The sequence below is a fragment of the Gymnoscopelus braueri genome, assembly GCF_963280865.1.
Source record: "Gymnoscopelus braueri genome assembly, chromosome: 3".
In the NCBI taxonomy this organism is placed as follows: Eukaryota; Metazoa; Chordata; class Actinopteri; order Myctophiformes; family Myctophidae; genus Gymnoscopelus; species Gymnoscopelus braueri.
The window spans coordinates 9,178,587-9,291,824 of NC_137612.1; the positions used below are offsets into that span (position 1 = coordinate 9,178,587).

The 113,238-nt window shown below is 40.7% G+C and overlaps 5 protein-coding genes across 7 annotated transcripts; 2 read left to right on the forward strand and 3 right to left on the reverse strand.

The window, feature by feature from the left end:
* Positions 1-8,529: 8,529 nt before the first annotated feature.
* grm2a (glutamate receptor, metabotropic 2a) lies at positions 8,530-62,015 on the forward strand (the record flags this gene model as incomplete). 2 transcript variants are annotated; one of them, XM_080423330.1, is made up of 8 exons in its annotated part: positions 8,530-8,907; positions 44,025-44,366; positions 45,296-45,791; positions 49,400-49,704; positions 50,638-51,078; positions 51,584-51,910; positions 61,116-61,293; positions 61,942-62,015. In XM_080423330.1, exons 1-8 carry the CDS (start codon positions 8,557-8,559, stop codon positions 62,013-62,015), a joined length of 2,514 nt encoding a protein of 837 aa, XP_080279456.1. In that variant the 5' UTR covers positions 8,530-8,556. The 2 variants fall into 2 exon arrangements, with proteins under 2 accessions (XP_080279456.1, XP_080279455.1); XM_080423329.1 differs by having other exon boundaries at positions 61,948-62,015.
* A 13,051-nt stretch (positions 62,016-75,066) lies between these two features.
* Positions 75,067-84,237, forward strand: parp3 (poly (ADP-ribose) polymerase family, member 3). Of its 2 annotated transcripts, none has more exons than XM_080425206.1 (11): positions 75,067-75,174; positions 76,092-76,316; positions 77,158-77,283; positions 78,221-78,403; positions 78,777-78,906; positions 79,816-80,042; positions 80,645-80,803; positions 81,155-81,241; positions 81,348-81,525; positions 83,145-83,288; positions 83,645-84,237. In XM_080425206.1, exons 2-11 carry the CDS (start codon positions 76,101-76,103, stop codon positions 83,812-83,814), a joined length of 1,620 nt encoding a protein of 539 aa, XP_080281332.1. In that variant the 5' UTR covers positions 75,067-75,174; positions 76,092-76,100; the 3' UTR covers positions 83,815-84,237. The 2 variants fall into 2 exon arrangements, with proteins under 2 accessions (XP_080281332.1, XP_080281331.1); XM_080425205.1 differs by lacking the exon at positions 75,067-75,174 and adding an exon at positions 75,787-75,869.
* Positions 84,238-88,829: 4,592 nt separating this feature from the next.
* On the reverse strand, positions 88,830-103,211 carry LOC308081776 (acidic mammalian chitinase-like; the record flags this gene model as incomplete). The annotated part of the gene is made up of 12 exons (XM_080423400.1): positions 88,830-88,833; positions 93,380-93,537; positions 97,435-98,297; positions 98,411-98,543; positions 98,790-98,906; positions 99,547-99,729; positions 100,241-100,361; positions 100,454-100,578; positions 101,657-101,822; positions 101,952-102,008; positions 102,618-102,825; positions 103,187-103,211. The coding sequence occupies 12 exons, from the start codon at positions 103,209-103,211 to the stop codon at positions 88,830-88,832; spliced, it is 2,160 nt and encodes a 719-aa protein (XP_080279526.1).
* A 3,397-nt stretch (positions 103,212-106,608) lies between these two features.
* LOC308081777 (ubiquitin-conjugating enzyme E2 G1-like) lies at positions 106,609-107,112 on the reverse strand (the record flags this gene model as incomplete). The annotated part of the gene is made up of 1 exon (XM_080423401.1): positions 106,609-107,112. One exon carries the CDS (start codon positions 107,110-107,112, stop codon positions 106,609-106,611), a length of 504 nt encoding a protein of 167 aa, XP_080279527.1.
* A 2,181-nt stretch (positions 107,113-109,293) lies between these two features.
* On the reverse strand, positions 109,294-110,664 carry LOC308081778 (glycerol-3-phosphate acyltransferase 4-like; the record flags this gene model as incomplete). Its single annotated transcript, XM_080423402.1, has 1 exon — positions 109,294-110,664. The coding sequence occupies one exon, from the start codon at positions 110,662-110,664 to the stop codon at positions 109,294-109,296; it is 1,371 nt and encodes a 456-aa protein (XP_080279528.1).
* Positions 110,665-113,238: the final 2,574 nt, after the last annotated feature.

The window sequence follows — 113,238 nt, forward strand, 5'->3', positions numbered from 1 at the left end:
TTCTCATAGTTAGAGTTATAATGTATCAGACTGCAGTACACCTCCCAACCAATAGGCTGCAGAGTTGAAAGCATATGGAGAACATTCTGAGAAAATGGCCACTGATCAAATTAAAATGCTTTTTATTGAACAATACGGAAGATACGGGTACTTAGACCCGGGCGTTTTAACATGTAACAACCATGGCCGTGGGGTCAGCACTTTATATTTGAAATCTAAACGTTTATGTAGATGTACGGGTTTAAATGTAGAAATTTCAAAAACCAGGAACAAGTAGCGCCATGAATCGATGCTTGTGACAGACGAGCGCCATGTGAACCATGGCTAGATCTTATAGTATACTGGAATGCAGGTGTCGCTGGCTTTGTGATGGACATTGTTGTCAAAGTTTTATTTTCGCCAGACATACAAAATGGGCGGTCAATAACATTACCAGGATCACATAAATGTACACTATAGTGCACTTCTAATGTGCCACAGTGTCTATGCCAATGTGCAACACATTTTAAAATCATAGTATTTCTGCATTAATTAAATCAGTCTGTCTTAAGTCAATCTAGTCTGTTATGAAGAAAACCTGGAGACTGGCCAGTTAGTCACTGTACTGGCTGGCTTTATACAGGCATCAATTTCAATACTTGGATCTTATCACTACAGTCCGGAAATCCACATCATGTGAGTGTGTTGGAAGTGCAAACAGCGGTATACTTGCATGGATTTGGTTCCTTTTTGTGGCACCAGAGCTTGAAAATTTTATATTTGGACATCTTGTCTTCATTTTTCTTGTTGCATATCCCTGCACTATGATGCTTATAGGGGCATTTAACTTTAAAACACTTCTGGGTTAATTGTACTGTAACGTCTACTACTTTTCTGGGCACCCCAGACAGTTTTAATATGCTTGATTCAATATTTAGATATTTAATCCATTAAGCCCTGGAAAGCATCTGTGTCACTTTAGATTTAATTTTTTCATTTTTAAATGAAAAAAAAAAAAAGTTAAATACATATAAACAAATAAAAAACAAACAAAAAAAAGAACGAAAAAAAGACAACACAAAAAGACCCAAATACCATTATGTATGTCTCAAAGAATCTCAGGTCTGTCTCTAAAAGTAGCTTCTCATACCAAATAAATGAATGGAAACCATGCAGAAAATCTTATCCTGGCCATGCCATGCCAGGCTGAACAAGCAGTGCATTATTACAGCACTTTTAGTCATTCTTCTTTAGAAGTCTGTAATTACAGTATATGTGAGCAACAGAGAGGCAGAACAATAAGGAACAGATGGGCATGTGGAAGAGAGAGAGAGAGAGAGAGAGAGAGAGAGAGAGAGAGAGAGAGAGAAAGAAAGAAAGAGGGAAACACATCACATTGTTCCAGTGAGGAGACACAGCCCTCCCATAGGGAACAGATAGGCTGACAGTGTGTCAGCCACAATCCTTTTGTCACATCCTCTCTGCTGGCTCTGTGTGCTTAAGTGGTTTACTAGTGCTGAAGAGCTGCACAGTGCAGTATGTTATTCCAAATAAACACACCTGGCTAGTTAGCAGTTCAGACAAATAGTATTAGCTGGGTACTGTACTGTATGTCTTCTGCTGAATACTTTCACATTATTATCTATTATCACAGAGTGCTGCGCTACGAGCTTGTATATCTGTTGTTTTTGAATAGCCTAAGAAATCTTAAAATGACACGGATTCGTGAAAGACTTTCTGTTGTCTCCTGTTCAGTTCCACTTGTTGAAGATATTGGTGGAGTGAGTGGAAGGAGCTGGTCTGCACCCTGGGTTTGTGTGGAAGAAAAAGTGCCTGTCAGACAGTTTGAAATGTTTTCAGCAGGGAGGGTTTACGACCGGGAAAGCATCTGTGTCATTTTAGATTTGAACCGTTTTTAACCATTATTTTATACATTTTTGCAAATCTTTGAATATATATTTTATAAGCGAACATTTGTAACTCAAATATATTCTTCTGGGGATGTCTTCTAAATCCTAACTGTTAAAAAAATATATATTATGTTGCTACAGTATACATATATACATGTATATATCAGTGGTTCTCAAACTTTTTCATGTCAAGGATCCCAAAAATTATATGTATTTGTTCCACGGACCCCCAGAAGCAAAGATTTAAGTTACAAATGTTCGCTTTTTCAAGATTTTTCAAAAATAGCAGATCTACAAGATCTCAGATCTACAAGATCTCAGATCTCATATAGCGCGACACTCGGTGCCGCACTATGAGCTTCTATATCTGCTATTTTTGAATAGCCAAAGAAATCTAAAATGAGAAATGACACAGATGCTTTCCCGGTCTAAATGGGTTAATGCACTACATCACTTATTAGTTGCCCATCGCCCATCGCCCATTTTTGCCAGGTGTTCTACAGTTGTCAAACTTCTTCATGTCAAGGACCCCCAAATTAATATGTATTTCGCCACGGACCCCCATCTGAAGATATTTTGTGACAGGGGACCCCCATACAAGATTTGTGTTGTTAAAATGTTCCAATATCGTTTAAATTATCTTTCGATGTGACGCATTGTGAGCTTGTCTATGTATAGAGGTCAAAGTGATTAAACTGATTTTGATGCTATATTAACTCATTTTGCTGGGGAGCCCCTGGAACCCCCTCAAGGACCCCTGGGGTCCAGTTTGAGAACTACTGGTCAGTGGTTCTCAAAGTGGGGTCCGGGGACCCCCAGGGGTCCTTTAGGGGGGTTCCAGGGGCTCCCCAGCCAAATGATTGATAGTTAGGAACCAAAATGGACCCTCATCAGTAACTCTGAGAGTGTACGATGGAACCAAATGGACCCGTTCCATTTGTACACTCTCAGAGTTAAATTAACACTGATGATACTACAGTGTATAGATTGGAGGTCCCAAAGATCAAAATGTTATCAAATGAGGGGTCTCGGCCTTAATGCGTGTCAAACTGGGGTTCCTTGAAATGAAGAATCACTGCTTTAACCGTAAACATCTTCCCTTATGAGGGTCCCTGGTCAGTGTTGCCAGGTCTGCTTACTATGATTTCCCCCAAAGATTTTATTTGAAAATATCAGATCTACGCGACGCGTTGTGAGCTTGTAGATCTGCTATTTTCAAACAGCTGATGTATATGTTTAACGTGCTCACGTGGCCCTATATAGTCGCTTCTTTTGGGCTTGTTTGCCTAGACCTTTTTGCTTGTTTCTCTCACAGAATCTGGCAACACTGGTCCCTGGCATATCTTTTCAAATGGGGGTCCGCGCGGGCTAACACGTGTCAATTCTGGGGGTCCTTGACATGAAAAGGTTCGAGAACCACCGGTCTATACCTTGACTTAATGCTGTCTCATGCATAGTTCACTGCCTGGTCAGATAGAACCCACTTCACTTTGTCCATGGGCTGTCTGTTCCTCACCCTGCAACATCCACTGGCACGTTTCCATGGAAACAAAAGAGGAGAGAGAGACAGAGAGAGGCTCTATTCTAAAGAGTAGTTGGATGTGTGTTTGTGAATACATATCTGTGTGAATACGCATATGAATTGCTGCACACACTGGCATCTCATCTTTCTCTTTGTATTTCTCTCTCTGTCCCTGACTCACACACACACACACGCACGCACGCACGCACGCACGCACGCACGCACGCACGCACGCACGCACGCACGCACGCACGCACGCACGCACGCACGCACGCACGCACGCACGCACGCACGCACGCACGCACGCACGCACGCACGCACGCACGCACGCACGCACGCACACACACACACAATGTTTTAAAAAATGCCATCTTTATGCTTGGTTTCCTAAATTGTATCTCAGTGGTGGAAGAAGTACTCAGATATTTTACTTAAGTAAAAGTAGTAATACCACAATGTAGAAATACTCTGTTACAAGTAAAAGTATACTATAGTTCAAAACGTTACTTGAGTAAAAGTACAAAAGTATTGGCATCAACATATACTTGAAGTACCAAAGTAAAAGTACAAAAATGTTTGAAAATAGCCGACCTACAAGCTCACAGTGTTGTGAGCTTGCAGATCGGCTGTTTTCAAATAGCCTATGTATAGGGCTAAAGTGGTTAATGTATGTTTTGATCATGATATGATCATTTATATCTGCAAAGTAACTAGTAACTAAAGTTTTCAAACAATTGTGGTGAAGTAAAAGTACAATATTTGCTTCTGAGATGTAGTGGCGAAGAAGTAAACGTATTGAAAATTAGAAGTACTCCAGTAAAGTAAGAATACCTCAAAATTGTACTTACAGTACTTAACGTGTTCCTTCCACGCGCTACGAGTAAATGTACTCCGTTACTTTACACCACTGTTGCATCTAAACAGGGACTGCGAATCAATACTGTGTATGAAGTAATGTCAAAAGATCCCCCTCTCACTGATTCCTTCTGTTTAAGAGGTCACGCTATCCAAATCACTATTTACAAACCTACCCATTCAGTTAGTGTGCTCTGGCTCAAACACGTTATCATCTCTCATTGATACAATTAATCCACTAAGACCGTGAACGCATCTGTGTAATTTTTAGATTTATTTGTCTTTATAAAAAAATAACAGATATACAAGCTTGTAGATCTGCTATTTTTGTGAAAAAATCGTGAAAATGTGTGCAAATCTTTGAATTTATATATAAATTTTAACTCAAATCTTTGCTTCTGGGGGTCCCTGGAACAAAATATTTTGAGGTGGGGGTCCGCGGCCAAATACATATAATTTCGGGGGCATGAAAAAGGTTTGAGAACCACTGATACTATAGCGAAAAACTGTTAGGATTTGGAAGACATTTGTAGAATCCCCCAGAAGCAAAGATTTGAGTAAAAAAGAAAATCGCTTTAGAAATATATATATAAGATTTGCACACATTTTCACGATAATAAAAAAAAGCAGATCTGCAAGCTTGCAGATCTGCTATTTTTGAATAGCCAAAGACACCATAAAATGACACAGCTGCGCTCCCGGTCTTAATGGGTTAATTACCGCGTGTCAGCGGCGCTGACTCGACTCGTAAAGGCTGGCAGTGAGTACGAGGCGGATCATTATGGCTCAATAACTCGCTCCGATAAACTTCTCCCACCCTAAGTACTCTGCCTAATTAAGCCTTCAGGGTTGGAGTAAGAGAGACACCGTACACACACTGTAAAATAATCAGTGTTCATTTATAACACCGAGAATTTATAGCATAACATAACACTTAATTTATAACACTTAATTTGTAACTCAGAGGGTCTACAAATGTAACCAAATGTAATGGACCACTTGGTTACATTTGTGCAGGCTATTACAATAGCCTTGTGTCTTTTGTGTGTGGACACATCTGTATCCGTCTATGATCATCATCTCCAGCTCCAGTCTGGACATTGTCCCCTGGCTGCTGAGCAGAGGTGTAAAGTAACTCAGTACATTTACTCTAAGTACTGTACTTAAGTAAAAATGTTGAGTTTTTTTTTACTTTACTGGAGTATTTCCACCACTGCTGCTGAGCTGATGTTCCCCCTGCATGGTCTCCACTTCAGATTTAGTCAGATGCTGCATACGGACATTAGTGGATTAATCAAATACACCAGAGAACATCATTTGATGGGGTGATACACCGCTCTTTTATTTTTGCCGCAACAAAACAAAAACAAAAACCTCCCGTCTCGCTTCACAAATTAGGGGAAATTGCTTCTTTTCCCCTGATGACCACAATGGTTTTCAGAAGGGTTTTGTGGACACCTATAATAATCAAATGTACTTTCCAAATAACAAGCCATGCAAAGGGGGGGGGGAATGATTGTATAGCACAAGAAAGGGTATTTCGTTTGGTTTACAGAGAAGATTGTGTGCACATCCCACGCCTGCATTTAGGCCAGGTGCTGGACATCAAGGGAAGAACTTTTTATTTATGCAACGTTTCAACCTTCTAGGTCTTCATCAGGCATCTCCATTTGCCTGATGAAGACCTAGAAGGTCGAAACGTTTGCATAAATAAAACGTGTTTTTTTTGGAGCTTGAGAACAGTGTGCATGGACTTTCTTCTTCTTATCTTTCGTTTGGTTTACCCATTGTAATCGTGTTAGCGGCCCTGTCTCCTGAATATAAAAATCAGTGATCAAAAAAGTACAGATTTTAATGATTGAAAAATCATGGTCATTTGGATTACAGATTTTCCTATGAAGAAATTAATGCATTTATGCAGATTCACTCTTGTGAACTCTTGTTCACATCTTGAAGTGTACTTGAAGACTGTCGCTTTGCATGTTTGTCTGACTGCACTTATTTTTTTGCTCAAACATGTATTTTGTGAGTGTTTGCTAAACCCAGTTCATTTGATTTGACACAATATCCCCCTTGGGACATGATTTGATATGTGCAAGGCTCTTTTTGTGTGTATGTGGACCATGAGTGCATGTGAGTGTGAAACAGCTGTACGATCTTCTGAGAGGTCAGACAGACTGCAAGAGAAAGCGAGGAGGAGTGGAAAGAGTTTTCCAGCAGAACAGTCATACACCGCCTCAGGCATGAATAGTACTGGAGACACACAAAGTAAACGATTGCACACAAAGTCCCTCCCGATGACAGCTCCTCTGAGGATTTATTTAATGTCCTCACTGTGTGCAGAGGCAGACTGAGAAGAGAGAGACTACTTTAGGTCATAGATTATTTTCACCACACACACCCACAACATCATTCTTACCATATAACTTAAAATAAATATCTACATTGTTATTTTATTTGAAGGACATGTGTGACATTGATTTTATGAATATAACGATATTCCATCTATGGTTATTATCGTCTCCGTCAGGCTGAATACTATGTTTTGCACCCTGTCCGTCCGTCCGTGTGTTGTTCCGTCTATGGACAGCTAATCTCTGGCACCGTTAGCTTGATCTCAGCAAACTGAGCACACACACTCCCTGGATGCCAGAGCACAACCTCTGCCCCAAATCTTTCACATGGGCCTGTTATAGCGCCACCAGGAGGCCGATTTGTGCAAAACACATTTTTTGACAGTACTCCTACAGATTTTGTCCTAGCGTCATGCAAATCGGTACACAGTATATCTACAGTCATGTGATCAAGATCTGTTTGATGTGACCTTTTATTTGTCTCTCCATACTTTTTTTTTTAAAGCCCTGCTAGTTACAAGGCTCTAAGGATGGCAGTGTCAGTCAGTCAGTCAGTCTAGCCATTCATCCATCCATCCAACACTTTAGTCTCAAACAAGATACAGTGCCTTGAAATCTACTGGCTGGATTGCCGTGGAATTTTCTGTGCACCTTGATGCTGGGGGGCCGCCCTAGCTGAATGGTTAGTGAGCCCGCCTATGACTCCGGAGGTCCGATTCCAGCTCTCAGCAATGTGTCGAAGTGTCCCTGAGCACGACACTTAACACCTAACTGCTCCCACCTCCGTGCTCCTCTGTTTGGTAGCACTCAGCTGCATGGGTGAGGCTGAAAAGTGAAATTCCCCCGCAGGTATATAAAAAGAAAGAAAATCCTCCCTGGATGATGACCTCTATTGATTTTGGGTGACCCCATGGCATTTCCTCTACTGTAGCTCACACAATTTCCACTTTAACAAAAATGTCATGAACAGTCTTGCTTTTTGAGGATGAACCCTAGCTATTTGAGTGAGCCACATATTTGTGAAGCACTTTGTAGTTTGTAATACAAAAACTACAGTAGTATAGTACTGTAGTGTAGAACTAAATAAATGTATGTGTAAATGTAAACCCTGTATACTTTGTTGTAGGACAATAGCTGATCTGCAAGCTCACAATGCTTTGCCATGTGGCATGTGAGCTTGTAGACCGGCTATTTTGACTATCTCCTATTTTCACCTATTATGCCCAGGAAATAGTCTTGAAAGGCATGCTCTCTAAATAATATGTTTTACTCTCTGAAATAATACCATTAGCGATCTCTATTATCCATCAAGGAGGACAATCTCACACACCTACGCAGATGATTTTTATGAGACGAGAGTGTCAGCCCTGGGCACAGAACTCATAAACAGCTCTGGGCACTGTGCTCATAAACAGACAAAGGTCTTATTGTGCTAAAGCTCTATTATAGCTGTGCCTGAATCTATCTATCTATCTGTCTGTCTGTCTGTCTGTCTGATCCACAGCCTGTAATCTACAAAAAACTCCTAAAGAAAGGAAAGAGGGGGAGATGGCGTTGATGCTGCTGTAAATGGCCTCAGCAGCCAAAACAAAAACGTTTTGAAAATCCGCGGTGCTGCTGTGCGCCTCGCTGTCTTCCTCCCCCCCAGGACAACAACAGACATCATCACGAGCAACAACAGGGGGACCACTGGTAGGAGAACTGTGACCTTGTCTTTGCCCAGAGGGACATGTCATCGGGGAGGTCCCCTGGGTTGGGGGCACGGCACCCCCCCATCATGCCCCCCGCCAGACCCCTCCAGCTGTCCCGCCTCGGCCTGCTGTGGTGCGTGTGTCTCTCTCTCTGGGCCCAGGCTCCATCATCGCAGGCCTTGCCCGTGGTGGGCTACAACACCGCCGACTCCTCCAAGAGGGAGATCACGGTGGAGGGAGACCTGATGATCGGCGGGCTGTTCCCCGTGCACCAGAAGGGCGAGGGCATGGAGGACTGCGGGAAGATCAACGCCCAGCGGGGCATCCAGAGACTGGAGGCCATGCTGCTGGCGCTGGACGAGATCAACAAGGACGAGCGCCTCCTGCCGGGCCTCCGGCTGGGCGCTCACATCCTGGACACCTGCTCCAAGGACACCTACGCCCTGGAGCAGTCGCTGGAGTTCGTGCGGGCGTCGCTCACCAAAGTGGACGACAGCGAGTACACGTGCCCCGACGGGTCGTACGCCATCCACGACGACGTGCCGCTGGCCATCTCGGGGGTGATCGGGGGATCCTACAGCGACGTCTCCATTCAGGTATGGCTGTATAGCGCTTTGACACACCGGGATGGCTGTTTGTATGATTTGTATTCACTGATCAGTCTGCATGATTGATTGATAATTTACAAATCATCCTCATTTCAGTCAGGAAACACTCACGTCAAAGTAGATTTAACCATTTATTGCAACAAATGGAATACAGTTAAACTTGGCGTTAAAGGCTCCGCCCTTGGAGATGTTCCTTGAATTTTGTCCAACCAGCGTGTTAAGCAAAATCAGGGAATGTTAAAGGGGTAGTTCACCCCCAAAATAACTTTTTTTCTATTGATTACTGACCATCTGGAGCCTTGAATTCATAGATATTTTTTTTGTTTTTGTCACATTCCTAAGCCAATAATTTGATTATAATAAATGTGTCCCCATTGATTCCGGTAGGAGACACAAATGCATTTGTGTCTCCTACCGGAATCAATGGGGCTAAATTTATTATAATCAAATAATAAAGGAAGGAATGCGACAAAAACAAAAAAATATCCATGAATTCAAGGCTCCATGGGGTGAGTAATCAATAGAAAAAAAGTTATTTGGGGGGTGAACTACCCCTTTAAGCAAAACCCCCATAGGAATACAATATCAAACAATAAGCAATACATTGACACATTCGTTTGAATCAGCAGATATAAATGATAATCACAGGTATTTGAGCCTATGCCAGACTCTAATCAAAAGGTGGACGCTGGGGTGGAGGAGGCAGCTAGCAGAAATGGTCAGGCAGCAAGACCAGCAGAGACCTAGTGAATACGAACCGTATTCAAAGGAACCTCTTTGCTAATGCGTGAGCTGTGATTGGAGTATGAATGTGTGACGTAATGACCAGCAGCGCTGTGAATGGGGAATAGAAAGCTGATGTTCACATCAGCTGACTGACAGCTGATTACAGCTGAGGCGTGCAAGACTTCCGTGTCCTGCATGAACTAACGCTATGCCTCATGTGATGATGTCAGTGAGTTTATTTAGTGCTATCTTATTATTGCCGGTTCATGCTGCAGATTCAGGCCGGCTTCATGTGAAATCAGTACTGCTTGCCGGTGCACACAGTACATTTTTTATTTAACCCACAAGGGTCCGTTTTAGGCTCTCAGAGTTGAATTAACACTGAGGATTTTACTGTGCAGTCTGTGCATATACAGTACATAGCAACGGCAACGCACACTCTGCACTATCAGGATCTCTTCATCTCAGGAATGAGAACAGGAGGTAAAAAGCAATCAAGTAAAGATGTGCGACGAGGGGTTAGGGTTGATGGACGGCCATGTACTGTAGGCCATTGGTTCTCAAAGTGGGGTCCGGGGACCCCCAGGGGTCCTTGAGGGGGTTCCAGGGGGTCCCCAGCTAAATGATAGATAGTTAGGAACCAAATGGACCCTTATGGGTCTGTAACTCTGAGAGTGCACTCTGTGCACTTGTGCACTCTCAGAGTTAAATTAACATTGATTGTACAACATAAATAATAGATTGTACAACATAAATTGGGGTCCCAGAGATAGAAATGGCATTAAATGGGGGTCTGTAGCCTAATACATGTCAAACTTGGGGTCCTTGAAATTAAAATGGTTGAGAATCACTGCTGTACAAATCTTCTCTTATGGGGGTCCCTGGCATATCTTTTCAAATGGGGGTCCGCGGGCTAATTAGTGTCAATTTGGGGGTCCTTGACATGAAAAAGTTTGAGAACCACTGCTGTAGGCATCCATTTAGACTTAAGCACAATGTGCACTTACACCGTGTGAGATGTTAACACAGGGAACTTTAACCATTTACCCATAGCCTACCTGGTGTCACCATTTTTGGTATGTCATAGGCACACACAAAGAAAAGAGAGGCTATTTTCAGAAGATAATTTCATCGCTAAGTGGTTAATGAGTACAGGCTCTGCATGGTGGATCTGTTTACCTGTTTCCCCACATCATGGTTGTTCCTGCTCTCATTGGGAGCTCATCTCTTCCTCTTTTTTCCTGCGGTATAATTCACACTCCAGCAGTGGGCCTGTCAGACGCAGCAGACGTGCTGCAGATGTTGCGTTGGGAGCGGAGCGGAGCAGATGACTAGTGACAGCATGATTTCTCTCAGCAGCAGCAAACGAAGCGCTCGCCTCCTCGGCTTACTCAGGCTGATGCCATGAAAGGCCCGCTAATTGGGCCCTTGTATCCATGCTGCTAATGTGACTGCCATATCAATATAATTGCTGTTCATTGTGAGAGGGAGAGAGTTCGTCTGTCACGGATCAGGAAGTGTGTAAGCCCTGCATACGCCCGCACGCGGCACTCACACACACACACACAGTGGTGTAAAGTAACTAAGTACATTTACTAAAGTACTGTACTTAAGTACAATGTTGAGGTACTTTTACTTTCCTGGAGTATTTCCAATTGTCTATACTTTTACTTTTACTCCACTACATCTCAGAGGCAAATATTGTACTTTTACTCCACTACAATTATTTGACAGCTTTAGTTACTTGCAGATTTAGATTATTATCACTAAACATACATTAACCACTTCAGCCCTATATATATTTCTGCCATTTGAAAATAGCAGATCTACAAGCTCACAATGCGTCGCGATGCGACGCATTGTGAGCTTGTAGATCTGCGATTTTCAAAAGATTTTTATGCATTTGAAAACTTCAAATGGGACATTCTGCACAATGAGTACTTTCTACTTTTTGTACTTTTACTCAAGTAAATTTTGAATACCGGACTTTCACTTGTAGCAGAGTATTTCTACATTGCAGTATTGATACTTTTACTTAAGTAAAAAAAAAAATAGTACTTTTTCCACCACTGCTGCACGCGCACAAGAGTGTGTGTGTGTGTGTGTGTGTGTGTGTGTGTGTGTGTGTGTGTGTGTGTGTGTGTGTGTGTGTGTGTGTGTGTGTGTGTGTGTGTGTGTGTGTGTGTACCCACAGATCAGTCAGCCTGAGGACTGTGGTCCAGCAGCCTAAGTAAGACGACTACAGACAGCTCTGACACTTGTGTAGAGAATTAGCTCCTAGACGTCCAGAGGCAATCAATGGCTTACAGATAGTTAATAAACGCTTGATAAACCATTGCTCCTTTGCCAGTGGGGGGGGGGCTCAATTGCAGTTGCCTGAGTAAAAACCCCATGGCGCATTGCCGTGTGCTGCTTGTTTTTTCGACAAGCCTTTTTTGTGTTCCTTTAAGGTTCTGTCTGTCATTACTCTGCACTGTCGATGAGCTGAAATAAACAGTTTGCTGCAGTTGAGGAGCTTCCTCTGCCATACATATTCAATAACAAACTGGAGCCGTTTGCTTTTACTATGACAAAATGACACTGGCAGCGGGAGTCTGCTGCTTGTCATCCCACCAGAGCAGTAGATATGAAGCCTAACCATGGTGTCCCTCCATGTTTTGATGACAGGATTACAACATTTTTTTGTATTCTTTCATTCTATGAAATGTATGTAAAGGAAGTATTTGCTCATCCACTTCACTCGGATGCAGGTGCGTTGGACATTGAAAACTGAAGCAAACATGAAAAAAAAAAAAATCGCGAACAAAAAATCCCACACACTGCTCTTGCTCAGCAGCCTCTGCTTTTATTTATTGTCAATTTAGTGTCAATTTAAATAAAAGCAGAGGCTGCTGAGCAAGAGTAATGTGCAGGATTTTTTTTTTTCATGGTTGCTTCAATTCTATGAAATGTGTAAACAACCAAAACGTTTCCCAACAGCTCTTAAGAAAGTATTGTTCCCTGGACCCTGATGAAGGCTCTTTAAGTGGAAACGTGTTACCTGTGCGTTCTTTTTCATCTTTGCCAGCCGTGCTACAATAAGAAGAAGAAGTAGAAGTAGAAGTAGAAGTAGAAGTAGAAGTAGAAGTAGAAGACGAAGACGAAGACGAAGACGAAGACGAAGACGAAGACGAAGAAGAAGAAGAAGAAGAAGGCAGCTCTCAGATAAAAAACATACATTTGTTTTAATTTTTTCAAAATAGATATTAAAAAGGCAGGGGGGAACTCTGGGAATTAAATAAAAAGGGGAGTCTCTTAGTTTAAAGCAACGTGATGCCTTATTTTCAGCTGAAAATCTGTTCTTCTCATTGAGCGACATGGTCGGCGATGAAGTATAAATTAGCCTTCATGATACTGTATGCATCTCCCCGCTGACCAAATGCTGTGCCAAACAGCAGACACTGACAGTGATACATTCTGGGATCCATGGGATCGCGCATTGTGGGAATCTTATGAACCTACAAAGAGGATCCTAGAGAAAAGGAATGTTTGGAAATAAAGGATTTGATGAACGAGCTGCAATCTTAGTGAAGCACTGCATCTGTTGGGGCTCCTCAGAGAGGGCCCCTGTCTTGCTCTAATTTATGGAGTTGCTATTACGAGCCTGAGGTCTTAGGTCAGCTCCAGGCTGCTTTTTCCAGAATCTACTGTCCCTGTGAGGTGCCGTTGTTGGGAAACACAACACATACTGGGCCGGCTGGTTGAGGTTCCATCTTTTGCCCTGAATGGCTCTCCACTGCATCATAATAAGGCCTTCATATGAAACACCAGGTTTATGGTTCAGTAGCTATTAGAGGGTTGATGGGACAAGCCCGAGTCGAGGCTCCCACCGCTAGGACGGTAAATCTGTCTTCAACTTCATTTCATTACCCCTTGCTGTTACTTTAAATCAGTGGTTCTCAAACAGTCAAGGACCACCAAATTGATATGTATTAGGCTGCGGACCCCCCATTTGGCAAGGTCTGGCACCTTCCTACCAATATGACTGCCTGCCTAGATATGTTCCAAATCGCCCCCTCAGGTCTTCTAGTGCTGACCTGCTCGAAGTGCCTACAATGACATATAAAAAACACTGTGAAGCAGCATTCTGCTTAGTTGTACTTTTTCTGTAATTGTATTCTTGCTCTGTAAAGCACTTTGAGCTGCATTTCATGTCATGAAAGGTGCTATACAAATAAAGTTTATACAGTACATTGTGGTGAAAGTATACTTAAATTAATATCTTTCAACCTGGCATCTCTATTCTATGCATGTCATAGGCAAACATTTTCAAAAAGTAGAGAACCACAGCTTTAAATCAGTGGTTCTCAAACCTTTTCATGTCAAGGACCTCCAGAGTTATATATATTTGGCCGCGAATTTCAAGTATTTCAAATATTTTCAAAAATAGCAGATGTACAAGCTCGCAGCGCAGCACGAAGTGACACGCTGTGAGCTTGTATATCTGCTAGTTTTGAATACCCAACATATAAATGGATACCACAGAACCACAGCTTTAAATGGCTTCATATACCTTTGTGTAGGGCATACCGGCATAGTGAGTCTTGTATTTTACCGGTGATGAAGATGTGAACTCGATGTGAACTCGCCTATTTCATATTATTGACTGACTGGTTTGATGATTCTCATGCATTCTGCAAATACTCTGCTGTGTGGAGCGGGATGAGGTTAGTGTGCTATAATAGGATGAGACAGTGTTATTACTCTGAGATCTATACTGTATACTAGCCAGGAAACCAGACAAATCTGCCATTGCAAAAAAATAAAAATAAAATGCCCTCGGCAGATTTGGTCTGACACCGCTCAGTTGTGATTGGATTTCACTCCCTCCGAAGTAGTGAGGGACCAATCACGGCGCAGTATGCAAATATGGGGCGGGTTTACCACCAGAGGCTTTTTTTTTTATTCGCCCCCTTGGAAATGTTTCCACACAGAGATCCCAGACTAATATCTACGCAGTGATTTTAGTGTGGCCATGCCAGGCTAATACTGTTACAAGGTTGATGAGCAGTAGGCTACATGTCAACAGACACTACAGTGGTTGCTCCGCAGACTTTCTGCTCGTATACACTTTGCCCTCCTGTGAGGCTGATGGGTGTCTTTGCTGTCAGTCCTAAGACAGTTGTTAGGGCTTTATAGCCATGCGAAAGGTTAAGAACACCAGGTGGCCATCATGCAGGATATGTGTGAATCCCCCAGGAGATAAGCAAGATACACAGACAATTTAGAATATTCATTTAACCCATTCAAACCGGGGAACGCATCTGTGTAACCACTTTATACATTATTGTATACTTTGGCTATTCAAAAATAGCAGGCACCGAGTGCTGCACTATGCTGCATAGTAGATCTGCTATTTTCTCGAAATCTCAAACATTTGTGCACATTTTAGGATACATATATATTCTTAAAGGGATTTTTTTTTACTCAAATCTTTGCTTCTGGGGTCCCTGGAACTAAATATTTTGAGTTGGGGGTCCACGGCCAAATATATATCATTTTGGGGGTCCTTGACATGGAAAAGTTGGAGCACCACTGATATAGCAACATACTGTTAGGATTTAGAGAACATTTTTAGATATGTATTTGGCCGTGTGAAAAACATATTTGCACACATTTTCAAGAAAAAAATAAAAATAGCAGATCTACAAGCTTATAGCACGGCACTTGGTGCTGCGCTATGAGCTTGTATATCTGCTATTTTTTAATAGCCAAAGAAATCTAAAAATGACACAGATGCGTTCCTGGTCTTAATGGATTAAAGATCCTCATAACACCATGGAAACATGGCAGCGGTTGAGAATGTTGCGTTGCTACATGAACCTGTCACAATGAACAAGCTTGTTGCTTTTTTGTTGTTGTTGCCGTTAGTGATTTGAGATGGTTCTCTGTTCTGGGGGCGGTATGGCTGCAGGCCTAGCCTTGATGGCATTCCGTGGGCACAGATTAGGAATAGAGTGGAGGAGGCGAGAGGTTCTGTGCCAATGCCAACCACCAGGCTCTGTGTTCTCCCCATCTGTGACTGCAGCCGGGCTGTGTGCTGTGTGTGGAGGCTTGGCAGAGCACAGCTCCAGCTCACTGAGGAGGCAGCAGCTAATATTTCACACATTGAGATCCACGACAGGCTAGATATGAATGACATGGAACTGAGTTGCACACACTGAGCAGACTAAATGGCATCATCACAGGCCATTTGACCACTTGAAGGAGTAGTTCACCGAAAGAATTACTTATTTTCTATCAATTACACACCCCATGAAGCCTTGAATTCATGGAGTTTTTTTGTTTGTTTTTGACACATTCCTATAAGCCAATAATTTGATGTCCGTCTGCATTTCCAGTAGCCTTAACATGTCCCTGTAAGTTGTGCTGTGCTGTAGCCAGTGTAATTGGGCTGGACCAAGTCAGAAAGGCAGAGGGGGGGTTGTATGTAATGTGTATTTGGAATTGCTAGGGATATTGTTGTGTAAGAATGTGTGAGAACTGTGTGACATTATTGGTGTAGTTCATGGAGTCCAAACTAATTGCCTCCAGCTGAGTATAAAAGGCTGCCAGCAACAAACATATTCAGTTGGTGGAAGGATGAGAGCTGGACACAATTATTTGTATTGTCGGTGAACAGTCAGAATAAATACACCTTTTTGGTTGCACGTTATTAAGGCCTATGTACTAACTCCAACCGCAAAAGGGCTCATCCTCACAGTCACTTTAGATTTGAGCTATATATATATATATATATATATATATATATTATATATATATATATATATATGTTTTTTTTTGTGACAAATCTTTGAATATATATATTTTTTAAACAAATGTAATCAAAATCTTTGCCTCTGTGGAATCCCTGGAACTAAATCTTTTGAGATGCGGGTCTGCGGCCAAATGCATATACATTTGGGGGTCCTTGACGTGAAAAAAAGGTTTGAGCACCACTGATATAGAAACATAATTTGTATAGGATTTAGAAGACATTTGTATAGAATCGGTCTCAGGTCTTAATGGGTTAAAGATATGAGTTAATCACAGATGTCCTACATTCTATACTATAACAGCTCAGGAACATCTCGCCTCGGGGCTGCATGGCGTCTAATTAATGCATGGAAGGGACGCCTAAAGTATGTGCAGTTTGGGTTATGCTCTGTGCACAGACAGTATATCAGGGATGAAAAGTGACTTTGTACTTGGTACCTGCAACAGTTACAACACACACGTGCGATCATTGCCCATGTGCCAAGTTCAGACAAAAGGAATGCGGTTTAGACAGGAGGATAGAGGTTTGTAGAATTATAGGAGGATAAACGAGAGCTCTCGGAGACTGCCCCATGCGAAAGCAGCCTCCCGATTGTCAGACATGTGTCTCCTTCATACAAAACAAGAAGAGAACACAAATAGCTGGAGGTGTGGTTATTGGACAGTCAAAAATGGCTCTATTTAGAAATAGTTATTCTGACAGGCTACCAACCAGTGTTGATTTCGTCGACTAAAACCATGACGAAAAAAACATTTAGTCAACAAATAAAAACTAGACTAAAAGGTTAGTGAGGGACTTGTGGAGAAGAGATCCAGTAGAACTAAAAGACAAGTAATTTTATGTTTGGTTGCGCTCGGGTGTTGCGCTCTGAAAATAGCCGATCTACAAGCTCACAACGCGTCGCAGCTTGTAGATCTGCTATTTTCAGTATGCAACCGAGTGTAAAATCAGCCATTACGACGCCATCAAGGCACCGCCAAAATACATTTTAGTCGACTAAATCAACTGTAGATTTAGTCGACTATAATCTTATGATATTTAGTCGACTAAAACTAGACACAAACTAAAACATTTCAGATGACTGAAATATGACTCAAACTAAATGGAATTTTATTCAAAAGACTATGACTAAAACTACATCAAAATGTGCTGTCAAAATCAACACTGCTACCAACAGGTGAGAACACGGCTTGCCTAACTACTGTGAGTTGTAAATAGACCAGCAGAGAAAGCAAAATGTCCTTTTTGTAGACGGCTCATATGAGTTATACTATAATCACAGGAAAAGCAGTGTAGTATTCTCATAATAAATGCTATTACAAACTCACTATAGCTGTCTGTCTGCAACAAAGGATATTTAGATGAAAGCTCTTGCTCATCCTGAGGTGCTTGTTCTGCTGTTATGGAATGTTTTAGCACGATCTCTGAGACATGAGGCTTTTCGCCAATTAGTGACGCGGTGTCATCTAGAGGTCAAGGATATTAACATTTTGAAAGGAGACCGACTTACAAGGGTGCATGCAGGCATTTAGAGATAGTGTTATGGATATGCACACAGTGGTTGACATTTACACACTGAAAGTTCTCTCACCGTCTGACCAGAATACAGTGGTGTAAAGTCACTAAGTACATTTACTCAAGTACTGTACTTAAGTACAATTTTGAGGCATTTTTTTTACTTTACTGGAGTATTTCCAATTTTCAATACTTTTACTTCTACTCCACTACATCGCAAATATTGTACTTTTACTCCACTACAATTATTTGAAAACTTTAGTTACTAGTTCATTTGTAGATTTTGATTATTATAACAAAACATACATTAACCACTTCAGCCCTATACATTTCGGCCATTTGAAAATGGCCGATCTACAAGCTCAACGCGATGCGACGCATTGTGAGCTTGTAGATCTGCCATTTTCAAAAGATTTGTATACATTATGAGCTTGTGAAATGGGACATTCTGCACAATGAGTACTTTTACTTTTGTACTTTAAGTACATTTTGATGCCAATACTTTTGTACTTTTACTCAAGTAATTTTTTAATACGGGACTTCTACTTGTAACAGAGTATTTCTATATTGCAGTATTGATACTTTTACTTAAGTAAAACATTTTAGTACTTTTCCCACCACTGATAGTGGTATGGACCTACAGTAGTGGTTGACATTTACACACTGAAAGTTCTCTCACCGTATGACCAGAATAATAAAGCAATTGTAGGCCTATATAAGCTACAGTAGCAGTGAGCTCAAATATGATATTATATATGTTATATTTTTAGAATCATCTGGAGGTAGACAGCAGTGCCAATCTCTGGAGCACACATGAGTCATAAGGATTTAAAACATGGATACATACACACACATGATAGGATCCATGCCAGAAAGTTCAATGATGATGAAATGTATCAGTAAAGCCATGCAGTGAAAATGCATATTTCATGGGTAAAAAGTAAAGAACGTGCTTCCCAAATCATAAATAATTCACCCTGTGATTGGATTATTCAGTGGCTTGGCAGAACTCAGTATTTGTATAGTCAAAATGTATACATCATCACATCCTCTGCACAACTCACTGAATGTTTCCCCATGGCCAGATTCTGACAAAATATATTTGTCAGAAACATTTTGTACCCCAATTCTGCGAGCCATACATATCTATCTATTTATTACTATGGGCTTGGTTGAATACTCAAATATGATAGGTTAATCAAGGCATTCTGTGGGCTGTTATTTCGGAATAGTGCTGTGCCTCTGTTTACGGAAACTTAAAGGGATAATTCAAGATTTCAAGATTTTTTTCAAGATTTTTTTTGTCACATTCCTAAGCCAATAATTTCATGACCAGCGGACCGGTAGGCAGCGGTTCCGGTAGGAGACACAAAGGAGACTCTTTGTGTCTCCTGCCGGAACCGCTGCCGGGCGGTCATCAAATTATTGGCTTAGGAATGCGACAAAAACAAAAAAATATCCATGAATTCAAGTCTCCATGGGGTGACTAATCTATAGAAAAAAGTCTTTTTGGGGGTGAACTATCCCTTTAAGCTAATAAAATCATTTTCAGATCAAAAATTTCTGTCAAATTAGTTATTTCATTCGTAAGTACACGTGTGATAAGTGGGATAATATATTGTGAGCTGGTCGTTATTGCAAAAATAATTTAGCTGAGGCTATACAGAAATGAAGATAAATTACAGTAAATTTTTGGGCGGGATTTCCTGAGCATCCCAAAGGAAATAATGTCCACTGATTGTCAACTAAAGCTGAAACAAATGAATGTGAATCAGCCAGTGTTTCTAGTGAGCAACGTTATTTCCGTTCCAATTAATAGACATAGTCTTATCATGTGGTTCTGGAACACCAAACACACGGCTGGGAGGAAGTTTGGGAGCTTGTTGAAAGCCTAGTGTTGTATGCATGAGAGATTTGAATTATCCACCTGATAACAAAGCATGCCTTCCTCTATCTGGCTAACAGTTAATATTACCACCTGGCGGAGCGTTTTAAAACGCTGTTGCCAGGCAACAGAACTCTTAAGAAATAGATTGATGTTGATCCAGACAGAGTATCTCCTACATACATTGGACAAATTCTCTCTCTCTCTCTCTCTCTCTCTCTCTCTCTCTCTCTCTCTCTCTCTCTCTCTCTCTCTCTCTCTCTCTCTCTCTCTCTCTTTTCGATACTTTTACTTCTACTCCACTACATCTCAGACAGAGGCAAATATTATACTTTACTCCGCTGCAATTATTTGAAAACTTTAGTTACTTTGCAGATATAAATCATTACATTATAAAACATACATTAACCACTTTAGCCCTATTTTATACGTAGGCTATTTGAAAATAGCCTATCTACAAGCTCACAAGTGGGAGCTTGTAGATCTGCCATTTTCCAACATTTTAGTACTTTTACTTTCGGTGCTTTAAGTACATTTTGATACCAATACTTTTGTACTTTTACTCAAGTAACATTTTGAACACAGGCCTTTTATTTGTAACAGAGTATTTTTATATTGTGGTATTGGTAGGCTACTTTTACTTAAGTAAAAAAAAAATTGTACTTTTTCCACCACTGCTTTCTCTCTCTCTCTCTCTCTCTCTCTCTCTCTCTCACACACACACACACACACACACACACACACACACACACACACACACTCTCTCTCTCTCTCTCTCTCTCTCTCTCTGAACGTACAGTATATACATGGCACGTGCAGCATTTCCGCCTCCCTGTGCATGTGTGAGTGTTTGTACAGTAAATGTGTGTGTTCAGAGTTGCACACCGGTGGTGATGTATAGAGTGACAGTGAGCGTAGCTAAGGAGCGCAGCCCTGGGAATAACTGTGTTATTGCTTTAGAGACACATTGAGCCTTGAGTCTTCTGGGACGAGCAGATGGGCTTTTCATGTAGGAAAAAACAGAAAAATCATGTCATCTCCACAAGCCAGGCCTGATGTTGTCTGGACTTCATGGACCGTCACTGAGTTCATCCCTTATTTTCTCTGCGACGCTATAATCTCTATTTTATCTGCTTGATGTTCTCCCTATCTGTCTGTCTGTCTGTCTTTCTATTCATGTCTGTCTGTCTGCGTGTCCCTTCATTCCTGCAGTCATTTCCTTATTTATTTTTAACCCATTCAATCCGGGAACGCATCTGTGTCATTTTAGATTGTAGCTGTAACCATTATTTTTTTTACTTTGGGCTATTCAAAAATAGCAGATCTACAAGCTCATAGCGCGGCACCGAGTGCCGCACTGCGAGCTTCTAGATCTGCTTTTTTTTATTTTCTTTGAATATATATGTTTTTTTTTCAGCAACATTTTAACTTAAATCTTTGCTTCATGGGGGATTCTACAAATGTCTTCTAAATCCTAACAGTTTTTTTTGGGGAAAAAAACAACGTATGTTGTCTAAAACTTTTTTCATGTCAAGGACCCCCGAAATGCGAACCCCCATCTCTAAATATGTATTTTTTGGGACCCCCCAGAAGCAAAGATTTGAGTTACAAATGTTCGCTTATGTTCGCTTAAAAAAATAATAATAATAATAATATATATATATATATATATATATATATATATATATATATATATATATATATATATATATATATATATATATATATATTATTTAAAGATTTGTAAAATAATTAAAAAAAATTATTTAAAAAAAAGAATACTGCACTCGCTGCCGCGCTATGAGCTTGTATATCTGCTATTTTTGAATAGCCAAAGAAATCTAAAAATGACACAGATACTCTCCCGGTCTTAATGGATTAAATCCACATTAGTGTGTTTTCATATGCTAATGCCTTCTGTATTGTTTTAGTCTTTGGTGTTGCTAAAGCAAGAGCTTCTAGGTATATTGGGATAAAGTACAACAGTGTCCCCTCTTAGTCAGTGTCTCTCTGTCTCTAATTCTGCTGTTCTCAGTTTGCAGTGCTGTGGAGGAGAACGCTTTGACTGTAATCTTCTTGATACCAGATGATGCCGTGCAAATCCTTCTGGCCCGCTCTGTAATTTCCTTAATTAAATACAGGGAGTATCCACTGTGAGACACGGCCATGTATTTCAGCCACATGATAATAACCATATAATATTGGCCATGGGCAGCTGTCTGATAAGACTATTTAATGTTTAATATTCACTTTTATGGCATTTAGGCTCTGTCATACAGAGCGGCTTACTGTAAGTGCAAAGTCCTGAGTGTTAAAGTAGTGTTTTTGAGAAAATTATGGCCAATGGGGAAAAGGAGAATGAATTACTATTATGAGGTATTGCAAAAATCTTTCAAAAAAACCCTGTCTTAATGTAGGTAAGAATTGACTAGGAAGAATTTAGTCTTGGGTGTGTTCAGCTTTCAAAAATCCATGTGGGAACCTCCCCATGTGTGTGTTCTTTTATGTACATAACCCTCTCTAATATGAAAAAGGAGAGCTGAATAGCTACAGTAATATCCATAAAAGCCTTTCAACATGAAAAGCATGAAAAGCAAATCATTGGAAACCAAATGAAATGCAGGCAGACAGACGACAAACCCTGCACAAGCCAGCGTTGTCGCAGGGAGTCCACCACTCATTGTAGACCTGTGTGGAATCAGTCATTTACCAGAACTAATTGTATGGCTCCTTCAGATCCTGCAACATCTGGTGAATGAGATACACCATAAGTGAGCTCTGAATCTATAAGTGCCTACATGTTATAACTAGAAAAAGTGCTCCTCGGAGCACAAGTCTCCGCCAGGTCAGGTAGGTTATTATGGCCTCCTGGTGGCGCTATAATAGGCCAATGTGAAAAGGGTGCCATTTATTCCTTGGCCGTGCACGGCAATCGGACACTGCATGCATGATTTGAGGCATTTTGCTCTAAAAATGTGTTTTGCAAAATTTGACCTGCTGGTGGCGCTATAACAGGCCAATGTTAAAAGGGTGGCATTTGTTCCTCAACGTAGTGCAAATGTGCATTCAAGGTTTCACCGCAATCGGACGCTGCATTCATGATTTGCGGCATTTTGTTCAAAACGGGCCACTCCTGCAAACATTACATGTCAATGTTAGCCAATCAGGATGGAATATGAAAAATCTAACAGATCCGTCTTGATCACATGACTATAGAGATCATGTGTACCGATTTGCGTGAAATTTGGATCAAATCTGAAGGTTTAATATCAAAAAACGTGTTTTACATAAGTCTGCCTCCTGGTGGCGCTATAAAAGGCAAATGTAAAAAATGCAGGGCAAAGGTTTTTCCTTGGCCTCTAGAGAGTGTGCATACAAAGTTTTACACTGATCGGTGCAGTTATAGGTAAAAACACGAATCGGCCTGTTACAGCGCCACCATGAGGCTGATTTGAACATTTTCAGATGGCATTTTTTCCTCTGCCTAATGGGAATGTGTGTGCAAAATTTCACGGAAATTGAATGCTGTGTTCATGATTTGATTTTGTTCGAAACGGAGTACTCCTGCAAAAAAAATTTGGAGCAGAGGTTCTGCTCTGGCATCCAGGGACTGTGTGTGCACAGTTTCGCTGCGATCAAGCCAACGGTGCCAGAGATTAGCTGTACACAAAATGACAGAATGACGGACGGACACACAGACGGACTGACGGACAGGGGGTAAAACATACTCTCTCGCCATGCCTTTCGGCCTGGCGGAGACAATAAGTAGCCTTGCGGAGCCATGTGGCAAGAGCCTATATACTCCTGTTTCTGTAACGTGAGGTGGCTTAATGTACAGATACCCCCAGGACATGACGCTAGTATGTCACAGGGACTTACCCCCCAACCCAACCGTATAGATGTGACTTATATTCATTAGAGGGCCTTAGAATGAATTGCATTTTTATAGCGCTTTTCCAAGTGCTCAAAGCGCTTTACAATGGTTCCTTCATTCATACATTGGGAGGTGAAGTGGCGAACAGTCGATGCCAGCGTCCTCACTTTTCCCACATTCACACACCAATGGTGGCAAGCTAGCGCCCACCGACTCATTGGAGGCAATGTAGGGTTCAGTGTCTTGCCCAAGGACACTTTGATACTAACTCTAGGGGAGCCCGGGATCGAACTGGGAACCTTGCGCTTCACCATCCGGGCCCGCTCTACCCCTGAGCCACTGCCGCCCTCAGGCATTCAATTTAATTGGTTCTCCCCACCGTCCAATCAGCCAAGCAGACCGGGAGGCATTTGGGTCCAACTTGTTCTAATAGTCTTTGGTATGACCCGGCCGGAGGATCAAACCCTGAGGGCGGACATTCTAACCACAAGGCCATGTTTACTGGCCTTGTGGTTAGAATGTCTTCTAAATTGTATATTCTACAGATTCAGACATTCCAGCATTCTGTATAAAAGTGTGTATAATTTCAGTAGTGAATGTAATTTCCTTGCACTGTATTAAAAGCAATCACTCTTCTGGCTGGGTAACATATTGTTATACCTGGCCTGAGAAAGATAATGAAGCACAGATGATGTGCTACATGTACAGTACTGTATGCCACTGGTACAGTACAGTGGCCTTGTGAGAAACTATTATATAACGGCTCATTCAACCTACAGTATACTGTACACTAAAGACTGTAGGAAAGGATAGTGTGTTGCACAAGATATTCTTCTCTTACAATAGTATGTTATTATTAGTTATCTCTTATGCTGATGGGGAGAGAGTACGCCACTTTAAAGGAGAATTCCGGACCACATTTTTCTTACCTTAATATGACGTTATTATATCCTAGAACAAGTGGTACAGTAGAAAAAAATCATAACTCCATCCCGAGTCCACCGCAGCTAAAAACCTGAGCGCACGGTCCATGCTCTGGATCGCGTATTTTTATCGCAAGTTTATATATATCTATATTTTTTGTTCATATCTGACTTTCCTAATGACAGAAAACTGTCCACAGTGTCTGTGTGAGATGAGCCCCTGTGGAGTTATGACACCGTACTCGTCCTAGGACATAATACAATCATATTAAGGTAAGAAAAACGTGGTCCGGAATTCTCCTTTAAACCTCCGATGGCGGCGGTTGGGACCCGGAGGCAGGGTTGCCAGATCTGCTTATTATAATTCCACGCAAGATTTTATTTGAAAATAGCCGATCTACAAGCTCACAACGCGTCGCATCGCGACGCGTTGTGAGCTTGTAGATCTGCTATTTTCAAATAGCTGATGTATATGTTAAAGTGCACATGTGGCCCATAGTCGCTTCTTCTGGGCTGGTTTTCCTAGACCTGGTTGCTTGTTTCTCTCACAGAATGTGGCAACAAAGCCCGGAGGGCTAGAGAGCACTCTTGAGCCTACGATGGTAGTTTGAGGTAGCCCTATATTTATTCTGGTATAGATGTGAGGGTGTAAAGACTCAATCTTGGTACCTGGGATGGTGATTGGTGGTTGGTGGCTATACTTGCCTCTACTGTATATGACGTTATGACGCTATATGATTTATAGTCCACTCAACGAGGTTCTTCGTCTGTGTCTCTGTGGAGAAGATATGTAACTATTATGTATCTATCTTAAGGAACCTCTTGAGAATATATGTGTCTATTCCTTCGTGGTCTATCTGAGAATATTCTCCTATTCGTCTGGCAGCAGAGCTGTGTCTCTAGGAAAAGGCTGACTTATAACTAGAGATGTGACGTCCTGCTGTGAAGTCACGCTGGCATTGTGCCCAAATTAGGTGCTTTCATGCTGGGCGTCGTATCCTTCGCTACAAAGACAGTGATTCTCAACCCTTTTCATTTCAAGGACCCCCAGCTGAGTGAGAGTTACAGATCCATCATGGCCCATTTGGACCCCTGGCGGTCCCCCAGACCCAACGTTGAGAACCAATCAAATCAAATCAAACTTTATTTATATAGCACGTTTACAACATCCGAGCCGACCAAAGTGCATCAAACAAGAAAAACAACCAAAAACAATTCGAGTCCCGGACGGCTGGCTTAGCGGTCCGGGCACCTAGGCTGACAATGTGTCGCAGGTTCGAATCCCGTTCCCGACAACCATTGCTGCGTGTCACTCCCCATCTCTCTCTCCCCATTTCCTGTCAGTCTACTATATTTTATCAACATAAGGCAGAAAAAGCCAAAACAAAAACTATTCAAAGACAAAAAAAGAAGAAGCTGGTTTTAACAATGGAGCTGATGTGTTGTTGATTCGAATTTGAAGGCACTGTCGAAAGTTACACCGAGGTTTTTGGCAGATGAGCGGATATAAAGGGTGAGGGTGTCCGGGATAGCGTAGGGTGAGATAGTGTCATGGCCAAATATTATAATTTCAGTTTTATTTTCATTGAGAGTAAAAAAATGTCAGTCTACTATATTTTATCAACATAAGGCAGAAAAAACCAAAACAAAAACTATTCAAAGCATCAAAAAAATGAAAAACATCAAAACAATTCAACAAAAAACAATTCAAAGCATCAGAACTAAAGAAAAAACATCAACAGATAATATGCATAAACACGTAGCAAAAGGTGCAAAGTTAAAAACAAATTAGGTAAACTCAAATGCAGTTAAAAGCCCAGACAGAACAGATGGGTTTTAAATAAGTAAGGGCTTTGAAAACCCCAATTGACTGACTGGACAGATCTGATGGGGAGAGGCAGACTATTACAGAGTCTGGGGGGCCGCAGCCGCAAACAGCCCCCTGCTCTTTTTATTAGTCTTATGAACAGTGGTGGAAAAAGTGCTCACATTTTGTACTTAAGTAAAAGTATCAATACGGCAATGTAGAAATACTCTTTTACAAGTAAAAGTCCAAAAATGTAAAGTACTCCTTATGCAGAATGTCCAATTTCAAGTTTTCAAATCAACTTACATCTACAAGATCTACAAGCTCACAATGCGTCGCATCGCGACGCATTGTGAGCTTGTAGATCGGCTATTTTCAAATAGCCGAAATGTATATAGGGCTGAAGTGGTTACTCTATGTTTTGTAATAATAATGGAAATCTACAAGGTAACTAGTAACTAACGTTTTCAAATAATTGTAGTGGAGTAAAAGTACAATATTTGCCTTTGAGATGTAGTGGAGTAGAAGTAAAAGTACAATATTTGCCTTTGAGATGTAGTGGAGTAAGTAAGTAAAAGTACTGAAAATGTGAAAGTTTGAAGTAAAAAATCCTCTAAATTGTACCTAAGTACAGTACTTGAGTAAATGTACTTAGTTACTTTACACCACTGGTCTTATGAACGTCCAGCAACAGCTTGTCAACAGACCTCAGATCCCTGGCTGGGATGAAAGATTCCAGGAGCGCAGCCCATTTAGTGAATTATAAATAAATAAAATCACCTTAAAGTCGATTCTGAAATGAACAGGGAGCCAGTGAAGTGAGGCCAGGACAGGACTAATATTCTCACGTCTTTTAGTACCTGTAAGGAGGCCAGCCGCTGCAGCGCAGCCCTCTATGCCAGTGTATAAGTATAAGGAATTACAATAATCTAATCTGGACGAAATGAAGGGGTGAATTAGCCATCTCCAGTTGATGGCGGGGAAGATACAGTATGAATGAATGAATGAATGAATGAATTTTATTTGTATAGCGCTTTTCCAAACAAAGTTACAAAGTGCTTTACATACATGATTAAAAACCGCAAACATCAGCAAGAGAAATAATAAAATAAGAAAACATAAACAAAAACATAAAAATATAAAATAAAATAAAATAAACGGCATTTAAAATCAGTCCATAAAACAATCCTTAGGAAAAACACTTTATATACAAATGTGTTTTCAAAAGCGATTTAAAAGAGGACACTGACTCTGCTAACCTAAGGTCCGAGGGTAGGGCATTCCAGAGCAACGGTGCCCGGGCCGAAAAGGCCCGGTCCCCCCGTGTGACAAAGTGTGTTGTGGGAGGATCCAGGAGGGCCCAATCCGAGGATCTAAGCTGGCGAACTGGCTCATGAGGTTTTAGCATGTCCACAATGTAACTGGGGGCCAGTCCATGTAGGGCTTTAAAAGTGATCAATAAAATCTTAAAATCTATTCTGTAGCTCACGGGCAGCCAATGTAGGGCAGCCAGGATGGGTGTGATATGCTCTCTTTTCTTTGTGTTGGTGAGTAACCTAGCAGCAGAATTTTGCACCATCTGGAGACGGGATATTGTTTTTTTATTGATACCTGAGTAGAGGGAGTTACAGTAATCTAAGCGGGATGAAATAAAGGCATGTATGACGGTTTCCAGGTCTGCAGTGGATATGAATGATTTTATCTTGGCAATGTTCCTAATCTGGTAGTAGCAGGACTGGACTACTCTTGTGACTTGAGTGTGAAATGAAATGGCTGGGTCAAAAATTACACCTAGGTTATGGGCAGTGAGGGTGATATTTGGAGCTAAAGTGCCAAGTTCAGAGTGGAAGGAGTGGGTGGAATTTGGGGGGCTGAATAAGATGATTTCAGATTTTGTTTCGTTGAGTTGTAAAAAATTCTGGGACATCCATTTTTTGATGTCCGAGAGACATTCAAGCAGGCGGGGTATATTTCCTGTGACACCAGTTTTTAAGGGTATGTACAGCTGTGTATCATCTGCGTAGCTATGAAAATGGATGCCATGGTGACGAATGATGTTGCCAATTGGCAACATGTAGATTGTGAACAGGAGGGGGCCCAAAATCGAGCCTTGTGGAACACCGCATTTAAAAGGAGCCCGTGATGAGGAGGCCTCCCCAATCACGACTGAAAAACTCCTGTCCGTTAGGTACGAGCGAAACCACTCCAAGGCTACCTCATTTATGCCGACCAGGTCTTTCAGGCGTTCGATTAAAATTGAGTGATCGACAGTATCAAAAGCAGAGCTAAGGTCTAAAAGGAATAAAATTGTACAGTCACCAGAGTCCGCATTAATTAAAAGATCATTAGTCGCTTTTAAAAGTGCCGTCTCTGTGCTGTGCAGTGCCCTGAAACGCGACTGAAATTTCTCAAAGACAGAATAAAAATTCATAAAAGTAATCAGTTGCGAGGACACGATTTTTTCTAAGATTTTCGATAAAAACAGCAATTTGGAAATGGGTCTAAAATTATTTAAAACAAGGGGGTCAAGTGATGGTTTTTTTTAAAGCGGTTGGACCAGGGCATTTTTAAAATTTGAGGGAAATATGCCAGTGGACAATGAACAGTTCATAATGGATACTATATGGGGGGCAACAGTCTGTATGTTCTCCTTAAAAAATTTGGTGGGAATGATATCAAGGGGGCATGATGAGGATTTCATGTGTGTGATGATTTCCAAGAGTGTTGCTGTTGTGATTGGGTTGAATGAGGTGAATTGGGAGGGTGGCACTGGACAGTCACCAGGCACTGTTGTTTCAGCAGACAACTGCTGTCTAATTCCCTCTATTTTGTTGGTGAAATGTTGGAGGAACTCTTCGCATTTATCTGGGGAAGCTTCTTGGGGCTGACTGGGTGGTGGGCTAATGACAGATTGGATTGCTTGGAACATTATCCTGGAGTTATGGGCGTGGGAGGCAATTAACTTGGAAAAATAGTCTTTTCTGCCTTTCTGCATTGTTTTTTAATTTCCCTCGTCTGTTCATTTTGCCAAAGAATTGTCTTAGGCTTACCATATTTGATTTTGAATGGGGCAATGGAATCAAGGATATGAGTACATGTGCTGTTAAAATCATTGACTAGGTCATTAACTGAAAGTTGGGCTGGGGCAGTTGGAGGGGAAAGGCAGAGATGAGCTGTAAAAGCCTGTTGGAAGCGCTGGTTGGAATTTGGCTTAAAGGACCGTGAGCGGGAGGACATAGGTGGCTGAGGAGGAATAGAAGGGAGTAAGGTCTGGAAGAGCACGGCTTTATGATCTGAAGGGGGGAAGTCTACAACATCAAAATTGTTCAGGGAGACACCATGGGAAAGAACTAAATCTAAGCTATGTCCTTTTATATGCGTGGGACCCGTTATATGCTGTACCAAATTAAAAGATTCATACAGTGTAATAAAATCAGTCACTAAAGCCGATGACGGACAACAGACATGATAATTAAAATCACCTGAAATTATTATGCGGTCATACTGGGTCATGATAACAGATACAAGCTCAGCGAATTCATCTAAAAAAACAGTGAGTTTAGGAGGCCTATAGATTAAAACACATAAAATGGGTGATTTACCTTTGAGTAAAATGGAAAACATTTCAAAGGAGGAAAACGTGCCAAAGTCAACAATAGTGCATTTGAAAATATCCCTATAAATTATGGCTAGACCTCCAGCACGGCCAGTCAGTCTAGGATGATTAAAACTCAAAAAGTTGGGGGGGCAAGTGTCATTAAGAGTTGACATGTCACCAGGGCTCAACCAAGACTCGGTTATAAAAAATATAATATCTAAATAATTTGACAAGATAAAATCTCTACAAATAAAAGATTTTGAAAACAAGGATCTAACATTTAAAAGGCCCATTGAAAAAGTTGCTGTGGCATGAGGAAGAGGAGTAGCTTCATCGCTGTGACTGCTGGGAATAATTAGGCAATTTATGTTGACATGTTGACCATGTTTTCTGTAATCAGATCTAACGGGACAACGGTTTGTTATTAAAACCGGGATAGTATTGACAATATGTGGTCCAAGTCCAGCTGAAACTTTGTCAGAGGTCGGTGTGGAACCTACGTGGTGGGGACTGGGACCCATCGGACTTCATTTCCTACCGGGCCGGTCATTTCCGGTCATAGCCACGGAGCTGCGAGGTTTGTTAAGGTATGCCTTAACCTTGGCGAGAAGTCTTAGTCTTAAAAAAAAAAGCTGGTTTTAACAATGGAGCTGATGTGTTGTTGATTCGAATTTGAAGGCACTGTCGAAAGTTACACCGAGGTTTTTGGCAGATGAGCGGATATAAGGGGTGAGGGTGTCCGGGATAGCGCAGGGTGAGATAGTGTCATGGCCAAATATTATAATTTCAGTTTTATTTTCATTGAGAGTAAAAAAATGTTTGTCCATCCAGGTTTTGGATAGCACAGGTGTTTTAGGGATAAGGCTGGTGTCGGAAGATAGCAACTTTAGCACGGGAACGCCCCTTGCGCAATGCTAAATCCCCACATTGTGGGTTTAGGATCTCTTGACTAAAATAGGGCCCTATATGTGTGGACCCTTTATGTCCATATATGGAGATATCTGTATCCATGTGTCTGTACCATTTATGCCCATATATGGAGATATCTGTATCTGTGTCTATGTGTGTAGCCTTTATATGGAGATCTCTTTATATGTGTCTGTTTGTACTCTTTATGCCCATATCTGGAGATTCCACCCCATAGATTTCCATAAGAAATCAGTTTGTTGATTTTGGGTTGCTATGGATTGGCTACCCAATATTGCCGGTCAGTGTACTTGGAGGCCAGTCTGACGTCAACTCCTTATTTGGGCAAGGCCTGACACTGAACTCCGGGTGGGCGTGGCTTGTCGTCATAGTGACATCACATTGATGATATACACAGTGACAGACATGTATAAAAGTCTTCACCACCTCCTAGAAGAATCAAATAATTGAAAGTCATTTTCACTGGAACAGTCACTGGTTGTGTTCTCTTACAAAGGAAGTGATTTATTTAGTTGTTTACACTTTTATTCTCAGTGCGTAGAAATGGCGTCTGCCAGCAGTCTCCTGTCTGAAGAGCAGTTCCTGTGTTGTATCTGTATGGAGGTGTTCACTGATCCAATCACCACTCCATGTGGACACAACCACTGCAAAGTCTGTATCACACGTTACTGGGACACTAATGCTGAGTGTAAGTGTCCACTATGTAACAAAGCCTTCCATAAGAGGACAGAATTCTCTGTTAATAAACTTCTGTCAGAGATGGCCGATCAGTTCAGGAGTCACAAGTTGAAAGAAGAATATGGAGCAAAGACAGAGGCTGAAGTTCAGCAGATGATCCAGGAAAGACGACTAAAGATTCAGGAGGTCAAACGCTCAGAAGAGCTCAGCAGGAAAGTCGAGTTGAGGAGGATCCAGCAATATGAGGTGGATGTAACTCTGGACCCTGATACAGCAAATCGCTACCTAATCCTGTCAGAGGATGGAAAACAAATGAGTTATGGAAACCCCTTGGGTCTGGCAAACATATGGAACGCATTGATCTCTCGGTGTCGTCACCCACCGAACACAAAGAGATTCTCTAGAGGTCCCAATGTCTTAGGAAAACAAAGCTTCTCCTCAGGAAGGTTTTACTTTGAGGTTCAGGTTACAGGGAAGACTGGGTGGGGTTTAGGAGTGGCCAGAGAGTCCATCAACAGGAAAGGACCAGTCATACTGAGTCCCGACAATGGTTACTGGACTATAGGGTTGATGAATAGAAATGAGTACCTTGCAGGTGCTGATGCTTATGTCCTCCTCCCTGTAAGAGAGGAGATCCAGAAAGTGGGAGTGTTTGTGGATCATGAGGAGGGTCTGGTCTCCTTTTATGATGTGGAGACCAGAGTTCATCTCTACTCTTTCACTGGCTGCACCTTCACTGAGAAACTCTTTCCATACTTCAGTCCATGTTTTAATGATGATGGTAGAAACTCTGCTCCTCTGATCATCTCTCCTGTCAACAAAGAAGAAGAACAGCATGGAGTTTAAATAATCAGTAAATTGGACATGTCATTATAGGCAGAAGACATTAAAAACAAATACAAAATAATAAAACAGTAAAAAAAACATGAAACAAAATGCATTTACACAAGTACTTAACACAATTTTGAGGTATTTTTGAGCGGTGTAGCCGCTCCTATAAGTGGGTTTGGGACCGTCGTGAAAATTTGTCTTTCGCTGTACTGTGATTGGCTGACTCTATTCACACCCTTTGCTCAGTACTGTGATTGGCTAGCTAAGTTAGGGGTGTACAATGGTTGGTCCACAATATTTTCTTCCATCACTTCTTCCATCACTGTGATGACCACTGTGACCACACCACCCACTTCACACTGGGTGTCATTTTTGGGCGGTGAAACCGCCCCTATATGTGAGGTTTGGACATCGACATTCGCTGGACTGTGATTGGCCACCATTGTACCCCCCCACCCATTGTACCCCCCCAGTCCTGCGCTGTGAGTGATTGGCCACCATTGTACCCCCCTAACCCTGCACCGTGATTGGCCAATCACAGTCTATTCAGGACTGTGATTGGCTAGTGAAACATGACACATGTGCATAGCCCTATAAATAGGACTATGCACTTAAAAAAAAACACATTTATGGTTTTTTTTAAGTTAGGGGTGTACAATGGTTGGTCCACAATATTACTTTTCTTTAAGTGAACTTCCATCACTGTGATGACCACTGTGACCACACCGCCCACTTCACACTGGGTGTGATTTTTTACTTTACTGGAGTACTTCCAGTATTCAGTACTTTTACTTCTACTCCACTACATCTCCGAGGAAAATATTGTACTTTTACTCCACTATTATTTGACAACTTTAATTACTAGTTACTTTTTAGATTTTGATTATTATCGCGAAACACACTAATCAGCTATATACATTTCGGCCATTTGAAAATATCAGATCTACCAGCTCACACATTGTGAGCTTGTAAATCTGCTATTTTCCCAAAAAATTGTGAACGTTTTTAACTTGTGAAATGGGACATTATGCCCCAGAGTACTTTAACTTTTGATACCAATACTTTTGTACTTTTACGCAAGTAATTTTTTTATTCACTTGTAACGTATTTTTACATTGCAGTATTGATACTTTTACTTAAGTAAAACATGCGAGTACTTTTCCCACCACTGCACATCACAGCTTTACGGGTGTAAAACAGAGATGGGGAAATTATTATTTTTTATTACCAACTCCATCATTTGAGTATTTTTCAGGAAAGGGCAGAATTATAGAGCTAGAAGGAAAGAATAAGAAAACAGCTACAAATACTCAATTATTCCTGATATGATGGCAGTGAAATACATGTATAAAAAAAGCAATGGCATGATACAGTCAAAATGGCAGCTACACATAATAATAATATATGGTAACGGATATAATGGTTTGTCCGATATCTGAGTCAATATTTTGATCTATTATGTGAATCAATGTCCAAAACTGTTACTTTTCACCATGTAAATTCAAAAACATAAAAAGTTGCAGATCTACAATCTCTAAACGCGTCGCTTCGCGCCGCGTTTAGAGCTTGTAGATCTGCTACTTTTGATGTTTTTATGTGACTCTGTAGTATGATCAAGTATAGGGTGTTAATTTACAAAGAAAACACAAAAGGTTTGGAGATAAGAGGTTTCTGCCTGACAGCAACAATATGGTAATGGATATAATGGCTTGTCCGATATCTGAGTCAATATTTTGACCCATTATGTCAATCAATGGTTAATGTACCCAAGTGAAAAAAAAATATACTAAATATATTTTTCAGAAGTATACTTAATATACTATTTTTGTACTTTTTATAAATGACATTTAAATTGTCTTATTTTGGAAAGACTTAAGTAGTACTTAGTATATTAAAAGTTGAACTAAATATATGCTAAAACATATCTTTAATATACTTTTATGTACTTTCCCCCCCCAAAAAATACAATTTAATTACAAATGTACTTATCTGAAGTACAATTGCTGAAGTATACTTTCATTACATTTATAGTGCATTACAAATACATATCAAGTACTAAATAAATATATATAGAGTATATAGCAATTATACTTAAAATATACAATCAATGTATTACAAATGTACTTGGAGTATAAAATAAATGAATGTGAAGTATACTTTTAATAGTTTCAAGTATACTATCAATTTAATAATAAAGTATTTAAACTACAATCCAAATGTGCTAAAATATACTTTCAATGTAATAATAATGTATTTAAACTACAACTCAATTTAACTAAATGTACAGTTAGTTAATTTAGAATATACTATTATTACATTGAAAGTATATTTTAAGCATAATTGCTATGTACTCTATATTTATTTATTTAGTACTTGATATGTATTGGTAATACACTATAAATTGAATGATAGTACACTTTAATGACATCAGCAAAACTGTACTTCAGATACTATAAGTATATTTGTAATTAAATTGTATTTTTTTGGGAGGGGAAAGTACATAAAAGTATATTACAGATATGTTTCAGAATATCTTTAGTTCAACTTTTAATATACTAAGTACAACTTAAGTCTTTCCAAAATAATACAATTTAAATTTGGGATAATAATGCATTTAAACTACAACTCAAATTAACTAAAAGCACACAGTTAGTGAATGTAAAATATACTATTATTACGTCGAAAGTATATTTTAGCACATTATTGTCATAGTTTAACTACATTATTATTACATTAATAATGTACTTGAAACTTTTAAAATTATACTTAAAATTCATTGTTTTAACACTCCAAGTACATTTGTAATAAATTGATAGTATACTTGCAACTATTAAAAGCATACTTCAAATTAATTTATTGTATACTCCAATTATATTTGTAATACATTGATAGTATACTTGACACTTTTAAAAGTATACTTCAAATTCATTGTTTTAACACTCCAAGTATATTTGAAATAAATTGATAGTATACTTGAAACTATTAAAAACATACTTCAAATTCATTTATTTTATACTCCAAATATTTTTGTAATACATTGATAGTATATTTTAAACATAATTTCTATATACTCAGTATATAGTTATTTAGTAATCGATATGTATTGGTATTGCACTATAAATGTAATGATAGTATACTTTAATGATCATCAGCAAAAGTGTACTTGAGATACTGTAAGTATATTTGTAATTAAATTGTATTTTTTGGGGGGCAAAAGTACATAAAAGTATATTAATGATATGTTTTAGCATATCTTTAGTGCAACTTTTAGTATATTAAGTACAACTTAAATGTTTCCAAACAACATCATTTAAATTGAATTTTATAAAAAGTACAAATGAGTATATTCAATATACTTCTGAGAAATGAAATTTAATATGTTTTCAAAATTAACCTACACGAATGGAAGAGCAATGTAACGTGGAGGCTTGTGGTTTAGTTGTCTGTAAGAGCCATGACAATTCTCGGTTGGTGCAACCATCAACAACACACTCACGTTATATGCAAGGATGGGAAAAGGGGAGAGAGACTGACTAAACAAACAGACATTTACACTCATGGTTTTACTAACAAATTACATAAAATACCATAAATCACCAAATAGCACCACAACAAAACACTAAAATCAATGACCCATAGCATAACCCCACTACGCAATCCCATATTCAAATAATAACACAAATAGGAACAATAACACACATTTCCCAGCTTGCACTGGGGCGCATGCTGGGAAATGGACTTCCTCTAGCCACCATAAATGTAATGATAGTATACTTTAATGACATCAGCAAAAGTGTACTTCAGATACTGTAAGTATTGTAATTAAAGTATATATATATGTATATTTGATTAAATTAAAATGTGCTTTTCAAAAGTGTATTCATATAATGTTTAATTTTTGTTTAACTTAAGTACATTTAATGTTAAATATATTTTAAATTATTATAGTATATGTGCTTTTACAGTATATTTATAGTAGATTATCCTCAATATGCATTTATTTTAAGATATACTATAATATGCTTATTAAAAATATACTTTTCACAAAAACTATTTAAAATATGTTCAAGTATATATTTTTGTAAGTATGTTAAAGTCTATTTTATTGAAGTTTCACTTAAGTACTACTTCCTAAAAGTACACTTTTCTTTAGTGCATTTATAGTATAAGGCTGAAAGAATATACCGAAAAAGCATTATACTTAAAGTTTGCTTTAGTATACTTTTTAAGTATACTATTTTGAATATGTTCCTGGATGCTATTAGTAATATACTTCTTAATATTATACTTGTAATATACTTGTTTTAAAGTGCATTCAATATATATTTCTACAAAGCACATTAAATACTAACATAAATTAATTTGTAATTTAGCACATTTCTTTTTAAGTTTACTAATGTGCTTTGTAGAAATATATATTAAATGCACTTTAAAACAAGTATATTACAAGTATAATGTTAAGAAGTATATTACTAATAGCATCCAGGAGTAATGTACTTCTTAAAATTATACTTGTAATATACTTGTTTTAAAGTGCATTCAAAATGTATTAGCACATTAGTGAACTTTTTTTTTTAAATGCTAAATTACAAATTAATTTATGTTAGTATTTAATGTGCTTTGTATAAATATATATTGAATGCACTTTAAAACAAGTATATTACAAGTATAATGTTAAGAAGTATATTACTAATAGCATCCGAGAACATATTCATAAATAGTATACTTATAAAGTATACTAAAGCAAACATTAAGTATAATGCTTTTTCAGTATATTTTTCCAGCCTTATACTATAAATGCACTGATGAAAAGTGTACTTTTACGAAGTAGTACTTGAGTGAAATTTCAATAAAATAGGCATTAACATACTTACAAAAATATATACTTGAACATATTTTAAATAGTTTTTGTGAAAAGTATACTTTTAATAAGCATATTATAGTATATCTTAAAATAAGTGCATATTGAGGATAATTAGCTATGAATATACTTTAAAAGCACTTAAAATATAATAATTACAAATATATTTAACATTAAATGTACTTAAGTTAAACTAAAATTAAACAGTATATGAATAGACTTTTGAAAAGTACATTTTTATTGAATTAAATATATATTTTTGTTTAGTTCACTTTTAACAAATGTGCTAAATGACAAATTAATTCATGTTGACATTTAATGTGCATTGTAGAAATATATTTTTGAATGCACTCTGATTATATTTGCTAAATATATTTTTGCAAAAATGCATTGTTAGTATGCTTTGACAAAAGTTCAAATTGACAATTAACATACTTATTGTGCTAAAAGTATACTTTAGCACAAAAAAAATACATTTTTTTTTCACTTGGGGTGCTATATCTGGGACAGTGGACCATGGCAGAACAATATGGTTAATGTTCTATATGGGCCCTATTCTATAGTCCAGACTGGCTAAACCCACTAATTGAGGATTTAGGAGTGCGCAAGGGGCGTTCCCGTGCAAAAGTTGGTATTTTGGGACACCTGCCTTACCCGCAAAACACCTGCACTGTATACCCGATAGTTTATCTGTGCATTAACTCATATCCTGCCAATCGCGCATTAATGCGATCTAATAAATAGCGCGCTTGTCCGCCAAGATTGCATTAATGCGATCTAGTGATTAATTGGGGTTTATATCTCTGATCGCGCTATTCTGCTTATTTTTCATTCTAGGTTTCGAGTTCCACTTACTTCACCCACACTGGGATCCGGTTTCATGACTCGGGTTCCGTTTCCGGTTTAAATTTTTTTCCCCCAGTCATTTTCGGCCAGAATAGGGAAAAACACTCTGCTATTACTGATGTATTTCTGATTGAATGAATGCTTCTGTAATGTTAGTCAGCACCGCACCGTAGATAATGGATTATTGTGCTTCCTAAAATAGATGCTGGGTTTTCAGCCTTTGCTTCACACCTCATTAAAACAATTATGACATTTTGGATAATTGCAATGATCCATTATGCCAAGCCTAATCAAAAAGTTTTGATTCATCACACTGCTAGTGTTGTTACAGTTAAACTGCATTGTCAGTGATTTTCTGCTGAGCTCGGAAACCTCAGAGGAAAATCACTTTTGAAATATTAAAGGGGAAATCCACCCATTTTCAATATTTAACTATGTCATTAATATAGCATAAAGGAGTTGTGTGGAAATAAGAAAAAATTTAAAAAAAAAATTAACATTGCAAAAAAATTTAACATTGCAAAAAAATTAACATTGCAAATTACACCATGATGAGTCATCACAGTGTAATTTGCAATGTTAATTTTTTTGCAATGTTAAATTTTTTTGCAATGTTAATTTTTTTTTTAATTTTTTCTTATTTCCACACAACTCCTTTATGCTATATTAATGACATAGTTAAATATTGAAAATGGGTGGATTTCCCCTTTAACCACTCTCTAATAATTCATCTTGCAACAAAAGCACAGAATGTTTTGTGGCCGTGTCTTCAACTCATGCAACTCAAATTACACATAGAAATACATAATTCATCATAAGTCATTTGAATCATAAGCTTGAGAAGGTGCAGGGCTGAGTTCTTAGCTTATTAAGCCTACCATTTTTCAAATTCATTTTGCCCAGGTCCATTTAGAATTGTACAATCAAATATGTATAAATATGTACTTTATACTGTATATCTATAATAAAAATTTCACAAAGTCCCTAACCATTCACACATGCAGTATTCATAGTATATACATAAAAGTTTAAAAGTCCCACACTAAATGTGAATGTGATTAAATATACTTTATTTGAGATCCTGCACTGACATCTGAAGAAGTGGTATTATGTATTGCTGAGATATTTCAGTATAGGCTGTACAGTATGATGCAAATATGATGAAACACAGATCACACGCTCACTTATGCTGACTGTGTCAGATCTCAGGTTTAGGACACTCCCAAGGTCAATCTCATGCATTTCTCAGATGCAGTTTGATGTGGAACAAAGTACACTCAGTTGGCCCTGTGTTTACCTTGATTACTGTAAATCGCTCTGGATTAAGAGTGTCTGCTAAATGCCTACATTGTAAATGGTAGAGGGCATCCAAGGTCAAGGACTGCACTCTTATCTGTTTAAAAGGCTTGAAATGACATCAAATGCAGTCCAACTATTATTCAGCAATTCGTTCGTTGTTTCAAATATATTTATCGATTTAAAGGCTTTTCTGCCTTTATTTTTATAGTGGAGATGGACAGGAAACAGGGAGAGAGAGATATGCAGAAAAGATCGTCAGGATCGGTCATACTGATCGCTCTAACCCAGAGGTCTTCAACAGGGGGTCCTTGACCCCTAGGGGGTCCGTGGAGGTACTGCAGGGGGTCCGCGAAATTGTTGTTTGATTAAACAATATTTTTGTTTGAAAAAAATAAAACATTTTTTTTTCTTTTTTTTCCCCAAAATGTCAAATTGTCTTTAAACATAACATGAATCCATAGCAAACAGATAAATGGAGGCACAATGCACAATAACATGGTATGTTTATACATATTTTGTAGAGATTTTTTATTTTGCACACCTACTGGGGCAGGTGCGTATAGGAGCAGGCAATATAGAACACAATTGTATACATAAATATACAATATATGTGGTAGCCCCCCCTACCTTACGAGGTAGGGGGTCCCTGCTCCATCTCCCCATCAGTTTGGGGGTCCCTGGCCTGAAAAGGTTGAAGACCCCTGCTCTAACCTAAAAATAGAGAGTATGCGCATGCATCACTTTTCCACCAGAACACGCCCCCCCCACCCACCCGTTGTTTTTTGCCACTCAGTAAGCGTTCCCGCATAACTTCCAGGTACGATGATGTCACGTGCATAACCTCTATATCACCTTTTTTTTAATAATGAATACAATTTAATTTTGGCCAATCTGTATGGCAGAGTATGCTAACACAATATAACTTATACATGTGGGGTGGTTGTATTTAGTCTCCCTGCTCTTCTATTGAGACATTTAGATTGTGTCAAAGGTCATGTCTCACCTATAGACACATGGATCTGACACAAATTTTGACCTGATGGTCAAGATCCAATTTGTCCCCAGAGCAAGCAGGCAGGCTCTATTAACTCAATGGTAATTAAAAAAAGCAGGAAACCGGGTTCAAATCCGGGGTAGAAGAGGAAAGTTACAAGTTTAGTCAAACTTTAGTTAAACTGGATAACTGGACAGCTTATATGAGAAAATCTATTTTCGGCTGAAAGATTAAGCCTTACTTTATGTATCACTTGTCAGTTGCCACATTAGATCTAGTCTGCTTTTTTATACCGAGGAGAGCAAACACGATGCTACCAGCTGTCTCACCACATGTTGAGGGAGGTTGTCAAGACGGGTTAAGGAAGAGAGTTGTTTTTGGATGATGGTACATAGCAATATGTTTATTAGCCTATCTGCATAATCAGGGTGTCTAGCAAGCTTAGAGAAACCTCAAGGGAAGCTAACTTTTGAAATGTTAACATCTATACCGTCACCCCCTCCTCCTCTCTCTCCCCGGTCTCCCCGCTTTCTCTCTTTGCAAGATGTATTATGCATGTCATTATAGGCTGAATATTTTCAAGAATCTTCCACAAATAACGCTAATAGCACATCTACGCGCTCACAGTGTGTTGCGGTGCAATGCACTGTGAGCACGAAGGTATTCATTGCACGATGAAGTATACTGTATAGGGCTTAAGTGGTAAATGGTGCATTTATATAGCGCTAAAGCGCTTGACATAGATTGTGCATTACATTCACCCATTCACACACACGACACATTCATACACCGATGGCGGAGGAAACCATACAAGGCACCAACCTGCTCATCTGGAGCAATTAGGGGTTCAATGTCTTGCTCAAGGACACTTCGACACTATCGAACTGGGAACCTCACGGTTATCCGGCCGTTCTACCGGCCACTCTACCCCTGGGCCACTGCCGCCCCAATATACAGCAGATATACACAATTAATATACAACAGAGGAGTCACAATTAACTCAATTGTTGCAGTGGCAAATCAGTATTGCCACTGTATGATCCATGTACTCCCCTTCAGCTCACTATAGAGAGAAGAGTCATTATCAGTTATCTTCACATGTTCAGCTCTCCTCCATTATAGCATGCCTTGCATTGCATTTAGGGAGCAGGGGAAAAGAATATGAGCTATAACTCGCGTTAGTTCATGCAGGACACGGTAGGGAGTCGTATACTTGCCCCCGCTGTGATCAGCTGTCTTCTGATTGTTTTCGATCAGCCATGCTTTTCTACACACCAATCACAGTTCTGCTGATTGTGCCAAATCAGCCACGCTTTTCTACACTCCAATCACAGCTCACGCTCTTCAACATGGTCCCTTTAATCCATTAAGACCGGGAAAGCATCTGTGTCATTTTTAGATTTCTTTGGTGGCACTGAGTACTGCTCCCGCTACAATGGGAAAACATAGCACAGGCTGACTAAATAAGTGATTTAAACGGTTGTTTCACCCCGTCCTAAAACGATTACTTCAATCCTCAAACATCTGTTGGTTTCGGGGAATGCCTTTACTTGTTGGATACGATGTGGCGAAAAAGGGTGATCCACAGACCGTTTGCCGGTGTTCTATCGCTGCCGGTAGCCAATACAGTGGGACCTCATCTTGGAGCTGTATTAGCGGAGGGAGAGGTCCGTAATGGGGCTTAATTTGCCTCTGAGATGTAGTGGAGTAGTAAAAGTAAAAGTACTGAAAATTGGAAATACTCCAGTAAATTGAAAACACCTCAAACGTGTACTTAAGTACTTTACATGTACATGTAACATGTACTTTACTTGAGAACATGTTACCCCACTGGTTATTGCACATGAAATACACGTGAAATAGGCTCTCTCCTTCTCTTGCTCCCTCTCTCCCTGTCTCCCCTCACCCTCTCCCTCCCTCCATCTCTCCAGCCAAATTCCAATACTCTAACACACTCGCACACTCAACTGGCGTCCTCCACTCACGCCTCAGTAGTTACGCCTCCGAGCGAGGAGGTGAGGATTAGACTCGGATCCGGAGGAATTAAGCAGGTTGCACTGAGAGCCACATCCCAATACTCCATGTTCTGCCTGCTTACCTCTTCCCTCCTCCACATGTTGTACATGTTGTACAACATGACACTGTATTTCTATATGAATTGAGCTGTTTGATATGCATTCTTCTCCCACTCTCATGCACAACAAACAGCATGATTCTGTAAATAAAGATCAAACCATGCTTGAAAGTGTTGCGTCAGTAGGTTTGAGCACTTATTCAGACTACTGCACTATCAACATTTGTAGAATCCTAGCAGTTTGGGGCGGCCATAGCTGAGTGGTTAGTGAGCCTGCCTAAGGAGCCAGAGGCCCTGGTTGCCCAAGGTTCGATTCCAGCATATGTGTCGATGAAATGAAATTTGTCCCTGAGCAAGACTCTAAACCCCTAATTGCTCACAGGTTCTCATTGGAAACAAGACCGCAAGGACTTAATTGAACGACCTGTTAAAAAAAAGGAATTATCCTTATACAGTTGTCAAGGTCACAGCTGTCTGTCTGTTTGTTTGACTTTCACAGTTGTTTTTTTGTCTTGTTTCTTTTTTACACATTAACCGTGACATCCCTATTTCTTTTAAGTCTTCAAAAATAGGTATTATAGCAGATCTTTACAAGATCTTATAGTGATGGAGCATGTGGCATGGGTGGAACATCTCCCCTTTTTCTTTGCAAGCCCCTTTAGACCTGAGGCCGATTATAAAAACGTCTTCTAAATCTTTTTCTGAAAAACTTAAAAATACAAAATAAATTATGTTGCTATATATAGCAACAACTAATGTGACTCAGATGCTGTCCCGAATTGAAAGGTATAACATGGACTAGACTAGAGCAAGTATGAGCTCTGTTATATTTTACATTCCAGCCTTTTCAATGAATGATATTGGAATTCAAGGTACCGTGCTGTGAGAAAGCTGGTACTTGCTATATGTAGATGTAGATGTAGTGATTAGTCTGGCTCCCCTTAGGCTTGTAGGGAAGTGCCTGGAGCAAGAGCCAGTTGTTGCTTATCCACACTGTGCATAGCATCACAACACTGACAAAACGCACACAAAAAGATAAGTTTGAGGATTCTTTGATTCTTTGATTATCTGTTTCCGTCCGTCCGTCTGTCCGTTACTCTATAGAGTAACTGTGGATTGTAGGCTACCGTATCTCCTGATATTCCCATATTCCTGATATTCCTTCAGAATCTTGTCACACTATCAGCAGGAGTAGCCTATAGGCAAGTTGTCAAAAGCCCAGCAGGGATCCGGTTAAGCGTAAGAAACTGATCTGTGCAATACTGATTGCATCGGCATGACCAGCAAGCTTTTGTTATAGTCCATTTATTGTATTCACTTGACTAAATCACTGCAGCTGATATGGGTTTGAATTGTTTGTTAAACTTGCCATTTATTAAAATAAAACATCAGAATTGTATACATACTGCATAAGATAGATGTTAATGAAGTAAATCTACAACAACCTGTTGTATGTACCCTTCATTCTCAGGTGGCCAACCTGCTCCGGCTCTTCCAGATCCCTCAGATCAGCTACGCCTCCACCAGCGCCAAGCTCAGCGACAAGACCCGCTACGACTACTTCGCCCGCACCGTGCCGCCCGACTTCTACCAGGCCAAGGCCATGGCCGAGATCCTGCGCTACTTCAACTGGACCTACGTGTCCACCGTGGCGTCGGAGGGCGACTACGGCGAGACGGGCATCGACGCCTTCCAGCAGGAGGCGCGCGCCCGCCAGATCTGCATCGCCACGTCCGCCAAGGTCAGCCGCTCCATGAGCCGCTGGAGCTACGAGAACGTGATCCGCTCGCTGCAGCAGAAGAGCAACGCCAAGGTACATATATGACAATGACAATGTACTGTATATTGTCATTGGATAATTGTGTTTGTGTGTGTATATGTATGTACAGTATGTATGTATACAGTGGTGGAAAGTAACTAAGTACATGTACTCAAGTACTGCACTTAAAGGTAGGGTAAGTGATTTACATTGGTTAAAATAAGTGTTAAATAGCTCTATATTCTGCTAGTACTCATTGCTATAGAGTGTTTGTTCAGTAAAAGGAGTCTCCCATGTCTCTCCAGCTCTTTATTAAACAGAAAATGCATTTTCAGCGCTCTCTCCTGATTGGCTTAAATGTTGTCACCTACCTGAAAATGTACTATATTCTGTTTACTAAAGAGCTGGAGAGACCCCTGTGACCATCGACCGAACAAACGCTCTGTAGCAATGATTACCATCAGAATATAGTACTTTAAACTTTTCAACAAAACAAAAAAAATTACCTAAAATATCACTTAACCTTTTACTACTACATTTAAGTACAATTTTGAGGTATTTGTTACTTTACTTGAGTGTTTCCAATATCAAATGCTTTAACCACTTAACTTTAACTTAATACTTAACTTTAACTTAATACTTTAACTACATTAACCACCCAGCCCTAAATACATTTCGGCCATTTGAAAATAGCCGATCTACAAGCTCACAATGCGTCGCGAGGCGACGCATTGTGAGCTTGTAGATTGTCTATTTTCAAAAGATTTGTATACATTTTACACATTTGGAAACTTTTTAAATGGGACATTCTACATAATGAGTACTTTAAGTACATTTTGATGCCAATAGTTTTGTACTTTTACTCTCAAGTACATTTTGAATTCCGGAGTTTTACTTGTAACAGAGTATTTCTATATTGCAGTATTGATACTTTTACATAAGTAAAAAAATGTGAGTACTTTTTTCCACCACTGCGTTCCAAGGTGGTCATCCTCTTCACGCGCAGCGAGGACGCCCGCGAGCTGCTGGTGGCGGCCAACCGCATGAACGTCTCCTTCACCTGGGTGGCCAGCGACGGCTGGGGGGCGCAGGAGAGCGTGGTGAGGGGCAGCGAGGCCGTGGCGGACGGCGCCTTCACCATCGAGCTGGCCTCGTACCCGCTGCCCCACTTCAACGACTACTTCACCGGCCTGCACCCGTACAACAACACGCGGAACCCCTGGTTCCGGGAGTTCTGGGAGAACCAGTTCCAGTGCAGCCTCCACGACCTGGGCTGCGGCAAGCACTCGCTGCGGGAGGTGCCGTTCGAGCCCGAGTCCAAGATCATGTTCGTGGTGAACGCCGTCTACGCCATGGCCACGGCCCTGCACAACATGAGACAGGCCCTGTGTCCCAACTCCACCAAGGTCTGCGAGGCTCTGAAGCCGGGCAACGGCCGGAAGTTTTACCGGGACTACATTCTCAAGGTCAAGTTTGATGGTGAGTGAAAATGTTTGCTGGATATTACGATGCATTTTTTTTTTACCAGAGGCAAAGTGACTGTTCTGATAGCAGCTTCTTTTATTTATGATGTGTTTTTCCATGTCTGTTCCCTTTAACTCATTAAGACCGGGAAAGCATCTGTGTCATTTTAGATTTTAACCACTTTAACCATTATTTTATACTTTGGTTATTCAAAAATAGCAGATATACCAGCTCACAGCGCGGCACTTGTGAGCTTGTAGATCTGCTATTTTTGAAAAATTATGATATGTATTGAATATATATATTTTTTTTTAAGCGAACATTTGTAACTAATTTTTTTTTGCTTCTGGGGATCCCTGGAACTAAATATTTTGAGATGGGGGTCCAAATACATATAATTTTGGGGGTCCTTGACATGAAAACGTATGAGAACCACTGATATTATAGCGACATAAAGTGTTTCAGAGAACTGTAGCAGATCTACAAGCTCATAGCCGCGCTATGAGCTTGTAGATCTGCTATTTTTGAATAGCCCAAAGAAATCTAAAAATGACACAGATGCGTTCCCTGGTCTTAACGGCTTAAATAAACCCCAGTATGATATCTTGTAATCTGAGCCAAATGCCCTGCATGCACGCTGCCAGATTTGATTATATCAATTTAGATTCATTGTACCAATTCATTTAAATGTGGAAACAGCGAAAGCGACTAGGATGTTTTTCACATCACAGTTGACGATAATAAGACCTAGTTATGATTCAATTTGCAAGAGATGAAACGACTGCTAGAGCCTTCACGCTCGGAGGCTCATTTTGTCACGCATCTCGACTCAAGTGTGAAGAATGGGAGGGATCCTCCTCAACCTGAGCCGTTGTAGAGAAAGATCACACATGCAGGGCAACATCTTTAAAATAATGGTCATTGATGATGATGATGCTATTGGTTAACCCATTAAAACCGGGAACGCGTCTGTGTAACCACTTGAACCGTTATTTTATACTTTGGCTATTCGAAAATAGCAGATATACAAGCTCATAGCCGCGCTATGACCTTGTAGATCTGCTATTTTTGAAAAATCTTGGAAATTTGTGCAAATCTTTGAATATATATATTATTTTTTAAAGCAAACTTTTTTTTAACTCAAATCTTTGCTTCTGGGGGTCCCTGGAACAAAATATTTTTAGATGGGGGTCCGCTGCCAAATACATATCATTGGGGGCCCTTGACATGAAAAAGTTTGAGAACCACTGATATTATAGCAACATACGTTTTTTTTTAAACTGTTAAAAACTGATTTAGAAGACATTTGTAAAATCCCCCAGAAGATTTGAGTTACACATATTCGCTTTAAAAATATATATATTCAAAGACTCGCACACATTTTCATGATTTTTCAAAAAATAGCAAATCTACAAGCAACTCGGTGCCGCGCTATGCGCTTGTATATCTGCTATTTTTTAATAGCCAAAGTATAATAAAATGGTTAAAGTGGTTAAAATCTACAATGACAGATGCTTTCCCGTTCTTTAATGGGTTAAACCACAAAAATTGATTCAAAACACTTACCATAACATTTATAAATATGTATCTTATGCATATGAATGAACACACTGTCGTGGATAATATAGAGCTAGTGAATGAAAAGTGCTGACTGCTGCTTGTACTGCAACTGAGCTTATCGTTGTCTCATTGTTAGAATTCAAATATTGATAAAGCCATAAGGGTAAACCAGAGCTATATAGTCATGGAAATACCAATAGTACTATACTACTAGCCTGGCATTGGCCAGGCTGATAACGTGGACTGGATTCACTCACTCACACGTTGATACCGTGGTCCGTGGAGGAACGTGTGAGTGAGTGAATCCACGTTATCAGTCTGGCCAACAATGCCAGGCTGCTGTACTACTATCTGAAAAGATCAGATCGTATTACATGTCTAAAATGATCCAGTTTCCTCAGGGAGGCAGGACTTCTTTAGGTTCTAAACACGTGAGTGGGTAAGAAAAAACATGCCAAATATGATCCTTTATTTATATTATAAATAATGTTTAATCGCTGTCTATGATTAAAGAATAAAAATGTATGACTTGCTATATACAAACCAGGGACCGCTCTGCACTGAAATGTAAAGTGATATCAGCATCAACCTAATGAAATTAAGTCATTTATAATAATATCTAAAATGCTTTTTATTTCAGCTCCAAGTTTATTTAGAAAAGGAACATTTTGGAACGTTTTAGATAAAGTAAGCAGTTACTATTTGAACAACTTTCCAATGTCTCTGTGAAATTCTCATTCCAGAGTAAATTGTCACAACATGTGGTCAAAGAAACCAGAATTACCCTTTCTGGCTTCAATTATGTAGATTCACGATGTGCACCTGCGTCCCTCTCTCTCGCAGTCAGTGTTCAATCTGGAGACAAGAGGAGAAGATTGTCGGGAGAGGCATATGTCATACACATACACCTTTCTTAGCGCTAGGAAGGAAACACAATCAATCCACACTGTCAAATTGAATCAATGTAAAAAACACTGAACATAATGATTAAACCTCGTTTACAGTTTGTAGAAAAAAACACACCGGAGGAGTAGAAATAGTGGCACTAAAAACATATATATTGTGCTATTATAATTCACTATAATACTCTAACGTGCTTTGCCTTCATCACAGCTGATAAAAGCTTTATGCCGAAACGTGTTAACAGCCTGGAGCAGCACATTACAAAATGTGAACCTGACCTAAAAGTTTGGATTTTTTATTTTGGAGTTCCGCTATTTCCACTCATGTGGTTTTGTTGCTAATGGTGTTGTTGTTTTCTACATAGTATGCAGAGCACCCACAGCCTCGGAGGCAATCAAAGGAAGCGTGTCCTCGTTAACATTTTTGTCTTACATAATTGCACTATAAATCCATTTGCCATAAGATGACCTGTGGTAAAGTAACTAAGTACATTTACTTAAGTACTGTACTTAAGTACAATTTTGAGGTATTTGTACTTTACTTGAGTATTTCCAATTTCCGACTTTTACTTCTACTCCACTACATCTCTGAGGCAAATATTGTACTTTTACTCCACTACAATAATTTGACAACTTTAGTTACTAGCTACTTTGTAGATTTGTATTATTATTACAAAACATACATTACCCACTTCAGCCCTATATACAATTCGGCCATTTTGAAAATAGCCGATCTACAAGCTCACAATGCGTCGTGATGCGACGCATTGTGAGCTTGTAGATCTGCTATTTTCAAAAGATTTGTATACATTTTGAACACTTGTGACATTCTGCATAATGAGTTCGTTCTACTTTTGGTGCTTTAAGTACATTTTGATACCAATACTTTTGTACCTTTACTCAAGTAAATTTTAAATTCTGAACTTTTACTTGCAACAGATTATTTCTACATTGCAGTATTGATACTTTTACTTAAGTAAAGAAATGTAGTACTTTTTCCACCACTGAAGATGACCCCATATTCCTCTCTCTCTCTCTCTCTCTCTCTCTCTCTCTCTCTCTCTCTCTCTCTCTCTCTCTCTCTCTCTCTCTCTCTCTCTCTCTCTCTCTCTCTCTCTCTCTCTCTCTCTCGCTCTCTCTCTCCTGTCCTTATCTCTTCAGCACCCTTTCGTCCAGCAGACACCGAGGACATGGTCAGCTTCGACGCGTTCGGAGACAGCCTCGGCCGCTACAACATCTTCCACTACCACAAGGAGGGCAAGCGCTACGTCTACCGCAAGGTGGGCTACTGGGCCCAGAACCTGACCCTCAGCACCCACCTGATCCCCTGGGGGTCCGGCCACGGCTACGTGGCGCCCACCTCCCAGTGCAGCGACCCCTGCAGGAAGAACGAGGTGAAGAGCATGCAGCCCGGGGACGTGTGCTGCTGGATCTGCATCCCCTGTCAGTCCTACCAGTACCTGCAGGTAAGGGATGGGACCATAATCGTTATTATCGTTTATCGTGATAAAAAAACTCTCACAGATACAAAAATAGCCGATCTACAATCTCAAAACGCATGTTGTGAGCTTGTAGATCTGCTATTTTTGGCAAATGTTCCACTCCAGACTATACAGTTTACAGTTTAGGCGTTTAGCAGACGCTCTTAATCACAATTAATTACAGTAAGCAAGGACACAAGATAATACATCATAATACATCATAATACACATAATACATCAAATGCATAAAAATAGCAATCTAATAATAAAGTAGTAATACATAAGTAAACCAATGATCTAATAATAACTAATACATACGTAAACCTATCATCAGCCTACATTGAAACTATACACACTATAGGATGCCAGGTCAACAATAATCTGAGTTCCCAGAAGTTTTTCGCCTCGCATACAAACGGGAGCGGCGAGGAACTTCTGGGCCAAAGCCCTGGTATTTCTGGGCGGGATGTAACTTACGCTCAGAATCTGAGCGGACACGCCTCTTACCGGTCTACTCGTCTAAAAAGTCCGACGAGAGGCAAACAGCAGTACACAACAATGGCGGCCGCAATTTCTCAAGGGGAAATTGCTTCCCGTCGCTCCTATTTACATGTAAGACCCACTGCATGTGGATCCCGCCCCCTTTTCTTCATTGGCTGTTGATTTGAATCAGAAATCAGTGGCCGCGCCCCTGCTGTCCAGGCTTTGAGCCGAAGCCTCCCAGACTAGGTCAACAATGACCTGGCATCTGTCTACCTAACATGCATCTAAGTTACATGGGTGCTGGGTGGTTAATAAAAGTTAACATTTTAAGAGCTTTAAGCATATTTTGATTATCGTGATAATATCGTAAATCGCAATTATTTTGGTCACAATAATCGTGACATGACATTTTTCATATCGTCCCATCCCTACTAGGACGAGTTCACCTGCGCCGACTGCGTCTTCGGCCAGTGGCCCCTGGCCAACCTGACGGGCTGCTACGACCTGCCCGAGGAGTACATCCGCTTCGAGGACGCCTGGGCCATCGGGCCCGTCACCATCTCCTGCCTGGGCATGACGTGCACGCTCTTCATCGTCGGCCTCTTCCTCAAGCACAACGAGACGCCCGTGGTCAAGGCCAGCGGACGCGAGCTCTCCTACATCCTGCTGCTGGGCGTGCTGATGTGCTACGTCATGACGTTCGTGTACATCGCCAAGCCCTCGACGGCGGTGTGCACGCTGCGCCGGCTGGGCCTGGGCACCTCGTTCGCCGTGTGCTACTCGGCGCTGCTGACCAAGACCAACCGGATCGCCCGCATCTTCAGCGGCGTCAAGGACGGGGCGCAGCGTCCTCGCTTCATCAGCCCCGCCTCCCAGGTGCAGTGGTGGAAAAAGTACTCGCATGTTTTACTTAAGTAAAAGTATCGATACTGCAATGTAAATACTCTGTTACAAGTGAAAGGCATGTATTACAAATTTTACTTGAGTAAAAGTACAAAAGTATTTGCCACAAAATATACTTAAAGTACCAAAAGTAAAAGTACTAACATGTTTGAAAATAGCAGAGCTACAAGCTCACAACGCGTCGCATTGCGACGCGTTGTGAGCTTGTAGATCGGCTATTTTCAAATAGCCTAGGTATAAAATAGGGCTAAAGTGGTTAATGGATGTTTCATAATATCATAATTTATATCTGCAAAGTAACTAGTAACTAAAGTTGTCAAATAATTGTAGTGGAGTAAAAGTACTATATTTGCCTCTGAGATGTAGTGGAGTAGAAGTAAAAGTACTGAAGATTGTACTTTAAATAATAATTTCAATAATTGTACTTAAGTACAGTACTTGAGTAAATGTACTTAGTTACTTTTACACCACTGCGCAGGTTGCCATCTGCGGCGCTCTCATCTCCTGCCAGCTGGTGGTGGTGGTGGTGTGGCTCCTGTTGGAGACGCCGGGGGTCCGCAAGGAGGTGAGCCCCGAGCGGAGGGACGTGGTCACCCTGAAATGCAACAGCAAAGACTCCAGCATGCTCATGTCGCTCACCTACAACTGCGTGCTCATCATCCTCTGCACCGTCTACGCCTTCAAGACCCGCAAGTGCCCGGAGAACTTCAACGAGGCCAAGTTCATCGGGTTCACCATGTACACCACCTGCATCATCTGGCTGGCCTTCCAGCCCATCTTCTACGTCACGGCCAGCGACTACAGGGTAAGTCATCATCAGGTTTACTGAGATGGGGTTTGATGAACCCATTAACTCTATAAACGCCATTGACTCGAAAACGCGTCAATTACTACTTAATCCACCCACGCCATTGACGCGTTTGACGCGTTGGATTTGCGTTCATTGTTTAATCTCTGATCGCGCTATGCTGCTTAAAATTCAATGTTATTCTCGAGTTCCACTTACTTCACCCATATCTGCATCCGGTTTCAGGACCTGGGTTCCGTTTCCGGTTTTTGATTATTTCCCCCCGGTCATTTTCGTCCAAAATAGGTAAACAAACGGTTTTTCACACGGTATAACGGACAAACGGACAGCTTCTCTTCTATAATCTATGGTCTGGGTGACGATCAGTCATCGCCGTCGTGTATCACATCGTAATTTTGACGATCAAAACAATCTGGGAGGACGTCACATCCGTTTTCATGTTTTTCCCTGTCTAATCGCTCAAGAAGGGTAACAGTGACACAAGGAGCTGATCAAGCTATCATGTGCTGCTCTCTAGTGGCGGATTTGTGCGGCGTCTTTAAAAAACAGTCTGATCAATTATTTTCATGAAAATTTTCAAAATATAAAAATAAAAAAAACACAAATTGCTGGCAATGGGGGAGTACTTTATGAAAATACTCTGGCAGTCAAAGAGTTAAGACCGGGAACGCATCTGTGTAACCACTTTAACCTTTATTTTATTCTTTGGTTTTTCAAAAATAGCAGATATACGAGCTCATAGCACGGCACCGAAAAATCATGAAGATTTGTGCAAATCTTAAAGATTTTTTTTACATTTTTAATTCAAATCTTTGCTTCTGGGGGGTCCCTGGAACAACATATTTTGAGATGGGGTCAAATACATATAATTTTGGGGGTCCTTGACATGAAAAAGAAGACATTTGTAGAATTGCCAGAAGCAAAGATTTGAGTTACAAATGTTCGCTTTTAAAAACATGTTAAAAGATTTGCAAACATTTTCACGATTATAAATAAATAATTAGCAGATCTCATAGCGCCGCACTCGGTGCCACGCTATGAGCTTGTATATCTGCTATTTATTTATTCTGATGACGCATTGTGATAAGGGGTATTATTTTAGCTCAGGAATAGGATTTCATGCATCCTTGTAGCACGAATATGCAAGTTCAGTGAATATGTTCTACATGACCTTCACATTGAGGTGACATACATGAATCTTTGGCATTTAAGACAATGAAAACGCAAGGTGCTCTCGAAGAAAAGGTGTTCAATATAATCACATGTGAAGAGACAAACTTTTGCATGAGACACTCTTGCATGTAGCAGCTGGGTCCATTTGGTTACATTTGTATCAGAGTTAAAGGGATAGTTCACCCAAGAATTTACTTTTTTTCCTAGCGCTTAGTCACCCCATGGAGACTTGAATTCATGGATATTTTTTTCGTTTTTGTCCCATTCCTAAGCCAATAATTTGATGACCAGCGGACCGGTAGGCAGCGGTTCCAGTAGGCGACACAAAGGAGACTCCTTTGTGTCTCCTATCGGAACCGCTGCCGGTCATCAAATGATTAGCTTAGGAATGCGACAAAAATAGAAAAATATCCATGAATTCGAGTCTCCATGGGGTGACTAATCGATAGAAAAGAAAGTCATTTTGGGGGTGAACTATCACTTTAAATTAACCGTTACTTAAATGATACCTTTATTCCATTAGTGTATTATAAAAGATAAACTACGCATTTCAATAGAGCGTCATATGAAAATATGACGCTCATATAAGTGTCTAAGAGGTGTGAAGAAGAGGGGGATGTGAGGGGTCATGGGGCGAGAGAGAGACAGAAATCCCCTGACACAATGACCTCTAGAGAAACGGATCGGACAGGGCAATTGCTAAATGTACCTTTACATGTCCCTGTGTGCATAACTGTGTGGAGTGGAGTGTGAAAGAGTCCCAGCTGTGTCCCCCTGTCCTGGGACCACCACAGCGTGGCTCCGGGGGGGATCCTACACCTCCAGGCCCTGAGGTGGAGGCCGGAGGCAAACAGTCAGCCAGTTACAGGCCATCATCAGATGGACACAAAACTTCACTTTGACATTATGAATAATTACTGAAGCAACTGAATTGGCTCCCACGGCAAAACATTTTGGAGAGTTTCCACACAGACAGTCGGGGAGACAGTCTGGTTACTTAGTAGTTGTGCACCAAAAATAGCAGACGTTCAATGTGTTGCAAGAAGTACTCACCTTTTTGCGTAAGTAAAAGTATCAATACCACACTGTAGAAATACTCTGTTACAAGTAAAAGTCCAGTATTTAAAAATTTGCTTGAGGTAAAAGTACAAATGTATTGTCATCAAAATACACTTAAAGTACCAAAAGTAATGTTCCCATTTCACAAGGTTTAGAAATGTTTTGAAAATAGCAGATCCACAAGCTCACAAGGCGTCGCATCGTTGTGAGCTTGTAGATCTGCTATTTTCAAATAGCCAAAGTATATACTGTACATAGGGGCTGAAGTGGTTAATGTATTGTTTTGTAATAATAATCAAAATCTACAAAGTAACTAAAGTTTTCAAATAATTCTAGTGAAGTAAAAGTGGAACATTTGCCTCTGAGATGTAGTGGAGGTGGAAGGAAGTAAAAGTATTGAAAATTGGAAATACTCCAGCAAAGTAAAAATACCCCCCAAAAATTACTTAAGTACAGAATTTGAGTAAACGTACTTCGTCACTTTCCACCACTGATTGCACCGCAACACATTGTGTGTGCTTGTAGATCTGCCAACTTTACCAAGAATAAATCAGGCACCACTTGTGTTCCCTTATAGTTCTACGCTTGCTCAGATGCTTGTTGTTTGCAGCTTGACACGTTGCAGGTCTCCTGCCAAACAGCCAGAGATAAATGTGACCGTGCATGCGGTCTTTCATGAAATGTTAAAGCAAACTAAATAGGATCCACTGAGCCATGAATAACACATTTGATTGCGATATGAAATATTGAGGATATCCTCCGTCCCCTGAGGGACAGAGGCTCTCCTCATGGATGATGCCAGGGCTACAGCATGGCCATCTCATCTCATCTCGACAGCAAACAGAGCTGATTAAACAGCCACTGCCACCGCTAGAACATTCCCCGCCACCCGCTTGTGAAAACACTGTTGGGTAACGTAACACATATTTGGGGTAACAAATACCATCTGTAATCTTTACAACAACAGCAACCCATCATCAACATAATGAGTTTCTCTCTCTCAAAATACAAAAACAAGAAGGAAAAAAGCAACTTGATATCAGTGTTGATTTCGTCGACTAAAACTATGACGAAAAATGTTCGTCGACTACCTTTTTTCACTGACGAAAACGAAATAAAAACGAAATAAAAACGAAGCTATGATGACTAAACTATGACTAAATATATTGACAATTTCGTCAACAAATACAAACTAGACTAAAATGTTAGTGAGGGACGAGTGGAGAAGAGATCCAGTAGAACTAAAAGACGAGTCATTTTGTGTTTGGTTGCGCTCGAGTGTTGCGCAGATCTACAAGCAGATCTACAAGCTGATCTATAAGCTCACAACGCGTCGTGAGCTTGTAGATCAGCTATTTTCTGCATGCAACCAAGTGTAAAATCAGCCATTACGACCCCATGAAGGCACCGCCTAAATACATTTTAGTCGACTAAATCAACTGTAGACTTAGTCGACTATAAACTTATGATATCTAGTCGACTAAAACTAGACAAAAACTAAAACATTTCAGATGACTGAAATATGACTAAAACTAAATGGAATTTTATTCAAAAGACTATAAAACTAAATCAAAATTGTCCATGTGATTTCATGTCAGCAGAGCTACTTTGCAGCCTCCACCACCAGCACCATGTCGTCTCATCTGTACAATGGTGTATCCCTGTTCTGGCTTTGTCATCCTTTATTGAGCACAGCATCCTTCCAGTCGTCAGCGCTATCATCCTCACACCTGCCTGGACAGTTGAATGAAAAAAACGACTCACTCCCTTGAAGCATGAAGAAACAACCAATAAGCAATCAAGCTATAAAGCAGTGGCAGATATTGTCAACAACTTAAAGGGATAGTTCACCCCAAACAAATCGAATCTAATTCTATCGATTAGTCACCCCATGGAGACTTGAATTCATGGATTCTTTTCTTTTTTTGTCGCATTCCTAAGCCAATAATTTGATGACCAGCGAACCGGTAGGCAGCGGTTCCGGTAGGAAACACAAAGGAGACTCTTTGTGTCTCCATACCGGAACCGCTGCCGGTCATCAAATTATTGGCTTAGGAATGCGACAAAAACAAAAATATGTCCATGAATTCAAGTCTCCATGGGGTGAACTATCCCTTTAAAATCATAGTGTGAGTTGAGTGAGATTCGGGATGCCAATGCCATGCCGTCTTATTAGGATAAATTATTAAGAGCACAACGCTTGGTAAGTTGGGTTAATGGTGGGAGGAAACAAAGCAACAGTTTAACTCCTCGCCATGCCCTTATTAAAATTTCATAAAATCACTTACTGGTCTACAACAGCGGTTTGCCAGTGAGGACTCCAGATCTAAAGCACAAAGCTCTACAATAAACGTATAACACAAAGCACAATTGACCATATTCACACAGAACCCTTTTGCTCTTAAGTTACGCAGTAAAAGGGAGGGTCCTGTATCCCCTGCATGTGAAGTTCTCTTAAAACGCCATTTTAACATGGAAGATATATTGTCAAACCTCAAATACAATAATGGCTGTACTACTCCATTGACCAGGGGTCTCTCCACAGGGGGTCCGCCGGGACCCCTAGGGGGTCCTCAGAGTTACTACAGGGGGGCCACCAAATGTTTGAGTGATAGGAACTCTTTTTTTTCTTGATTAACCACTTGAACCCTAGAATTCCTTTTCTGAGCGGAACATTAGCCGATAATAGCAGATCTACAAGCTTGTAGATCTGCTATTTTCGACAATGAGGTTTGGTGTAGGGGGAAAAAAGAGCAGATCAAGTACAAGTTTTCTAAGTATTGAGGGTATAAGAAACTTTAATTGGTTAACTGCCTGAAAATACACATCATCATCATGAATCCAGCACTGATGATAGTCCTGTCCAACAAGTCTATGAAGCTATGTATGAAATCTATGAAAAGGTTTAATCTGCAACACAATGTTATACAATATGTAGTGGGGGGTCCCTGCTTCATCTCTCTCTCTCAGTTAAGGGGTCCTTGGCCTGAAACACGTTGAGGACCCCTGCCATAGACCATCTACGTATACAATATAGAGTAGTGACAGGTAGGACCATGGTCCACAGCCTGTCCTACACAACCCTTTTCACGAGACATCTGGAGAAATCTTTCTGCAAAAGGCAGATTTCTTGTCTTCTGCTCTTCCCAGGCAACATCTCGTGAATTATTAAAACCACTTAACGGCTCATTCTTATGCAGCACTGTGACCGTTCTCATCTTAGTTCTATGCAAAACCATTTCTGATTTAACCCATTGAGACCTGGAACTGTCTCATTTTTAGATTTGAGCTAAAAAGCATTATTTTACACTTTGGGCTATTCAAAAATAGCAGATATACAAGCTCATAGCATTTTTAACTCAAATCTTTGCTTCTGGGGGTCCCTGGAACAACGTATTTTGATGGGGGTCCGCGGCCAAATACATATAATTTTGGGGGTTCTTGACATGAAAAAGATTGAGAACCACTGATATAGAAACATACGTTTTTCAGAAAACTGTTGAGATTTAGGAGACATGTAGAATCGGCTTCAGGTCTCAATGGGTTAAGAACAGAATGTGTGGCCCATGTGTGCATGGCGTTGCTGCAGGCTACACAAGGGATACACACAACTTTTTAAATCGATATCTTACCCTGTCTCTAGGTGCTACAGGCTATCATGTGTCCCGTGACGAAATGTCACACTCCAGGTATTATTTCTTTCTTTTGAATCTCAGTCTCAACCCAGTGACTGACACATGGTGTGACAGGGCAGTGTGACAGGGTGTATGAAATTGCAAGGAATAGTAAAAAAAATAAGTCCTCAGACCGGCAACGAGAGAAAGGAAACGTGCACTCTCTTCCTGCGTCTCAGCTATCACTGCCTCGGCTGTGGGTGGGCACTATCCCATGAAGCGGTTGCCTGGTGGCGCAGTGGTAAATGGTGCATTTATATAGCACTTTTATCCAAAGCGCTTGACATAGATTGTGCATTACGTTCACCCATTCACACACACATTCATACACACCGATGGCGGAGGAAACCATGCAAAGGCACCAACCTGCTCATCGGGAGCAATTAGGGGTTCAGTGCAGGGACGTCACGGGCTCTCAGAAGGTGGGGGGGATGGACTTTTGGTGAACTATATACCCCTTATTTTACACTTTGGCTATTCAAAAATAGCAGATCTACAAGCTCATAGCGCGGCACCGAGTGCCGCGCTATGAGCTTGTAGATCTGCTATTTTTGAAAAATCGTGAAAAACATTAAGTAACTGTCAAATGTAAACAAATTTTGTATTTACAAAATTTTGCGTTTTTTGGGCGGATTTTGTTAGTTTTTTTTCGTGTTTTGGTTACTTTATTTCGGTTTTAGGGTTAGGGTTAGGTTATTTAATTCTTATTTTTGCGTGATTTTACCGATTTATTATAAAAAAAAATGGTTTTAATTATTATTATTTATTTTTTTAAGTGGGGGGTATGAAATCACGTATCTATGTGAGTGAGGGTGTCGCGTCGTACGCACAGTGAATGGCCGTGACGCCCCTGTCTTGTACACGGACACTTTGACGCTAACTCGGGGGGGAGCCCGGGATCGAACTGGGAATCCTCGTGGTTCCCATCTGGCCGCTCTACCGGCCACTCTACCCCTGTGCCACAGACACACAGACCTACACACAGACAGACAGACCTACACACAGACAGACAGGGGCAAAAACAGGGGCCTATAGCCTGATGAACATTATCATGTGTCTTCATGCAGACCGGTCTGTCCCCAGGCGATGGGTGGGCGCTTTGCAGAAACCAAAGAGTAGAAGCGCCAATCAGTGTCTGTCAATCACAGCAGGACCCCGAGCGCAGTGGTGTAAAGTAACTAAGTACATTTACTCAAGTACTGTGCTTAAGTAAAAAAAAAATTACTTTACTGGAATATTTCCAATTTTCTGTACTTTTTACTTTTACTCCACTACATCTCAGAGGCAAATGTTATACTCTTACTCCACTACAATTATTTGAAAATTGTAGTTACTAGTTACTTTGTAGATTTTGATTATTATTACAAAACATGCATTAACCACTTCAGCCCCTATATACATTTCGGCCATTTGAAAATAGACGATCTACAATCTCACAATGCGTTGCGATGCGACACATTGTGAGCTTGTAGATCTGCAATTTTCAAAAAATGTGTATACATTTGAAAACTTGTGAAATGGGACATTCTGCATAATGAGTACTTTCTTTTTTTGGTACTTTAAGTACATTTTGATACCAATACTTTTGTACTTTTACTCAAGTACATTTTGAATTCCGGACTTTTACTTGTACAGTATTTCTACAGTGCATTATTGATACTTTTACTTAAGTAAAGAATTTTCAATACTTTTTCCACCACTGCCTGAGCACAGACGCCAATTAGAAAGACACGTGATAATGTGAATTCACGCGAACCGGGGCGGTTTACCAGGCAATAGCTCCGGCCTGGTAGAGATAGAGATAAAATTACAATAATAAGCCCTACATAAAACAATGTGTCCACACTGCCCCAATACTCAGTGCCAAACCTCATGTTAATGCCATCATTAGCATTCAAAGGAATAGCAGAAGCCTGCTGTGCCTTGCCAAAACGGGACGGTTGGAAAAAATGCACCTGCCACCCATCATGCAATACTGGGTTATACACCTACTGTACTGCTGTTATCTGAGAAAAAGCAAAAACAAAGCGGGGGTGGATGTGAAAATAAAAGACCAGACATGGTGGCACACCATAGCAAGGTGTGCGGACGGATTCAATGAAAGAAGAATTGACTGTCAGTCACATAAACAGCTCATTCACACCTCTCTTGGATGCTGCTTCAGGGCCACGCAAGCCTAGCTTTTACTTTGTTCCTGATCTTGCGTAATTTCTGTAAAGAAAAAGAAAGAAAGAAAGAAAGAAAAAGGCGTTTTTCCCCCCTAATGAGCTGTTGTTGTTTGTTTACAGAGCTCTAAATGTAAGCTTAGCTAAGTACTCACTAATGTTACACGCAAATGTAATGACAGCTGTGAAAGCACGCTAAATGGAGAAAATCAGCAAGGGGTCCGGGACCCCTTGGGGATCCTCAGAGTTACTACAGGGGGGCCTCCACATCTTGTGTGTGATAGGATAATCTTTTTTACATTAATCACTTGAACTCTAGGAGAACTTTAGCCAAAAATAGCAGATCTAATATATACATAATATGCAAGGAAAAAAGAGCAGACAAAGTATTGATGGTTTAACTGGTTAAATGTCTGAAAATAACAACATGAATCCAACATGATAGTGCTGATTGTCTATGAAGCTATCTATTAGATCTATGAAAAGGTTTACACAATTTTATACGATATGTAGTGGGGGGGTCCCTGCTTCATCTCTCTCTCAGCTAAGGGTCCAATTGGACCCCTGGAGTAAACGAATACTGTTACACAAATGCAGAGACAAAACCGTACTATAAAAATACTACCCCATCAAAGATGCCTTTTGTTCATGAAGGTGTATCAGGCGAGGTGAGTAATCTTTACCCAAGACCAAAATAGCAAGATATGCCATCTCCTGTTTACTTCCCGTATCTTCCCTTTTTAGGAAACCGGAAGCAGGTTGGAGTCAATTCATTCCAATGGGAGAATGAACGTGAACACAGCTTCTGAAACATTCTTTAGCTCCATGGTCACTGAACTAAATATTGGAGCCGATCGTCACAAGACACACAATCTTCCCAAGATTTTCATACTAAAATGGCTTTTTTTCAGAGGGACAAATCAGGACAAAATGTACTTTATTATCAACCTGTCTCTGTCCCAGCAACACGCTCTCGTGGGATCTAGCACCAGTAAACATAGGACGTTCACGAGATCTGCCGTCAGACGCCGGCGCCCACTAGTGGCCTCTAGTGGCTCCAATCGGGATGGTGCATCTTCCTAAATTATCCATCTTTATCTTAACATCTGTCTTGTTCTTCCTCTACACCAGGTGCAGACAACCACCATGTGCATCTCCGTCAGTCTGAGTGGGTCTGTGGTGCTGGGCTGCCTCTTTGCCCCCAAGGTCCATATTATTCTGTTCCAGCCCCAGAAGAACGTCAGCACACTCCGAGTGAACACCACTCGCTTCAGCGTTAACACTGGCCCGGGCTCCAGTTTCTCTCAAGGTACCGACTGACAAATGTAAACATTATTATTATCACATTAACATCACTGCAGTGGTTATTCGCAAACTTTTTGGGGGGCTCAGGGCCAAGCCCTGTAAATAACATTTTCATCCACGGCACCCTTGAATTGCATTGTTACTTTATAGCACTTTATATTTATGTCATATTACGGTACCTAAATATGTAAATCTTTCCGTTCAAGATACAATATGTCAAAGGGCCTTTCTGTGTGGAGTTTGCATGTTCTCCCCGTGTCCCCTAGGGTAGGTACCTTCACAAAAACATGCAGTAATCCTGGTCTCTATACTGCCTCCCCCTGGTCAGCCAGGGCGCCTGATGGAGGGGAAAGGAACTGGTTGGAATAAATGTGTTCCTTCCACAGGCTACGTCCTACCGGGGAAACTCCCCCCTGTCAGGTGATAAGAAGCGGTCTGCTCACTCCTCATGCATTGAAGGAAGCATGAGGCTCTCCCTAGGCTGGCAGAGGGAGAGTAGCGCCCAGGATTACATAGGCAATTGGCACTGGGTGAAAAGAATGGGTTACAAAATCGTGGGATAAAAAAATCGTTTTTAAAAAAAATTAATAAAAAGTATATAATCCAAAAAGGTTGTTGTGAGAAATGTGGTATTTTATGTTTTTTTTTGCAGCATCAGCGGCCTCAGTCGTCCCAACAGTGTGCAACGGACGAGAAGTCGTGGATTCCACCACGTCCTCCTTGTGAAGATCTGAAGAGTTCCTCTGAGTTCCTCTGTGCCAAGAATCGTAAACAACAGAGTTATACTGTATAATCACTAGTCCAGAATCAGGTGTTTCTGATATTGAAAGAGGTCACACAGAACATCATCCTGGTTGTGTTGTCCTCTAAGTGCTGTGAGTACAAAATAATGTCCTGATTATTTTTTTTTTTCTTTGACTAGTAGCGATTTTAACACATTGGGTGCCAGCATTTTTTCATAACAACTTACGTTGGGTGCCAGCATTCTCCCCATTGACTGCGCTTTGCTGTTTAAAGCTCTAGACTCCACGAGGAGCAAATCCATGTAAAAAAAAACATCCATTCATGTTGCGCGATGACCCTGGCTACAACCTGGAACGATAACATTTCACTCGCGAGTTACAATGGGGGGGGATCGCGCATCGCGCATGACCGGTTTTCCCCACCGGAAACAGATTCGGAGATATAGGTGTTTTAAAGAAGGAAATAGACAGGAAGTGGATGGCAGCCATGTTTTTGTTTTTCCGGTGATCTATCTGGCCTATCCTTCTCAAGATCACAATGGGTACTCCCAGAGCTGCTCTAGCCCCGCCCGTGTGGAGAAAAACGAAAAAAACAAAAAGACATATTTCACGGTCTGGACCGTGTTCGGCACCGGACCGCTACACTGCGCAAACACGGTTCAGACCGTGTTTGGCACCCGATGTGTTAAAAGAGATGCCAATGAAGTTCCATAATAGCCCGTTTTTTAATTAAAGATTCTACTTGCGACATGGAGTAACTTATAGTAAATCTGTTAAATGTAATATATACATACAGGATGTTTTTAATGTAGAAATTTGGTGAACCAGTTTGTGCTTTCTTGTAATTTATGTAAATAAAGAAAATGTGATTTTTATTAATATCAAACTGAGCGGGCCTATTGACTATTCTGTTATGAACCTATGCACTCATTGTACATATTTAGGAAAAGGTGATCAGCTACACCAGTGGTTCTCAAACTTTTTGATGTCAAGGACTCCCAAATTGACACTTATTAGCCCGCGGACCCCCCATTTGAAAAGATATGCCAGGGACCCCCATAAGAGAATATTTTTATGGCTCTAGCAGTGATTCTCAACCATCTTAATTTAAAGGACCCCTAGTTTGACATGCATTAGGCTACGGACCCCCATTTAATGGCAGTTCTATCTCTGGGACCCCAATTCATATTGTAAAATGAATGTTAATTTAACTCTCAGCGTTACAGACCCATTAAGGGTCAATTTGGTTCCTAACCATCATTTAGCTGGGGACCCCCTGGAACTCCCTCAAGGACCCCTGGGGGTCCCCGGACCCCACTTTGAGAACCAATGAGCTACACTGTTAAATACCTGCAGAAACCAGTAATCAAAGTAAACAAAAATCGGATTCTCAACCACAATATCCAAACTGATTTTTGATTGATTGATTGATTGAATATTTTACTAGGCAAAAAATGTAAACAGCACAATTACATTTATAATACTTTATCTAAAAGGTCCGTCCTTGCGGTCTTGTTTCCATTGGGGTCCTGTTTAGTAACAGGATCTTTTAAAAAGCCCTTTGTGGATATGGAAAGCTGTTGATATTAACATGACTTGTTTCATATGCTGAGACTAATCTCTTCAATTGTTACTTTATACAATTATACGCTAGACACTAGAGTAAACAACTTATTCCTAGATTTTTTTCTTAAGGTAGATAGTAAGTATTGTCTGTATGAGATGTCTAATATTTATCTAGTCAATTCTGCTCGGTCTGTCAAAAGACTGCAAATCAAACAATTTGGGAATAAAGAATACCCGGCACGAATAAACATCTGCTAATACTGGATAACATTCACTAAAGCTCAAGCTGTGCCAAGAATCCAAAAGAATATCAGCGTCACAAAATATGTCCATCTGTGACCTTACACTGCCATCTTCTGTCCAAACTGTCTTATTCTACATGGTGAGAAAATGCAGCAGTAGCTATATGACAGTACATGACATTTTAATGAATAGAATTTAATTTAGTCCAATCTGTATGGTAGAGTATGTTAAAGGGATAGTTCACCCAAAACAAATCTTTTTTTCCTATCGATTAGTCACCCCATGACTTGAATTCATGGATATTTTGTTGTTTTTGTCGCATTCCTAAGCCAATAATTTGATGACCAGCGGACCGGTAGGCAGCGGTTCCGGTAGGAGACACAAAGGAGACTCTTTGTGTCGCCTACCGGAACCGCTGCCGGTCATCAAATTATTGGTTTAGGAATGAGACAAAAACCCCAAAATATCCATGAATTCAAGTCTCCACGAGGTGACTAATCCACAGAAAAAAAAGTCATTTTGGGGGTGAACTATCCCTTTAATACACTATAACTTGTACAATTGGGGTGGTTGTATTTTGTCTCCCTGCTCTTCTATTGAGACATTTAGATTGTGTCAAAGGTCACGTCTCACCTATCTGGATCTCAGACAGACCTATCAGGATCTGACACGAATTTTGACCTGATGGTCAAGATTCAATTTATCCCCTGAGCAAGCAGGCAGGCTCTATTAGCTCGATGGTAAAAAAAATGTCAGCACTTGCACATGAAACTGGGTTCAAATCCGGGGTAGAAGAGAAAAGTTACATACCTTTAAAATCCTTAGACAAGCAGAAATCTGTGTCATCTCCACCCTTAAGAATTACCAGTAGAGTCTTCCTCTATACTTAGTCCATGAGCCAGAGCCCCAAAATTGAGCAATTATTATCGAAAGAGTGGGCAAAACCAAACCTATATTAAATTGTTCAGAGGGTCAATACGAGTAAATAAATGTATGATAACCTCACCACAGGAGCAGCTTTTTCATGGTTATCACACATTTTGTAATTTTCCCCATACGTACATGACAGGTCAAAAAATGACATTTAAAAAAGAGTTATCATAATGAAACTTCCTGAGTTGATTACTTACATGAAGACAATGATTTATCGTATTACAAGTTTTCTGAAATTGTATATTTAGATATGCAAATTAGGCATTTAGTCCATGAGCCACAGCCCCAAAATTGAGCCAGATATTGAATATTCCCTCGTTAAAAACCTTTGACTCCAACATCTTAACAAAATTAAATAAGTATGTTGACTCTGGCTTTGTCCAATGTTCCAATGTTGATTCTGGAAAGTTATGCAAATTTGGGCATATTTTCCTAATGCCTAATTTGCATATTTAAATATACAATTTCAGAAAACTTGTAATACGATAAATCATCGTCTTCATGTAAGTAATCAACTCAGGAAGTTTCATTATGATAACTCTTTTTTAAATTTTGTCATTTTTTGACCTGTCATGTACGTATGGGGAAAATTACAAAATGTGTGATAACCATGAAAAAGCTGCTCCTGTGGTGAGGTTATCATACATTTATTTACTCGTATTGACCCTCTGAACAATTTAATATAGGTTTGGTTTTGCCCACTCTTTCGATAATAATTGCTCAATTTTGGGGCTCTGGCTCATGGACTAACTGGCAGAACTCCTCAATTGGTCATCGCTACTACAATGTGGCTGTTGTGTAGGAACGAATGTGACCTTCGCTAGTTCCTTTGCAAATACCCCCCTCATCAAAACTGTATGGAAGGTGTATTCTTGTCTTTTAACTTAATGAGAGGGCTACTTTAGCTACTAACTTATACCTAAGACCGTATAAGGGCTCTGCAAAGGTTGGTTAAAACAGTGCAGCACATCAGCACAGCAGACTGAGCTGCCACCCATGAAGGACCCCACACAGAGGAGTAGGGTAAATGCCCAGAAAATGGTCTTGCGATGTGTATATGTGGGCTTCCATCGTAGGCTATTGTTTGTACACATGACAGCAGGTACTTAAACTTTACATGCCAATATTACACACTTGAGAGTATAGGTGCAATTCAATAACACCTGCCTTAAAAGAATCCTCTGAATTCGTTGGCCAATCACAACCAGCAACCTCAACCTGGAACTGTGACGGCGAACAAGACACCCTGTAGAGGTGTGGGATGCAAGCCATCTGACTCTTTAGTAGTGTTTGGTCTGTCCATTCTTTATATTGTAGGTTGACTATGCTTAGATGCCTATTTTAGATGTATTTTCATTATAATGTGTTTTCATTAATGTCTCTATGAGAGCTGCTGTAACACCTTCATTTCCCCTCGGGATGAATAAAGTACCTACCTACCTACCTACCTACCTACCTACCTACCTACCTACCTACCTAGAGGAAGAAATCCTCCAAAGACGATGGGGATGGATCGGCCACACTCTTAGCAAGCCTGCATCTAATATCACAAGATATGCCCTGTTCTGGAACCCTCAAGGGAGAAGGAAGAGAGGCTGACCACGAAACACCTGGCGGCAGATGTGAAGAGATCTGGCCACACATGGGGACAGCTGGAGAAACTGGCTCAGGACCGGGATGCCTATAGCTGGAGAGCACTTGCTCGTGGCCTATGCACAAAGTTGGGCTATAGGCGTAAGTATGTAAGAGAGTAGGTGCACACAATATGAATTCTTTCAACATGATGTTCATCTTGACTGACACAGAAAAGCTTGCAAGTAGCCACATTTGAGTATTTGAGTCCTACATTTTTGTCAAATGTATTTATGTAAATTATTAGATTATTTTTCATTTTATTTATGAAATACTTTTGAAACATTGTTTTTAACTGATGAAAAGTTGTGATTCTTTTCTTTAAACTTTTTTAAAAATCTTTTGAAATAATGTTGCTGAGGAAAAAGCTTAGATTTCCCAAGCCATGGGCAACTCACTGAGAAAATATTCATAGACAAACAGAGTCTAAGGATTTCAATTTATAGTATTTCCTATAGTTACTATAGTCGGCAAACACATGATAATGTGAATATTTTTTTAATATTTCACACGAGTAGAAGCATTATGTTTTGTTGTCTTATTTTCTTATACTTTATGATCTGTTTTTATATTTTGCTGTTATTTTTATTTATTTTTTAAATACTAATAGATTCAAATTGTATTTAATGTAAACGGTGAGGTTCTCTTGTAAGTTCTCTAGGGTTTCTTACCTCACCACCACAACAATATTCTGTCATCTTTCCTAGGATAGAAGTAGTATACTATATGTATATTATGATTCCTGTTGTGCAAATCAAATAAATAAAATACTCCAGGATGGTTTACCAGGCTATAAGTTACAGCCATGACTAAATGCAAGGGTGAAAGAGTCCACTCTACTCCTCAGCTAGACTGAGGCAGAAATAACATTGAGAAGTGTGTGAGACCCAGGCTTGGGCGTGGACCAGTCCCAACCAACTGTATGGCATATGGCAGGGCCTTTTTATTTGACAGAACAGCAACAGTCATACAGGTAAATGAAATACATTGATTTAACACATTCATTTGTAACTCACTGCAATGTAATCCTGCAATTGATTTACATGGAAATACTTTTGTTCAAGAGTGGATTTAAAAGACAGGGAGTGGTTGCCTTTCTTGTGGCTCCATTTAGGGAGTCAACACTCATAGCTCAAATTGTCAAGCCCAGTGGTGTGAAGTAAGTATGTTTACTCAAGTATTGTACTTATAAGTACAATTTTTAGGTAAATTACATTACAACAAACACACCTTTTATACTGAACAGTAGGTACACCTCCATTTCTTTAACAATGAACTTAGACACGCCTTTACTTTCTCAACAGCCAATAACTTTGTCAAGTAAACTGCATCTGACTCCACCTCTCACATCAGCGGGTTTTTCAAAGAAATGAATTAGCACAAAACTTTAAAACAATATCTTTACAACAGTTATTTTGCAACGGTATGACTTTAAAATAGAAACTCATAATTCAAACATTACTCCACAATTCATGTACTTCAAGAAATGTCCAAACAGCATAAAAAGTATGTTTATGTTAACCCATAAATTATTACACTAAAAATAGACTTTATGCATGATATCCAATTAAAATTTCATAACTATTTATCACCAAAGTTTTATTCACCAAATTCCTATAAATACTTTTTGAAGGGTAAACCAAATGATATTATTTAATATTTAGAAGTCATGTTTCTTCATCCAGTTAAACATTTGACCATTCTCTGTAACTCTAAACAAACTAAATGAGTGATCATATTTAACCCAAGATACTATTATATTTCCACCTAAAGTATTATTTACCTATTTTACAGTTTTTTAAAGGATCTTACATTTTACTATTTCTCATCCTAAGTCTACTTTAGAAAAAGTTACAACCTAATAATTAGACTCATTTACATTAGGTAATTTACATTGGCTAAATGCTTAAGCCTGGTGACCTTTGGTTTTTCAGTCAGGGAAAATTACTGCAACTCAACTCTATTTTATCTTACTTATCTTATCTATTTCCTTACAAACTTGCTTTTTGGCTTCCAGCAACTGTCTTGCTTGTCTGGGGAATCAGTAAAAGAGAGGAACTCATGATTTATGCTATTTACATTGGTGACCACCCTCTGTTCTCTTTATCAACTGATTAGTCTTTATCAACTTATTAGACTTTGAGTGAGACATCAATTTATTTAACCTAGTTGCTTATTATTAAACCAATGTGTTATAACAAAATAATCTGGTAGTAATATTCTCATGTGTAATAACTACTTTTAGTCCTGGATATACCACACTAGTTACTTCGTAGATTTAGATAATTATTACAAAACATAGGCTACATTACCCAGATTTCCACTTCAGCCAATTGAAAATAGTCGATCTACAAGCTCACAATGGCATTGTGAGCTTGTAGATCTGCTATTTTCAAAAGATGTTTATACATTTTATGCATTTGAAAACTTCTGCATAATGATTACTACTTTCTACTATTGATACTTTAAGTACATTTTAATACCAATACTTTAGTACTTTTACTATTTTTTAAAAAATTTTGAATTACGGACTTTTACTTGTAACAGGGTATTTCTACATTTCAGTATTGATACCATACTTTTACTTTTGAGTACTTTTTCCACCATTGCATATTATAGGTGGGCCAGTAATTACTGGCCCACCTATAATAAGATCGCTTCTCGGCCTTTTGGCTAAGACTGCGATCGCCTCTAGAGATTAGGTTTTAGGTTGAGTCTATTTGTGGCTCAAACTAACCTAGAAATTTAGAGGTTCATTATTTTTTCCTGTTAATTGTTAGGTAAGTCCATCTTGTTCAGTGGGAGGGCCCCTTATACAAACAACAGGAGTGCATTGGTCCAGAAGGAATCCTACCAGTCCTCTGTTGGAGTTAACATCCACCGACCAGTCCAAGGTTCAAGGTAAGCAGTTTTTAGTTTTCTGTCCCTTTTGGGGCTTTTTACTCTTTAACTTTTTACCTTTTAACCTTTTATCTGGTCTTAGTGTTTTAACTGTATATAGTATTTATTAGTTTTAGTTGTTTTATAGGTGGTGGTGCCTCCACCATGTCGGCCTCCCGTGCCGGCATGGCAGGGAGGCACCACACCTTTCGTTTCAATCGCCTCGAGGGTTCACTCGAGTGTTTGGCCAGGATAGAATTCACCAAAAAATATATCCTGGGGGTGTTAAAACTTTCTGCAAAAGACATCAATTGCATTATTCAACTCCCCATGAGTAAAGGCTTTGATGTTAGTTTTTGCACTGCCTCTGCAAAAGCCGAGTGTCGGAAACGTTTTGAGGAGGTGAAAGACCAGTTTAAACCTTTTCACATGGAAGAGCTGAATGACAACCGAGAAAAAACGGTGACTGTCAGGATGTTTAATGAAACTGTGAAAGAGGGTGAGATAAATGTATGGCTGGCCAGATATTGCTCTGTGCTGGGCCAACCTATCAAGGTAAAGGACGTTTATGGCATTTGGGACTGCAGCTGGAAGGTCAAGGTAAAACTTATCTCTGACCCCCAGGGCTACCAAGGCCTGAGGCAGATACCTTCATTGATAGTGTTGGGGGAAAACAGAGGTTACATCTACTATGCAGGTCAACCCAAGCTCTGCCGCAAGTGTGGTGAGCATGGGCACCTGGCAGAGGCATGCAAAAATGTTGTTTGTAAGAAATGTAGAGAAATTGGGCATGTGTTTGAAAACTGCCCCAATGCCAAAAGCTGCAATCTCTGTGGAGAGTACAACCACCTCTACAGAGATTGCCCCAAGTCTTTTGCCAACATTGCAAAACATGGGTCACAGCATGGGCCACAAAATGGCCGAACAAACATTTCGGCTAATGTGGCTAATGTTGTGGCTAACGTGCCAACTGGTATCACCAATCACCAGAGCCCTCCACAGAGCCTTGTGGTTGGTGGAGTGGAGTCAGGTGAGGCGGGCAGAAGGGAGGAGCCTGTTATCACCCCACCAGGGGGCGTGGTCGAGGTTGATGGGGTGATACAGACAGAAGGCGGAGCTGGAGAGGAGAGGGCGGAGCCAGGGGAGATGGACGGTCATGGGACTGATGTCTCTGAGGAGACCGGCAGTCTAGTGACTGTTTCATCAAGTGAGGTGGAGGAGGAGAGTGGAGAGATAGAGAGCTTATCCAGCGACGCCTCCCTCCCTAATGCCCAGCCAGGTGCAAAAAGGCCAGCAGCTGAGCTGTCTCCTCAGGCCCTTGGGCCTGAGGAGAAGAAGGGTAGAGCTGACCCTTCAGACAGTTCGTCTGTGGAAGGGCCCAGAGTCTACCCGGAAAACAGTTCTCAAAACTCTGAGGTCTATTTACCTTTGTCACAAGAAATGATCCCCACTGGTGAGTCAACCCCGAAAGATAAAATGCACAACAGGAGAATGAGGGAGCCACCTAGTGGGGAGGATGTAGCCAAAAACCTAGCATCGGATAATGAAGATGTTAGGGAAGGGCTATGTCCACAAGTTGATTGTACAGAAGTTTTAGAAGGATCTTAACCGGCTGGTTTTTAGTCTTTTAAAATGTCTGTACTACTGTTTTTAACCATACTCATGGCTCTCACAATCTGCACAATAAATGTGAGAAGCGTGAGGTCGGGAGTTAGAGGCCAAACTGTTTTATCCGCTCTCAATGCTTTTAAGTGTGATGTGTTTTTATTACAAGAATGCTCGTTGCCCTTTTTAAAATCTTACAGGGAGTGGGAGGAGAAGTGGCCAGCGGGGCCCTCCATATGGAGTGGCTCCAATCAAAACCGGTCGGACGGCGTGGCCATTTTAATCAAAAACCCCCACATTCTGGTGAAGGGCAACACAGTGGTGAGAGACGGGCGGGCTCTTTTAGCACATCTGACTTACTTGGGAAGGGTTTTTAACCTTCTTAATGTTTATGGCTTTAACGACAAAAACAGTAGATACGACCTTTTAGAAGACTTGCAGCCCCACATGCTAGGTAGGGATCCTTTAGTGGTAGGAGGGGATTTTAATTGTGTGTTAAGCAGGAAAGATCGGAGAGGAGCGGGGGAGGATTTTAGAGTAGACAAGACGTCGGTTTTATTGCAGGGCATTTGTAGGGATTTTAAACTAGTTGACTGTTTTAAAACCCTGCATCCCAGAGAGGAGGGCTTCACCTGGTGCAGTGGTGACGGCACCAGAGCCTCTCGCATTGATTATGTTTTTACACGGGATTGCCCGCCAACCGATGCTAGATTAACCCCTGTTTTCTTTTCTGATCACGCTATGCTTTCTGTCACCCTTTCACTTCCCTCAGGTGTGACGATAGGGAGGGGTCTGTGGAAACTGAACTGCTCCCTGTTAGAGGATAGGGAGTTAGTTAGCCAGTACAGGGAGCAGTACAGTCAATGGCAGACCCTTCAGGACTGCTACGACTCACGTGCACTATGGTGGGAGATGGTGAAGGGAAGGACCCAGACTTTCTTTAGACAGGCAGGTAAGAGAAAGAAAGCTAGGGAGGACAGACGCATGTTGGGGCTGCAAAAAAGACTCCAACGATATTTTAAGTACAACCAGCAGGGCTTTGATTTTAACAATGAGATAAAAGAAGTGAAAAAAGAAATGTCCGTTTTAGCAGAAAGTAAGAGTCGTGGGGTTATTTTAAGAAGCAGAGAAAGAGAGATAGAGGACGGGGAAAAGTGTACAAGGTATTTTTTTAGAAAGATTGTTAACAGGGGGGAGGGGATGGTAAAGTTAAAGAGGGAGGATGGGGAAGTGGTGGAAGAGGTGGAGGCGATGAAGGAGGTGGTAGAGGGTTTTTATGGAAACTTGTACACAGAGAAAGACATTGATTTTAACACCATGACAGAGGTTTTAGGTTTTTTAGACAAGACAGTTTCAGACAGTGCTTTTTTAGCCCAGGATTTTACTCTTTTAGAGTTGGATAAATGTGTAAAAAGTTTTAAGAAAGGGAAGTCCCCAGGAAACGACGGGCTTCCCTTGGACTTTTATCTGACTTTCTGGGACATTTTAGCACCTGACTTACTGACTGTTTTTAAAGACCTAGAACGACTAGAGCGACTACCCGACAGTTTTAGGCTAGGGATAGTAACTCTTCTACACAAAAAGGACGACAAGACTGACCTGAAGAACTGGAGACCGATTACCCTTTTAAACTTCGACTGTAAGCTTTTTAGCAAACTTTTAGCCTCACGAATGACCAAGGTTTTAGGGGAGGTGATCCACCTGGATCAAGCCTGTGCCTTACCAGGGAGGAGGATCACCGACAACCTCTTGCTGATCCGAGACACCATCTGTTTTGCGAGAGACAGAAACATGCGGCTTATAGTCCTAAATTTAGATTTTGAGAAAGCTTTTGATCGAGTCTCGCACCAGTACCTGTTCAAGGTACTGCAAAAACTGGGGTTTCCAGGGCGGTTCATAGCGTGGGTGGGTTTGCTGTACAGAGACATCAGCAGCAGATTTGTTGTTAGTGGGCATCTTACAAATGCAGTAGATTTACACTGCGGTGTCCGTCAGGGATGTCCGTTATCCGCCCTCCTCTACATCGCCGCCATCGAACCATTGGCACAGATCTTGAGAAGGGACCAATGGATCAAGGGGGTGAGTATTCCAGGGAGTGGGGGGAATACAGCCAAGTGCTTTTTATACATGGACGACGTCAACATTTTATGCACTGACATTTTATCTGTGGACCGGACGCTGGACTTGACTGATTTTTACGGACGGGCCTCTGGAGCAAAGCTAAACAGACAAAAAACCCAAGCCCAGTTTTACGGACCATGGACAGCGACCGACACAGCTAGACTTCCACTGACTGTGACCCAGACTGACTTGAAAATACTGGGGGTAAAATTTGACAGACAGGGTGGGGGCGACACTAATTGGCCAGACCTGATAGGGAGAGTTAGGCAGAGACTGGGATACTGGGGACTTAGAAGACTGACATTAGAAGGTAAGGTTTTAATCATCAAAGCTGTGATTTTACCCTTGCTTTTAACTGTCTCCTCAGTTTTTATCCCTCCTAGGCGGGTGATTTTAGGTCTGGAACGAGCCATCTTTTATTTCTTGTGGGGATCCAAGTGGGAGAGACTAAGGAGGGAGGTGATGAAGAAGCCGAAGGAGAAGGGGGGGAAAGGAGTCCCGGACCTGTTTTTATTCTTTGGCAGCCTTTACACCACACTGCACATCACACACGCCACAGCCCCATCCAGAGACCACAAAACATCAGCCATGGCAAAATTCTGGATGGGGTCTTACCTCAGACACCTACACCTGATCCCAGTTGACCTCACAGTACCAGTGTCTTTTAACCTGCCTCCAGCCTATGCTGTCATCAAAAAGTTTTTACGGCATTTTAACCTGGAACAGGACGTGGATGTTTTAACCGACCACCGCTCTCTTCTCTCTCTTGTGCAGGAGCGGGAAGCAGTGAGTCCAGTGCGCGCGCTCGCAGTCGGCGAGCCCCAGGCGGTGTGGCGCAATGTGAACCATCCTGCCCTCCCCAACAGACTCCGGGACCTGTCCTGGATGGTCGCTCACGACATCCTTCCGGTCAGAGCTGTTATGCACTCCCGGGGCATGGCAGCGCACTCGACGTGTCCCCGTCCAGGTTGTGGCGCACCAGAGACGGTGAGGCACCTGCTCTGGGAGTGTTGCGGTGCTGTAGACCAGTGGGCGGCAGCCGGCTCCCTGATATCTTCCCGTACTCAACCGGTAGGGGGCGTCCTCACAGCCCAGCTGGTGCTGTATGGGGTGGGCCAGGAGCGCCTGACAAAGGCAGACTACACCAAACTCTGGCTCACCCTAGCCGCCATAAAAGACGCCATATGGACCACCCGAAACCTACTGGTGAGCAAGCGCATGCACATCCCCCCCGTGGCTGTGATCCGGATGGCCGCAGCGACGGTCCGAGAGGCCGAAGCTGCAGGCGGTGGGCCCTAGGATGCAGCCATACAGAAGCATGGCCTCTGCGCTCATTCGGACGAGGGAGACCGAAGCCCACAGCAAAAAAAGGTCCGGCCCGCAGGCAGCCTGGCTCTCCAAAGGAGCAGAGGGAAACAGAGGGAGAGGATGTCGTTGACCGGCCGGAGACAGGTCCCGAGAGACCTGACCTGTTGGAGAGGGCAGGGTGGGGAACTAACTTGTTAGGGACTCACCCCGCTCCTGCACAAAAAAACAAAAACTGAACTGGAAAAGAAGAGGGTTTTTAACCTCATCCCTTTTTTAACTGACACTTTTTATGAACTCTTTTGAACTGGAAAAACATATACACTGACATACACATTGGACTATGAAATGGCTTGTTAACACTCATGTTTTAACCTGTTTGTTCAATCACTGCATTTTATCTGTATGTTTTTTTTAAAAAAAAAAATAACGTTGAGTTTTAAAACTACAAAATGTTGACAGTTCTTAATGCGTGATGTGTGATTGTTGTATGAATGCAGGTTAATTTTGATGGTTTTTATGAGTGTTCTTATGAATGTTTTAAATGCCATGATGCAAATGATTGTTACCAGATTCAATAAATTTTCTCGAAAGAAAAAAAAGCGATAAGAGCCTTCTACGAGGTGGGCGCGACAGCGGCGGTAAGCTCCACCTCTGACAGGGTAGAGTGCAGTCAGCGCCGTTCCGACACCGTCATTCATTCATTCATTCACTGTCAGGTGTGTGCACTGTGATAGTGTGTAAACATACATGCACTAACTTGTGGTAGTTCAGGCGGAGTGAAGAAGCTTTGAATCACCAAACAAACAAACAAACTCATTGACGGTCTGTCTGTCGGTTGATATCCTGTTAAAAAGGTTAGTGCGTGGCCTAAGTAATAGAGTGTTTTGGGGTTATTTTGGTCTCTGTGTCTTTAAGTTGCATGGGCTTACTCGGCCTGGGCTGTGTTGCCATGTCCGCTTATTATAAGCGACTTTGTGTTTGTTTTTCTGTAAAGTCGCTTGTAAATATTGGTAGTTAGGGTTGCGGTACTATATGTTGTGCTTGTTTCTAAAGTGTAGTTGCTTATTTGTGCTTGTTTCTAAAGTGTAGTTGCTTATTTGGGCTTGTTTCTATGGTGTAGTTGCTTATTTTGAGCTTCTAAACGAATCTAAAGTATAGTTGCTTATTTGGGCTTGTTTCTGTAGTTGCTTATTTTGTACTTGCTGTCATGTTGATTAAACCAGTGGTTCTCAAACATTTTCATGTGAAGGACCCCCAAATGAATATGTATTTGTCTGCAGACCCCCATCTGAAAATATTAACTGCCAGGTACCCCCATACAAGATTTGTGTTGTTTAAAAAAATGTCCATTTTTTTAATAGCAGATCTACAAGCTCACGTTGGCTATTTTCAAATAGTCGTAGCCTAGTAGTCGCTTATTTTGGCTTATTTCTCTCTCTAAACCTGGCAACACTACTTGTCCCTATCTGGCCAGCCTGCTGGAAGCACCAGGAACTAGCAGCACTGCTAGCATATCATCACAAGTCTATCCTGGCTAACGTTATACGTGGTAATTATGTGGCTTATATATGCTTTGAAATGTTGCTCAGTAACTTGTATAACTATGTGTGCTAGAGAAGAAACTGTGTTATGGTGTTGATAGTTGAGAAACAAGCCATATAGTGCTTTCTTGGGTTTAATTTTAGCAGACCTTGTATAGAACTGTACTTTTCTGTGCATTTTTTTGTGGAAACTGTTAATAAAGTATTCAATCACTCAATCACTCAATCAGAGGACCACCATGCCACCAAAGAAAAGGGCTGCAGCCTCCTCCTCCTCCTCAGCTAAAGCTAAAGCAGGGGGCAAGAAGGTCAAGAAGGAGGAGCCTGAGGTCAAGGAGGAGGAGCCTCCTAAGGATGCCTTCACCTCTGCTAAGGAGGCTCTGCTGGCTGCAGGGCCGCAGGTCAAAGGTCGCAGGAAGGTTGATGAGCATTCTGGGCTCTCAGGGTCTGCAGAGGTACAGTACAGTGATGGAAGAAGTACTCGCATGTTTTTACTTGCGTAGAAGTATCAATACGGCGATGTAGATTCACTCTGTTAAGTAGTAAGTAAAAGTCCTGTATTAGAAATGTACTTGAGTCAAAGTATTGGCATCAAAATGTACTTAAAGTACCAAAGTAAAAGTACTCATTATGCAGAGTGTCCCATTTCACAAGTTTTCAAATGTATAAAATGTATAAAGATCTTTTGAAAATAACCGATCTACAAGCTCACAATAGATCGGCTATTTTCAAATGGCCGAAATGCATATAGGGCTGAAGTGGTTAATGTTTTGTAATAATCAAAATCTGCGAAGTACCTAGTTTTCAAATAATTGTAGTGGATTAAAAGTATAATATTTGTCTTTACTTAGTTACTTTACACCACTGGTAAGAGAGATTCTGTGCATTTATAAATACTATAGATGTTCATTCTTTTTAGACACAATATACTGTATATTCATTCATAAACTCATTGTTGATATACTGTACATTTTATGTTCATTCATATTCATTAGTGATGGAGGAATAGCAATAGATGAACTGTCTATATTCATTCATATAAGTATTCATATATTCACTGTACATTTATGTCCACTCATTCGGATTGATTGATCATTTACTTTTTTTATTCTTATTTATCTTTGGTTTGATTCTTGACTCTTTGCCTGCACCTCACCTGTGTTTCATTCTTACTGATGTTGTTGCTATGACGACACATACATTTCCCTACAGGGATCAGTATAGTTTGATCTTTAGATTAGTTGAACCATCAAACTGTGTCAAAAATAATAGTGTGCTTCTCATTCTGTCCCGCAGGTGTATGAGGACTACGATTGCATGCTGAATCAAACAAACTGTGGACAAAACAACAACAAATTTTATGTTATTCAAGTTCTCAAAGAAAATGGAAAGTATTACTGTTGGACCAGATGGGGTAGAGTGGTAAGTTTAAATTCAGTTTAAGATTTCCAGACACTAAACATCAGTGGTTCTCACACTTTTTAGTCTCAGGTCACCCCTGTAAATAACTTTTTCATCCAAGGCACCCCTAAATTACATTGTCACTTTAATAGAATGTTACATTTATGTCATATTGTGTTACGTAAATATGTAGATCTTTCCCCCTAAGATACAGTATGTGTCATGAGGAAGACTTAAAAAAAAGAGAATAGTAGTTTCCATTACGACAGATTGAAAATAATTCATACTTGACATGATATAAAGGTAGGGTAGGTGATTTACTTTGGTTAAAATAAGTGTTAAATAGCTCTATATTCTGATAGTACTCATTGCTATAGAGTGTTTGTTCAGTAAAATGAGTCTCCCATGTGTCTCCAGCTCTTTATTAAACAGAAAATGCATTTTCAGTGCTCTCTCCTGATTGGCTTACATTTTCACCTACCTGAAAATGTGCTATATTCTGTTTACTAAAGAGCTGGAGAGACCCCTGTGACCGAACAAACGCTCTGTAGCAATGATTACTATCAGAATATAGTACTTTAACCTTTTTAACAAAAAATAGATAAATACCCAAAAATATCACTTACCCTACCTTTAACCACTCTGCTGCCTATCACCAAAAATAGCATATCTACAAGCTCACAACGCGTCACAACGTGACACGTTGTGAGCTTGTAGATCGGCTATTTTTGGCAAGGAGGTTTGGTGGTCTGTCTTAATACATAGGGTTTAAGTGGTTAAACTGAAGTGATATTGATAAATTCCAAATATTTTCAAAGTATGTTGCAGCACCCCTGGACTTGCGTCACGGCACCCACTTTGAGAAACCCTGTACTAAACATTGAACTCTGTGCAAAATGCTAATTTGTGTTTTTTTTTCCTCCTGTCCCTTCATGTCTATTTTCTAATCTAATTTCAGGGGGAAGTGGGACAATCCAAGATGTCCCCACCTCATGGAGACGCTGAAAAGGCAATAAAGGACTTTGAGAAAAAGTTCAAAGACAAGTCGCAGAACAAGTGGACGGATCGTCTTAACTTCGTGTCTCACGCTGGGAAGTACACTTTGATAGAGGTGGACGGGGAACAAGATGCTGAGGTTAAGGTAATATTTGTGTGAGGTTATGGCACAGTAGAACAAGAGGGGGTTGCTGATCCTTCACTATCTATAATCTCTGCCCATGACAGAAGTAATCCCAATGTATGAATGAATGAATGAATGAATGAACCATTGTAAAGCGCTTTGAGTAAGTTTGAGTACTCAGAAAAGCGCCATAAAAATGCAATTTATTATTAAGAGCCAAATATGGAGTTGGAACAACGTATGATTCATTTGTGTTTACTAGTGAAATGTCCCATTTTATTTACATTGCCTTGTTGTGTAGATCAACCAAAGCCCCAGCTTTTTTGGGGGCTCACGTTTTCTTTCAAGCAACTGTAACTGACTGTTCCCTGATACTGTACATACTGTACTGCAGGTGGATGCTGTTGATGGGAAGAGTTGCAAAGCCCACCAGCCGTCCACCCTGGATGATCCTACACAGAGCCTCATCAAGCTCATCTTCAGCACAGACATGTTCAAGGAAGCCATGGAGTGTATGAACCTAGGTGGGTGTGTCTCTTAGTCTTAATCCACTGCTACCACCATTGTCCCACTAGCACTGCTACCACCATTGTCCCACTAGCAATGTTCATTACGTAACAGTCCAATATTATACCTGTTGGACTGGAATGCCTATTTGCATTTAAAAGGGTCATACGTACAGTAGAAGCAATCTACTGTAGTCACTTGACACTTACCCCACCCTTGTTGACTTTGAGGATCAACGGCTCTATAGATTCCAGCTGTAAATTATCGACCCACAGTGAGGGAGGCTAAAGTTTACACATACACAGGCCATCGTATTGTGTAAGACTTATTAACCTTTAACATTCGTCTGGTTGATGCCTTGGGATTTAGTTGGTTTTATTAGATGGGTGAACTGAAGGGGTATAAATTGAATTATGTGCAAGGGAGGTAAAAGAAAAACCCAGCAGGCTTATTGGGCTCAGTGAGATTGTAGATCGGCTATTTTCGCTCCCTTTGCACGACACACTTGATGAAATAGGCATTAATTTACCACACAAAAAAAAACGTAAAATTGAAATTCAAGGTTTCTTGCCAACAGCAACGATATGTTGTGAATACAAGTAATATTTTTAGTTTTAAATTCTTGACGGAAGGACATTCCTTTGTGACCGGAAAACAAACTTAAATATTTGTTCTCAATCTTGTAAACATGATTATTTAAAGACTGCTAAACAGAAAACAAATGATATTTTTTGTGTCAACAAGCCTTTTGTTGCCTTGTTGTTGCCATTGTTTAAACATTTGCCACGTCCAGGTGTTAGAACCTGATACTCACAAGCCAAATCTCAGCAATGTGATTTAATTCAGAAGTTGGTTTTAATAAAGGGGTGTCTTTGTGTGTGTGTGTGTGTGTGTGTGTGTGTGTGTGTGTGTGTATGTGTGTTCAGACATAAAGAAGATGCCATTGGGAAAGCTGAGTAAGGTGCAGATTGCAAAAGGCTTTGAGGTCCTGGAGGAGATCGAGGCGGCCTTGAACCAAAAAAGAGGCAGAGACAATCTTCTACAAGAACTTTCATCAAAGTTCTTCACCACCGTCCCACACAACTTTGGGCGGAGCAGACCACCAACTATCAACACCAAAGAGATTGTGGACAGCAAGAAAGAGATGCTCATGGTAATGTTTTTGCACACACACTTTGTCTTCAAAGGCAGCATACCATGTAACCTTTTGATATTCAATAGGGGCGTAACGATACACGTTTAACTACGGTACACATCACGATACATGGTTGACGATATGGTATATTTGTGCAAATCTTTAAATGTATATTTTTTAAAGCAAAACATCTGTAAAATATTTTGTTCCAGGGACCTCCAGAAGCAAAGATTTGAGTTACAAATGTTCACTTTAAAAATATATATATTCAAAGATTTGCACACCATTTTCACAATTTTTCAAAAATAGCAGATCTACAAGCTCATAGCACGGCATTGCTATTTTTGAATAGCCAAAGAAATCTAAAATGACGGCGATGCGTCCCCAGATTGAATGGTTTAAAATTGCTAAATACAATGCACAAGTACTTGTTACAATCGATTATTTGCATTGCAAAATGATACGATACAAAGTCAAACAATACGATATGTTGCTGTTTACATATCAATATACTTCGATTGTTGAAATTAAAATTGATGCACCGATACAGTTACTGTATCGTTACACCCCTAATATTCAGTGCTGAAGTTTCATTTCTCAACCCACATGGCCTCCTGCAGGTGTTGGCTGACATTGAGCTCGCCCAGACTCTGAAGTCCGAGACGGAGAAGGCTGAGGAGGAGACTTTGGTGGAGACCGTCCCTCACCCTCTGGACCAAGACTACAACTCGCTGAAATGCAGCCTTACTTTACTGGGCAAAAATACAAAGGAGTTCAAGGTACTGTCTGTGTCAAGTGATATGGCAAAGTGAAGCACTTAAAGGTAGGGTACTGATTTTCTTTGGTTAAAATAAGTGTTGAATAGCTCTATATCCTGATAGTAATCATTGCTATAGAGTTCAGTAACAGGAGTCTCCATGTCTCTCCAGCTCTTTATTAAACAGAAAATGCATTTTCAGGTCAGGATACCAATTTTATCCAATCAGAATAGAGAACTCAGTTTGTTTTGACCAAAACATATCACTTACCCTACCTTTAATGCATCAGATCTTGAATGTTGTCTATTGTCAGTATTTTGAATTAACGTCCATTCTTTTTTTTCTCGTCTGTCATTTTTGTTTCATTCAAAGATCATTGAAACATACATGAAGGCAACTGCAAATCGGAGCATGGCTCCGAAAATCCTCAACATTTGGGAAATGGATAGAGCTAGTGAGGTACAAATCATTATGTACTTTAGTGAACCCTGTGTTAAATATCAATGCAAGTGACAGCTGGGTCAGTCGTCTTATATCTTGCACATCCTGTTCCTGTGTGTCACAGGCAGAGCGGTTCAGAGAGAACGACGGCCTAGAGAACCGACGCCTGCTGTGGCACGGCACCAACATAGCCGTGGTAGCAGCCATTCTGAAGAGCGGCCTGCGGATCATGCCGCACTCCGGTGGACGCGTGGGCCGCGGAATCTACTTCGCCTCTGAACAGAACAAGTCGGCTGCTTATGGTGAGGACGGTATTAGTGATTAGGGATGTTAACAATTAATCTATAATCGATCAATTGCCGTTAAGAATGTAATCGATTTAAATGTAGCGATTAATTGAAAAAAAAAATATTATTTTTTTTGGCTAGTGGAAGTTACAGGTATGGTGTGTGTGACATCAAATGTGCGCTTACCATAAACACAATAATCATTAATAATATTCAAGGGCTTTTGGAGAGAAATGAGACAGACTCCATAGAGCCCTGCAGAGGGGAGGTATGCGTGTCTGTGTCCAGCTGATGCTCGTTGATGCTCGTTAATGTTACAATTATGTTTCTGCACTCATTTCCGGTTTCGGACAAGAGGTTTTTGGTCCTAAAAAACGCTGCTTATCAATTAATCTGCATTCCTATTAATGATGTTAATGGTAGGTATGGGTATCGTTGGGATTTTTACAGTTCCGGTTCCGGTTCTGCTCATCGGTTCCGGTTCCTAACGGTTCCATATTTCAGTTCCAAAATGGTAAAAGGTCAAATGTTTATTTAATAGGGATGCACCGAATGGAAAATTCTTGGCCGAAACCGAATACCGAATATAGGAAACACTTGGCCGTAAACCGAATGGCCGAAAACTTTTATTATTTTAAAATATATATACATAAAAATAAATTGAAAATGTACCATTGCTGTCATGGCTATGCCTCTGTTGTAGAGCTACATGATTATGGCCAAACTTATCATAACTATAATGTGTCTCAGTTATTTAAAACATATTTATTTATTGTGTAGTAATAAAATACAATATGTCTCAAAACATTAGCATGCCATACAGTTGCCATACCGGAATGTGGCTGGGCTCTGAGAGAAGCAGCAGCTCTATACTCCTCCCTACAACGGTGTTTTACCGGATTTGTGATTTTTGATCAGATTGTGCTGTTTGTGTAGGACTTCTAAACGCCTTTGTTTGAAAAGGCTTTAGCGCGTCTATAGGAACCGATATTATGCAGAACCGAAATTGCATGTTTTTGATGAGTACCCGGTACCCGCCATTCCGGTTCCTACTTGGAACCGAATTTCGGTACCCAACCCTAGTTAACACATTAACCGCCAAGAACGTAGTCCTACGGTCCGTTAAATCCAACTGTTAAGCGCCGAGACCGTAGCCCTACGGTCCACGGTCTTTTCGCGCAATAATGTCCGGGTTCACTTTCGGATTTTTTTTGATCCGTTTCCGGTTTGATGACCGGAAACGGAATTATTTGGGATCCGGTTTTGACGATCACGTCCGCTCCCATTCTACAGACGAAACTGAAACTCAATTCTCTTCCTGTAGTTTTTTCTCCTCGCATTTCACTGTTTAACGTAATCCGCTCTAACTACAACATGGATGCCCCGTTTGACACGTGATTTTCACTGGGAGATACGTTGAGATGTCGCGGATGTAAACAAACCGTGTACGGCTCAATCTTAAGGATTTTAACAAGATCTATGGCGACATGAAAAAAACAAAAAAACAACAAAAACACCTTGGCACTGGTGAGTACATTATGAGATTAACCTCTGGCGGTCGATGTGTTAATGGTAGTGATAATTGTCATAGTAGTGAGGCTGGTTTTGTAAAAATCTATCTTCTTTTTTTGCAGTGCGTGGCTCTAATAATACTGCAGTGATGTTTCTGAATGAGGTGGCACTGGGTAAAGAATACACCATCACCAAAGATGATGGTAGCCTAAAGAAAGCACCCAATGGCTACGACAGTGTGGTGGCACGAGGACGAATGGAACCAGGTAACATCATTCTTCTTCACACAACCCTTTGTCCACATTAATTAGCAACATAGTCCTGGTCAACAGTTTAATTAGTTCTAAATGAATGCTTGAGATGTATTAAACTGCATGTAATGATAACAACAGTAATAAACTGTAGCAGTTGTTTGCTTGCTTGGTTAACAAGTTTTAGTAGCTGTTTTTCACAAATCGAAAAGTACAAATTGTAAAAAACAGCCTCAGCCTTATTTTGGCCATGCTATAAGTGAGATGATAGTCCTAATGTAGGAACATTTGACTTGGCAGAGGGAACTCCACAACATGAACTATGTTACTGAATACTATACTAAAAAAGACATCTGCTTGGTTGTTTCCAGCCCCCTCTGAGGACACGTTCATCACTCTGGACGGCAGGAAGGTCGCTGTGCCTCAGGGGAAGCCGGTGGAGGATCCCCAGTACAACAGCAGCTCCTTCCACAACAGCGAGTACCTCGTGTACAAAGAGAGCCAGTGTCGCATGCGCTACCTACTGGAGCTGAACATGTAGTAGGCGGTCTTAGGAAAACGAGCAGTTCCTCCTTGCCCTATATGTTAGGCTCTGTGCATAACTGTAGGCTATGATTGTTTCCGTAGGAGGCGAGATGTGAGGGAGCGCTTGTTTTCGGCATAACTCGGTCGGCGCTGAGTCCGCTGAAGCGGACTTCGCAACATTCGGTACGGCGACTGACTCGCTTGCCTTAAATCATACCCCCCCCTTCTTTCGGTACCTCCGACATGTCTACACCGCCTCATGTGTGGTCCAAGTCATAGATATAGAAACCTAGATACCTCATTGGCCTCTGCAGTTCATTGGAGCGATATTGGCCTCTGCAGTTCATTGGAGCGACCTGTATCGCGGCCGCCATTTTGGAGAAGGCAAGCTTCCTGACTACTGGCCAATCACAGCGCGTCTTTTCCGTGACTTGGCAGAATCTAGTTGTATAAAAATATCCTGTTATATTTTTTTATACAACTAGATTCTGCCAAGTCCCGGGAAAAGACGAGCTGTGATTGGCCAGTTTTCAGGAAGCTTGCCTTCTCCAAAGTGGCTCCCGAGATACAGACGCCTCAGAGCCGGAGGAGGCTTCTACCTTTTATATGTCTATGGTCCGAGTGACCACAGCCGAAGGCTCCCTAACCCCGTTTCAGCCAATCACAAGCCGTGTCTCGCATCCTACAAAAACGAATACTTGCTAACTGTAGTTCCCTTTTCCAGAAGGTGGCATACCTGTTTCCTGTTCCGGGTCAGTTTCTCATAGCCTCATTTGATTGGCCCAGCTGCAGATTTGAAACCGGAAACGCATAACAACGAAGGTATGAAAAACTGACCCGGAACCAGGAAATAAAAACTGCACCCTCTTCTGGAACAGGGAACTACAGTTATGATGCACACAGTCCATTCATGGTTGTGCTTGTATGCCTCTACTGTGGCAGTTTCCAAAATTGATAACATTTGTCTGTGCCTTATATCTTTTTGCACTCTCTTTTAACTCTTTAAGACCGGGAATGCATCTGTGTCATTTTTAGATTTCTTTGGCTATTCAAAAACAGCAGATCTACAAGCTCATAGTGAGTGCCATGCTTATGAGCTTGTAGATCTGCTATTTTTTTAAAATCGTGAATATTTGTGCAAATCTTTAAATATATATATAATTTTTAAAACAATTGTAAAATATTTTGTTCCAGGGACCCCCCAGAAGCAGAGTTACAAATGTTCGCTTTTATTTGCACAAATTTTCACGATTTTTCAAAAAAATTGCAGATCTACAAGCTCGTAGCGCGGCACTCGGTGCCTCGCTAACAATCAATCAATCAATCATTTAGATTGATTGATTGAACAGACCTTTGTAGAGTTTCTTTAGAAGTGTCCGGGGTTGGTGAAAGGTCGAGTGTAAACACACAGGAAACAGGAAGTAAAAAGTGAAACGCTGGCTGAATAACAGCCGCCTTAAAAGAAGGAAGAAGTGTTTGTTATCATCTCGCTGCACTGCTCTGCTGCACGCACGCAGGTTTAAAAATGTTGTGTGTGTGAGACCGATGCGACACACGCTATGAAAAAAACAACAACGCTGAAATCTGTTGCGCACAGAAAAAAACATTCACTCAGTCTGTGTGTGTGTGAGTGTCAGTGCAGCGAGGGCTGCCTGCAGCCTCTGTGTGTGTGTGTGTGTGTGTGTGTGTTTGTGTGTGTGCGCACGCCCGCTCGTTGTGCCTCGTTAAAAAAAAGAATCCAGCAAACAGAGCCCAAATAAAGTAGTCCATTGAAGTAGATAGGGACAACACTTATTGTCGAGTTAAGCACAACATTTTAGATCCCTTTAGAGAGTTTAAAACTATCAATTCCAGCGGAGTTTGGTGTTAGCAGCTAGCATATATGGTACTTTTTTGCCTTGAATATTCATGAAAGGCAGAGTGACATGGTTTTTTTTTTTTGCCTTGAAAACAATGAAAGGCATACAATGTTGCTATACTCAGTATGCCAAAATGGTATGGCTTTCATTCAGACAGTATGGCATACTCCTGGGTCCTGGCACCCACTAACTGCATTGAAAACCAAACATCACTGTTACTGCTTAGATCAGGAGTTATTTTGTTGCATTGGAATTGCTGAGGTTTTAGACATATTTTAGTTTGTTTCAAGACAGTATATTTAAATGTAATATTTTGTGGATTTAGTTTACTCGTTTTGAACCAATGCTGCACTCATTTGACTTGTGATTTAAAAAAGCCTTATAAAAAATAGAAATGTACTTTTACTTGTACTTAAGTATTTTTAAAAGCATGTACTCTTGAATACTTAAGTACATTTGAAAGCAAGTACTTTTTTACTCTTACTTGAGTAACATTTTGACTGAGCTACCTTTAGTTGTAGTGGAGTAAATGTAACCAGGAGTACTCTGTACTCTTACTCAAGTACTGGGGTCGAGTACTCTGTCCACCTCTGGGCCTGGACGACCAGCCAATACATGCATGAGTGAATGAATTAGTAAATAAAAAAGTTAAATAAAATACAAAAAGTTAAAAAATATACAAAATAATATTGCGCAACATGATCGGATCGGTATCTGATGATCAGATTTGAAAATGATCGGATCGGTGATCGGTTTCAAAAAACCTGATCGGACCATCTCTAGTTCTGAGGCTTCTGAGGCAGAGATGAGTCGTACAGCCACAGCACTGAGGGCCGTGCACATACATGCACACACACACACACACACACACACTGATGGCCATGCACGTACATGCACCCACACACACACACACACTGAGTGACGTGCACGCACGCACACACACACACACACACACACATTGAGGGCCGTGCACGTAAATGCACCCACCCACACACACACACTGATGGCCATGCACGTACATGCACCCACACACACACACACTGAGTGACGTGCACGCACGCACACACACACACACACACACACTGATGGCCATGCACGTAAATGCACCCACACACACACACTGAGTGACGTGCACGCACGCACACACACACACATTGAGGGCCGTGCACGTAAATGCACCCACCCACACACACACACTGATGGCCATGCACGTACATGCACCCACACACACACACTGAGTGACGTGCACGCACACACACACACACACACTGATGGCCATGCACATACATGCACCCACACACACACTGAGTGACGTGCACGCACACACACACACACACATTGAGGGCCGTACACGTACATGCACCCACCCACACACACACACACACTGATGGCCATGCACGTACATGCACCCTCACACACACTGAGTGACGTGCACGCACACACACACACACACACACACACACACACACACACTGATGGCCATGCACGTACATGCACCCACACACACACTGAGTGAGGTGCACGCACACACACACACACACATTGAGGGCCGTGCACGTACATGCGTACATAATCTAAAAATGACACAGATGCGTTCCCGGTCTTAATGGGTTAAATACTGTTCTGTGTGGGTACATATACTGTACTGTATGTTTGAAGTTTTCATGCTGCACCTTTTTGCACTATTAGCATCTTCAGAATGCTTCACCCCCCCACAGCCTTTTTACATATTGACTGGTAGTGCTAATGCAAATATAAAACCTTCTGCCTGCTAGCCAGGGTTTAAATTTGCATATTTGCAAATGCACTTTGAATTGATTTGCTCTAATGCTGGTTTTTCCAGGTGTATATGTATATGGCATAAAGCTGTATTGTTCAAGTAATGAAGCACTTACAACGAAGTGAACATTTGTGTTATAAGAGGAAGTAGGAAGTGCAATATTTTGCGTAAGCCTAAAGCAATGACAAAAAAAAAGCACATGATGTAGAGAAGTGACTACTATGCCATCTATTCAAGTAGCGAATACCCTGGCAGCACCCAATTCCAAAAGTGAACACAGGGTGGCACTAATGAGCGTAACAAATCCTTTTGAATGCACTGTAAATGTCTCTGCCTTTTGCTCCCTACTTGAACCCATTATAACCTGATATGTTATCAATAAAGAAAGTTCTCTGATATGTTATCAATAAAGAAAGTTCTCCATCTTGATGGAAATATGGTTCTGGTTTGTTTGAAGCACTGGCTGTATCATCGAAACATCAAATTATTCCAAATGATGATCACCTCAACAGGTTGTCGGGATCAGGGATCGAACTAGCGACCTATGGACTCACAGGCTGCCTCTCTTCTCATTGAGCTAAAGCTTGGGAACATTGGACTGTAAGGGGGGGGGGGGGGGAAGAAAAAGAGAAGAAAGAAGGGAAAAGGAGAGAAAATTTGAGAAAAAGGAAGGAAATGGATGCAATTCTAACTCGGCGTCATGTCAAATCTTGCTGCAAGCAATTATGTATCCGAATATTTTCAAAAAGCACTGAAATGTTAAAACTAGCGTTTCTAAGAAGGGGAAGTATGGATCCCAAGGTCGCCAGTTCGATCCCCCCTTTGACCAAAAGTAACCTGACACTAACAAGTGCTCATGCTGTGTTTTAGATCATTTTACACAATGACAAATGTGATGTGAAATGTAAATAAGTGTAGAGGGCTCTCCCTCCACACCAAGAACGATAACTGTAAATGGTTCTACGGCTATAGAGTCTATTGGAAAGAATTCCTTGCTGGTTTTGAACTCGGGACCTTCTGTGCTTAACCATGTTCAAATCCCAGTCGTCAATGTTAAAGTACTTTGACTTTTTAAAGAGCAAAATACAAAAGAGCAACTGAAAAGCACTAGAAGACACCTGTTGAGGGCCCAAAGGTGTGTTGGCGCAGTAGTAGGGTTCGGTTTATCTTGATCTTGATCGGTTGCCTCTGCTACAGACAGTTCGCAGGTTCAATGTACATGGAGGACCATCGGGGGGGACTGCGTCCCTCCCCTGTTTCCTGATAGTTAAAGGTGGGGGGTTATGTATGTCTGAAAGAACTCTGCTCAGCTGAGGTTTTACAGAAACACATTTCAAGTTTTGTGAGCTCCACCCTGGCATCTGCATGGCGATCGCTGGTTTGTAAACAGCATCATCTGGTGGAACACATGAGACACATCAATGGCACTGAATGAGTTGAGGTCTTTCTGTAAAACCTTAGCTAGGCAGAGTTAAAGTATGAAGGAACAGCGAGGTGCCAAAGTTTTCAGAGTGTGTTTTAAAAGTTAAATATCTCAAAAACTACAAAACATTTCAGAGTAAAAACTTCAAGCATTTGTGTCCACATTTTCACAGTAAGATGAACATTTTAAAGTATGAATGGGGTTACTAGGTGTAAGTATGTAAAGTAGCCTGCCAAAGTTTGTCCATTGCCACATTGACAATGCATTGGGCACTTAAAGTTAAATATTTCCCAAACTACAAATGATTAAAAAAAAAAAAAAAAAATGTTAGGTGCCAAGATCCTCCATCGACCTCCATTATACATTTCTGAACTTTTAAAGGAGTATATTTGTAAAACTATGAAACATTTCAAAGATTCTTTTTCAGGCAAACATGTCCCCGAATTGAATGGGTTAGAATAAGGATTGCAGCTTTAAGGAAACTCATGCCTGACATGCTTCGGTGACCCTTATAAAATACCAGAAATTGAAATCACACATTTTAGACATTTTGATTCCTATGCATGATCTTGTTATCCAATGGAATATTGCTCCATTGATACTAGTACAGAGTTTATTTATACCTTTAAAGCCACATTGTGCGATATGCTGCGCCTACTGTACTGTACAGATACTGTAAATAAGTGGAATTGCTCCAATTTTGTCAAATCAAGCCAGCTCTCTCCTTACCCTTCACATGCGCCCAACAGACTCTTTAAGACAAACTTAACCACAGATATTTGTAACTTTATGCAATATCGCACAATGCAGCTTTTAAGTATCAAATATGTTTCTTGATATTAAGCAAATTTGTGCCTATGGAATATTCCAAATACTTGGAAACTGAAATAAACCTCAAACCCTGTTCTTGTCTTAACCCCCTCATCCAACCTTTGATGCTGAGGTGCCAAGCACGGGGTACCTCAAGTAGGGTTTCCATCCTTTAGGATTTAAACGATTCCGGTTCCTTAATGCAGTGGTTTTCAAACTTTTTCATGTCAAGGATATGTATTTGGCCACGGACCCCCATCTCAAAATATGTTGTTCCAGGAACCCCCCAGAAGCAAAGATTTTAGATACAAAATATATATATTCAATCACCACTCCCTCAGGTCTGATGATGAAGACAAAGAACCTGGGGTGACAGCGCTTTCTCAGTTGCAGCCCCCTCCCTTTGGAACTCACTTCCAGCTCACATCAAAGCTGCCCCCACCCTTGCCTCGTTTAAAACCACCCTCAAAACCCACCTCTTCAGACTTGCATTCCCCACCAAATTCAAATCCTTCTTTTGCCTTTTCATTTGAATGATTTTGTTTGCCGAGTTTTTTTTAACTAGTTATCTTAATTAATATATATTATTATTATTATTAATATTATTGTTATTATTATTATTACTATTACTATTACTATTACTATTACTATTAGAGGTGAAGCCAGGCTTCTTTTAACCACTTGAATTCAGCATCCATATTCTGAGGGGAATATTAGCCAAAAATAGACGATCTACAGCGTTGTGAGCTTGTACATCGGCTATTTCTGGGTTTGAGAGATCTAGAGGTTTTAAGAAGTCTTTAAGTGGTTAAAAGACCATGGGGTCGACCCCAGATTTCTTCAACAGACAATGAGTTCTATCACTATTGATCCTTGTTGTTTGAGGACATGACATCATCTGTATCATGTGACTGTGCCTTTAACTATCTCTCCTCTGACATCTGCAGCTTGTTCCTGACACAGCTTTAGAAGCTGGCCTCAAAGAGATCCCAGAACAAGAGACGCCACTCAATTGGTCGTCCCACAACCAGCTATGAACCAACAATGTGTCTGTATTTAAACACCCCTATATGGCGCCTGCGCCATCTAGTGGTGATGCCATAAGTTTGTTCTGGAATCTCTTTGCTGGCCTGCTGCAGTAGGCTGGAAGACACAGACCCAGCCAGTAGCCTACTGCACCCAGTTTGTTCGGTCGGGCTTAGATAGCCTTTTTGCTTGTTTTATTTTAGTTTGTCATTTTAGTTAGCCGTTAGATTTTAGTTCAGAGATTTATATTTTCTAGTTAGGGAAGGGGGCTAGCTCCAACGGCCCTATAGGGGCTGGCCTAGCTCCCCCTCCTTTATTTTCAGTTTTACGGCATATTCAGGCCTTTTTTTGTTCTTTGATTAATTTCCTTATAGATTTCTAAGTTCAATTATTCTGTTGATGAGATTGACCTGATTTCCTGGTGTGTAAAGAGAATAAAAACCTATTTTCTTCCTCCTTTGACATCCTTCCTTTATGTTGAGGTCCTCCACTTTTGTGCCTTTTGAGTGTTTCTAGTTATCTTTGGTTCCTCTTATTGGAAGCCGTAACATCCTGAAATGGATAAGACATACTTAAGAGTAAGTAAAGCAGATGAAAAAAATTACGAGGCCAAGTCTTGCCACGGACACATCTTATAATAATACTAATACATTTTATTTAATGATAATGATAATGAATTTATTTATATAGCACATTTCCAGACAAGTCACAAAGTGCTTTACAAAGCAGAATAAAAAGAACAATCATGATAAAACTTTGGATAGAAGCTATTACAGACGATCAGAGAATAAAGTAAGTGGCACAAAATACATACAGATATACTCAAATAAAACAAAAGTGACAGTAAAATTAAAAAAAAGGCCTTAGTATAGACTAGAGATACGTTTTCAGAAGAGTTTTAAAAGATGATACTGATTTTGCATGTCTTAGGGTGACAGGTAGGGCGTTCCAAAGCTTAGGGGCCCGGACTGCAAAAGCTCTTCCACCCTTTGAGGGTCTCCAGGAGGGCCTTATCCGAGGATCTGAGGCTGCGTACAGGCCTATAAGGTTCCAGCATGGCAGAAATATAAAGGGGGGCCTGTCCATTCACAACTTTAAAGGTCATAAGTAAAATCTTCAAATCAATTCTAAAATTAACAGGTAACCAGTGAAGAGCAGCTAAAATGGGGGTGATATGGTCACGTTTCTTGGTGTTGGTTAAAAGTCTAGCAGCTGAGTTTTGCACTAATTGGAGACGCGATATTGCTTTTTTGGAGAGGCCTGAATAGATGGAATTACAGTAATCTAATCGAGAGGAAATAAAAGCATGAATCACCTTTTCTAGGTCTGCAGGTGACAGGAAGGAAGCTTTTTACTCTAGCTATGTTCCTTAGCTGGAAGTAGCAGGTTTGAACAGTTCGTGTCACTTGGGGATTAAAAGTGAGGCCAGAGTCAAAGAGCACACCCAGATTACGGGCCACCTCCTTCACGTTCGGGGATAGGCTACCAAGCTCTGAAACAAAATGTTGTGTAGCATTTGGGGGACCAAAGATAATAATTTCTGATTTTGCCTCATTCAGTTCTAGGGAATTATTTACCATCCAGTCCTTAATGTCGGAGAGACAAAGCAAGAGACTGGACAGATTTCCTGTAACGCCGGGTTGTAATGGGATATATAATTGTGTGTCGTCTGCATAGCAGTGAAACTGAATGTTATGTTTGCGGATAATATTGCCAAGGGGTAGCATGTAAATAGAGAACAGGAGGGGGCCTAGTAACACACTTTATATTTGAACAAAATCTCAAAGTGCTATATTTCAAGAAATAAATCATTTAAAAGATTTAACAATAATACTAATAAAAACAATGAAATGAATAAAATTCTGATCAATGGTCAGCTACACAGCTAAGTAAAAACTAGGTCTCCGCCAGGTCAGGTACGTTATTGTGGCCTCCTGGTGGCGCTATAATAGGCCAATGTGAAAAGGGTGCCATATATTCTTAGGCCTTTCATGGCAATCAGACACTGCATTCATGATTTGAGGCATTTTGTTCCGAAAATGTGTTTAGCTAAATTAGACCTGCTGGTGGCACTATAACAGGCCAACGTGAAAATGGTGGCATTTCTTCCTCGGCCTAGTGGGAATGTGCGTGTGAAATGTCACGGAAATCGCAAGCTGCGTTCATGATTTGAGGCCTTTTGTTAAAAATGGACCAATCCTGCAAACTGTGGAAGCCAACCTTAGGCAATGAGGATGGAATATGGGAAATCGGACAGTTCCGTGTTGATCACATGACTATAGAGATACTGTGTACCGATTTGCATGATGTTTGGATAACATCTGTAGGAGTAATATTAAAAAATGGGTTTTGCACAAATCGGCCTCCTGGTGGCGCTATAACAGGCCCATGTGAAAAATTTGGGGCAGAGGTTCTGAATTGGCATCCAGGGAGTGTGTGTGCACAGTTTCGCAGTGACCAGGCCGACGGTGCGGGAGATTAGCTGGTAACGGATGGACAGGACACACGGACGGACAGACACACGGACGGACAGGGTGCAAAACATACTCTCTTCACCATGCCTTTCGGCCTGGCGCAGACAAAAAGTAAGAAAAAAAACACACAAGGGATCAATATGTCAATCTAGGTAAATGCCTTGTGAAAAAGAAAGGTTTTTAGTCCCCTTTTAAAAGCGTCAAGGGACTGTGGTGCTCTCCGATTGTCAGGGAGGGCATTCAGCCGAGGAGCAGCTGCGCAGAAGGCCCGGTCCCGCATGGTGTGGAGCTTTGTCTTGTGGGTTTTGAGTGTGTTTGAATTTCCAGAGCGGAGGGAGCGGGTAGAGATCAGGGGTTTGAGGAGTTCCTTTAGATAGGAGGGGGCATTGTGGGCAAATGTACGGACACATTGATGACCCCTGAATGCAAGAACAACTGTTGTTATTCTCAGTGTCATCAGCTGGTTGCAGTGTTTTTCTCTTCCTTCATCAAGTTGTTACTAAGGTTGTTACAAACTGGCTTAGATTTGCATCCAAAGGAGAGACAAGGGCACAATAGAAAGAATATCAAACAATATATTTATTGAGGAGTCAACTCAACTAATATAAAACCAATGTACCAGCCAATAGAGACGAGGATCAGTGTATAAGCAAGTGTCTCTGGTGTGTGCTCCATGAATTATTAATACTAATTATACTTATTATTAGTAATCATGAAACTCCATGAATTGAGTATGTGAGGACCCCATTTGAAACAAGCCAATGAGGCTTTTCTGGGCTTTTCAATCCTATTTAGTTGACCTTGTATTGTGAACTGTACTTCCATGTGCTTTTTTCTCTGCAAACTTCTAAATAAAGTATCCCTGCCACACAATCAGAGAGGGGGCCCTTTCCTGGACCCCAAAACTTTAGGTACAACTCACGGCCAAAGCAGTGGTCCAATTCTCTCCCAACTTGCTACAAAAATCGCTCATGCAAAAGTAGATAATACTATCTACATTCTTTTCCACCTTCACATGTGTCTCCACTTCTAAAAATCATAAAGTGTATGCAAAATCTCAGCTCGCACTTTCACTTCCGGGATGTATGCAACGTCAAAATGATCACAGAATTTGAGCCAATCATGTGCGCAACAAACAAGCGTTGCCACATCCGCGCAACGGGCGAGAAACAAGCGCTGGCGTGGTCTATGCACACGAGCCCAAAAGAAGCGACCCAAAACCGCTTATAAAATAAGCAGACCAAGCAGACCTGGCAACGCAGCTCAACGCAGCGACACGGAGGCATTACACCCCATCCGCACTGCCAGCGATGCGAGGCGAGGCAACGCAAGCGGGGGCGATGACATCTCATTTAAATACATGTTTGTCAATGAGACCGTCCTGACGTCCGTGTATTTTTCGGCCATTTGAATTTGAATTTTATGGTAAACGAAATTCAATTCCAATTCACTTCTGAAAAGTTTATTTGACTGATTATCCTTTCAGAACCCAAATAAAACATTGCCCCTGACCTTAGTAGCCTGCCAAAGTTTGTACTTGTTTCCCTGTAAATGTCCATTGCCGCATTGACAATGCATTGGGCGCTTAACTATGTCACCAAACGTATCATATATGATACACACATTACACTGATTTTTTTATAAATCAGTGTAATGAATACTTGGACCAAGAACCTGTTGTATCATATCTGACACATCCCCACTTCCCCCTTGACCATACCATTTGCACTGCAGGTAGTTACAGAGCCTCAGGTGGTCTGACCCAAAATGGCTGCCATCAACTAAACAGGAGAGGTTGATGCACTACTAACAAACAATTATTTTTTAAGCAGTTCGGGTACGTTTTCCTAGTATATCTTTACTAATATTTTGAAATAAGTGTTGGATAACTTGAATGCACTTATGAGCTCTCAAAATTTAGCATTTGAGTTTGTTTTTTATGATGTCAAAAGTGTTTGTATCATATTTGATACTACAGGTCTATAGTCCTTTATGATTTGTATCATATTTGATACTACAGGTCTAAAATAAATGTTTTTGTAATGTTAAAACCGACTTGATTTTTTATTTTTTTTCAAAATTTTATCCCACGATTTTGTAACCCTATTTTTTACACCCAGTGCCAATCTCTATGTAATCCTGGGCACTACACTCCCTCTGCCAACCTAGGGAGGCCAGGGCCGAGCTCATGCCTCCTTCAATGCATGAGAGCTAACTGACCTTCTTATCACCTGACAGGGGAGAGTTTCCCTGGTTGGACGTAGCGCGTGGAAGGAACACGTTATTCCAACCAGTTCCTTTCCCCTCCATCAGGCGCCCCGGCTGGCCAGGGGGGAGGCAGTAAAAAAAAAAAAAAAGACTTGAAATACCCCTTTTAATACCCCTTGTATCAAATATGATACAACAAATAAATGATACAAAGGAATGTTAAAAAAAATAAAACAAAATCAAAAATGTTTTAAGACCCAATAAAGTGTCCCTTTTCAAAATTTTTGAATTTTCTGACCTTTCCTTCATAGTTCAGGTTCTAGAGGGTTAAAGTTAAAGGTACGGTAAGTGATTTGCATTGGTTAAAATAAGTGCTAAATAGCTCTATATTCTGATAGTTCTCATTGCTATAAAGTGTTTGTTCAGTAACAGGAGTCGCCTTGTCTCTCCACCTCTTTATAAAACAGAAAATGCATTTTCGTTTCAGTTTCAGTTTCATTTCCAATTTTATCCAACCAGGGCAGAGAACTCAATCAGGATACAGATTAAACAAGTGAAATTGGAAGTGATGACACAGAAATTAGCAGACAAAATTGGAACTGGAACACTATACAAATTAAGCTTAAAAATGGGTACTCTCTCCTGATTGGCTGAGATTTTGACACCTACCGGAAAATGTATTTTCTGTTTATTAAAGAGCTGGAGAGACAGGGAGACATCTGTTACTGAACAAACACTCTATAGCAATGATTACTATCAGAATATAATGCTTTAACCAAATGATTTCAAAGAAAAAATCTCAAGCATGCATGTCCACAGTAAGGTGGAATTTTTAAATTGGGAATGTTTTTTTGAGGGTTTTTTTTAGGTGCCAAAATCCTCCATCGACCTCCATTATACATTTCTGAACTTTTAAAGGAGTACATTTCTAAAACTATGAAACATTTCAAAGATTCATTTTCAGGCAAACATGTCCACAGTAAGATGAACATTTTAAAGTATGAATGGGGTTACTACAGTAGGTGTAAGTATGTAGGATTAGTAGCCTGCCAAAGTGAAGTCCAGGTCCAGGGACTCTCAGGGTTCCTTCAGTTCCAAATGGACCCTTACAGGTCTGTAACTCTTAAGCCCCTTACACACCGGGGGCGAATTTTTCATGCGAATAATACGTTTTTTTAAAAAACCTTATAAAGTCAATGCAAGCTTACATGGAGCGAAAAAGTGTCTTGTAATTATTCGGAACGAGTCCGAATTTTGCGTATATTCGCATATTCACCGGTGTGTAATGACCTTTAGAGTGTACTTTTATACACTTTATACACAGTTGTGGGGGTCATTGAAATTAAAAAGTTTGAGAACCACTGATCTAGGAATAGATAAGAGAATAAAAACATATATAAAACAGTAGTACAACCACTTTAACCATTATTTTATACGTTGGCTATTCAAAAATAGCAGATATACAGGTTCATAGAGTGCCACGCTATGAGCTTGTAGATCTGCTATTTTTGAAAAATCATGAAAATTTGTAACTCAAATCTTTGCTTCTGGGGGTCCCTGGGGCTAAATATTTTGAGATGGGGGTCTGCAGCAAATACATATAATTTTGACATGAAAAGGGGGGGAAAAGGTTTTTCCTTTGAATTTGTGGAGCTCTGAATCTGTCTTGAGAGATTATGTCAAAACAAAAGACCACAATATGTTTGTATTATGATCTACCGTATTCATTTATTACTTACATGTAAGCAGTTGTGCTGCTCATCCAACAAATGCATGTTCATTACAAATGTACAATGGGACGTACATTTTAAAGGGAAACAGATAGCATTCTGTGACATATGGTACAGTATAGGCTAATGCCAGTACAGTAAACAGAGATATAATTAAACAAACACAAGTTTCATCATATCATGTATACCTTGGACGTATTTATCTAAATGCCAGTCACGCCACAGCATTTGCAACTATCTCTGTAAACAAGGCCAGCAGCGCATTTATGGAGGTAGGTTATTTCATAGACGCATTGATAGAAGGAAGTGGTGTCTCCGATATTTACATGGAAGCCGTCAGTCATCCCTTCACAGAAGCTACTGCGAGGGTAGTCACAGCATTTGCAACTGTCCGTGTAAACAAGACCAGCGGGGCAATTCTGGAGGTAGGATACCCCTTCGACGCATTGAAAGAAGGAGTTGGTGTCTACAGCATTTACATAGAGGTCATTAGCCTTCCCTTCACAGAAGCTACTGCGGGGGTAGTCACAGCATTTGCAACTGTCCGTGTAAACAAGACCAGCGGGGCAATTCTGGAGGTAGGATACCCCTTCGACGCATTGAAAGAAGGAGTTGGTGTCTTCAGCATTTACATAGAGGTCATTAGCCTTCCCTTCACAGAAGCTACTGCGGGGGTAGTCACAGCATTTGCAACTGTTCCTGTAAACAAGGCCAGCGCCGCATTTCTGGAGGTAGGTCATTCCATGGGCACACTGATAGAAGGAGTTGGTGTCTTCGACATTTACATAGAGGTCACTAGCCTTCCCTTCACAGAAGCTACTGCCGGGTGCAAGAGTGGTGGTAGTGGCAGGAGCAGTGGTGGCGGCAGTAGTAGTGGTGGTGGCAGCAACCGTGGTAGTGGCCGCAGTAGCGGCATTGGCAGCAGCAACCGTGGTTGTGGCTGCAGGCACAGCAACCGTGGTAGTGGTGGCAGCAACCGTGGTAGTGGTGGCAGCAACCGTGGTAGTGGTGGCAGCAACCGTGGTAGTGGTGGCAGCAACCGTGGTAGTGGTGGCAGCAACCGTGGTAGTGGTGGCAGCAACCGTGGTAGTGGTAGCAGCAGCAGCAGCGGCATTGGCAGCAGCAACCGTGGTTGTAGCCGCAGGCGCAGCAACTGTGGTCGTGGCAGCAACAACCGTGGTGTTGTTATCTGAGGGATTGTTGGTTATATTAAAAATAATACAGAAAAGGGATTTTCCATGTGAAGCCGCATGGTGATGCAGTGATGTCTGTTTGTTTGTTTGTTTATTTATTTTTGTTTACCTGAATCCAAAAGAGACCGTAGGTGGTTGAGGAGGGGGTACCTGCCCTGTCTACAGACTTCCCCAGAGAAGTCATCCAGATCAATACTCCATACAAATGCTCCTCCAAAATTGTTGTCATTCAGGTACTTCACCTGTGGAATAATAACACAACACAATTTACAATTTAGGCATTTAGCGGACGCTCTTAATCCAGAGCGACTTACAGTAAGCAAGGACAACACAAGGTAGGCTATTACATCAAATGCTTAGAAATAGTCATCTAGGACCATAAGTAAACCAAGAACCTATCATCAGTCTAACAATGACTTTAATGAATTAAAATCCTAGCTTTAATTTATCTGTACAATATTGGATCATAAAGCTATGCTGTATATTACCTTTTGTGCAAAACTGTCTTTGTTATCATATCCAACCCATTCTTTGCCTTTGGTAGCATAGGGCACATCTTGCTCATCAATCCAGTAGACATCGGCCCCTTCGAGGAAGGTACAAATCTGTTGGAAGAATGTAAATCTCAGGCCTAAATACAATCCAAAAGATGTGGCAATGTAATCTATTTCTATTCATTCAATATTTTGATTTATATTTATAACTGTAATTAACTCTAACGTGTTCTTAGGCTTGTTAGAGCATTGAAAAATCTGATAAATGAACATGTACAGTCTTTGTACATATCTGTATCGAGAGCCTATTGCCATTGTGGTCCTTTGAGTGCAAGTGTGTGTGTGTGTGTGTGTGTGTGTGTGTGTGTGTGTGTGTGTGTGTGTGTGTGGGGGGGGGGGGGGGGGGGGGTCGGGTGGGGCAGAGACATTCATCAATAATAAATACATTTATACAAGTTCAACCTGTTAGACAAGTAAAGCTAAGGACAACATGGGTACTGTAAACGGAACACTACAGCAATTGAAGGTTATAATTAGGTCCAGCTGCTATTCAGCCAGCACTTTATGGTAAACTTCTTAAGTTTTGCATTAGACCCAAAGTGTATCGACTCTGTTTTGCCAAGATGGCAAAACAGAGAAAATTACTACCTCTAATTTATCACGATGAGAGACAAGGAAAGCTGAATCATTGGCGAAAAGGTTAAAATCACAGGCCGACTTTGTGTTCTGTTGAAATTCAACATTCACTGACCTCATAGTAAGACAGGAATCCAGTTTCCCGCGTATAGCTTCCAGGAGAGCCTCCCCTGACAGCTGATTCCCCGACACCAGCATCTGCTGAAGCTGTGTGAAATGTGCGTCCGTATGTAGCAAAACCCATCATGAGTTTCTCAGCAGGGGCTCCTTGATCTCTCCAGTAATTCATAGCATAGTCCTGGAGGGGAAATTAAAGCAATACATATACTGTACTTAATCAGCTGCCATGTACTTAGGTTGTTAAAGTGCCTATGTGATTAGATTATTTCCTCTGATGTGTAATGGACGATTCCTTTCATTTTATTTAGCCTTTATTTTACCAGGAGAGAAAACCCAGAGTTCCATCTTGTGTAGGCTTTTTCAAGGTATACACAAGATGGAAGCATGCAGACCAAGAATAGCCGTTTTATAGATGAAGGCGTACCAGTGTATAGGCCTACAGGTGGCCATCCTATCTGAGAATATTACGCTGTGGTGTGTGGAGTTTTATATGAACCTCTACAAGTATGATAAGCTGAGGCGAACAAAGACACTGGACAGATCAAAAAATGGTGGTCAAGCACTGAGCCCTGTGGTGCCCCTTTGCAGACAAGCTGTCTGAGTCCATCATATATTGGAAGCAATGAGTTCTATTGAAAACAGGTATATTCTCAGCGGTAGTGAGATAATGTAGTGAGATTTCTACTCACCACATTGTGGCTACTGCCTTCCTCTTCCGAAGCACTGTGGTACAGAGGGCTGTTGTGGCCAGTGTGTTTCTCCCATCCTCCGTGGAAGTCATAAGTCATGACATTGATAAAGTCTAGGTACCTGTTAGAACACACAACGGCGCAGAGTTTAAGGATGACAAAATAAATCTTACAATTGTGGAATGAGGAGCTTCGTCAGACAATTAAACTCACTTAGCGATTTCAGCTATCTCATATCCATGGTCAATGTTTTCCTTCCCAGCAGCAACAGCAGCTGTGAGCAGCAATCTTGGTTCTCCACTGAGTTCGCCTTCCGCTTCAAAGGCAGCGTGTAATTCCTACAATCAAAAAGAAAATGGGTGATAATAGATGTGTTGTTAAAACAAAGATGCTGTGCTAATAACAGATCAAGAACTGTACTGATATCAGCAGTTTTTAACTCTCTAGCACACTGTTTCTCAACCAGTGGACCACAGACCACTAGTGGTCAATGGCATAATTACAGGTGGTCCATGGGAAACAGTTATATTATAGTGTACCATTGTTAAAGGGGCATGAAACCATAGGTTGATTTTGTAGTTTGTTTTCCACTTCAGGTTAAAAACTATACAGCAGGGTAAAGCATGGGCAGGCTGCATCACACTGACTTTAAAGGAGTAGTTCACCCAAAAAATGACTTATTTTCTATCAATTGCACACCCCATGAAGCCTTGAATTCATGGATTTATTTTAGTTTTTGACGCATTCCTGAGCCAATCATTTGATGACCGGGTGTATTTCCGGTAGGAGACACAAAGAGTCTACTTTGTGTCTCCTACCGGATACATTAGCATCTTTCCGTCGGTCATCAAATTATTGGCTTAGGAATGCGACAAAAACAAAGAGTCCCCCTTTGGCCACGCCCCCATCTCAGATAACGGCTGCACTGAGAGGGCTTTCAGGCTGAATAATGGAGTGAAACCAAATGAAAATTCAGGCTGACTGTCTATCATCATGCTTGCACATTGGCATGCCCGTGGCCCTTGACACACCTACAGTATGAAAATCATGTAGGGACCCCCCAAGGGGGTCCCTACATGATTTTAAGGGGGTCCCCAAATGACAGTGAAGTGACAATTTAAGGACTTTTAAGACCTTTTTAATGCATTAAAAAAGGGGGGGGGACGATTACAGCATCAAAAGTAATCAACAAACTATACTTTAAAAACTGGTCAAACATTGATCAAATTGTCAAATAATATAAGAGTGAGGCGAAAATTGTGAAAATAGCCGTTGCGAGTCAAACTAAATTAAATGTAATGCCTCAACTCCTACAGTAAATTCCAGGGGCTCGTCAGGGTGGGGGTCCCCAGTTCAAATATGATTATTTTTGGGGGTCACAGCCTGAAAAGGTTGTGAAGCACTGCTCTAGCAGACCTTGCAGAGCAGGGTGAACCTCGTCTTGTCCTCTGAGGGGCTTCCTCGTGACCCAGGATACTCCCAGTCCAAGTCCAGCCCATCGAAATCGTGCTTTCTCAAAAATGAGATGGACGACTCGATGAATGTACTACGGTGGGCAGCGGATGAAACCATGGTGGTAAATCTACAGAGGCATAAAAACAACAGAACAAACATCTCGACTGTTTAGGATTTTCTTAATTGACAGTAAAATGAATGGTATTATCCAACAGCCTTATATGACTCTGTGCTGCATGAGGTGTTTTGAACTCACTGTGTAGTTCCAAAGTTCCACCCGCCAACAGCCAGCAGCGTCGTCAGCTCAGGGTTGCTGCAAAGGAGACATCACAATATTTTGTGAATGAGCGAATGTGTGCTACTATTGACATTATTATTGCCAAGCTTCTTTCTTTCTTTATTCATTTCTTTATTCATTTATTTATTCATTTATTTTCAAAACGGGAAATATCCAAATTATAAATTTGGGCGCGAGACTGAAAGTTAACAGTTTAACTTTACGTCTGATTTAGTGACTTGGTTCAATTCTCAGTTTACATACACGACACTATACAAACAAAGTTGGAAATAAAGAAATTTGTTACAGTTAGTAAAACGTCTAACATCCTATCGTGTGATGTGTGATGTGTGATATGTTTACAGTTTACGCTCTTAATCCAGAGCGATTTACAGGAAGCAAGGTAAACACGTAAATACAAGATAAATACATCAAATGTTAGGATCATAGGTAAACCAAGAACCTATCATCAGTCTAAACAGTATAATATAAAAAAAGAAAAATCTGCACATTGAAACTACTAACTAGGATGCCAGGTCAACAAATTAACCTGGTATCTCCTAAATTTTGCTAAACTACATCCATTTATCTGGTCTTAGCATAGTCATTCTTGTTAATTCTGCTAGCTGCTACGGCACAACTCACTCATTTTTGAGTCCATTGAAGGCCTTGTAGAGAACGGCATCATTCCACTCATAGGTGTCCAGCTGGTTGGCGTGGTTGACGATTGAGAAGGCGTAGATGAGATGCGTGCACAGTTTGGGGTCGATGTTGGCAGGCAGGTAGTTGCCAATGCCGGGTCTATACTGGGCCCAGTTGGTGAAGTAACACAGCATTGGTTTGGTGGAGGACGCTTTTTGAGAGAGAAACAGAAAATTCATGAGGATGAAGCACTCTGTGCCGCGCTATAAGCTTGTATATCCGCTATTTTTTAATAGCCAAAGAAATCTAAAAATGACACAGATGTGTTCCCTGTCTTAATGGGTTAAACCACTTAACCCCTCTAATAGTAAATTCTCAATTAATTAAATGGAAAGAATGAATGAATGAGTGAATGGATACATACCCACTTGAAGGCACATCAAAAGGGTTAGTCCTAAAAACAGAAAAATCCATTTGAGTAACTGCACCGTACAGTTATACCATATGTTATACTGTTAAAGGAATACTATATTTCATTTGATTAACAATTGATTAGTGAGATTTAAACCTACCAGTCACGATGGTTAGACGAGCCATGGTCTGTTCCAGTGACCGGTCCTTTTACAGTAGCCTGAAAAAATGAAAAAGAGTATATGATTCATGCTTTTAAGGTTTAATTAATTCTGACAATTTATTCAACATCATATTTGACAGAAATTCAATAACGGCACCAAAAGTTGTGAAGCAGTCATGACTTACCCGTTTCTTTAGTGAGGGACTGGTGCTGCTTCTGAGACACCTGGGATCATTCTGGGGTTTTTAAGCAGGGTCGTAAGCTGCAAAGTTCCATCCAGGACTAGATATTCTAGTATTACAGGCTTAGGTTAGCCTATAGTCGCTCGTCAATCAGATGATGAGACATCCACCTATCTAAGGATACATCTGGGGACTTCTAAATGCAGAATGTACTTTGCTACAGTAGAACAATGGTGAGAATGTCCACTATAACGACTAACCTATACACTCTCTGCTTTGGAAACCATTCCTGTCATCATCGCCCCCAGTAGCCTAAGTACCAACCTAAAGACTTTGGACTGGTTTTGCAATGCAATGCAATGCATTGTCCTCAGTCTCTATTGAGCAAATTGTTACATCTTTGTTATCATAATGACTGATTACTGTGTGTCATTTCCCTGCTCTCTTTCCTGGAAACAAGTCCCCAGCACCTTTTTTTGTGTTATCCGTGGTGTTTACATTTCTGACTAATAAAGTATTCAATCAATCAATCAAAAAGTCCCTCCCACTGTCGCTATCAAAATATAGCAGAAAAGCAGAGAAATAATCTTAAAATAAAGACATAAATTGGCTGTGTTTTCCACACCAATTCTTAATTACACTGTACCACATCTGCACCCAGCATTAAGGTTTTAAAATCTTAAAGGACTCACATCTGGCCAACCCCCTATTCAATTATCTCCCTCCGGATAAAAGACTCTTAACACTTTACCTGCCAATCACGAGTATAACCGTTGATGAAAAATACACCCGTTTACTGCCAAGATAATCCATCCACGAGTATAAAAAACGTTTTTTTTTTTTGTCTTTTTTTTTTCAATTTATCCACACAGAACCAGAGATATCACGATCCAAAGATTTCTAGCTCCATTCACTCCTTGGTTAACTTATTACTTTAAAATCCTGTATCTCGGCTCCTGTGTAAAAAAAAATTAAACACTGGCACTGGGAGAAGTAAAATAAAAAAAACCCTCTGGCAGGGAATGTGTTAAGATTATTAAGACCAGAGATGAGTTTTAAACATAGTTTAAAGAAATGGCTGTTAAATAGCCTTTCATAAGTCTGTTTATTTACATTTTTAATTTATTTATTTGTTTTTAATATAGTGTGTTTAGTCCTGTCCTTGCCAGTCTTGCCTGACCTGTTTCTCATTTACTCTCATTACTTCCTGCTGTGGCCATCAGGAAGTACAGTACAGAGAGCTGCAGCACAGTCTGTAATTACTTCCTGATGGCTATTACACACCACGACTGATACAGCCCTGGGTAGACAACCCGGCCTGACGGAGCTCTGCTGCTTTCTAAGGAGCGCACTTTTCTATGTGAGGTGTTAACACAACAGCCTTGAGTAGGCATTGGTGCGTTAGCTTATTGACACTGGAATGTCTACTGACATTGACTGAGTCAACTGCCTTCACAAAGTGTTATTTCGTGTTTGTGTTGTAATACCCATTATGTATTTCTTAAATCCTATGTCATACATAAGCCTAGTACATTTTGGATGGATATGCAATCCATCTTTTAGCTGTGCCAGTATTTTTTTCTTTAACATTTAGAGTAGGCGATTAAATTAGTATTATTCTTTTTTATTATTCTACTCTTTTGTCTCCACCAGGCTGGAAAGGTGCTTTGGCCCTGAGTGGCATTAAAAAGGTGCTTTGCCCTTGCACCATCTGAGTGGCTACAGCTAGTTTCAACTTATGAATAAAAAGTTTAGAGGGTATGATGGTTTGTTGTGTTTTATTACTTACACACAATACTTTTTCTGACCTTTTTGAATCTTGCTCCTAACAATATCCCATCTTACAATAAAAAAACACTCTAAAACTAATAAAAAACTGAATTAAAAAAAAACTTTTAAAAACACTAATTAAAACTGATACTGATATTGAACAGAAAAAGTCAAAACGAGATAAAAAAAGTGAAAGATGTAATTAATAAAGTAGGCTACGCACAATCCTCACGACAAGGTGGCGGACCCACCCTGTGTGTCATAAATGTCATACCTACGTGTCATTTAAAAATTGGCAGGTAGGGATATATAGCAAGAAGGCCAGTAACGCATTGACTCAGGTCAGAAATTTTGTCTGACATGCCATATTCATAAGTTAATAAAAACAAGGTCTAATATCCCATGTGACTCTAGGACTTCATGTGGCCAGTATGTGACATCAGTCATCTATGACGTATCTATGACATAACTATGTATGACGTATGACTCCAAATTTGGGTGACGTTTCATTCACTTCATTTCCATTATAACATTTATCTTAAAAAAAGATACACGATATGTGGTATAAAAAAATGCCCATGACTTAGAATGTCTCATAAATAATGACACAAAAAAGTCCTGGGGACTTGTTACATGTGGTCCTAACAAGTAGTCATAGCAAGTGGTCCAGTAATGCAACAATACGGTGACGTGTCAATTGAGAATGTCTGAATAAAAATAGGGTAATCATGGTTGGTGGTGTTCTTAACAGACTGAAAGCCCAGTGCATAGAAATAAAAGGCAAATCACCTGAAATGAAATTCAAAAAATAATTATCCACAACATAATCAGACATTTAGCAATATAGTCAAAAAAGGCTCATAAATGACTTTTTGCAGATTGCATTTACAAGCAACGGGAGATGCATTCTCGTTAACATTTCAGCTTTCCTCTTCTTTTTACGGCATGGAGACATCACGGACCTTTCAGTTTCATCAGAATTATCCATCTTTAAAGATAACTTGGAGCCAAAGTAATGCCGAAATTCCTTTTTAAACAGCAGCTATAGCCATGTTGTTCTGTCGTCTGACCTGAATACTGCATCTAATTCCCTGAACAAATCGATCTGGTTGTGTTCAAGAACAGCGCTGGCATTCGATGTTTCCTGCTGTAAAACATGAACTTAAAACTGCCTCAAGTTGTGATGATGTGTTCTGGTCTTATTCATCAACTTGTTGGGATTTCAGCGGAACCACTACTAAAGTTCCCTGTTCATCAATTCCTATTCCCCAAAACCTTAAATACTTCACTGTTCATCAAATAAGCGAAAATAGCCTATCCACAAACTCATTGTATCGCAACGTGACACGCTGTCCGCTATTTTCGCTGAATGTTCATCAGATATTCGTCTATTCTCGTCAGATGTTCACCGACTATGACATGCGCAGAATAGGGATGCTAGGGTTCGGGTGTGGTTAATGAGAAAAACCTAGTCAAACTCTGACTGACTCTTCCGTACACAGCGTGAAACTTTCTTCTTGAACTCCCCCAAGGGATCGTTCCTCCAGTCTTTGGCTGCGTCCACATTGGCAGGAGAGTCTCCGTTGGGGTCTGCCAACATGGAGATGACGCTGATCATGATGGTCTCCACCGTGTGGACTGGCAGCCAACGCTCTTCGGGTCTCTCATAGCCATACTGGTCCTCTCCGGGCTCGTGCAGGATCGAGATGCACACGTTGCCGTCCTTCCCCACGTTGGGATGCCAGATGTCCGTGATGAACTTCATCTTGGGAGGCTTGTTGGGGTAGTCCTGGGGGAAGGTCAGGTGTGCTTTGAAGAACCCCCCCTCGTACAACGTGTCCTTTGGGCCGATGATGACCACTTCCCAGTTGTAGATGTCATCTTCTATGAGACCAGCGGAGAAGCCCTCCACAGGGTTCTTGGTTAGCTCTTGGAGTTGTTTGGAAAGTAGCAGCTTTGATTGAGTGGTCATCAATGTACGTAGCGTTAGGGCTTCCTCGTTGTTAGCTAGTACAAAAGTCTGCAACAACTCAAGTTCACCCAAACTGCCGCGAGCCACCTCCTTATAAACACGAAATGACGTCATAATGACTAGTCCTTAGACTCTTCACTGATTGGAGGGCAACAAGCAAGCTACTGCTCAATGGTTAACCGACAAAGAGAGGTAATTGCACTTGGTAAAGCTGTGTATGGATTTTGTGTGTGTGAAGCTAATTTAATCACAAACCGCTGGACCGATCAGCTCTGAATGCACGGTGCCAGGTACTCCACAGAAGTACCATCACTATATATATTCTTTCCCGTGATTTATTCCACTTATACCAAATATTCTACTTTCATTTTATAATGGAAGTCAATGATTTTATAATGGAAGTCTATAGGGCTGTGATTGATTGCGTTGAAACCTTGCCCAAGTTTTGAGTCATACATCATAGATACGTCGTCATAGACGACTGACGTCATACATGACTATCACAGGCTAGTCACATGAAGTCTGAGATCCACAAGATCTGCGCCATTTCATTTCCTAGTCTTCTAGTCAGTGGACGTGTGGGTGTGGCATTCCTGCTAAGCTAACGCTGAGGGAAGAGCTGATATCCAATGCAGTCCATTATCATTCATTTAATGCCTTTGTACTTATGTGATGTGTTTATGAGTCAAAGTTGAGGATTCATAAGAGGAACAAGGCCACAAAACCCACTAAATAGACTAAAAGCTCAAAATGTCTTATTTTATTGTTTTTATTTTTTGTATAAAATTATAACATTGATATAATTTTGTAATTCTATGCTAATATGTAATTTTATAACTCTGGAAGATGAATCGATTATTGTCAAATTGTATACGGTCCAAATAGGCCATCTAATATGACTAAGAGATATATATATATATATATATATATATATATATATATATATATATATATATATATATATATATATATATATATATATATATATATATATATATATATATATATGAAGTCAAACAAGCTTGTATCAGCCTGAAACCTTGCCCATATTTGTCACATATATATATATATATATATATATATATATATATATATATATATATATATATATATATATATATATATATATATATATATATACATATACATATACATATACATATACATATATATATGAAGTCAAACAAGCTTGTATGAGGCTGAAACCTTGCCCATATTTGTACGTCCTAGAAATAGTCAGTTGGGTGGAAACCTTGTATGTCCAAAACCGTTCCATATTAATTGAATTTTTAATATATTAATAAGTATTGAAAATAGCCAATCTACAAGCTCACAACGCGTCCCATCGCGACGCATTGTGAGCTTGTAGGTCTGCTATTTTCACAAATCTTGTGCAACACTCTTGTATGATGAAGTAGGGCATTGATTTATGAAAAAATATAAAAAGTTGACATATGGAGATACAAGGTTTCTGCCTGACGGCAACGATGATATGTCACAGATGACTGATGTCACAGGCACATTGGAGCCACGCCGTTCTCATGTGGATCCCAAGATACACATGATTTGATTTTTTTTTGTATTTATCTTTATTTCCTATTATATGCAGTTGCATAAAACGAAGCAAATAGTAGGTATAGGAAGGCGTGTTTGTGATCGCCAATAACCTGTGAATCTGCATTTGTGTATCAAAGTATCAACCAGTTTTGAGATTGATCCCTCTTTACTCATCATTACTCGTTTCAAAACGTTACAAGAGAGTAATGTAACAAAACAATTACATTAGGCTACTTTTGGTTAAAAACCTCTCATTCTAAAAAAAACGTAACAAAAAGGATTGCTCTCTTGCGTTGGTCTGCTGAACAGTTCAGCAAAGATTAGAGATAAATACAAGAGTGTCACTGAGGAAGACAAAACGCCACTTTTGTGTACAGTGAATGAATGTGCAAGCTTCATTTGAACACAAACCAGGCCTCTGTCCGTTAGAACCATCACCTCAAAGAGGACAGCAAGGGGGGACTCAGAACATTCTGTGACAACATTGAGAAGTGGGCATGCAAGACTGAGAAAGCCAAAAGAGGACAGCCCAGTCCAGAAAACCCAGCAGGGAATGAAAAGAGCTTTGACCGCCTCTATCAACCCCACCCCCCCCTTCCCCCTCTCTCTCTGAGCGAGCACCAGTCAGTCGTCAGACCCGTTTCCCTCAGGAAAACTGTCCTCTTGGGTTCCCACAAGTATTTGACTGTATAGCTTCTGCTGTTCTTCTTTGAACGTATGCTTTACCTTATCTCGCTTCAAACCCCCGTCCCACAGGAGGTCCACCAGTCCTCCTTGCCTGGCTATAGCGGCCTTCACGCGGTTAGAAAACTGCACAGCATCCTCTCCTTCCTCTTTAGACATGGGAGGGAGGTACCACACGCTGCAGACGATGGCCCAGCTGCTCATCATACGCAACAGGTAGCTGACCATACCGAACTTGCTGCTGTTCCAGAAAGCATCTCCAAAGCGCGGGTCATACTTGATGGCCACGGGGTGGACGGTAGTGCTGATCTCAAAGCTCCCCTTTTTAAACATCATAACCGATGTGTTGTTGATGCAGGTACCTTCCGGGAAAATGAGAATGGGCAGTTTTGATTTATCTTCCACGTGTTCGCTCAATCTCTTGGCAACTAGATGGCGATCTTTGGCCTCTGAGCGTTCAAACCAAATGTGTGGACAGGCTTTGACCATGGACCTCTGCATGAGCCCCATTAACCCGCCTTGGATCTGGCCAACCATCGCATAGCATCGATCGCTGGACAGGATTATGACGTCGATGGGAGACGTGTGGTTGGCCACACAGATTCCACCATTCTTGGGCATGTTCTCACTGTCGTGGAAGGTAATAATGGCGGTGAGAGCTCGGACGCATATTCTGCAGCACATCAAGTGGACCTTTTCGCTCAGGTAGTTCTTCCTCGGCCCGTTCGGTAGAAGCCCTATGATACCTGTGAATAACACGAGCAGGCCGACCCCAGCAAAGGCCAGAGTCACCCTGAGGGGCAGCAGGACACAATAGCGGATGAACACGCCGAGGCCCCACAGCACCCTCACCCTCAGGGGGACATTGTGTACGGAGTGGTTGCTGCGCGTCAGCAGGTTCCAAGACTCCAGCTCCTCGGCGTAGAAGCACTTGGTCACCTCGTCGTCCACGATGCTCTCCATGCCTCGCCGGGCGAAGTAGAAGATGTCCGACATCTCGAACTCGGAGGCCGAGTCCAGGTCTCGGTCACTGCTGCTGCTGCGACGAATCTCTCTGATCTCCTCCTCCAAGGAGGTGGGCTCCCTGGTGGTGATGGTGTTTGAGTAGGGTTTGTACAGATGACTCTTCTCTTGCACTACTCCTTGCCCTTGCCTAGGTGTTGCCCACTCAAAGATCTTCAACAGCGATTTCATGTAGAGACGTCTGAAACCAAAGGAGACCCCAGAGATGGCAGGGACAATGATGAAGACGAGTAGCATGGTGAACCATGCTGTGAAGGAGATGCCCAGCATAAAACACACAAATTCCATCTTGAATGTAGTGCGATGCTGTGAGCAATCACATACTTAAAACCTACAAGCTGAACACAGCCGGCAAAATCAACATATTTCATACTCTTAACTACCCAACCCTTTTTAAGACCATGTCCGTTCTATGACATCGGTCCTATGATGTCAGACATTGCCATATTTGGTAGTCATCTCCATATGTGGCAAAAACCAAGTACTTGAAGGCCAGTCTATATGGTGCCAGTAATATAATGTCAGTATCTCCATATTTGGGCAAAACAATTGTACCTGAGGCCAGTTTTTCTCAAATGAGTCCTTAACATCAGACTGGTCTCTGAGTACTCTGTTCGGCATTGACGGGTAACCATGGCAACCCACTATCAACAAACCTGGATGCCATGCAATGCCTTTTTAACAGCCACCTCCCAGATTTGGGATGTACAATCCTATATTAAAATTGGCTTAAGGGGCCAGCCCTGACACCACGACTCGGCCATAACCATATAAGGAATTCCCAATGCAGCCATGCCCAAATATGGAGTGTGTTGTCTAACCTCAATGTGTCATCATGGCATCAGCAAAAACATCAGTTACAGAGATCTCCATATATGGGCAATGGGCATAAAAGGGACTCTCCATATATGGGCATAAAAGATTTCCAGATATCCCTCTAGATGTTCGGGCGGCCGAACCTCTAGTAGTATTACAAAGGCTCGAATGGGGCTGTCTCCAGGAGTCTCCAGGAGAAGACATCTGCATAAAGACCATTACATTAGGCCCTCAACTATGCCCTCAAACACACAATATAAACAACACACAGAGCAGAAGGCCTACTATACTGCGTGGCTGAAGCTACTACCTAAGGACAACGAGTGAGCCGTCAATAAAAAGAGAAGTCTGTCCAAAGCAAAAGCAAACTTATTGGCCTTACCTGAGGAAATGATGATGATGATGATGGTGTTGGTTACATGAAATGCCTTAAATGTCCTAGCATACAATTGATGATGATGATCACTCACAGTACATGTAGAAATGTAAACATAAAAATGACAGTTGGGGAAGCGTTCATGAAAGATAATATACACATACCATTATGGATTTGTGACAACATGCATAACCTTGTTGTACAGAGCAGGTGTGTAATGGTCAGTATGCAGATTATGTTATTGCTTATGAACCTAATTCTGAAATATCAAAGATGGGTGATTTGATTAGGATTCTGAGAGTGTAGCTAGAGATAAGGTGAATTAGGTGGCTGATAAAATTCACATGTATACATGTGCTTTTTTGTCTTTTATCTATGATCTAAAATTATGAACTCCTGAGAGATCATAGAACTCCTGAGAGATCGAGGGTGAAATAAGGGGGCTCAGTGCAGTGGTGTAAAGTAACTAAGTACATGTACTCAAGTACTGTACTTAAGTACAATTTTGAGGTAGGCTACTTTGACTTTACTAGAGTATTTCCAATTTTCTATACTTCAACTCCACTACATCTCAGAGACAAATATTGTACTTTTTAATCCACTGCAATTATTTGAAATCTTTAGTTACTAGTTATTTTGTAGATTTGAATTATTATGAATTATTCATTCAACACCAATTCAACACCACTTCTGCCCTATTTAAACTTTGGCTGTTTGAAAATATCCGATCTACAAACTCACAACGTGCCGCGATGCAACACATTGTGAGCTGGTAGATCTGCTATTTTCAAAAGATTTTCATATGTTTTAGACAGATGATAACTAGTGAAACGGATCATTCAGCATGAGTACTTTTACTTTTGGTACTTTAAGTATATTTTGATGCCAATACTTTTGTACTCTTACTCGAGTAAAATTTGAACATCAGACTTTTAGTTGAAACAGAGTATTTCTACATTGTGGTATTGATACTTTTACTTAAGTAAATGTGAGTAGGTAGGCCTACTTTTCCCACCACTGGTTCAGTAACTAAGTAACTGCAACTAACATCCACTGTGCTCTTCACTTCCCTCATATGACCACTAGGGGCCGTCAACGATCTTTCAAAAACATTTTCCAATGCAACTTCAGATTTAGATTTTATTCTTCATGCTAGAGATTTACAACACATTTCAAACCAGCTATGATCACAAATGTGAATCATTATCCATATTGGATTTTATTTAATTTTAGGCTGTCAATTCTTTAGTTTACATGTTTTGCTCCCTCTTGCTTAAAAGATGCGAGGTATAGCCTAATTAAGCTTTTCCAAGGGATGCTGTAGCCATGGATCACACGACGGGCGTCTGTCACAACCGTCATGGATGAACTTCAACCTGGTGTTTGCATGTTCTCTATTTACGGCCCATACATCTACGTAAACGTTCAAATTTCAAATATAAAGTGCTTACGCCATGGCCACAGATGACACAAGTATGTACGGGTCATCAGAAATACCCGTATCTTCCATATTCTTCAACAAAAAGTATTTTCATCCGATTGGTGGCCATTTTATTTTAGAGTTATAATATATCAAAGTGCAATAAACTTTCCAACCGATAGGGTCGCGTAGATGAAAGCATCTGGAGGAAACACGGAAAAAATGGCCACCGATCGGATTAAAATGCTTT

What these genes read in the sequence shown, in the direction of transcription:
- parp3 (XM_080425206.1), top strand. Translation starts at nt 76,101, where the DNA reads ATGCCACCAAAGAAAAGGGCTGCAGCCTCCTCCTCCTCCTCAGCTAAA. An exon ending in CATGGAGTGTATGAACCTAG is followed by an intron (nt 78,907 to 79,815) that starts GTGGGTGTGTCT and finishes ATGTGTGTTCAG; the next exon opens with ACATAAAGAAGATGCCATTG. An exon ending in GCAAGAAAGAGATGCTCATG is followed by an intron (nt 80,043 to 80,644) that starts GTAATGTTTTTG and finishes GGCCTCCTGCAG; the next exon opens with GTGTTGGCTGACATTGAGCT.